Here is a 144,179-nt window from a genome sequence, read left to right as displayed (position 1 = left end):
AGGGGGGCGACGAAGGTGGGAGGAGCCAGGGAGGAAACAGGAGGGATCTGAAGCAGGAGGAACTGACCCAGACCACAGCCATGATGACGGCCCACGGTGGAGCCGACGGAGGGAGGAACCATGGTGGAGGAAGGCGTGCCGACTCCATGGGGCCGACCGACAGAGGCGGAGCAGATGGTGGAGGAGCCCGAGGCGGAGACGGAGAGCCGATGATCCGGGGTGACGCCGAGGATCCGGAGGGCCAAGGTGGAACAGGCTCTGGCGCCCGAGGCGGAGGCGGAGTCCCGGAGATCCGCGGCGGAGCCGGAGCGACAGAGGATGGAGGCTGTGCCCGCAGGAAGGAGGAGTCCCAAGGAGCCGGTGGGACGGCGCGACGAGGCACAGCCGGAGGAGCAGAGTCCTGAGGAGCCGATGGGGTGACGACTGACCAGGGCGGAGCCGGAAAGACGATGGAGCCCGGTGGAGCTGGTGGATCGACGGGCGACGGTGGAGAGGAGGGCGTCGAGAGCCGTGGTGGAACCGCGGGGTCGAAGGGCCGAGGCGGAGTCCAGGACTCGGAGGCTGGAGGCGGAGCTGAGGAATCCTCCAGCCGAGACGCCGATGGAAGCTGGCAGTCCCGCGGCGAGCCCACTGCACAGGTGGATGACTGAGGGTGAGCAGGGGGACTGACAGGTGATAGCGGAGATTCAGGACGGCTGGACGGGACCAGCGGAGATTCAGGATGGCTGGACGGGACCAGCGGAGACTCAGGATGGCTGGACGGGACCAGCGGAGATTCAGGATGGCTGGACGGGACCAGCGGAGACTCAGGATGGCTGGACGGGACCAGCGGAGACTCAGGCATAGGCAGAAGAGGGCGGGTGGGTGGGAAGTTCAGGCAGGCCAGTGGTTCTGTGGAAAAGTCTATTAAGTCCCCAGAGTGTTGCTCATTCTCACCCCCAGTGGTGGTGCAGTGGGCAGGGCTCTCTGTAGCCCTCTCTTGCTCCACGTCACACTCCACCGTCGCGGATGTAGCAGTCGGCTCTCGCACCTGGTCCGATGGGTCCGGCTCTGGCTCTGTCGCTCTCGGCTCGGGCTCTCCATCGTCGGTGGGCTCGGGCTGCAACTCCGCTTGTCGGGGTGATGTTGGGCTGGGTTCTGGGTCTGGAGTGGGGCTGGTGTCATCCTTCGCGGTCAACGAAGCTCTGCTGGACACCAGCACCCACTCGATGTAGTCGGCGAGGCTCTCTCGAGGACCCTCCCCGGACAGCTGCCTCTGGATGTTATCATTAAGTCCCACGCGGTAGAACGTGCATAGGCAACTGTCCGGGTAGTGCGTAAACGGGGCGAGGAATATAAAGTCTCTGGTGTGGTCCTCGAGAGAGCGGTTCCCCTGCTTCAGGAGGAGGATGAGGACGGCGGGATCATTCATGACGGGGGAAAAAAAAATAAACTAAACACTGATACAAAAAAAACGGAAAATAAACGCAGGGGAAGACGCCGTGAATTTTTTTTGGGTCGGTCTTTCTGTCACGCGGGTGTGCAGGACGAGACGAGACGATAGACGAGATTAACAATCAACAGTAAATTTAATAGAATTCTCCAAGATGAACAAGGCAGGAACAGGCAGGAACACAGAGGGCTTTCACACACATCCAGATAACGTTAAAGACCGACAAAAGACTAAACTCAAAGACAGACTTATAAAGGCAAACTAATCAAGCACAGGTGACACAGATGACTAATAATTACAAGGACAGGTGCAACAGATGACGGTGACGAGGGCTAAACCAAATGACAACAGAATGGTAGGGGAAGACAATGGGTGAGACCAATGACAGACAGGGTTGTGACACACCTAATATTGGGTTCAATCTTTTTGTAACCTTGTTTTCTTTCATTTAGGACTGGTTTTGTGTTTCTGTTTGCATCTGATTAATCGTAGGCCTCATTTATCCAAAAGTAGTAGGTACCTCGTTTTTGAGTGAAAAAAATATTTTGTTATAAATTATTTTTCCCAATATTAAACAAAAAATTCAAAACATTTTGCACGGTTTATCACACTCGTGTGCTTTAATGTTTAATCAGGAAGATTGCTTTTAAATGCTTTTATTTTGTACAAAATTGCAAAAAGTCACTCTTGTGGCATTCCCGGGTCAAAAATGACCAGACTCCAAACAATTGCTTATAAATCTCTCATTATGCTATATTATCACCAAATATTGGGTTCAATCTTTTTATTCAACTTGTTTTCTTTCATTTAGGACTGGTTTTGTGTTTCTTTTTGCATCTGATTAATCATAGGCCTCATTTATCCAAAAGTAGGTTCCTCGTTTTTTGAGTGAAAAAAATATTTTGTTATGAATAATTTTTCACAATGTTAAACAATTAAAAAAAAATGTGCACTGTTTATCACACTAGTGTGCTTTAATGTTTAAACAGGAAGTTTGCTTTTAAATGCTTTTATTTAGTACAAAATTGCAAAAAGTCACACTTGTGGTGTTCCTGGGTCAAAAATGACCGGACTTCAAACAATTGCTTATTTTTGAAAAGTGTGACTTTGTGCAATTTTGTAAAAAAATAAAAGCATAAATGAAAGTCCTAAATGAAAGAGAACAAGTTGACAAAAAGAATGAATCCAATACTTTGTGAAGATTTAGCATAGTGAGAGATTTATAAGCAATTGTTTGGAGTCTGGTCATTTTTGACCGGGAACACCACAAGTGTGACTAGGCGAAATAAAACCCACAAAACACAAACAAACAAAGTCAGGAAGTTTGAGTCCAGTGCCACAACATTAACTAGTATTTTCGGGAAAAAAGATAATTACTAGATCGAGTAAACATCAAATTACTAAAATCTATTAGCATCTCATTTAAACTAAAATACACTGGTTTTGACTAAATCACTAATGGAAGTGAGTGTAATGACGAACATTTGGTTTCTTCATTTTAAAAATATACCTCCATCCATCTTCTCACACACATTTTTTTTTTTTTGTCCAGGTCATGAACTCCAGATGCACGTGATGACGGCCCGTTGCAAGGGTTATCAAGTCTCTGCATTAAAACAAAGGAACACTTTCCTTCTGGCCAAAACAATGTCTTCCTGTCAGTCTACATCCCTGTAAACATGCTCATTCACACACGACACTCTCTCTCAAACAATCAAGTGCTTGTCATACACAATTACGATACCTCATGTTTACCGCAAAATCAATTCTTAGGAGAATCTCTCTAACAAAGCTGCCGTTGTGTTGAATTCTTATGGTTCACAGAGTGTGTGTGTGTTTTTGTGTGTGCCACTCCTTTCTTAACTTCTGCCTCTCTCTCTTTACCGGCTGTTATTAACGCTCCTTTGGTTTCCTCAAGTGCTCGGTCACAACCTCTGACCCCTTCATTCAGTCTGGGATACATTTCAGGACTCTGAGTCGGACACCTGTGATCACAGAATATACACTCTATTGTGGTGTAAAGAGTTCCTCTGGATCCTAATTCAATTTTAAATCTGAGTGTTGAAGTGTGTATGCCTGCAAGCCACAGAACAGACTGACACCTCACCAAAAACCTCTGAACAAACATGCAGTCCTACTAATTCAATGTGTGACAGTAATTCAATGTTACAAGACATTGTTAAAGTTACAGCTGCTCGAGCACGGTGAAAATGTAGGACAGTGTACAACTAAGCACAACTTGCTGAGGGTAGAAACTATGGCAATGCAGGACTGACAGTCAGCGACCATGGGCGGGGCCTAAACAATGTGACATCACACTGCTTTGAGAATCAAAACGGCTGGTCTAATGACACTTATTTGTTTTAATGGGGATTAAAACATAAGGAGTGGGTGGATTTTTATCATTGTAGGGTGGTTGTCAAAGCATATCAAAGGAAGATGATAAGATGATTCATTATATTATTGTGGCTAAGGATACATTAGTGTTAGAATGCATTAGTTTCATATTTGGAAATAGCTTTTATTTTTATATTTTAAGTTTTTAATTCTTTAATTTTATTTACGTTTTAAAAATTGTGCTATCTGCTTTAGTCATTTTTATTACGTTTTGGTATTTTTTAAAAATTTTTATATGGCTTTATTTATTTATGTCCAGTTTTCATTTGAGCAATTCTAGTACTTTAAAGTAATTTATTTTAATTACTTAACAAAACAACATCATTATATAATGATATATACAATTATATATTTTTATTTTAGCTTCATTTCAGTTCATGAAATCTGTTTTTAATAACAAAACTTGGATGTACCAATATTAAAATTCTTGAAGAATTATTTTCATGTTATAATATACATTTTTCTTATTTTGCCTAAATATCATATTTTTGTTTCAAATTTACAGAAGATACTTACATGTTTCCCAGAATGACTCTTAATGCATAATTTTTCCTTCTCAAGCATCAGTGAGTGTTTAAATCTTCTGTAATAGTTGCATATGAGTCCCTCAGTTGTCCTCAGTGTGAAAAGATGGATCTCAAAATCATACAGTGATTGTTGGAAAGGGTTTAAATACACAATAAACATCTATTTACCGTAGAAACTGAGACACTTCGGTGGAATTTACCATGGGAATTTCTGCTAATGCTTAAACTAAAATTAGTATGCTAAGGCATTAGTATTAGTAAGGTGTTTCAGTAAGTGTGTTTATTTTCAGTTGTGATCTCGTCGTTGAAATGCATCTGATGGTCTCGTATCAGAAAGGGAACTGCTCCACAGCAGCATCATGCAGAGATCTCACAGAGGAAGTGCACTAGTTCTGCAGTGGACGCAGCAGAGCCGGACTGCAGTGCCCGCGGGAGGAGAGAGAAACCACTCAAGCTGTAAATGAACCTACGACATGCTTGTCACCGATTCACGAGCAGAGCATCTGTAACCTGGGCTGACAGTGTATCTGCGCACATGTGCAGCATTTTACAGCTGCTGAGCTGCAACACAAAGACTAGACATGTTGTCCGTCAAGGTTTATCTGCTCTGCGGTCCGTCCTGTAGAGCTCCAGCTTTTCAGGGCTTTTGTTATTTTCAGATGACATTTACAGTGAAAAGATAACGTGCCTCGTATCTAGTGAGCCCTAGCAATCTCTAAAGTAAGAATCAGTATTGTTTTCAAACTGAATGTATTGAATGTATAAGACACTAAACTGCATGTTAATTGTAATTTAATGAAAATGCAGCTATATGTAATTTCAGAATTACTTCTATTGTCTTTATAATAAAGTGTACTAAGGAATTGTTCGCTAAAATATAGCTGTAAGCAGCAATTAAGCTGTGAAGCACAGCAAAATTAGGAGCTAAGCAACTATTGGAAGCATCAGAACAATTTTAAGTCAGTAATTAAAGATTAGGGATGCACCGAATATTCGGCAACTGAAATTATTTAGCCGAAAATAGCAAGCTCTTTCAGTGTTCGGCCGAATAAATTATACCGCACAATAACATGACGTGATCAAATAGAGGCGTGCACTAATGCAGCAAACATGTGGGCAGTGTAAAAGCATTTAAAACTGTCAGAGAAAGACGCAAAAATCATTATAAGCACAGACAACGCAAGACAGTTTAGTATCACATCGCATGTCTTCCATGAGAAGAGAAAGGACTGGTTGTTGCTGGTTAATGTATGATGACTGAAATAGCGAAATGGCCTTAAACCATTAGTAAATAAACTACAGAACGTTATGTTGTCTAATACACGCACAAATTGTATTTATTCTGACAGCGCTGCGTGAGCTCCTTAGCCAGGGTTTAAAGTCCAAAGCGTGAGGAAAATCTGCGTGATGAGAATCATTCATAAATCTGCTGCTGTCAGCAAAAAGTAGTACTGAGGTCTTCTTGCAGGTTTCCCCCAATATAAAAGTCAACATTCATAAATGTTAGTATTGTAATTTCACTGTTGTTCTGTAAAATAAAATAAAAAGTAAGACAAAAATAATGATAACAATCATTACAATAGCTCTATTAATACATTTAGTATAACATTCTCCTTTGCTCAGCAAGGCTGCATTTATTTGTACATTAAAAACACATGCCTGATTCAAGAAGGTGGGCTTAAAGGTTGTATCAGCGATTTCTAGCCTAAAACATAAAGTGTCAAATTCAGCTGAGATTTCTTCACGATCCGCTCGCTGCCTGCCCCATAAATTGTCTGTGAAAAAACCGCGTCTCTCTGGTCAGCCTAGGGTCCGAGATATGCCAAAAAAACAATCGGCACTACCAACCTTTCCACAGATAAACAAACAGTGTTCCAACCAATCAGCGTCAGGGGTTTGGTGTTGTGGACTTTCACTCCGCCTCCCTCACATCCCTGCACCAGTAGGAAAGTCCACAACACCAAACCCCTGACGCTGATTGGTTGGAACACTGTTTGTTTATCTGTGGAAAGGTTGGTAGTGCCGATTGTTTTTTTGGCATATCTCGGACCCTAGGCTGACCAGAGAGACGCGGTTTTTTCACAGACAATTTATGGGGCAGACAGCGAGCGGATCGTGAAGAAAGCTCAGCTGAATTTGACACTTTATGTTTTAGGCTAGAAATCGCTGATACAACCTTTAAAATGGCCAAAGGATATTATTTTACTAACTTATTAATTTTTATTAAATTGTGCTTTGTTGGTAGGCTATAATGTCTACTATAATGTTAAAAATGTTCAGTGTTGAATAAATATTTTTAAATTGTTTTGTAATTTATTTTTTCTTTGAAAAGCAAGACAAAACTGTAAAAAGCAAATATTGGCTATTTAATTTATGCAATGATGAAAAAAATTGGCAAAATGCATGGGGGAAAAACATGCAAAACCGCGTTTGGTAATTAATTTTGTTTGGCTTCGGACAATAATTTTAATTTCGGTGCATCCCTAGTAAAGATAGTTTTTGATTATTTTAGGCAGAATGGATCAAAACCCAATTGTAATGTGACATAATTGCTTGTCAATTTTGACCAATAGGTGGCGCTGCCACTAAATTGGTCTGATGTGGTCAATGTGGGGTGACAATGACACACATAAAGTTTGGTGTTAATATACCAAACCGTTTCAGAAATACAGCCTCAGATCCAGTTTGGCATCCCTCCATCATCTTTGATGATGAGTTATATGAAAATGGTTTGAGATATCAAAGCTTTTAATAACTTTTTGCCAGCATGGTGTGATGATGATCTGTTTAAAATTTGATGGAGATCAGACAAACAGTCTAAAACGAGTTAGAAAAAGCAGGTTTTTAACCTACATCAAAATGGCTGCGACAAAATGAAAAATCTGGCAAAACATACCATTGTATTGTGTAGGGGAACAGGTGAGATTCACGGCCATCCAGCAAAGTTCGCAAAAGCTGTATTTGTAAATGTAGTTATATCTGATTCACTAGGTGGCGTTGACCCAAAACTTCATAGGTTGCTTCAGGGTATAATGGTACGCCAATGCATTCATCAAATACAGCATTTTACAACAAAATTCAAAATGGCTGAATCATCAATCTTATGCTTTTTAGCCAAACAGTTCTAAGCAAAAATGTAAATTTTTCATATATCTCGACCAGTAGGTGGCGCTGTGCTGAAACTTTGCAGTTGCCATCAGGTTAGGCTTGTTGTGACAGGTAGAGTAAAATGGGGCTAAAGGTTCCCCGGGGTAAAAGGCACCTTTCTCTAAACCACTGGATGGCAGAAAACAATTGACAATAAGTCAATTCTGTGCTTACTTGATCTAATATTTGATGTTTTAAAAATGTTGTAGATTTAAATAGCAAACGAGAATTGCAATTTTTTGGGAATATATCTTGAGACAAAGGTCTTCTAAATGATTTCTGCTTTGCTTAATTAAAGTATTTTTAAATAACGAAAGAATATGTAAAAGTATTGTAATTGGGGTAAAAAGCACCCCTGCTGTTGGGGCTAAAAGGTACAATAATTAACATGAAAATTAATAGTAGGCTGCCTTTTTTTTTTTTTTTTTTTTTGACATTACATTGTTAGATTCAGATGGTGAATATCATATATTATGTTGGGTGTCCATCTTGGAGATAATCACCATGTTTAGAATGAAACCATCATATTTAAAAACATGCTATTAATCATATCATATAATAAAATATCATTTGTTGCTACTACTATAAATCTATATTCAATTACTATAAGATCTCTGACAATGCTTTTAGAATCTCAAAATTTTAAAATGATTTTGTTTCTGTATTTAAAAATATATGTTTTATATTTACATATTTTAATGACTGTATATTTAAAAATATTTAAAAGTATTCTCGTAGCTTTATAACATTACGGTTGAACCACTGATGTCACATGGACTATTTTATCAATGTCCTTACTACCTTTCTGGGTCTTGAACGTGTCAGTTCCGTTGCTGTCTATACAGAGTCAGAAAGCTCTCGAATTTCATCAAAAATATCTTAATTTGTGTTCTGAAGATCAACAAAGGTCTTACAGGTTTGGAACAACATGAGGGTGAGTAATTAATGACAGAATTTTCATTTGTGGGTGAACCATCTCTTTAAATATATATTTTTTAGGATTTAAAGTGCACATTCAGTACAATTAAAAACACTTCTTTTTCACAAGGAAAAAGAAAATGTGTGCATTAGATTATGCCAAACTATCATGAATGATACCTCAGAAATTATGGCTTACTAAAGACAGGACAACAACTTTACTAAGCCACCTGAATTTTTTTTAACCTTGCACATGATACAATGGTTAAAAAAAAGAAAGAAAAAAATCCCATAGACGTTACATTGAGTCATATACAGACCAAAATATCAGAAACTTGGGGGTGCGCCAGTAAGCAAACACCTAGCAACCACCCACAACACCCTAGCAACCACATAACAATGCACTGGCAACCACACAACACTCAAAAATTTGGTACAAAGCAAGCAAAAATCAAAGGTGTGTGAGAAACTCAAATATCAACATAGACATAGACGTCTGTCAGTTAAATCAGTTCATGATATATTGAGAGGGAGCCACTGCTTTCCTTCTGGCACACTGGACACCGCTGGTGTTGTGGTGTGGCTACAGGCGCTGAGTTATAACATCCCCTGAGAGGCTGTTTAGGGGTTAAGTGGCTCAATCAAGGGCCCAACAGATGTACTTTTCAGCAGGACTCTTTGAACTCACATGGTTAATATTTCATTGCTCCAATGGGCCATGGTGCCATTGTTCGGGAATTAAGGCAGCACCGCTGGAAATGTGCCAACAACACTCACTGCACTGCTGCTTCATCTATGAAACCTGTGATTGGTGAATCAACATCATTATATTGTTTGTGTTCCTTATATTTTGATGTTCTAGCCTTCATTAATGCTGGCTTCATTTACAATACAGTAGCTCCGTTCCAAAACCAACAGTTTAATGACGATTTCTAAGTATTTCACAATGAATCAGTTGCAAGTTCATACAAACTAATTTGTGCGCTTTTATGTAATCTGGAGTGTTATGTTTTAGTAGACCTTTCTTGGTTATGTTTTACCTATAAATGTTTTAATTCATACAAAGTCATATTTAGATTTGTATGAAAACAAATACTCGTACAATACTAGTAAACCTAGATAGCCCATTTATCCACAATCTCAGGTAGTATTGCGGTGTTTACAGATTATTACAATGTATATATATATATATATATATATATATATATATATATATATATATATATAAAACATTGACATTCTGCAAAGTATCAAACAAAAAAGATCATTTGTGATTAACATGTTAACTGCAGACTCCTTTGAAAACAATAATCGTTTATTATTTAGTATTTGCGCGATGCGTGTGACTGACTGTTAAACACACCGTTAATGGCTTGATGAACAGTTTTCTTTCCTGTTTTTGCATACAGTATTTCCTTTTGAAACAGGAAGTTTAGACGGGATATTCTGAAGGGACAGTTTTGTTTTGTTTAAATAGCCAATTGCCTTTCATTTACATCACAGGCATTAGCTATGATTTGGTACTGGGTTATTCTCATAAAGCCATAATTAAAATAGCTACTCAAAATAAAAATAAAAAGTTGGTTTATGATTATGATGAATAGAGTTGCTACTTAACATAAAGTCACTTATGAAGTTCAAAAACAATTCTGATGCTATCTTGGAAGCTGCATACACTGTAAAAAATAATTTTTCAAAATTAGAAATAAAACAGTATTGGAATATGCTTTAGGAGGAAATAAAATGTGAAAATTAAGTCTTATTTTTTTGGAAACATTTTACAATAAGGTGTCATTTGTTAACATTAATGTATTAGATAACATGAATGAACACTGAACAATACATTCATTACACAATTTATTAATCTTTGTTAATGTTAGTTAATAAAAATAAAGTCATTCATTGTTTGTTCATGTTAGTTCACAGTGCATTGTTAACAAACAGCTTGTGATTTTAATAATGCATTAGTAAATCCTGAAATTAACATTAACTGAGATTAATAAATGCTGTAGAAGTATTGTTCCTTCTTAGTTCATGTTAACAAATGTTAACTAATTAACCTTATTGTAAAGTGTTACTGTTTTTTTCAGTGATGCAGGCAAGGCAGCAATGCTGCTCACTAGGTTTTGGAGCACAGCTGTTGAGTGTTAGGCTACAGTTTTGTAAAAATGCATACATTTAACATAAAAAGGTATATCTCCATAAAACACTGATATATTTTAATAGGGACATTAAAGGAGAAGTTCACTTCCAGAACAGATAATGTACTCACCGCTTGTCATCCAAGGTGTTCATGTCTTTCTTTCTTCAGTCGTAAAGAAATTATGTTTTTTGAGGAAAACATTTCAGGATTTCTCTCCATATAGTGGACTTCTATGGTGCCCCGTGTTTGAAGCTCCAAAATGCAGTTTAAATGCAGCTTCAAATGGCTCTAAAAACGATCGGTTATAAATTACAATTTATATACTTTTTAACCTCAAATGCTTATCTTTTCTAGCTCTGCATGAACTCTGTTCTTTCCGGTTCAAGACAGTTAGGGTATGTCAAAAAACTCCAATCTAATTTTCTCCCTCAACTTCAAAATCTTTCTACATCTCTGCAGAAGTACTGACCCAGTGTTTACAAAGTGAACATGCAAAGAAGATCAAACGTCCTTTACAACAAAAGGAAAAACAGCGATGTAGTGCGATTTTGAAGTTGGAGGAGAAAATGAGATGGGAGTTTTTTGACATACCCTAACTGTCTTGAACTGGAATACACAGAGTTCACACAGAGCTAGACAAGATGAGCATTTGAGGTTAAAAAGTATATTAATTGTCAGGTTTTTTTTGTTTGTTTTTTTGTTTTTTTTTTAGAAAAATACCTTCTTCCTCGGCTGGGATCGTTTAGAGCCCTTAGAAGCTGCATTTTGGAAGTTCAAACTCAGGGGCACCATAGAAGTCCATTATATGGAGAGAAATCCTGAAATGTTTTCCTCAAAAACATAACTTCTTTATGACTGAAGAAAGAAAGACATGAACATCTTGGATGACAAGGGGGTGAGTACATTATCTGTAAATTTTTGTTCTGGAAGTGAACTCCTCCTCTAAGTCTCAGCAGACACTAGTGGTGAGATCCAGTTCAAGTCTTCAGCTGGACTTGAACTGAAGACTGATGCTCCACTGTACTGCTCCTCATACAGATATGGGAGGCTAGAGCACTAACTCTAGTTGCTCTCAACAATGGAGGTCGATATCACGTCATAGGATCCAGTTCTAGACTGATTACGCACACAGACACACTGTCCCGCCGGCAGCTCATATCCTATGGGTGATTAGAGCTGGTTGTCTGCCAGCTGCTTGGGCAAGAGATTACGAGTGTTTGCAACCCTCAGGGATGTCAGTAAATCCACCTGCAGTTCATAGTCTAAACAGGAGCTGCGAGTTTACACTGTATTCTGAAGGTCAGTGGTACTACAACAATGAATTCAAACCAAAACCTGATCTGTTTATCGGATGTTTCTTCAAAACACCATCCTTTTTCTTCTGAGGTCTCCCACGGGAGTGGGAACCTGGACAGATTATTATCCACATGGGAACTGGGAACAAAATGCTTTTGTTTTGAAGAACTGGGTTTTAGGCTCCGTGAAATACTGATTATGACATGTGGGAATTTTTTTTTAAACAAAAATAAATACACAAATAAAAAATATTTTGAAAAGAAAATTAAGCCTGTTTTATGACTTTTAAAGTTTGTTAAAATTATAATTACCATAATGCAAAAGAATCTCACTGTCATTACAGTAAGAAAGAAATGTTATACTATTATTTTATTCTGACATTTTATTATTTATTAAAATCAACATTCAAAAATATCCTTAATTGTCATGTCAATCAAATAGTGTCACAATGTTGTCATTATTTATTCCTTTTTTGTCTGTTTTACCGTTTTTGTTTTTGTTCTTATTCAACAAAGACGCATTCAATTGATTAAAATATATTTATATGGTTGAAAATATATAACTTTCTATTTCTTAAATATTCATAAAACAGTAAATTAGCACAACTGTTTTCAACACTGATAATCAGAACTGTTTCTTGAGCAGCAAATCTGAATATTAGAATGATTTCTGAAGGATCATGTGACACTGAAGACTGGAGTAATGACACTAAAATTTTCAGCTTTGATCACAGGAATAAATTACGTTTTAAAATATTTTCAAATAGAATATGGTTCTTTTGAGTTGCAATAATATTTCACATTTTATATTAATTAATGTAGACTTGATAAAAGACTTCTTTAAAAAACATTTAAAAACTCTTACTGGTATTTCATGTCATACAAAACTTGAATCAAGCTAATTTGTAAACAATCAACAATTAAATAAAATGTATGAATTGGATCAACAAAATGACTCAAAACATTTGTTCAAAATATGCTGTAAGTCTTAAGTAGCACAGATTTATTAGCAATAGCCAACAATACATTGTATAAGTCAAAATTATCATTTTTTCTTTTATGCCAAAAATCATTAGGATAATAAGTAAAGATTATGTTCCATGAAAATATTTTGTAAATTCCATTCTGTAAATATATCAAAACTTAATTTTTAGTTAGTAATATGCATAGCTAAGAACTTCATTTGGACAACTTTAAAGGCGATTTTAGCAATGTTTTGATTTTTTTTTTTTTTTTTTGCACCCAGAGATTCCAGATTTTCAAATAGTTGTACCTCGGCCAAATATTGTCCTATTCTAACAAATGGTTTTGTGGTCCAGGGTCATATATTTTTTGGTCCCTTCTTTTGATTTTAGAGTGAAATATGACTTGGATATTTCTCAGCAGTCTTGTGAAAATCCTTCCTCCCCCGTGTGTTGAATCTGCCTTTCTCGAGAAATATCAGGAGCCTCTGTCTGTGCAGATACTGTACCTGCAGCTCTCAAACTCAGAGACTTCAAACGACCAGTTGAGTTGAGAGAAGCAGAGCTTTCATATGATGGAAAGGAGAAACGACAACGAACTAAAAATAAGCTCAGACACTAGGTCATCTACTCTTAACTAAATTTGTACTTAAAAGCACCTTGAACGCAAGCTGTGAAAAATGTAAATGCTTCACAGGAAGATGTGCTGCTAGTGAAAAGGATGTGATAATGCACTGTCACGGAAACACACTGTCACTTCCACTGACTGGTGGTTTTCAGAGGGCAACCCTATGCCGAAACAATAAGCGCTATCTTCTTTAATTTAGTGTTTAAAATTAGCTGCTTGCCTGTCTGTTTGTGACAGGGCTTCCTGAACATTAATTCCTGCAGTTGCTTCTCAGAGAAAAAACGCTCGCAGCTCATTTCCACATCCAAAGACTCTTCTTTAACTACCAGTTCCTGTTTACAAGCTTGCTGTACGTCAAAAGTCTTTTCCTGAGGGATATGAGGAAAACAAGAAAGCAATAAAAACAAGTGACGGGGCATACATATTTGATGTACGAATGAGAATTTTTATAAATCCCATTGAATCAGAACTGAACCTTTGTTATGTTCAATTTTGAGGCCATCGAAAGGCTAGTGTACTCCTAAAAGTATTTTTTAAATGCTTTCAATTTAAAGCCACTTTGTTTTGATGAAAACAGATATAAAATATTGGTGGCATCAGGTTGCATTCACAGTTGTATCCAAACCATTGTACTCTTTATATTGGAAACCCAAAAGCAATGCAACACCAAAGTCATGGGTTCGATCCCCAGGAAAAGAACTAATACAAATGTGCACACAATATAAGTTGCTTTGGATACAAGTATCTACCAAATGTGTCAATGTGAATGTAATGTCTTATTAGGTTTGTGCAATGCTATTGGTGCAGCTGCTAATTTTCCAGTAAATGATTTGGTGAATTTGTATCATATTTTAAAAGTCAAAACCGCATAATTTCAAATGCTTTTAGAAAGCATCCCCCCTTTTTGGAGCACCAACAGCATGGCATGCAAATACATCGATGCAAATATTCCTTCAGCCGCATGGCCTTATTTTACTTTCAGGTAAGATTTCGAATATGAATGAGCTAGTGTCCTGCAAATATGAGTGCCCCGTCTGCTCCCCAAATTACCTCTAAATCCTGAAGCTAATAAACTAAAATGGTAGTTAAATAGAGAAAAGTAAAGAATCTATATAGAGTGTACACAGCAACTGTAGACTGATCTTAGAAATAACTAGACTGACAAAGACTCCATCGAAACTCCTGAAATGTGTCTATACAGTTTTTAGCTGAAATGAACACTAGATTCAGTAAAACACCAAGAAGTTTTATTCTTGTTCACACAAATTATTTTTACGGGGCAGATTATCGATTAACAACCCCATATTTTAGGCTGTTCCCTGCATATCATTTTTTATGACCTTAAAACACTTTACACTTTTGTGTGTAATTTGTAATAAATATGTTTTGATGTGTGCATCAGTTCCATATGTATGGCTTTTCAGTAAACTTGCTTGGTAGCGCACCTGGTACACATTGCAATTCAGATGCAAAACACTCGAGTACAAGTCCAGGGAAACATAAGTCGTATCCGATACGTATCTGCTTATAAAAACACTTTAACCTCAAAAACTTTACCATAGTGCATAATTTGTAAATTAATGCTTTTGATGTTTGCATCAGTTCAATCAGCTCCATATGTATGGGTTTTCTGACATAGTAAACTTGCTTGGTAGCGCACCTGGTATGCATTGCAATTCAGATGCGAAACACTTGAGTACAAGTCCAGAGAAACGTAAGGCATAATAAAATAAAATGGTTGCTTCAGCAAATGCTGTTTTACCTCACATTTACTTTTGTTAACATTATCGCTTATGTTTAGAGTAGCATTTAGATATTTGAAATTGCTAAAGAGCTTTGTCAGTTTCACATTCATCTGTTAAACCTCCACCACTTTTAGTGCCACTTACTGGACATTTTACTTTGAAAGTGTCGCGAAATGTGCAAGAGACAACCTAATATAATTTTGCACAAATGTCATCATAGGCATGCATTTCTAATTTGGGCTTTAAAAATAAAAATTCTATCATAAATTATACTGCATCTAGCATTCTTGTGTTCATAAATATAATCATAAACAGGCACATGGACTTGACAATTAATAGTTTAAATACCTGTTTGACTGTAATTTTATATAACAGAACACTGTAGCCTAGCACAAGTCGTATCCGATACGTATCTGCTTATAAAAACACTTTAACCTCAAAACACTTTACCATAGCGCATAATTTGTAAATTAATACGTTTTGATGTTTGCATTAGTTTAATAAGTTCCATATGTATGGGTTTTCTGACATAGTAAACTTGCTTGGTAGCACACCTGGTACAGCACTGCACTTGAGATGCCAAACACAAGTCATAATAAAATAGCATTGTTGATTCAGCAAATGCCGTTTTACCTCACATTTACTTTTGGTAACATTATTGCTAGGCTGGTAGGCTGGTCTTAGCCGGTTTAAACTGGAAGAAGCTGGTTTTAGCTGGTCTCCCAGCCTGTGGTTTTAGCTGGTGGTTTCCCAGCCTGACCAGCTAAGACTAACCTGACCAGCCTGGCCAGACTGGGAAAGTGGCCAAAGCCCCTCTAAAACCAGCCTGCTGACCAGCTATGAGCAGCTAAAGCCAAGCTTGTTGATCAGCTAAAACCAGCCAACCAGCCTAGGCTGTTTTTTTTTACCAGGGCTGACATGCAAAACTCTCAAGTACAAGTCCAGGGAAACACGAGTCATAATAAAATAGCATGGTTGCTTCAGCAAATGCCTTTTTATCTCACGTTTCCTTTTGTTAACATCATTGCTTAGATTTAGAGTAGTGTTAAGTTGTTTTAAATTGCTAAAAATCATTAACTATTTAGCATTAAGCACTACATACAACAACCAACATAATAAAACTCAACGCGCTTTTAGCGCCACTTAGTGGACATTTTACTTTAAAAGTGTCGCGAAACGTGAAAGAAGCAATGTAATATAATTTTGCACAAATGTCATCATAGGCATGAATTTCAAATTTGAGTTACAAAAATTTACATTTTATCATAAATGACTAATCTTGCGTCTAGCATTGTTGTGTTCACAAACAGAATAATAAACAGGCACACAGACTCTACTAGTTTAAATCCCAGTTTGATTGTAATTTTATATAACAGATCACTGAAGCCTAGCACAAGCAGTAACCCATACAAATCTGCTAATAATGAATTAACCTCAAAATATAGTGCATAATTTTTAAATTAAAACGTTTTGATTCAGTTCCACATGGCTTTTCTGACATAGTAAACTTGCTTGGTACAGCATTGCACTTGAGATGTGAAGCATCTGAACAAATATTATCCATAATAAAATAGCATGATTTTAAATTGCTAAAGAGCCTTAATCTTTTAGCATTTTGCAATACATACACAACCAATATAATAAGAAGTTGTCAGAATTATGTTCATCTGTTGAAACTTAACACGGTTTTAGCGCCACTTACTGGACATTTCACTTTTGAAAGTGTCGCGAAACGTGCAAGAAGCAACGTTATATAATTTTACACAAACCATCACAGGTATGCATTTCTATATTGGGTTACAAAATAAAAATTCTGTCATAAATTACTAAACCAGCATCTAGCATTCTTGTGTTCACGAACAGAATCATAAACAGGCACACAGACTTTACTAATCTAAATCCCAATTTGATTGTAATTTTATAAAACACATCACTGTAGCTTAGAACACTTTAACCTCAAAACACTTTCCCATAGTGCATAATTTGTACATTAATACGTTTTGATGTTTGCATCAGTTTAATCAGCTCCATGTTTCTGACATAGTAAACTTGCTTGGTAGCACACCTGGTACAGAATTGCTATTTTGTTAACATCATGGCTTAGGTTTAGAGTAGTGTTTCGTTGTTTTAAATTACTAAAAAGCATTAACCATTTAGCATTCTGCACTACATACAACAACCAACATAATCGAAAGTTGTCAGATTTACAGTCATCTGTTAAAACTCAACACGCTTTTAGCGCCACTTACTGGACATTTTACTTTGAAAGTGTTGCGAAACGTAAAAGAAGCAATGTAATATAATTTTGCACAAATGTCATAATAGGCATGAATTTTAAATTTGGGTTACAAAAATTAAAATTTTATCATAAATGACTAATCTTGAGTCTAGAATTGTTGTTTTCACAAACAGAATCATAAACAGGCACACATACTCTTCTAAATCCCAGTTAAATTGTAATTTTATATAACAGAACAGTGGTAACCAATACAAATCTGTGTATGTAATGTATATTTAGGCTACTTAATGTACTTAACTACACGTGCTAATTCTACATTTAAAAAAATGTCATGACATCATCTCATCTCATGTAATTTCCTGTGTCCTCATCAAAGAGGAAATATTCATTTCACAAACCGCTATGTCTGTGATGTGACACAATAATGTCTATGTTCAGAAACACATAACCAGAAAACTAGCCACAGTGGTGGTAAACCCTAGTGAACTGCCTTGTAATGTATCTTTGGTTCAACAGGACATTGACCATATGAAATTAATAAGCGAATCTTTTCTTATCAATGCTTAGATGAATGGTCAAACACAGATCCCACCTTTCTATTAGCCCTTAAAGTAAAACAAAAAAATCATATAGCCCATTTTTCTAAATAAACGCGAATAACTGCACATTTCGCTTAATCAAACCCCTTCATTTAGAAATAAAAAAACATGAACATCATCCCGTTAATCCATCGCGTTTCACGTGCTCCGGTGCAGCCTGTTGTCAAAGTCGAATAGCAGACGAAAAACGAGAAATAATACAAAAGCGAGTCATTTGATTAATATCTGAGCGAATAAATCTTACCTCTGTCTATAAGGGCGTTTCCGTTCAGTTCACACGCTCGCTGTCGGATGTATCGCCGCACATCTGCCTTATTCCCTCATCAGTTGCTTCTGTGATCAGACACTCACCACGCCTTCCCCTTACCGGCTACAAAGACACAGACCGGGGCCATGCCGTTATCTGCACACACACACACACACACACACACACAGTCGCTCATACTATACCCATAGTATTGTGTGTGTGCGTGTGTGCATCCCCTACACACGCCCTTCGCTCACTGACAATACACACAGACACACATACAGTACAGCTCACTATTACCGATCATCTCATTGATGCTGCCGGGAAACAGAATGGATTTCGAATATGAAATATTTGATTATAATAATATAGAACACTTAGTAACTAATTCAATGAATCGTTTAAATTAAATGACTCGATTCAGTTATTCGTTCGATTAGTTCTTTAAAGGTGCGGTAACAATTATGACTGTTCGGAGAAATTTCGCGGGCAAAATCCAGTCAGATTAGCGTTGTGAGTTTCGCGTTAGGGCGAAATTTTCCTCACAGAAATTTTGCTCATGTTCGAGTTGGTCACACAAATTCACTGTGTTGTTTATTAGAAATATGTTTGGTTTGAACGTGACTTGCACTACGATGGACAATGGACCTTTTTGGCCACAAAATATGGTCGTACCTTATGAAATTCTCAGTATTTTTGGCTAATATTCTGGTTCTCTCAAAGATATAGGACCTGTTTAGCGATGGGAGTCTTTCGGTATGGTGATTCGATTCAAATCGATTCTTGGGGTCAAGGTTCAATAAAAAATCGATTCACGATTTTTCGATTTTGTTCATGATTCACAATTTTTCAAAAGTACCCTGGTGAAAAAACCAGCGAAAACCAGCTGGTCAACCAGCCTGGTTTTAGAGTGGTTTTGGTCACTTTTCCAGCCTGGTCAGGCTGGTCTTAGCTGGTCAAGCTGGGAAACCACCAGCTAAAACCAACCTAACCAGCCTGGCCAGCCTGGGAGACCAGCTTAAACCAGCTACTTCCATCTTAAACCAGCTAAGACCAGCCAACCAGCCTAGGCTGGTATTAGCTGTTTTTTTCAGCAGGGTATTTTAATACAAAAACACACCACTCTATAATAAGGGTAGTCCTGACTCAAAATAAACATTTCCTATTAATTATTAACTTAAATATATTTATCAAAAATATAAAAAATTTATGTATCGACTTTATGGTTCCCATTAGGGTTGTGTCAGAATCTGATCGTACCGTGTTCAGAAAAGACATGACATAGGCTACTACAAAAACCCCTAAACAATAGATGGGAGGGGGGAAAAATATTTAAATGCTTTCTTTAGCAATTTTATCTTGGGTAATTATACTGTATATAAATTGTGGGCATCAGGGAGCTATTAATAGTTGTTAATATGCAGGGCTTTGAAAAAACACTTTTGAATGTGCACTTTACTTTCACTTTAGAGATTGACCTACACTCCTAAAAATAAAGGTTCTTTTTTGGCATCCCTGGTGAAAAAAACAGCACATGCTGGTTAGGTAGTTTTGATGCATCACCTAACCAGAAAACGCAGTTTTTTTCACCAGGGATTGGTGGTTCCATGAGGAACCTTAAACATCCATGGAATCTTTCAAATGCAGAAATGGTTCTTTGAAGAGGAAAAATATTCTTTCGATTTTTAATATGTTCACTTTGTGGAAAAAATGGTTCTTCTGTGGCAGCACTGCAAAAATGCCTCTTTGGAGCCTTTATACATACCACATATTTTACAAAGTTAGATGTTTGTCAGTGGTGCCCAGGATCTGCAAATCATTCGCCATCATCCTATCAGTCATCTTTCTCTAAGCTGTTTATGTGTTAAGTAAAATATATATAACAGTCTAATTTAACAGGCTACCGCAGTCGGTTAACCAATGTCCCTTTAGTGGCTCCGTAGAATTCGTTGTTCGTTTTCCGTGCCTTTCCGAATACAGATTCACTATCTGGGCACATCCCTGCTTCTCATAATAACAAAAGATCAATAATTAATATAACAATTTTCCAAACACCTGGCTGAAAACGTAGCCTTAAAATGATCCTCATGTTTTCACTGCGTTTTAGAAACAAAACTACAGAACCGAAAACGCATGTCACATGACCATTCATAATGAGCATGATGTTTTTATTTACAAGATCATTAAGGATATGCAGAGTGAATGGTCATGTGACATGCATTTTCGGTTATGTAGTGTAGACAGAGATCGTTTCTGAAACGCAGTGAAAACGCCAGTGTAGACGTTTTTATTTTAAAACACCGTTTTTAAAACGAAAATGCACTAGTGTAAACAGGGCCTAAAATGCAACCCCAGAGTTTTCAAAACAGGGTCTGCAACATTTTCGAAAGTCTTAGGGGCTGTTTACATAACGTTTTTTATGCGTTTTGCCTGTTCACACAACAACAGCGTTTAGGAGAATGAAAACGCGAACAAGCATTAACAAATAGACCCTGTTTTAGTAAAAAAAAAAAATCTGAGGTTGCGTTTCAGTGTAAACGGACCAATGCTCATTTGTTGCGTCTCATTTCGGAGGCTCATTTAAGAAACGTAGCCATTAAATTGGAAAGGTAAAAAAAGAAAATGACAGTATTTTTACACCCCAAGGAATAACAGTCAATTTTATTATGGTTACTTCACTTAAAAGGGTCCATTTTTTCACAAGTTGATATGATTCTTTAGGGTCTTAATGAGAAGTTTATAACATACTTTGGTTAAAATTTTTCAACTGTAGTGTAAAAAACACTCTTTTTACCTTGTCAAAATAAACCCTTTTTAGATCGAGCTATTCTGTTGCATGTTCCTTTAAATGCTAATGTGCTCTGCTCGCCCCGCCCCTCTCTCTGCCTTAATGTTTACTTTAGCCGCGTTTAGCTGTGAAACTTGCTAACTAGCACATTATTAAGAAAAGTCATTCGCAAAGATGCATAAAAAAATGTTATACTCACTTCTGCTGTGGGTGAAGCTGCATCAGGAATGATTCACACGAACATAGACGCATATGTAGATCGGGATCGGTGCTTTTTCTTTTCAAAACCGAAAGTAACGTTAATCCTCTGCATCTTCAGCAGCTCAGATGTCGGGAGTAAATGACGACTGCTATGTTCATTATTCCATCCAACAACAGAACACCTCAATCGCTCAGTCAGAGACATTCTTGTCTTCCCCTGCACCTGAGTCACACAATGGTGATCGGAGTCGGACTGTTTCAGCTCGGTGAGGGCGGGTCTAAGGTAAGACGCTCATGTCAATCAACTATTGTGGGAGTGGCCTCTGTCTGTGTGCCGTCACATTGACAAGAAGCTGAGAATGACCTGATTTAAAAAAGGGGATATTTTAAAGATTAAAAAAAAAAATACCACTGGGTGGATTTTTATCATTGTAGGGTGGTTGTGTACACAAACTGCCAACACACATTAATGTTCAAACAACATGTAAAAATTAGTTATGCAGCCTAAATGGCTGTGCATTTTCGGTTGTGTAGTGTAGATGGAGATCGTTTCTGAAACGCAGTGAAAATGCCAATGTAGATGAGGATTGTTGTTAGTTTTTAAACTAAAACGACATCTGCAGCGTTTTCAAAAGTTTTTGAGGGTAAAAAATGCCGAAGTAGTGTAAACAACAGGCGTAACCATTGCTACATATACAGTTACACGCACTGTAAACATAGCCATAAATAGGGATGGGCGATACCACTTATTTTGTTTTCGATACGATACCGATATTTTTAAGGCCAGTATCATCGATATCGATACCAATACGATACTTCTAAACTTAATTTTTAAATTATTACATTTATTAAATTAATAAGAGTAAAATATGTAATTATGCCCTTTTTTATAACCTTTTACACTTTATATTTGAAATGCATTTTAACATTTAATATGCAACTAATTAAATTTTATTTTCTACATGTGGTTAAAATATGTTTACTTTAGTGGTAACTACAAAACCTACAGTTGAAAATACTTGGTTTCATAAGGGGCTGCTAGTGACAGGCTGTTGCACACATAAAATACAACATTTTTATTCTGCCAGTGTATAATTTATATTAACATTACTACAAAACATGATCAATGAACTTTAAGTGTTAATTTAAAGAAATGTAATTGCACTTGTGAAATGCAAATTATGTAAGCTTCAGTTTCAGTTTGTTTATTGAGAAATAGCTCAAACATTTTTTTTTCTTTCCTCTGATAAGCATTGTACAGGGCTGTCGTTCCCAAAAGCTTCAATGATTTCTTATGATACTTTTAGGAAACACAGCCCTGTTTGAATGCACTGTCTAAAGGGAGTGAATGCTCTCTGTGATTGATTGGTTCTGTCTTGCATCATTTGCGTGCGTTCAGATGAGTAGGAAAAGTGTTCTATCGTGAACAGTTATTCTCTAACATAGGTTATGCATCCAATTCAATGCACATTGTACTCCTGGCTTTTTGTTAAATAAACAAAATCACTGGTAAATAAAACACACCTTAGTATCGATATTTTCAATTTGAGTATCGATACTTTCGATACTCGCATCAGTATCGATATATCGATACTTTAGGATCGATATGCACATCCCTAGCCATAAACAAACATTCTTCTACTAACATTAATAAAATGATAATTTAAAGTTATTTAGTCATGAATAATGTTCTCAAAAGATTGAAACAATGTTATTTAAACATTGTTCATGGAACTTACTGATACATTTTAGTTGGTTGTTTGTCTAATTACTACTTGTTTCAAAAGCAACATTACCATAACGTTTGCAAAATTATAAAATGGAATGTTTCATAGCAAAAAAGATTAACGTAACAAAAAGAAATAACGTAACATTGGCAAAACATTTTTAGAACACATTTTTGTTAGCTGGGATGAATGTAAATTAGTAATTTCAATTCAATTAATCATTTAATTAATCATTCTTTCACATAAAATAACTTAGGAAATGTGCTGATTAATTAGCATAATCGTTCAAACACTTTTACGCATGTTAACATTACCTCAGCAAGCCTCCTGAATGATAATACTGAACTAAGCATACTAATTAACCTGGTACTGTGTGTATTTACATATTATTAGGCTAGTAATTAATTATACAGAAAAAGCGTAACAAACACTAATCCACTGTAGCAATTATTAAACGTTTAGATCAAACAAATTAGTAACTTGACAAAAGTTGTGATCGTGAGTGCTAAATTAGAAAATCTTTTTCACGATAATTAAATAAAACTCAGGCTGCACACTCCGTGAAGATACATTAGCATTATTGAACCTGTAGTCAAGGCGCCTCCTCTCCAAATGTGATGTCTCGGCTCTTCTTTGAGCGACTGTAATTCAAAGTCATTACTCTTCATGTATAGATTATGCAGCGTACACAACCGCTGAAAGATTTTAGTCCATGTACAGCCAAACTGGGTCGGACAGAGGGACAATCTTAAACATCTGAACAAAGGGCCTGGTTTATTTGCATCTTCTTAGTGCCCACTGTGTAAATGCCCATGGGATCCCCCTTCCCCATCACCCACAACACACAAACACCATCTGCAATGAGTGAGGAGCTCAATGCTCATTCCAGCCGGAAGCCAAAATTAGACAAGCGTAGTGGGGAATCCCACTCTATAATTGAAATTAACTAACAAATTCTGGTTCGTCTGGCCAGAGAACAACTGGCCTCCCCCAACTGAGCCTGGTTTCTCCCAAGGTTTCTTTCTCCATTTCTGTCACCGATGGAGTTTTGGTTCCTTGCCACTATCGCCTTTGGCTTGCTTAGTTGGGGACACTTCATTTCTGTCAATATTGTCAGCTTGATTGCACAGACACTATTGGAACTGAACTGACATCACAGAATCAACGATAAATGACTTTAACTGAAGAATTGCTGATAATGCACAAATGAGATCATACAAATTAGCAACAAATTTGCCGAAACATAAAATAGTCTGGCCTGCAAAGCTGTTTTAGTGATGATCTTGAAAGGGGTTTTTCACAGTGATGCCATAGAAGAACCATTTTTGGTTCCACAAAGAACCATTCAGTCAAAGGTTCTTTAAAGAACCATCTCTTTCTTATCTTTTTATATTTTGAAGAACCTTCTTTCACCACTAAGAACCTTTTGTGTAACAGAAAGGTTCTTCAGATGTTAAAGGTTCTTTATGGAACCATTTAGACAAAAAAGGTTCTTCTATGGCATCGTGAAGCACCTTTATTTTTTAAGAATGTAGTCAATGCAAGACAGATGTCAAAAGATGTGGAGTAATCATATTTTAAGACACAGTTTACAAATTGACATTTGAAGGATTCATAGTTTTGTTGTTCAGGACACGGATTCTCAATACTGGCTACCAATTGATTACTTATATATATACACTACCGGTCAAAAGTTTGGGGTCAGTAAGAGTTGTAATGTTTTTAAAGAAAGTCTCTTATGCTCATCAGTGCTGCATTTATTTAATCAAAAATATAGAAAAAAACTGTAATATTGCTAAATGTTATTACAATATAAAATAATGGTTTCTATTGTAATGTACTTTAAAATTTAATTTCTTCCTGTGATGCAAAGCTGAATTTTCATCAGCCATTACTTCAGTCTTAAGTGTCACATGATCCTTCAGAAATCATTCTAATATACTGATTTATTATTAGAATGATCTATATTGGATCTATATTGGATTATATATTGCAACAGTTGCCCTGCAAAGTATTTATTTAGAAATGGTGATATTTTTTCAGGATTCTTTGATGAATAAAAAGCTCAAAAGAACAGCATTTATTCAAAATATAAATATTTTCTAACAATGTAAGTATTTGCTATCACGTTTTGTCAATTTAACACACCCTTGGTGAATAAAAGTATTAATTTCTTTCAAAAAAAAAAAAAAGAAGAAGAAGAAGAAAAACGTACTGACCCCAAACTTTTGACCAGTAGTGTATATATATATATATATATATATATTGTATTACATAATAAGATTCCAAAATCTAAGTACTAAAATACACTACAGTCAGGGTTGCCAGGTTTTCACAACAAAACCAACCCAATTGCTACTCAAAACTAGTGTTTTGTATGAGGTTCTCCAGGTCCAGGGGGTAAAATATGCGTTTTTTTGTCAGGGTTCTCCTAGGAAAATTCACATTCCAGCGGCTAAATATCACGTTATTATTGTTGAATCAAGCCAAAGACATGAAAACTGTTGGCAACACTGACTATGTTTTTTTTATTATTATTATTGATTACAAGATTAAATAATATTCATACAATAACAGAAAAGTACTTTTTTGTCAGCTAAACCCTTTTTTGTCAGCTAAACCCAAAATATTTACTTACAGTACCCCTCAGATCTTAAGATTTTAACATTTCAATTATTTAAGGGGAGACACTGCAGGCAAAAACATGCCATTTTTCATGCACCTGTCAAGTTTGAGATTTTGGGCTTTTTGGTTTTTCATAAATTGTTTTTTTCAGACTAGTGGAAAGAAAACATCTAAAAGACACTGTTAAGTGTTTCTTTTATAGCACTATATCACTGTCAGTAGATTTCAGTTACAATACATATTTTAAAGGCCTTTTTCTGAAAATTAGTTTTTTTCTCCTACACTGAGCCATAAATCTCCACTTCAGTAGCACTTACACACACCAGACTTTACATTTTTATTCCCGTCTATATCCCGAAGGTTTTTACAGAGGGATTTGTTCATATATAATTTTCTTGATTATATACATCATTTTATTCCCGAAAATTGTTAAAAATATACTGTTGTCTGTCTGTTCCAAGTATTTTCTGAATTATGGAGTGACAAAAAGATATACTCAAAATTCCCTTCCCAACATTTTTTGAAACTGACTTCATCCAGTAGGTTTTTGTACTAGACATACTTACATATTTAATTAAATAATGCCTCATTTATTTAAACCTAACATTTTAGAAACCGTGTAATACAAAAAATGTTTGCAATTATCAGTTAATTTTTTTACCCTATTCATCTTCAGTGTCTTGCCTTAATAACAAATGCACGTTCACAGTTATCCGTTGTTGGTTAATTGTCAGGACATAAAATATTAAACTAATAAATAAATATTAGTGCTGTCAAACAAATAATCATGATTAATCACATCCAAAATAGAAGTTTTTGTTTACATAATATATGTGTGTGTGTGTGTGTGTGTGTGTGTGTGTGTGTGTGTGTGTGTGTGTGTGTGTGTGTGTGTGTATAAATGCACACACATGCATGTATATATTTAAGAAAAATCTAATGTTGATTTATTACAAATATTTATATATAATATAAAATATGTGAATGTACAGTCAAACCAAAATGTACACCTTCAACATTTCCCACATTATTACAGTTTATTCGCTATAGTTTAGAAAATGGTAATAAAATATGACAAGAACTCAGAGTTAAACTGTGTTAAAAGAAATTTATCTTGATAATCACAAATGAATTACCATCAAACCAACATTTATTCAGACACCTTCAACATTTCTCACATTATCACAGTTTATTCGCTATAGTTTAGAAAATGGTAACAAAATATGACAAGAACTCAAGAGTCAAACTGTGTCAGGATAAATTCATCTTGATAAGGTCAGATAAAGGTATGTAACAAAACATGGTCAGGTTAAAGTGTCAAATCAAATTTTTGGTCACAATTTTTTTTTATTAATTTGACTGGTAGTCCACTGTATGAAGAATTTTGAGGTATAATATGTCACAGTTTACTATTTTGCTATCCTCACTTACATAAATGAACTATAGTGCAATGCACCCACTAGTAAAAAAATATCCAAAATTATATATGGCTTCTGAATAATTTTCAAATATATTTTGATATTTAAATGTAATATTTTCAAAATATATTATGTGTGTGTATTTATATACATAATAAATATACACAGTAGTACACACACATATATTATGTAAACAAAACTTTTATTTTGGATGGGATTAATCGCAATTTGACAGCACTACAAAAAGCAAAATTTAAATATATATTGTCCTGGCATTGCCAGGTATAACATCATGTAGTCAAGCGACCTCCTGTGGTCACGTGAGGTATGTCACTACTGAATCCGTACCTTTACACGATTTGCACCGCGCATGTGCAGAAACGCAGGTTTTGCTTTACAAATTTAATAATAAATGTAATAAAAGCTTTAAAACATGTGTTAATGACTGTGTTATCGATTTTTACATTTACTTTATTATTATTATTTATTTTTATTTTTATTTTTTTTATATATATAAAGTCTGTGGAATCGCCAGGCAAATAATTATTTCAATTATTACAGGTCGGGTAGTGTCAAAAACACATTACATTGTTAGTTTTATAACAACATTATTATATATTATTTTGATATATTATTTCATATTTTATAAACTGCCGTAAATTGTTTAGTCATACTTCAGACAGGAAGTAGAAAATAAATAAATAGAAAAATAAAGTAAATGTAAAAATCGATAACACAGTCATTAACACAAGTTTTAAAGCTTTTATTATATTTATTATTACATTTGTAAAGCAAAACCTGCGTTTCTGCACATGCGCGGTGCAAATCGTGTAAAGGTACGGATCGTGACACGCAAAAGACTATACAATTATTGACGTCATCACAAAGAGACGGAATCAGAAGACAGATCGTTCCTGTTATGGGCATTCACTAATCCAAAGACGTCCTTCGTTCAAAGTTATTAATAAGGCATTCCCTGTCATTATGTTTTGTCATAACTCAGGATTGTGTTTAGTGCATTTTGTTTGGGTAGAGATGCATTTTGATGTTATTTAGAATGGCTTATTTATGTCTGCCATTGCGGTGCATATTTTCCTATCTTTTACATGTGATTATTTTATAAAGTTAATGTCATATTTTTGAAAGTATAGCGAATTTGTGGACTGAGTTGAGTAGTCACTCTGAGAACTAGTAATGCTTACACATAATATAGTAAACTGTTATAGAGTATACAACTTATCGCTGTATGTATTTGTATTTCAGTTTCACACCATTCATGTGATAAAGTTACACTCTCAAAATCACCTCGTGCTTCTGGGAGTTATTGCGTGAAGGTGTTTAACTTGCTGGATAATTGAATGTGGGTTCAACGAGGCCAGTACAGTGAAAAGGGAGCTATCATAAGGAACTAGGATGTCTGTGCTGGAATGTGAGTGATGACGCCCATGCAAGCATGACAGCAACAGTAAGGCACCTTGGTTGAGGTGGATACCTCATGCTCATCACACCTACCAGATACTTTAAAGTCGGTCAACCAACATGGAGCATTCAGACTTAGAAGTGTGGTCTGTTGCCTCCTGTTCAGCTAAGTCTTCTCATTCAACAAGGTCAAACCGTTCCAGTAGGTCCTCTGCATTTTCCCACGCCAGTATGGTGGCAGCTAAGGCACGTGCGGAAGCCGAGGCTGCTTTGGCTCGAGTTTCATTCTCCAATGAAGAAATAGAAATCAGAACTGAGAAAGCCCGCTTAGAAGCCACTTTAAGTGCACTGGAGAGAGAAAGGGAGGCAGAAGCTGCACTAGCCAAAGCAGTTGTAATGGAAGCTGCGGCTGCACACTTAGAGTCTGGAAGTGAATGTAATCCTCAGCTCCTTCCAGAGCAGAGCACACGGCAACGCACATTTGACTATGTGAGTAAACATAGTGCTAGTAGTGGGAGCGTACATTTCCCCAGGGACAGTCATGTGCATAACGTCAGTATGCCACAAGCAGAGTCACCTAACTTACCTGCAAATAAGGAGGAGGAAAACAAGTCGTCGCCAAAGAGTCATCTAAAGCTCACTGTTCCCACAGGTACAATAGATGCCGAACACCCTGATTCCTTCAACCACTCATCACATGACGCTGTGCATAGTTATGCTGGAATACCCTCCCGACCTAGTCATCCAATCCGTTCTGGTGATAACTCTTCAGCAGATTTGGCGAAGTATCTAGCAAGAAGTCAACTGGTGTCATCAGGCCTTACAAGATCTGATGATAGACCAGAAAATTATCTAGCATGGAAATTGTCATTCCTTGGTGCCATTGAATCATTGGATCTTACAGCAGGGGAGGAGATGGATCTCCTAATTAAATGGCTAGGTCCAGATTCAGCACAGCAAGCTCGCCGTATTAAGTCAGTAAACGTGAGGAACCCCGCTTATGGGTTAGATTTGATATGGCAGCAGCTAGAAGACATGTACAGGTCACCAGAAGCCGTAAAGGGAGCTCTCTTTGCAAAATTGGAAAAATTTTCCCTAAATCGCTCCCAAAGAACACCAAAGGCTCATGCAATTAAGTGACTTGCGCTCTGAAATAGAATTTGCAAAGCAAGAAGGATACCTGCCAGGGCTTTCATATCTTGATATGGCTAGAGGAGTGAATCCCATAGTAGAGAAGCTTCCGTACGGACTACAAGAGAAATGGATGATGGAAGGCTATCACTACAAACAAGAACACAGAGTGGCTTTTCCGCCCTTTTCTTACTTTGCTGAGTTTCTGCGCAGACAAGCTAAAGCTCGCAATGACCCCAGTTTTCATATCGCATCATCCTCTTCGCCATTATATAGAAGAAGGGACAAGTTCAATGAAAGTCAAAGCCATGCTCGTAAAGCAATCTCTGTGCAAAAAACAGATGTGGGACTCACTCCTAAGTCTATCCCCATTGCTGAAGATCCAGATAAGCAATGCCCTGTCCACCACAAACCTCACCCTCTACAAAGGTGCAGAGGCTTTAGAGAAATGGCAATTGAGGAGCGTAAAAGAATACTGAGGGCACATAATATCTGTTTTAAGTGCTGTACATCAAACACGCATGTAGCTCGACATTGTAAGGCAATTGTGCAATGTTCCGAGTGCCAAAGCGACACACACCCCTCAGCCCTTCATCCGGGTCAAGCACCATGGCTTTCCAAGCCCTCTCTCTCTCCTGAACAGCACGGCGGGGAAAAGGAAGAGATATCTCACACAGAGGTTTCTCCCAAATGCACAGAGGTTTGTGGTAGGGGCTTAAAAGAGAAATCTTGCTCTAAAATATGTTTAGTTAATGTATACACAGATGGTAATCCCAGCAAATACAGAAGAGTGTACGCCATGCTAGATGACCAAAGTAATAGATCGCTCGTGCGATCAGAGTTCTTTGACATGTTTAACATACAAAGCCCTACAGTTCCCTTTACGCTCAAGACTTGTTCTGGAGTAACTGAAACTGCTGGCAGACGAGCTGTTGGTTACACAATAGAGCCTGTTGATGGCACTTTGAGTCTTTCCTTACCCACACTGCTGGAATGTAATATGATTCCTGACAATAAGGATGAGATCCCTACACCAGAAGTAGCGGCATGTCATCATCACCTTAGGTCCATTGTTCACGAAATACCATCTCTTGATGAAAATGCTGAAATCTTGCTGCTGATTGGAAGAGACTTGTTAAGGGTGCACAAGGTGCGCAGACAGGTCACTGGGCCACATGATGCAGCATTTACACAAAAACTGGACCTGGTCTGGGTGATTATCGGCAACGTTTGTCTAGGGAAAGCTCATCTGCCCTCACTGGTCACTAGTATGAAAACGTACATTCTTGAAAGTGGCAGTAATTTCCCTCCATGTGAAAGCTACGTGTCAGTCAAAGAAAAGTACACGTCTCCTTTGCAACACTTGTCTTTTGGAAGTAGTCAGCATAATCTGAGGGAGGCTAACAAAGAAGACATCAGTGTTTTGTCAGTCTGTGGACGACAATAAACTTGCACCTTCTGTAGAAGATATCAAGTTTCTCAGGACCATGGAGAATGAATTCTTCCAAAATTCTACAAACAGCTGGGTAGCCCCACTGCCTTTTCGAAAGCCACGGCAGTATCTGCCTAACAACAGGTCCTATGCCATGAGTAGATTCAAGTCTCTAAGCCGCACACTTGAGAAACGTCAAGTAATGAAAGCTCACTTCATGGAGTTCATGCAGAAAATATTAGAGAGCCACCACGCAGAGCTTGCTCCTCCAGTGCAAGACGGCAATGAGTACTAGTATCTGCCATTCTTTGGAGTGTACCACCCTCAGAAACGAAATCAGATACGTGTGGTTTTCGACTCCAGTGCCAAATTTAATGGTGTCTCACTTAATGACGTGCTGCTTACTGGGCCGGACATGAACAACAGTCTGCTAAGTGTTCTTTTGAGATTTAGGAAGGAGCCTGTAGCAATTATAGCAGATATCCAGCAGATGTTCCACTGCTTCCTTGTGCGTGAGGACTGTAGGAATATTCTTCGTTTCATCTGGTATAAAGACAGCGATCCAGCTAAGGAGGTTGTCGATTACCGGATGAGGGTTCACGTGTTTGGAAACAGCCCCTCACCTGCAGTGGCCATTTACGGGCTACGTAAAGTGGCACAAGAGGGAAGAGATGAATTCGGCACAGATGTACAGACTTTTACATGGACGATGCCCTGAAGTCATTCCCAACTGTTGAGGAAGCCATTGACATTCTTACAAGAACGCAAAGGATGTTAGCTGCTTCAAACCTTAAACTCCACAAAGTGGCCTCAAATAAAGCTAAGGTGTTGGATGCATTTCCAGTGGAAGATATATACACGAAGAGGGGTGCTGTCCATGGTCAACAGTCTGTTCGATCTGCTGGGTTACCTAGCACCGGTAACTATACAAGGGCGGCTACTGCTTAGAGAGATGATGGTGCAAGGTAGTGATTGGGATTCAAGCCTCCCTGAGAGTTTCAGAGGAAGATGGATGGATTGGCAAAATTCTTTGCATAATCTCACTGACATTCATGTACCCCGCACAAACTCAACGATCTCTCTCTCCGAAGCTCAGAGTGTGGATCTATGTGTCTTTTCAGACGCTTCAGTCAAAGCAATCTCTGCAGTCGCATATCTCCGAGTCGCTTCCAGAGATGGGCTTAGGGAAGTGGGATTTGTGCTAGGGAAATCGAGACTTGCCCCGTGGCCTGATCTTACTATTCCGAGACTAGAGCTGTTTGCAGCGGTAATGGAGAGATTGCAGAAGTCATAAACGAAGAAATAGAAATGAAATTCAATTCAATTAGCTTCTATACTGACAGCAAAGTTGTCTTGGGTTATATTCACAACCAATCTCGACGTTTCTACATCTATGTAAATAACAGAGTGCAAAGAATTAAGCAGTTCACAAAACCCGAGCAGTGGCTTTATGTGCCATCAGATGAAAACCCAGCGGATCATGGTTCACGCTCTGTTCCAGCTTCCAAACTCCTCACTACCACGTAGTTGACAGGACCTCCTTTCCTTCATGGTGAACTGTCTCGAGCTACAGAGGAAGAAACCAGTTTTGAGTTACTTCATCCTGATGATGACAAAGAATTTCGCCATGAGCTGAACACTTTGTCCACAAGTGTCTCTGAAAATAACCTAAGCTCCAACCGATGGGAACGTTTTTCCAGATGGAAGATTGCAGTCAAGGCTGTAGCTCGTCTCAGTCATATTGCTTACTGTTTCGCCCACCCAACAGATGTTGGAGAATGTGCTGGTTGGCACATCTGCAAAAACGGCATTTCTGTGGATTCTCTGGAAAGAGCACAAAGACAAAATTATCATGAATTGTGCAGCAGAAAGTATATTCGAAGGAATTGAAGTGCATCCAAGCAAACTGCAACATTTCCAAACAAAGCTCAATCATTAAGCTGAATCCCATCATTGACAGTGATGGTCTACTCCGAGTTGGTGGACGGATCCACCGGGCAGGGTTTGAAGTGAAAGAGAAATACCCTGTCATCATTCCTGGAAGTGATCATATATCAACTCTTCTTATAAGACATTACCATGAAAAGGTCCGACATCAGGGAAGGCATTTTACAGAGGGAGCAGTAAGAGCTAGTGGCCTATGGAGAGTAGGAGGAAGGAGGCTCATCAGCAAAGTTCTTAATCAGTGTGTGACCTGTAGGAGACTTCGAGGGAAAGTACGGGAGCAGCAGATGAGCGATCTACCAGCAGAACGGCTTCAAGTAGACCCTCCTTTCTCATATGTTGGAATGGATATGTTCGGGCCATGGGAGGTGTCAGCGAGGCGCACAAGAGGAGGTCATGCAAGCAATAAGAGGTGGGCAGTGATGTTAACATGCTTGTGCACAAGGGCAGTGCACATAGAAGTAGTAGAAGAAATGAATTCCTCGAGCTTCATTAATGCTCTGAGATGCTTCTTTTCACTTCGCGGTCCAGCCAGACAACTACGATCGGATTGTGGCACCAATTTTATTGGTGCATGTAACGAAATGGGAATAAGCATTCCTGGGAAAGACTGTGCAGGAGTTCTTACAAGACCAGAAGTGTACTTGGATCTTTAATCCTCCCCACTCCTCACACATGGGTGGAGTGTGGGAGCGCATGATTGGAGTAGCCCGTCGCATATTGGATGGTATGTTGTTGCAAGCCAGTAAAGCACGACTTACTCACGAAGTGTTAACTACACTCTTAGCTGAGGTCACAGCCATAATGAATGCACTTTCTTTGATACCCGTTTCCCCTGACCCTGAGAATCCTTTTCATTCTAACGCCGTCTATGCTGTTAACCCAAAAAACAGGCACACCTTCCTCTCCTCTCAGTGACATCAGCACAGGAGATATGTTAAAATGCAAGTGGAAACGTGTTCAAGCGCTGGCTGATGAGTTCTGGTATAGATGGCGCAGAGAGTATCTCAGTACTCTTCAATGTCGTCAAAAATGGTCACAAAAAGAACTTGACATTAAGGAGGGAGATGTCGTTCTTCTTAAAGAGAACCAAGCCAAGCGAAACGAATGGCCTATGGGCGTCGAAGTAAAAGCTGTTCCCAGCGAAGATGGAATGATAAGGAAAGCTGAAGTGAAAGTTGTTAAACAAGGCATGACAAAGATCTACTACAGGCCTATCTCAGAGCTGGTCTTTCTAATGTCCCCAATCTGAAGGTTCATTATAGAATCTGGTATCTCTAAGATGCCAGGCGGGGAGTGTCCTGGCATTGCCAGGTATAACATCATGTAGTCAAGCGACCTCCTGTGGTCACGTGAGGTATCGCAAGAAAGTAGAATGCAAAAGACTATGCAATTATTGATGTCATCACAAAGAGATGGAATCAGAAGACAGATCATTCCTGTTATGGGCATTCACTAATCCAAAGACGTCCTTCGTTCAAAGTTATTAATAAGGCATTCCCTGTCATTATGTTCTGTCAAAACTCAGGATTGTGTTTAGTGCATTTTGTTTGGGTAGAGATGCATTTTGATGTTATTTAGAATGGCTTATTTATGTCTGCCATTGCGGTGCATATTTTCCCATCTTTTACATGTCATATTTTTGAAAGTATAGCAAATTTGTGGACTGACTTGGGTAGTCACTATGAGCACTGGTTATGCTTATACGTAATATAGTAAACTGTTATAGAGTATACAACTTATCGTTGTATGTATTTCTATTTCAGTTTCACACCATTCATGTGATAAAGTTACACTCTCAAAATCACCTCGTGCTTCCGGGAGTTATTGCGTGAAGGTGTTTAACTTGCTGGATAATTGAATGTGGTTTCAACGAGGCCAGTACATATATAATATAAAATACACAAATTGTTTATTTTAATTGTATGTTGGACATGTGAGTTGATGAAAAGATATCATAAAGATTTCCTGAGCAATAAAGGGTCATAAAGGTCACTGCAAGAGTCAGTTCCTTACAAATATGACTCATTGCAGTTAGTAATAACTATTACCTGTCACATTTCAATGCTGATGTCACACACAGAAGGAGGCAGAGACATGGGTAAGTATGAAACCAGAGTAATATGTTTATTGACAATGATGATATGGCAGATGGCAAATATGTAGCTGTGAAGTAGTCTTATCTGAACAGTCCTTGTGAATATCAGGTGGTGGAATCCAGGAGAGCTGACAGGAGAAACACAGTTCATGGGAACACAAGATGGGTCTGGCAGAAACACAGAGCATGTGCACCGCAGACCAGACAAAGTATTAGTGAACAGTCCGGGTATATATAGGGTGATGGTAATTGGGATCAGGTGAGTAATTAGTAATCAGGTGAGTTGGAACGGATGGGTGGAGTTTGAAGGGGTGACTGAGGTAAATGCCTGACAGCTGAATGCCTAATGTCACAATATAATACTGTGGCTAACTTCTTGATTATTTCATTTCCACCCTCAGCGTCTGACATAGAACTGAAACCAAGTCTTACTGTAATCTGTTTATAAAACAAAATGATATTTTACTAATTGAAGAACACCTTTACTTTTAACTGTGCTACAAATTATGTGTGCATGTTTAATATGCAAAATGAATGAATCAGGTAGAATAATAAGAAATATATAGAAAGCACTTTCTCTTCTGTGGTTTGTCTGAAATTAACTTCTCTACCAAATGAAATAGTGTTTATAACTAAACTACCATGCAGTTTTGAATCTACGTATTTTGACAGAAGAATAACAGAGACCTCTAATATTAGTAATGTTAGAGACTAGTTAAAATAGTTGGTACAAATTAAGGGCACCTGTCAAGTTTGAGATTTTGGGCTTTTTGCTTTTTCATAAAGTGTTTTTTCAAACTAGTGGAAAGAAAACATCCAAAAGACACTGTTAAGTGTTTCTTTTATATCACTTTATCTATTTGTGTCAATAGATTTCAGTTACAATACACATTTTTAAAGGTCGTTTTCTGAAAATGAGTTTTTTTCTCCTACAATGAGCCATAAATCTCCACTTCAGTAGCACTTACACACACCAGACTTTACATTTTTAATCCTGTCTATATCCTGAAGGTTTTAACAGAGGGATTTGTTCATATATAATTTGCTTGGTTTTATAAATTTTATTTCCCAAAAAAACCTGTAAAACATATATAATTTTCTGTCTGTTCTAAGTATTTTCTGAATTGTGGAGTGACAAAATGAGACCCAAAATCCTCTCTGTAAAAGCTTTTGACTTTTAAAAAAAATACAATAAAATAAAAAATAAACAAGAATTTTGAAACTGACCTCATCCAGTGTTTAGATTTTTGCACTAGACATAAATGCAAATTAGCAGATATTTCATTAAATAATGCCTCATTTGCATATTTAAACCTAACATAGAAAACCTGTAATACAAAAAAAATGTTTGCAACTATCAATATAATCAATCAACTGGGTAAGTAAGGCGATAACTATTAGTTATTATTATTATTTTTTTTCCCATTATTCACCTGCAGTCTAAATCTGTTAGTTTTAATTGAAAAAGTAAGACTGGATCACAAAGTTGATGTATGAGAATGTTATTTTTTGTGAATTTTTTATATTATACCGCCATCGCGTGGACATTAATTGTTCTGTTTACAAAATTGCACAGAGAGAAATGAATACGCAAATCCGTTTATTTAAAAACACAAACAACGATTATCCGCGGTGAATAATACAAATTCTAAAAAAAAAAAAAAAAAAAAAAAATCATGTACTGAACAAGTGAAATGCAACTGTTTATAACATGTAGATAAGTCAAAATGTGAAAAACCTTACTGATTTAAGAGTAACGCCCCCTTTTCGGTTCCAGCCAATGAAAAGATGCTGACACAAGGCTCTCGTCATTTCTGGGATTTGTAGTTCCACGCTTCATGCGGCTGCATTCGACAGCCTTCCTAACGGACTACAAAACGAAACTAGCGGAGCGCACAGAGGACTGACAGCTTGACATCACGGTGGCTGGCACTTCGTGCGTCTGAGAGTACGGCTCTGAACTGACGTATTATTTTCCACCTGGGAGCTGACGAAAGTTGACAACTTTGAAAATGCAGTCCGAATCGGGGATCGTGCCCGACTTTGAAGTCGGAGAGGAATTTCACGAGGAGCCTAAAACGTATTACGAGTTAAAGAGCCAGCCGCTGAAAAACAGGTCAGTGAATGGAGCGTTTGACAGCTCTGAAATGCATTTTTTTCCTGTTGCATGTTTTTAAAAAGTGTGATATGTTGTGCAAAGACTTTGTTTTATTGTTTAATTAGTTAGTTGCTAGTTTTGCCTTTTTAATAAGAATCAGCTGCGCTGTCTCCATCCACAAACCGGAGTGTTTAGCGGTGTTGACAGCCGCGCTTATTATAATAGCAGCGTTGAAGTTGCGTTGCGTCCCGTTTCGTGCAGCGCTTATGGGTGTTACAGTAGACAACGCCTTAGGATACAACATCATCATCAAATATTTACTCATGTAGCCTGTGTCTGTATGCAGACCTTAGTTATGAAACTCTTTTAAAAGTGTGTTGAACTTTGGCGACACTTTCTAATGACTTTCATAAACATTATGTAAAGCAGATCTGTCTCCTCAGTTATAAATACAGCAGATCCCAAAGATTAGTCGCACTTTTTATTCCGGTCAATATTTTAGTGTGATTAGCCTATATTGTGTATAAACACAAACTGACTGCTAAACATATTGAACATCTCCACCGATAAAATATACACTCTTTTACATACTTTTGTGACAGTAGCAGTGCATGTTTTGCAGGAAAAGCGGAAATATTTATTTTGAAACACAAAACGATGAGTGAAAACAGCAGATGTGTAAAAGTAAGAAAGACAAACAATTAAATAAATAGGTTAGGCTTACTAATAATGCAATAAATTGTAATGCTTATTGTTATTGTAAATATTAACATTAAATTGATGAAGACAGCTGAATCTTTTGGTTAAATCTACTATATCGTGTATTGTAGTTAACTCTGAATGTGTCAACGTGGTTTTATTTTGTTCACTTGTTACCAACAGCTAAAAAAATAGGATGATACTAGATTTTTGTGTACAATTCAGAAAAAAAAATAGTCTAGAGGGTTTTTAACTGTTTTTGAAATTTATAAAACCACTATTAGAGGAAACAAACACTTGTGCATTCATACTTTTGACACAAAACCTTATAGTTTATCATTTTATTGAAATATTTCAGCTGTGACAACTAGCCCCGGTCTTAACTATATGAAAATATTTTTAAAAGTTTCAAACTAATGATTTTTTTTTTTTTTTTAGATAATAAAGTGCAGCCTGTGTTTTATATTAGGTAGACATTTTGTGTATTTTTATTTATTTATTTTTAATTTTTATTATTTTAAATTTATGAGGTCAGTTTATAAAAAAATAGACTGTTAGTTATTACTGTTATGGGCAGTTTTAGGTGATTTTTGTAACTTAATGTTTCATTATTTAATTTAATTTAATTTTATTATTTATTTATTTATTTATTTTATTTCAAGCAGCACCAGCATGAAGCTGAAATTGTCATACAAATGAATTCACAGTCAAAACTGAGACGAAAAAACGTGAGAGTTTTAACAGACAAAGTGTTTTATTTGAATGCTTTTTATACTGTTCAGGCAAAAGTCTAAACAAAAATAGACTAAATAACTAAATGAGATATATTGGATTTTTAGAAACACTTAATTTTAAAGTGTCCTTGGTACACATGTTACATGTACTTAATATTATAATAACAATTAATTATGCATAAACATGCAAGTAACCCTAAGGCAAACCCTAACTATATAGTACTTGTAGTTAATTAATATTACTTAGGACTTAAATGTATAATAACACTGTAACAAGGACACCTTAAAATGAAGTGTGACTGGATTTGTATATTATTTTATATTGTTGTGCTTTGCTGAAGTTCATAGATGCTTTATGCTCCTCATGTAAAGTCTTTTAGCTTTAAGCTGATGTGATTTGAGATCTTTCTGATATATGTGCATATGCATATGTAGTCACACTTTTGATGTTGATGCACAAGTTCATCTTCTAAAATGTTACATTTATATCAAATGAATGCATAGGTATGCAAATGAAAAGTAATTTTTCTTCCTCATCAGCACTAACTGCGTTTTCCCAGACTGTTTCGCCATGGCAGTCTTCGGTGCAGCTTTATTGGCAGACGGTGAGATCTTAATTTAGATGAGGCAGACGGCTCTGGCCGCCATGAGGTGAAAATTAACATCATAAATATAGAAGCGCAGGCTAATACCTCAGATGCTGCGGGTAATTTTTGGGGGGACTATTTTGGCTTGTTGCTAAAATATTGAGCGCAATAACGAGGGTGTTGGATCACAAACGAATGCAAGATGTGACACTTTTGATTGATTGTATCTGAAGTTTGGATCCATGTTCCCAGTCATGAGAGATTTTTGTTATTTTAAATGAAATGTTACCATTTCTATAATGAATATACATTGTTGTTTGTTTCTAGTGTGGCTTTTAAAAATCCACTGGGAAAGTCATAGAAATTAATTAAACTCATCATTGCCCTTAAAATGTATCAGAGTGGGGTTCGTAATTCAGCTCAAGTATATGTTCATTTTTTTACGATGCTGCAAGGTATTTCTACAGATGTACCCAAACTTTTACTACGAAAGGCCAAACATCTAACTTTATTGAGGGCAGTGGGTTGAAAACAGATGTTATGTTATATCTAGCTATAATATGTTAAAAATGCCCGGTAAACTTCAGTTAAATGTGACCCTGGACCACAAAACCAGTCATAAGGGTCATTTTTTGTGAAAGTTGTATAAATAGTTTTCCATTGATGTGTGGTTTGTTAGTATAGGACAATATTTGGCTGAGATACAACTATTTGAAAATCTAGAGTCAAAGTATTAAAAGTATAAGAGAATCACCTTTAAAGTTGTCCAAATGAAGTTCTTAGCAATGCATATTACTAATCAAAAATTAAGTTTTGATATATTTGCGGTAGGAAATTTACAAAATATCTTCATGGAACGTGATGTTTACTTAATATTCTAATAATTTTTGTCATACAAGAAAAATCAATAATTTTGACCACCCATACGGTGTATTTTTGGCTATTGCTACAAATACACCAGTGCTACTAAAAACTGCTTTTGTGGTCCAGGGTCACATATTGTCTTTCAATGCAAAAAACGAAACAAAATATAGCTGCAAGCAGCACAACAGAGGTAAAGTGTTCTGCTCAGTAATAACTTGGTAAAGATCAAGATTCTCCAACCCTGCTCCTGGAGAACTCCCTTCCTGCAGACTTAATTTTTCAATGCTGCTTCAACACACTTGTCTGTAATTAGCCCTGAACACCTTGATTAGCTGTTTCAGGTGTGTTTGATTAGGGTTGAAGATCCCCGTTTGTAACATTTATAAGGCCAAAATACAACGTGAGGGAACAACCACAAACACCTTCGTAACAACAAACCTAATAAGACACTTCCATCATCAGAACCATCACTCAGCTGAATATACACCGTTTGAAAAGAGGAAAGAAGCTAAAGCTAGCGCTCCGAGTCTAAGCCAAAGCTCGCAAAGTGTCGAAGGTGGTAGATCGCCCTCAAATTCCAGATTTTAAATAGATGTATCTCGGCCAAATATTGTCCTATCCTTACTTATTTGTTGAGCTTTCATATGATGTATACATCTCAGTTTTGTAAAATTTAACCTTATGACTGGTTTTGTGGTCCAGGGTCACATATGTGAATGAATATTCTTGATGAAAAGGCAGAAATGCTTCTCTTTATCAAGAAACATTGGCCATTAATGCTCAAGTAATAGATTTAGTACTAGCATTGCTATTTCTACCTGTTTGAAGACACAGTGCACTTTTTGTTTTCAAAGTTATTGTTGTGAGACGATCCTGTAATTAATTTTTTTTTAAAAATCCATATAAAATCCATTGAAGAAAAGTAGATTTTTGTAAGTAAGCCTGCTTTGTTACTTATATTTTATTTCTAATGTTTTCAAGGCTCAGAGCACTTTATTTTGTTAATTTTTATTATGAGAAGATGCTGTAATGTTTATTCATTTCTTTTATTATAAAATATCAAACAGATTTTTGTAACTAGTATAACTATTACAGGAACTAATTTTTTACCTTTTTCAAAGGCACAAAGCACTTTATTTTGTTGTTAAAGTTATTTTGTTGTAAGAAGATCCTGTAATGTTTATTAATTTATTTTATTATAAAATAGATTTAATTAAAGAAAATATTTCTGTATATGCTTTCATTACAGTAAAAATCGGAATCGGCAGGTCACACTTACTAAAAAATCTGAATCAGAATCAGCCAAGAAAATTGCAATCGGTGCATCGCTAAAAAATCCACCCAGTGGTATTTTTTAATCTTTAAAAGTAATATATATATATATATATATATGTATGTATATATATATATATATTTGCAAATGGCCTTTCTTAATAATGTGCTTGTTGGCAAGTTTCGCCGATAAATGCGGCTAAAGTAAACATAATCCCAGAGAGGGGCGGGCCGAGCAGAGCTCGGTGGCATTTAAAGGGGTCATGTCTTAAAATGAGCTGATATTTTGCAGAGCTGATTCTGACAAGGTAAAATGGTGTTTTTTACACTACTATTGAGAATTTATAACCAAAGTATAGACTTTTCATTAAGACCCTAAAGAATCATATGAACTTGTGGAAAATGGGCATCCAATGACCCCTTTAAGAAAACGGTGTGGTATATCAAAAAGATTTTGATAACTTTTGGCCAGCATTTTCTGAAGACGATCTGAGGTAATTTAGATGAAAATCGCACAAACCACCTAGGATGAGTTCACTTTGGGTGCTTGGCCCCTTCAAATCTTAAAAAAAATGTGACATGGTGGGCTAAATAGAAGGTCTTAAAATGACAACTTAGGCCTGAAAGCTCTATTTTGAACATCTTTGTCCTACTACTACTGTCAACTTTTTTACTTAAAGGTGAAGTAAGCAGCTTCTCTATGATTAGTGCCATTTACAGTTACAAAAATTAAGCATGTTAAACAATCTTTGCAACGGCCCCTTACATGCATCACAGCCTTATGATAATTCTTATCCTTACAAAATTGTACTATCTGGGTCTTGACTATAAATAGCTGACAAAACTTGAACTCTAACTTAACTGTCAAGAAGAAACTCTCGATTAAAATCCAAAGATTCCACTAAGTGTCTCCAACTTTTAAAAATATTGCCAAAGTTTTTCTTTTGTTTTACCCTATTTACCCCACATGTCTATTGGCTTGCACTTATGTAAATGATTTTTTACTCCCATGTAATGCATCATGATCCCATGATCTCACATCGCCTTAATAGGATCAGCTTACTTCAGTAGCCATGCCCCAAACTCTCACTATTGGTTGAGCTGGAATGATTGACGGGTCTGGGCGGGCCACTTGTTTTAATGGTGTTTTAATGTTTTAATGGTGTCTGGAAGGCTCAATGTTTACTCTTTAGGAGGAGACAATCCTATGAATGGCATACCTGTAATAATAAATTATCTATAACCTGGATTAAGAGAATGCGTTTTGAAAAAAAAAAAAAAAAAAAAAACCCTACAAACACATTTCAAATTAAACTGTTTAGTCATCATCACTCAAAACTAGCCCAATCATGTTCCCCAGTAAAAATCGCATTTCAGAGGGCAAAATACATGCTTTTTTCGTCGGGTTTTCCTGAAAAAAATCTGCATTTTAGGGGATAAATCTAATGTTATTGGGGTCGCTTCAACCCACGGACATGAAAAACAACTCGCAGCAACAGTTTAAAAGTAGCCCAATTTAGTGGGAAAATTGTGGACTTGGCAACTCTGGTCATTACGTTTAGTTAGCTGAATGTTAACACAATCCCTGAAATTTTCTTTCAAAATAAGTCATTTGATGGTCTAACATTTGAAAATGAATCAAGTCAGCTGTAAATATTATCATTATTAATTTACAGCTTTAATGTAAAATGTATTATTTTAATATACTTATTATTATTACACTTTAAATGCTTTAATGGTGCCTGGAAGACTCAATGTTTACACTTTAGGAGGAGACAATCCTATGAATGGCATACCTGTAATAATAAATGAACTATAACCTGGATTAAGAATTAAGAATGCATTTTGACATAAAAAACCCCTGCAAACTACACCTTTCAAATTAAACTGTTTAGTCATCATCAGGGTTGCCAGGTTTTCCCAACAAAACCCCAGTATAAAATGCGTTTGGATGGTAAAATACATCTGCATTTCAGCAGATAAATATAACGTTGTTGGGTTACCTAAACCCACGGACATGTAAAACAACTCGCAGCAACAGTTTTGAAGTAGCCCAATTTCACGGTAAAATCATGGACTTGGCAACCCTCGTCATTATGTTTAGTTAGCTGAATACTAACACAATCCCTGCAATTTTCTTTCAAAATAAGGCATTTGATGGTCTAAGTCTAATCAAGTCACCTGTAAATATTAGCATTTTTAATTTACTAATTAATTTAATGTAAAACATGTATTATTTTTTATACTTATTGTTATTACAGTTTAAATGCTGTGACGGTGCCTGGAAGGCTCACTGTTTACACTGGAGACAATCCTATGAATGGCATACCTGTAATAATAATCTATAAGAGAATGCATTTTGACATAAAATTTTTGAAATTACAGGTATGCCCCCCCCCCCAGTAAAACATGCGTTCAGAGGGTAAAATACAGTTGTTTGGTGGGGTTCTCTTGGTAAAATCTGATTTAAAATCTGAAATCCATTTTAGTGGATAAATATAACGTTATTGGGGCCCGATTTTGTGGGAATCCTATACAATCCCTGCAATTTTCTTTCAAAATAAGACATCTGATGGTCTAACATTTAAAAATGAATCAAGTCAGCTGTAAATATTAACATTATTAATTTACAGTTCTAATGTAAAACATGAAATATGTCAATATATTTATTATTATTATATTTTTTCTGAAACATTTGTTTTACAGTGGTAATGTGTGTATTTAGTGTATTTTATTAAAAAATGTAATTTTGTATAAATAATAATAATAAATATTGAGCAATGGAAAGGCACTATATAAATAAAACCTATTTTTTTTATAGCCATAATAATATATAATCACAAAATTTCAAAAGCATTTAAAAATTCAGTCTATCTTAAAATACAGTAATTTTCCCCTTTTTTAACTTTACTGTATTTAGTAGTTGTTCGCTATTTAGTTGTTCTATTAGTTGTAAGCAGAATTTGTAAAACTTGAGCCTCATGCAGCATTATGGAGCATTATCAGTAAAAAAAGGGATTGATTTTGAGGTGATTAATTTAGATACATCAGAAGTTACCAAGTGCTACATGCCCTTGAGCTGTTAGAGGCTGGCATGAACTGCAGCCTGTAGCCGCTGGCAGTTGAGACTGGTGTCAAGATGTCAGAGGTAGTTCTGCGATCCTGATATTGATCTGGCAGCAGAGCCGGAGGCTGAGTGGCAGGAGCAGGTGTTTGCAGTCAAGAATCATGCTGGCCATCAATGAGAACATCCTCACATCCTGGACTCGCTCCAGCACTCCTCACAACCCTCTCTTTTCTTGAAACTCCTATTTTCATTCATGAAACAGTTTTTTGAATACAATAATGCGGTCAGTGCATACTTCTGCTCTTATAAGGACAGTGGCGGAAGATGATTGTTCTCAGCGGTTGATTAGTTGCATAATAACAGATAAGGACATGCAAGCTGGTTTGATTTTTCACAGCTTTGTCGATTACAAGGCCACTGCGGTTGGGAGTTTGACGCAAGACACTGGAGCGGTGGAGTGTATTTTTAGGTGGTCATCAGCGCAACTCCTCCTTAGTCAGATTTCAAGAGTTCCTGTTTTTTTTTTTCTTTGACCCTCCTAAAATTCCCAAAAAAGATTTCAGGCGTCAACCTTCAAATGTGCATTCATATTAACCTCCCTCTAGTGTGAAAATTTTATTTGTGATCCATATTCCCTGGAAAAGAAAGACTTTTACTCAGTAAAGTTGCATTTATTTAATCAAGTAAACTTCTCTTCAGCAGAAAAAAAATCCATATTAATAATAATCATAAATGTTTCTTGAGAAGCAAATCATCATATTAGAGTGATTTCTGAAGGATCATGTGACACTGAAGAAGTTATGATGCTAAAAAAATTCAGCTTTGATCACAGGAATAAATTACATTTTATAATATATTCACATAAAAAACAGCTTTTTTAAATTGTAAAAATATTTCACAATATAACGGTTTTTACTGTATTTCTGATCAAATAAAGGCAGCCTTGGTAAGCAGAAGGGACTTTATTTGTGATCCTGGACTCTTAATTAGCATGGATATATTTGTAACAATAGCCAACAAATATTTTATGCCAAAAATCATTAGGATATTAAGTAAAGATCATGTTCCATGAAGATATTTTGTAAATGTCTTACTGTAAATATATTAAAACTTAATTTTTGATTAGTAATATGCATTGCTAACTTCATTTGGACAACTTTAGAGGCGATTTTCGCAATATTTAGATTTTTTTTTCACCCTCAGATTCCAGATTATCAATTAGTTGTATGTCGGCCAAATATTGCTAAATAAATCTCAATTTAAAAGTGGCCCAGGGTCACATTTATTACTAGATGTATACTGTTTATTGCTATTATTAAAAAAACTTTTGAACAGTAATGTAGCTTTAAAACATTAGTAAGCATAAATTGCCTAAAACTGTCATGACTCTGGACTGTGGGTTCCCTCAGCCACCTGAGGTCGCTGTTCCCCTAGCACTACACTCCCCTGATCGTTCACATCTGTCTTGTCATTAGCACTGATTACACTCACATCTGTTCACAATTATCTGGACTATAAGAACTCTCACTTTTCATCCTGTTTCATGGCTGCATTGTCTTTTGTTCTGTCTGTATGTTTTGTGTTCCTGATATCCTGGCCTTAGACCGTGTTCCCTGTTCTGTTCATTTTGTGTTCTTGTTTCTCACGTTTGTGCCGTGTTGGCCTTTTGTTTGTTTATTTTGTTATTATTTCATTAAACTCCTCACCTGCATTTGGACCCAGACCTCACCCTTATTCGCACGTGACAAAAACAGGATGAGCAGACTGAGTCAGTTTAACATATTCCACAAAATACAGGAAGCAGACTAATAGTTAAAGTCTACAGCATACAATATTTCTAGTAAATACAATGTAGTCATCCTTAAAAAAATCAGATCAGTTTACTTGCAAAAAAGCAAATTGCAGGAGTGCTAAGCTTGTTTGGATTTTTGCAGAAACATATATACAAAAAGAGAAGACAAAACACACTTTATTCGAGATATATTCTGTGTTTCTGAAGTTTTTTAGTTGCGTGAGATGCAACACACACTTGTGAAATCAGTGTTGTGTCATCTGGGTTATGGGACATTGAGATGATCAGAGACCTTTTGGCAGTGTAGGGAAATCTGAACTAGAGCCTCTAGTGAGATGTAAACAACATGTGGACAACATGTAAACAACATTTATGTAGAGTACTATTACTAGAGTATTATTATGGATATGCTGCCTGGTACATGCTGGTCTTTTGGTACACTGCCATTCGAAAGTTTGGGATCAGTAAGATTTTTTATGGTATTTGAAGAAGTCCTTTTTATGCTTATCAAGGCAGTAATACTGTGAAATATTATTTCAATTCCTTATATTATTATTTTTTTTTTCATTTTAATAAACTTTAAAATATAAATTATTTCTTTGATCAAAGCTGAATTTTCAGCATCATTATTCCAGTCTTCAGTGTTACACAATCCTTCAGAAATCATTCTAATATGCTAATTTATTATCAGTGTTAAAACTGTTGTGCTGCTTTTTTTTGGAACCTGTGATGCTTTTTTCTTTGATTCTTTGATGAATAAAAAGTAAGTTTCAAATATATGTATTTTTTTAACAATTAAAGTTTTTACTATCACTTTTTATGCATTTAGCACATCCTTGCTGAATCAAAGTATTAATTTCTTAAAAAAAAAGAAAGAAAATATTTACTGATCCCAAACTTTTAAATAGTATATAGTGTATATTGTAACTTTATTTTTATCAAAGAATCTTGAAAAAAGTATCACAGGTCCTGAAAAATATTAAGCAGCACATTTGTTTCCAACATATAATAAATCAGCATATTAGAATGATTTCCGATAAACACTTATTGTCTACAGTAGCGATCAAAATGAAAGTATCTTATATATTCAAATATGTAAGTCTTAAGCAGTGAACATTTTGTCAGAACCTCTAGTAAATTACATTATTTTGTTTAGATTTCTAATCATTTTTCTTCAGAATCGTGAGAGAATCTCCAATTTATAAAAAAAAGTATTTTTCAGTTTATCCAGAATAATGCAGCTTTAGTTTACATGTTTATTACTGCATACAATTCATTAAAATAGAAGTTTAATTTCATAAAGTACAAGCTGATGTCAAAATACACCTACATTGTTTTGAATTTAGTTCTTAATTTAAATAAAATACTATGTTTCCCTATATATTTCATTATTGTGGATTTTTTTTAAAGTTTAAGAATCTGGTCTCGTCTCATTCTCGTGAACCCAGTCTCGTGTTTCGTCTCATCTCGTTCTTGTGAACCCAGTCTTGTGTCTCGTCTCGTTCTTGTGAACCCAGTCTAGTGTCTCGTCTCATTCTTGTGAACCCAGTCTTGTGTCTCGTCTTGTCTCATTCTCATGAACCCAGTCTCGTGTCTTGTCTTGTCTCATTCTCATGAACCCAGTCTCGTGTCTTGTCTTGTTTTGTTCTTGTGAACCAAGTCTAGTGTCTCATCTCATTCTTGTGAACCCAGTCTAGTGTCTCAACTCGTCTCGTTCTTGTGAACCCAGTCTTGTGTCTCGTCTTGTCTCATTCTCATGAACCCAGTCTTGTGTCTCGTCTTGTCTCATTCTCATGAACCCAGTCTTGTGTCTCGTCTTGTCTCATTCTCATGAACCCAGTCTCGTGTTTCGTCTCATCTCGTTCTTGTGAACCCAGTCTTGTGTCTCGTCTCGTTCTTGTGAACCCAGTCTAGTGTCTCGTCTCATTCTTGTGAACCCAGTCTTGTGTCTCGTCTTGTCTCATTCTCATGAACCCAGTCTCGTGTCTTGTCTTGTCTCATTCTCATGAACCCAGTCTCGTGTCTTGTCTTGTTTTGTTCTTGTGAACCAAGTCTAGTGTCTCATCTCATTCTTGTGAACCCAGTCTAGTGTCTCAACTCGTCTCGTTCTTGTGAACCCAGTCTTGTGTCTCGTCTTGTCTCATTCTCATGAACCCAGTCTTGTGTCTCGTCTTGTCTCATTCTCATGAACCCAGTCTCGTGTCTTGTCTTGTCTCGTTCTTGTGAACCAAGTCTAGTGTCTCAACTCGTCTCGTTCTTGTGAACCCAGTCTTGTGTCTCGTCTTGTCTCATTCTCATGAACCCAGTCTTGTGTCTCGTCTTGTCTCATTCTCATGAACCCAGTCTCGTGTCTTGTCTTGTCTCATTCTTGTGAACCCAGTCTAGTGTCTCAACTCGTCTCATTCTTGTGAACCCAGTCTAGTGTCTCAACTCGTTTTATTCTTGTGAACCCAGTCTTGTGTCTCGTCTCATTCTCATGAACCCAGTCTTGTGTCTCGTCTTGTCTCGTTCTTGTGAACCCAGTCTCGTGTCTTGTCTTGTCTAGTTCTTGTGAACCTAGTCTAGTGTCTCGTCTCCTTCTTGTGAACCCAGTCTAGTGTCTCAACTCGTCGCATTCTGCATTCGCAGTCTTGTGTCTCGTCTTGTCTCATTCTCATGAACCCAGTCTCGTGTCTCGTCTTGTCTCGTTCTTGTGAACCCAGTCTCGTGTCTTGTCTTGTCTCGTTATTGTGAACCTAGTCTAGTGTCTCGTCTCATTCTTGTGAACCCAGTCTAGTGTCTCAACTCGTCGCATTCTTGTGAACCCAGTCTTGTTTCTCGTCTCGTCTCATTCTCATGAACCCAGTCTCGTGTATCGTCTTGTCTCGTTCTTGTGAACCCAGTCTAGTGTCTCAACTCGTCTCATTCTTGTGAACCCAGTCTCGTGTCTCGTCTCGTCTCATTCTCATGAACCCAGTCTCGTGTCTCATCTTGTCTCGTACTTGTGAACCCAGTCTAGTGTCTCATCTCATTCTTTTGAACCCAGTCTCGTGTCTCAACTCGTCTCGTTCTTGTGAACCCAGTCTAGTGTCTCAACTCGTCTCGTTCTTGTGAACCCAGTCTAGTGTCTCAACTCATCTCGTTTTTGTGAACCCAGTCTAGTGTCTCGTCTTGTCTCATTCTTGTGAACCCAGTCTAGTGTCTCAACTCGTCTCGTTCTTGTGAACCCAGTCTCGTGTCTCCTCTCATTCTCATGAACCCAGTGTCGTGTCTAGTCTCGTCTCCTTTTCATGAACCCAGTGTCGTGTCTCGTCTTGTCTTGTTCTCCTGAACCCAGTCTCGTGTCTCGTCTTGTCTCATTCTCATGAACCCAGTCTCGTCTTGTTCTTGTGAACCCAGTCTCGTGTCTCATCTTGTTCTTGTAAACCCAGTCTCGTGTCTCGTCTTGTCTCATTCTCACGAACCCAGTCTCGTCTCGTTTTGATGAACCCAGTGTCGTGTCTCGTCTCATTCTCATGAACCCAGGTTTGTCTTGTTCTTGTGAACCCAGTCTTGTGTCTCATCTTGTTCTTGTGAACCCAGTTTCATGTCTCGTCTCGTCTCATTCTCATGAACCCAGTCTCGTCTCATTCTCATGAACCCAGTCTTGTCTCGTTCTCGTGAACCCAGTCTCATGTCTCATCTTGTTCTTGTGAACTCAGTCTCGTGTCTCGTCTCGTAGTCATGAACCCAGTCTCGTGTCTCGTCTCATTCTTGTGAACCCAGTCTTGTATCTTGTCTCGTCACATGGGATAAGTGTCTCATCACACCCCTATAAACTACATTTTACTGCTGAAACTGCTGGCATTTTGTGTGTTTCAGTTGAAGCCCTCTGAATATTCAGAATTTACAAGTAATTAATTCTACAAAGACATGAATGCAATTTACAAATTGAAATGTGGTAATTATGGTAATTTGACATGATGCAAACGCAAAAATGTAAATTCTGTCATCATTTACTTACCCTCATGTTGTTCCAGAATAGAGTTTATTTCTACTGTTGAACATGAAAGAAGATATGTTCAACAGTGTTAATAACTAAACAGTTGCCAGTAGCCATTGACACAAAAAAAAAATGCTATAGAAGACAATGGCTGGTTACCAAGATTGTTCAAAATATCTTCTTTTATGTTCATCGGAAAAAAGAGAAGGTTTGGAGCGACGTGAGGCCAAGTACATGATGACAGAACATTACAGTTTTATAATCATTTATTTTTTTTAATTTTGTAAAGATTATTTAAATAAACGATTACCAAAAATGATTGATTATCATAATGCTTTAAAACACTCCATTTCAGAAGCTTAAAATAATTGATGACAAATCAGCGAATCATTGCAGAGAAGTGCCGTAAATCAGATAAAATCTCTGGAGAGCTGCGGTTACCCAAAATGTTTCCTCCTCGTCACCTCATTCTGTGAAGTGTGAGTGTGTCAGTGTTTCCAGCAGAGCTGATAAAAGTTGAGTGTTGAGTGAGTGAAGACAAATACAGAGAAGAGTCAATTGAGTCACTTCAGTATCATTAGACACAGAGCATAAATGCAGTGTGAACAGAAGAGCAGTCGCTAACTGGAGTGAAGAAGACCTGTGGTAAATGACACGAGCCCAGAGGTAGGGTTTCAATCTGTTCATTTATAGATTTTAGATCTGAGATTTACAGATTAGTGTAACAAAGAAATGTTTGTATTTGCTTCTGAACAAATATTGTGCCCATTTATATTAGAGATTCTAAAAGCAAAACTATTTGACGTAACCTTTTGGTTTGCTTGGAACGTAAAGTTTGTTCTTACAGTACATTTGAATTTCATGCACTTTAATGCACATGTGTAAATTTCCTAGAGCTTTGTAGTACTTTGCAGTAATTATTCCAGCTTAGTTAGGCATGGACTAGTTAGATCCACTTCCTCCTTATTTAATTTCCAAAATCTATTGATAAACAGATTTCAATTCGTAATTTTATAATCAGTGAAATATTTTAAATATTTCACAAAATCTGTTCATTGAAATAAAGCTGCATAAAATCATATAAAAATATAAATTAAAATATAAAAAAGTAAAAAATATATAAAATAAAATCTTACATATTAAACTTAAAAAGAACTTAGAAATATTGATATATACAAAAATGTTAATAAGTACTAAAATTACTAAAATTAAAACAGAAATAAAAATAAATATATATATTAAAAAAATATAAAAATGACAAAAATATTAATATTAAATAATTTTAGTATAAAATATTAAAATAAAAGCTAATTTAAATTGAACAAAAATTACAGCAGTAAATAAATAATACTAAAATAATACTGTATATTAAATGTGACCCTGGACAACAAAACCAATCATTTTTTTAAATTGAGGTTTATACATCATATGAAATAAATATGCTTTCCACTGATCTATGTAACGGATAGGACAATATTTGGCCGAGATACAACAATCTGAAAATCTAAATATTGAGAAAATCGCATTTAAAGTTGTCCAAATGAAGTTCTTAGCAATGCATATTACTAATCAAAAATTACAGGTATGTTTTGATATATTTACGGCAGGGAATTTACAAAATATGTTCATGGAACATGATTTTTACTTAATATCCTAATGATTTTGGCATAAAAGAATACAATGTATTTGTGGCTATAAATATGCTATAAATGCTATAAATATACCAATGCTACTTAAGACTGGTTTTGTTGTCAAATAGTAGTGACATCAAATGAAATGCTCATGGTTTTATTGTGCACATTATTCCACATTTTGTATAAAACATTTATAGTAATATAAAATCATCTGTCCATACAACTCAAAATAGGTCAATTTAAGACCTTCACATGGCACACTTGCTTTTGAAGCAATTGAAAATGAGTCTGTGAGGATGAAAATGAGATCTAAAGTGTATTTCAGTACTGTCCAGTAGCACAGTTGAGCTATTTGTTGTGTTTTCTTAGCTTGTGTGTTGTCTAGGCCTCAGTAGAGCCTGAGCTGAAAGAGAGAGTTCAAGCCCAGCAAACAAGTGAGGAGAGAATGAATAAAACTTAATTATGGCAATGGGAGGCAACAAATCGAATGAAGTGCTCCCCACCCATCCTGTAAATGTTACAACAAAGAGCCCCACTATATGTCAGCTGTGACGCCGACAACAGACTGTAAACATTACAGAAAAGAGCTTCTTCCTCTTTAACGATTGCTTCACTTAATGTACAGCAAAGCCATTTGACTTTTTCACAGAAAGTGCATTTGTGTGGGATTCAGTAAAATTCAGTTTTAGTCATTTTGTTTCGCAGTACTTCTGAAAGCATGGCTATGTTTGGAATAGCATTACTTATTTTAGTATCACCAATACAGTTGAGGTCAAAAGTTTATAGACGCCTCACAGAATCTGCAAAATGTTAATTGTTTTACCAAAATAAGAGCGATCATACAAAATGCATGATATTTTTTATTTAGTACCGACCTGAATAAGATATTTCTCATGAAAGATTTTTACATATAGTCCACAAGAAAAAATAATAGTTCAATTTATAAAAATGACCCTGTTCAAAAGTTTACATACACTTGATTCTTAATACTGTGTTGTTGCCTGAATGATCCACAGCATTTTTTTTAGTGATTAGTTGAGTCCCTTGTTTGTCCTGAACAGTTAAACTGCCTGCTGTTCTTCAAAAAAATTCTTCAGGTTCCACAAATTCTTTGATTTTTCAGCATTTTTGTGTATTTGAACCCTTTCCAACAATGACTGTATGATTTTAGATTCATATTTCACACTGAGGACAACTGAGGGACTCATATGCAACTATTAAAGAAGGTTCAAACACTCACTGATGCTTCAGAAGAAAAAAAAATGATGCATTGAGGGGGTGAAAACATTTGAATAGAATATAGATGCGTACATTTTTCTTATTTTGCCTAAATATGATATTTTTTACATTTAGTGCTGCTCTTCAGAAGCTACTTTCGGAAGATACTTACATGTTTCCCAGAAGACAAAATAAGTTACATTTACCCTGATCTTCAAATTCAAAAAGTTCTCATCCCCCGGCTCTTAATGCATTGTGTTTCCTTCTGAAGCATCAGTGAGCGTTTGAACCTTCTGTAATAGTTGCATATGAGTCCCTCAGTTGTCCTCAGTGTGACAAGATGGATCTTAAAATTATACAGTCGTTGTCGGAAAGGGTTCAAATACACAAAAATGTTGAAAAAAAAGAATTCGTTGGACCTGAAGGATTTTCTGAAGAACAGCAGGCAGTTTAACTGTTTAGGACAAACAAGGGATTCATAAAAAATAAAAAAATAAAAAATAAAAAAAAAACAGCTGTGGATCATTCAGATAACAACAGAGTTTAAAAAATCAAGTGACTTTTGATCAGGGTCATTATTATAAATTCAACTATTATTTTCTTATTTTCTCTTAACTTGTAAAAAATGTTGCTCTGGGAATATATATTGTATTTCAAGTAATGTTAATTTTATTTCAAATAATGAATTCTTAACCCTTTTAACGTAACATATATGTTTCAACACATTATTTAATTCTACTGCTAAAAATGTATTGTCATTTATTTCACATAATTTAAAGGTCCACTGAAGTGCCTTGAAACATGCAGCGTTATTCTATGTGGTGATGTACTTTTAACTGAAACAAAAACATATCGCCCAGCCCCGCCCACTTCTTTTGAATAGCCAATCTGCTCGGGCCAGAGCCATTGAGCTCGGTAAAGCCGCATTTGTAAGCTTATGACAGCCACAGACTAATAAATTACCCCATAGATTCAATATGAAACTCTTGCTAAAACAAAATAGTGATCATAATCATGCTGAGGCTGTGTAGTTTAATACATGCCGATCGCACATATGAGCGCATATGATCTGCTCCGTGTATTGCGTCTCTGTGTAGGGGGCGGGACGCTACGGACTCTAGAGAGCATTTGATTGGACAGAACGTTTGATGAGTAGCTGAAGTGCACGGTGATGTCATCAAAATCGTTGATTCATATTGGCGGAAGTGACGAGACTGTAAGTTTTGAATGCTCATATCTTGTAAATGCGAATTTTGTTGTTGTTTTGATTTTGAACCACACTAGCTTATAGATAATCTTAAGGCTAATATATTCATACAAAAAGCCAAAAAAAATTTAATTTTGATTTCAGGGGGACTTTAACAGCCTGATGTAAATTATGTATTTATTATTGAAAAACAAACAAACAAACAAACAAAAAAACATTTCCATTAGTATTATCACTCAAAAATGTCCCCACATGGCATTGTTTAGTAGTTCACAAGGATTGGCAAAACAGAAAAGGGCAGGAAAAAAATGCATGAATAAATATATAAATAAATTAATAAAGACATAAAGATATTGACCATAATGATATGACAATACAGTAATGTAGTGCAAATATAGAGTGTAGAGTGTAGCAAACATGCAAAAAATGTCAAAATCCCTTTACAAAACAATTAAAAATAGCTAAAACAACGATGCAAATAATTTTGAAGTTGAAGGAGAAAATTAGATTTTTTGAACTGGAGTAAACAGATGAAAAACTAACCATGCATTCATCACATAGCCAGTGCAAGACAAGCATTTGTGGTTAAAAAGTATATAAATTTTATTTTTTTTTATTTGGACCTTTAACCCATTGATCCCCATCGAAGTCCACTATATGGAGAAAAATCCTGGAACGTTTTCCTCAAAAAACGTAATTTCTTTTCGACTGAAGAAAGAAAGACATTAACATCTTAGATGACAAGGGGGTGAGTAAAATATCAAAACATTTCTAGATTCTAATGAACTAATCCTTTAATCTGCCTTTCAGAAAACATATATTGTTAGAATCTATATTCAACAAAGATGCTTTATTAGAATTATGTTGTTTACCCCTTTAAGCCATTTTAGAGGAAAACCATAAGTATGCAGTGTGCGGGCATTCATACTGAACAGAGCCAAAATCGTGTATGCGTCTTTACACTTGTGTGTGTGTGTGTGTGGAGGCCTGTCGAGCTGTGAAAGGAAAGTGTGCTCTCTAACATGCTTTGTTATAATTAACACAACACTGTTTGCCAGGAGAGAGAGAGAGCGTGAGTGTGTGCGAGTTGCAGAGAGTTGGCAGCTGCACCTGTCCCGCTCCTCCTCCTCCTCTTGCCCGCTCCACCTGTAATGACCCCCGTCTCTCACAGAAGGTGACTGTGAAGGTGAAACGTGACAGAGAAAGCGCCCTCTAGTGTACGTGACCTCGAAGAAAACCTCAGAAACATGACTGCATAAGTACTACACTGTCATGTGTGTAAACATGACCCACATCTGACCCACATTCGGCAATGTCATAATGTTATTAGTCATTAAAATCATGTTAACATGTCATGTTTAGTAATGAATCTCATGAAAACATGCCCGTATTTGGCCATACTTGACTTCAAACCAAAATACACCCACATATATTGAGTTAATGTATACTCTGTATGAAGTAAATAGAAGTTTATAAAGTCTGTTTCTTTAATATTTTTACAAGTTAATATATTTTTAATACATTAACTTGTAATATTTTAACATTTTTAAACAAATCAAAACATTTAATACGCTCATGTAATACAGTAAAACATTTACAATAAAAGTTATTGCCATTTAATACAATATAAATATCAATGAAAAAAGAAAATCAAATTAAGTTAAAGTGTTTTATTCAAGAATTGCAGTAAAAAAAAATTTATAAATATAATTCTAATTTATTATAATTATTTACTATAAATTATTGAAATTGTATTAAAAGACAAATAAAAAATTACAAAAGTGAATATGCAAATATGCAAAGTAAAATATAATTATTTTAATGATTATTTTCATTTTATTTACTTTTTATATTTCCTATTATTTAAAAAATATATTGTCATATTACAATTATATAATGTAATACTTGCAATATAAATTAATGGCATGTACTACAGTCAAAATATTAAATAATACATAAAATAGAGTAAACATGATTGCGTTATAGAAATATAGAATTATAAAATGCATTACAGTAATAATTATTTATTTTACATGTACTACTTATAATTATGTACTATAAATTGATTACAATTTGCATTTTATAAATTATACATACAGTAAAATAATGGCATGTAATACAGAAAAAATATTAAATAATACATAAAATAGGATAAAAATTACTGTATTATATAATTATCAGTATTATAGAATGCATTACAGTAGTAATTATTTATTACACATGTAATACTTAATTATTTACTATAAATTGCTGATTATAAATTGCATTCAATTATATTATACTTACAATAAAATTAATGGCATGTAATACAGTAAAAATATTAAATAATACATAAAATAGGGTAATCATTACTGTATTATAGATATATCATAGTATTATAAAATGTATTACAGTAGTAATTATTTATTATACATTTGATACTTATAATTATTTATTAAAATTTATTGATTATAATTTACATTTTATTATACTTACATTAAAATCAATGGCATGTAATACAGTAAAAATATGAAATAATACATAAAATAGGATAAAAATGACTGTATTATGGAAAATAGTATTACAGAATGCATTACAGTAGTAATGATTTATTATACATGTAATACTTATAATTATTTACTAAGAATTATTGATTATAATTTACATATAATTTAAAATTAATGGCATGTAATACAGTAAAAATATTAAATAATACATAAAATAGGCTAAAAATTACATCTAGAAATTTTATAGTATTATAAAATGCATTACAGTAATAATTATTCATTATGCATGTAATACTTATAATGTTTTACTAAAAATTATTTATAAAAATTTACTTACAGGAAAATTAAAGGCATGTTATACAGTAAAAATATTAAGTTAATATTAAATAATACATAAAATAGGGTAAAAATGACTGTATTATAGAATTATCAGTCTTATAGAATGCATTACAGTAGTAAATATTTAATATACATGTAATACTTGTAGTTATTTACCAAAAATTATTGATTATAATTTACATTTTATAAATTACAGTAAAATTAATGGCATGTAATACAGTAAAAATATTCAATAATACATAAAATAAGGTAAAAATTACTATTATAGAAATATAGTATTACAGAATGCAATAAAGTAGTAATTATTTATTATACATGTAATACTGATAATTATATACTATAAATTATGGATTCTAATTTGCATATTACAAATTATATTATACTTACAATAAAAAAGTTTTACTGTAGTACAGCATTATTAAGTAAAACATAAAACAGGGTTAAAATGACTGTATTATAGAAATTTGATAGTATTATACAATTTTTATTATACATGTGATACTGATCATTTTCTATGAATTATTGATTATAATTTACTTTTTATTAAAACACTAATAAAAAATTACAAAAGCAATATTAAAGAAGTATAGTAGTAATAATTTGAAAAAAAATGTAATAAAATATTTACCATTTAAAAAAATATAACTGCAAAAGTAAATAAAAAAAATCCCTATTTTATCATTTAAATGATACTCATTTAATAAACTATAATAAATCTAAAATAAAAGTTATTTTTTCATTATGCTAATGACAATTCGGAGGAAAAATGTACTCAAAAATGCAATGTCAGTGCAAAAAAATCCAACTTGTCTGGACAGTTTTCCAGAGATCTGCTCTCGAGTGCGTCATTCCTCACATGTGCAGCGGTGCGGTGTGTTGAGCGCTGTGGGCTCGTGTGTGACGGGCGCTGCGTTTCCACTGTGTACGGATTGGCTGTCGGTGCCTCCCCTTTTGACACGCTCCTATACAGCACAGCCGGAGCAGCGTGACTCTCAGAGCTGTCCAAGGGCGCACAGTGCACCTTCAGCACACCAAATAAAGATGGAGGCTCTGGGTGTCCAAGTGCAAAGACCCTGCGCTTTTCACTGCAGCCGCTTGTGAGTACCTGTGGAGGAGCGCCACTGGCGTGTGTGTGTTGAGTTTGAGTGTGTTCGGGAGGCATGGCGTGTTTGTTTGGGTGCGTTATAGATAGAAAAGCCCTTCCGTGACTATAAATACCCTGTAACTTAAGGACAGAATCAGTGTGAGGTTCCCTTGATGGTGGTTTGATATATGTCAGCATTAGTTTTGATTTTGTCATTGAGTCAATTTCTTAAGGGTTTTTGCCCGAATGCACAAATCTCATTTTTGACTTGAATTGTTTTATATGCTATCTGGTCTTAAATGAGCAGTTTGTAGTGCTCTAACAGTACATGGCAGTGCTCTGAGGTGAGTGGAAGAGGTCAGTCTCCTTTTGACGCTGCTCTCTGATTGGCTGCTGCGGCGTCCGGGTCTGGGGGTGTGGCCACAAAGGACTGTATACTCATTGTTTTTCCTGACACACACATACACACATCTACTCATGCCACACACACACCAAAATGGAAAATTACCCCGAGCATTGCAAACACACACACACACACACACATTGTTTTGTATATTGACAGCAGAAAATGTGCTTGGAGTTGCCAGTTGAGTAGCAGAGATTTGCCAGTCATGATAAGAAGTGTTGTGTAGACGTAGTGCTGGTGTTTAGTTTATACGTTTTTAAAGGGACAGTTCACCCAAAAATTACAATTCAGTTATTAATTACTCACCCTCGTCATTCCAAACCTGGAAGACCTTTGTTCATCTTCAGAACACAAATTAAGATATTTTTGATGAAATTCGAGAGCTTTCTGACCCTGCATAGACAGCAACGCAACTGACACGTTGAAGACCCAGAAAGGTAGCAAGAACATCAATAACATCAGTGGTTCAACCATTATGTTAAGCTTAGTGTTGGGCGATACGCTCAATTTTCATATCGTCCTATCGTCAGCCTCTGAGATTGACGATACACGATACTATCGTGCTAATTTATTTAACTCTTATGCGGTCTTCGTTTTGGAATCACACTCATGGTCTTTGGGGTCACTAGACAAAACTTAAATTTTGTAACAAAATAATAGTTAAAAAAATATGTAATAATTTTTTTCCTGTTTATTAATGTTTTTGCTCCACATTTGTGCAGTTTTCGTAGGATTTATGCTATTTTTAAAATATATATAAATTATTAAATAAATATTTATTTTTAATAGTTTTATATGCAAAAACAGCTTTTTATGTAAAATTCACTTTACAGAATACCCACATTTTAAACTTTCATTCATGGGAATAACATGGATAATTTGATATGGTTTAGTGTAAGATTTTTGCCCATTTTTTGGAAAATGCAGTTTTAAAAGTAAAAAAATATAACTTTTACCACTAGATGGCTGCAGAGCACTACTATTAACTAATTGCTATTTGACCAACAATAAGATATTTTTTCACAAATTTTTTGAGTTGAGTTCATATCTACATATTATGAAATCACAATTATTACAATAAAAAATACTTTTTGACAAAGTTAAGCATTTTTTCTACTGAAACAAAACCAGTTCTATTACATATTGAGTAGCAGTACACAACATGAACATAAGAATGCAACAACAACATCTTTTTTTCTTTTTTTTTTTGACAAATTATAAGAGAGCAGTTTTTATGGTCTCCAAATGTAGTCCTGTGTGTTTCATGATATGTAGATATGAACTCAACTGAAAAAAACTTGTGAAAAGATATCTTTCAGGTGGTCAAATAGCAAAAAGCATATAGTGGAGCTCTGCAGCCACCTACTGGTAAAAGTATTTTTTTTACGTTTTAAAACTGGATTTTCCAAAAGATGGGCAAAAATCTTACACTAAACCATGCGGAATTATCCATTTTATCCCCATGAATGAAATTTAGACATGTGGTTTTTTTTATGAAAGCGAATTTTACAAAAAAAGCAGTTTTTGTATAAAAACCTATAAAAAATATTAATTTATATATATTAAAAAAATATCCTAAATCCTCCAAAAACTGCACATTTGAGGGGTAAAAACATTAATAAACAGGAAAATAACATTTTTTTTTTTTTTTAACTATTATTTTATAACAAAAATTGCATTTTGTTGCCTGGGGTCTCCAGAGACCCCAAAGACCACGAACGTGAGTATTTTTTTCACACTAACATAAAATCAAGCTATCATTCCAATTTAATTTTTTATTTGTAGATCAAGATAGTGTTGACTGATTTACAAAGTCTCATACCATTTGGACAAAGGGAACATTTTTTTAAATTTTAGCAAACGCCATTCGGGGTCCAGAAATCCCCCGAAGACCGCATAAGGGTTAATAACATGTAAATATGTCAATATGAAATAAATTCCTTATTCGTATTTTAATGGTAGTGCATGTGACTTGTGAAACAGTTGTGCGTGTACAGAGCGCTGACGGTAGTTCTGTTCAAGTTTACTTTCGGTTTCATTCTCTGCTGTCTTCACAGAGCGGTAAATGTGCGTGCCTGAATGTAAATGAATGTATCTTTCTGTACTCGTCATATTGCGATAACGCTACCACTATATGTCTGATCTTTGTCATCAGTTCATGCTGTAGTTGAGTTCATATAGAGTGTGGAGAAGCGATGTGCGTGATATTCACGTGCATATGTTTAGAGCCATTTTATCGCATCGTAATTCTAATGAACGCATACAGATGTTACTGAGGTGAATGTTTATGTTTACTATATACAGACAGATTCTGATATATCGTATTTATTTCAGCCTAAACCACATTTTACTACCTCTGTTATCCTAATGACTGTCTACACTTAAGTCTACACTTAATCTATGTACATTGTATGATGAATAAATCTCTTACCCATTTTCACTGTCTGCAGCGCTATCTACTCTATGCGTGTGTTTATACCGCGGCAAGTTTCTGAGGCATCCTAGAACCGACTCTCCGCGCTGCATCGCTAAAGTTAGGTGCCTTTTTGACGGATAATTATAATAATCGTCTTACTATCGTAAAAGGCATCAGCAACAGGCGATATCTCTGACTATCGTCGATACACGATACTATCGTCTATCGGCACAACCCTAGTTAAGCTACGAGAAAACTTTTGTGCACAATGAAAACAAAATAACAACTTCATTCAACAATTTCTTCTCATAATGAGTCTCATAATGAATAATGTCGTTATTTTTGTTTTCTTTGAGCACAAAAAGTATTCTCGTAGCTTCAAAAAATTACGGTTGAACCATTGATGTCACATGGACTTTTTTATTGATGTCCTTACCAGAGGTTGCATTAAAGGAGTCAAAACTAACTTTTACATGTTTTTTAAACATTAATGTGTGTTGGTAGTTTGTGTACACAACCAGCCAACAATGATAAAAATCCACCCATCTTCAAAAGTAATATCCCCTTTTTAAAATCAGGTCATTTTTCAGCTTATTGTCGGTGTGACGGCACATAAACAGAGGCCGCTCCCACGATAGTTGATTGACATGAGCACCTTACCTTAGACCCGCCCTCACCGAGCTGAAAGAGTCCGACTCCAATCGCCATTGTGTCGACTCAGGTGCAGAGGAAGACAAGAATTTGAGCAGTGTAGAGTAGGGTAGAGCGGGGCACAAACTAACGCGGGGTTAATTGTAACACACGTGGTTTAAATATTTCCACACATGCTAGCGTAACCAAATTTATGGTATTTACTAGTTGCCATAGCAACACTATGCAGAGAGAAAAGAGCGCTAAAATTCAAAAGCCTTTTGAAGATATTGCTGAATATTTATTTTACCATAGTAAAAGTACATTTCTGGCTGAAAAAAAAATCATTTCAGTTTTTAGTATTCATTTAAAATTAGACAAATCTGCTGTTATTTTAATCTCCAATTTGTTATTTATGAGTTTAGATTGTTTATTAATGCTTCGCAAACCAGCAGAAGACACTAACTTGCTTTAAACTCCAGTGGCGCAGATGGGGAACGTTGTAACACTGTGTTACAATATGCCCCGCTGTTATTAAACTATGCTATTCTATGACATTAGCGATGCAATTTACACTATTGACTTGTAAGGATTTTGATTAGAAACCACAAGAAACAGGTGAATAAAGGCTGACAATCAATGTTTAATGTTCAGAAGTTATTATTTCAAGTAATGTAAAGCATTTTGGCTGGTTTATGTGTGTTGTGTTCTATGAGAGCTGTGTGTGGAGGGAGGAGTGTTTTTCTGAATGTCTAAATGATTTTCATCTGTTTGTCCACATTGTTTTGAACTACTGTACAGCTGTGTGTTGCGATCAGGACCGTTTAAAGCATTGTTGCGATGTGTTCATTGTATTTTTTTAAAAAAAACGTCATTACTTTATTTGAAAAAGTTAACACATGTATTTTATTGACAAAATATTTTAGTTTGTTGTGTATATATATTTTTTAATTCGATCAGATAACATTTTAAGCTGTCATATCGTCGTGTTACAACGTGCCCCTCAGATGTTACAATGTACACCACCTACGGGGCATGTTGTCACGTTTCACTTCCTTTCTTTTGAGGTAAATAACGAAAAACGTATACACTGTAAATATGAAACAAAGTGATATATTTGTACTAGATAAGTGTGAAAATAACGGGAGCGGGAGCCCCGCGCTCCCCTAGTACTTGTTGTTTCTCATTTTACAATCACAAATGCAGACATGGTGTTATGTTTATGCAGCGCAACGCATAAAAAGACATTATGAGTCATTATAATCAGTAGTTATGTCCCCACTGGATGCAACAAATGCCTTGTTTATAATGGGTTTTATTGTTTCTGTCTCGTCATGCTGAGAAACGGCGTGATAAGGGACGTGACATTTCTGTCACATGCTTGAGGTTTTTGGCCAATCACAATGCACTGGATAGCTGGCCAATCAGAGAACACCTCGGTTTCCATTAAAGATTTTGTACAAAATCAAGGTGGGAAAAATCAAGGTTTCAGAAAGGTGGGGCAAAAAGAGGAACAGTAATAATGTACAGTACGTGGAAAATACCTCAAACTGCATAAACACATTGCATTACACCAACAACACAAAATAATGCTCTTCTTTCAGCAAACTCAGTGATCCTCTGAGAAATCTAATTCTGTCCGAATGCGAATGTCTGATATTGTATTATCCCAACGCCTCTCCATACATGTGCTACCGTTTGCACACCAACCATATGCATGCTGCACCTTGCACTATGTATCGAATGAAAAATTAAATGATAGAATTAATAAGGAGAGACAAATCATGAAAAAACTGCTAAGACTGGCCATTTTAACACCAGCGTCAGGTAAGATACTTGTCTTACGTGGGTTTATTATAAGCAGCCACTTCTATAAACACATGTGAAGTTTATTTAAATATTGTTTTAGAATAAATTTAAATTATATCAATAGATATTTCATTAGACATATGCGCCATATTTGATGCAAGCAACCACATCACATCTAGAAAACACACCCACCTCTACATTTACATTTATTCATTTAGCAGACACTTTTATCTAAAGCGACTTACATTTGGGGAATACAACAAGCGATTCATCCTAAGAAGGCAAATCGACATAGGAAGTGCTCAACAATACCATATATCAGGCTTTGTTAGATGAGTACAGGCTAGAAAGGGAAGATCAAGAAAGAAAGAGAACAAAGTTTTTTTTTTTTTATTGAGTCAGAGATGGGTTTTCAGCAGTCGCTTGAAGCTGTCAAGGAGTCTGCATTCCGGAGAGGGGTGGGAAGATCATTCCACCAGGCAGGAACGTTGAACGAGAATGTTCTGGACAGTCATTTAATACCTCTCTGTAGTGGTACAATGAGGCGTCTTTCACTAGAGGATCTCAGACTTCTGAAGGGAGTGTAGATGTGTAGTAGTGAATGGAGGTAGGCAGGTGATGAGCCGGTGACTGTCCTATATGCCAGCATCAGTGTCTTGAATTTGATGCGAGCCGTAACCGGTAGCCAGTGCAGTGATATGAAGAGAGGTGTGACATGGGCCTTTTTGGGCTCATCGAAGACCAGACGTGCTGCTGCATTCTGAATCATTTGTAGAGGTCTGATTGTACATGTTGGAAGACCGGCTAAAAGAGCATTGCAGTAGTCCAGCCTGGAGATGACCAGGGCCTGGACGAGGAGTTGTGCAGCATGCTTGGTTAGGAAGGACCGGATCTTTCTGATGTTGTGCAATGCAAACCTGAAAGATCGAGCAGTTTTAGCTGTGAGGTCTTTAAAAGTCAATTGGTCATCAAAGATTACACCCAGATTTCTGGCTGAAGTCGATGGGGTACAGTAATTGTTGATGAACCTAACTGGATGGAGAAGTCATGTTGTAGAGTTGGAGTGGCAGGAAAAACAAGGAGCTCAGTCTTTGCTAGATTGAGCTGTAGGTGATGTTCCTTCATCCATGCAGAGTTATCCGCCAGGCAGCCTGAGATCCGTGCAGCCACTGATGGATCATCTGGTTTGAATGAAAGATGTGTGTCACCTCTGAAATAAACATGGAGATGTTAGTCCCATCTGGTACATGAAAATAGCAGATGTTGGGTGATAAGAATTGAAACTCCAATGTAGTTTAGAAAACTAGTCCCGTCTAAATAGGGTTCTAGAGGGAATTTGCTGTTGCTTGTAAAATTTTGTTCTCTCACATTCACCACAAAATCAGTGAGAGACTATTAGTTGGACTATTAATCTGTTACAATGACCATTTATGTGTACAAAAAGTTAAAAGGAGGTAGAAATAGCTGATTAAAGGGTGAGCAAATCACAGACAATTCATGTCCATGTTATTTGTCACACTTACTATAAGAGGTAGGCCATAGCTTAAAGGATCTGACACCATTTTAAACTTTGATTGGTTAATGTACTGTTAATGTTTCAAGAATTTGGCTTTAGCAAAGCAAACAGGCACCTTTTTAATAATCAAAGAAACATATACAGTTACTAAATATTAAAACCCATCAGTGTTAAAAGTCCTGTGAAGTGGTTTTAGTCCTGTGTGAGTCACTCATTGACTTCTTTGATTCAGTAGTCGTGATTCAGTTGTGCCAGACGAGCCACGATCAGTTTTTAAACTGAGGAACTATGATGCATCAAAAACATGCGTGTTACACACCGCTGACCCAGAATCAGTCTTCCTGGATTTCTTCTTTGTCTCCTTTCTTCTTATTTGTCTTCCCCAACTTCTGTAAATGTTTCGTAGGTTTGACTGTGTAAAGAATTTATGGCTGCACGCTATATGTAATTTGACTTAATTGAAATCAAAGCTGTGAGGGCAAACGGTCAAGCTTTTATTTGCTTGGTTAGTGTGATTGTGGGTTTTGGATCTTTTGCTGTGAAATAACTAAAATCATTTGGTGAAGTGATACAGACATCACTTATGATAAAGAAGTTTATTTAAGTGTGCTATTAGTATACTTCTTTTAAACTATAATATAGGAAAATATGATTTTAGTATACTTTTATGTACTTCTCAGAAATGTGCTTTATATACTTCTCAGAAATATACTTAAAATTACATTTAAGTATACTTGAGCTATACTTGTGCTCTGAGAATCCATGTTTTCATTGTTAAACACTAGGGGCTCTGTACAGAATTTCCAAAACACAAGTGAAGAAGAAACCGAAACAACAGATGCTTCCCCATGTAATCTATCACAATCGTCAGACATAAAACAGCATCAAAACCATAGATATGGAAAACTGTAACATTATGGAATAAAATATGCACCCATGAAGAGGTAATTATAACTGTCAAGCTTTAGGGTGTTGATCAACTCCATCTACGTTTTAATTTTCATGAATAGTCTTTTTGTTCAAAATGTTGTTTATTTATTTATTTTTTATTCATGAAACTTAACCACATTCAATTGTTTATAAAAAAAGAACCCTGTTCTTTTGATGTTTTGTACGTTCAGATATCCATATAACAAAATATATAGAAATTAATACCTAAATAAGGACGTAGTAGTATACTTAAAGTATGATGTAAAGTTCACTTAAAGAAAACCTACGAGTATACTTGCAGTTTAAAACTACTAAACTAGTAGTTTACTGAGACTATACTTCAAAGTGTACTAAAATTGCATAAAAAGTATTTAATTAGTAAACTATCAGTATACCTATAAGTTCACTTTTAGTATACTTGTAGTACAAACTGAAAACATAGATGTAAACTTGTTGTGTACTCAAAGTTAACTACTGTTACACTTAAAGTATACTTAAATGTACAATTTTATATACTAGAAATTGGGCCAATTTAGTCCCAATGAGTATTGAAATAATACACTTAAAAGACTACTAATACGCTGATACTTTTATACTTACTACATAAAGTATACTTAAAGGGATAGTTCACCCAAAAATGAAAATTTGATGTTTATCTGCTTACCCCCAGGGCATCCAAGATGTAGGTGACTTTGTTTCTTCAGTAGAACACAAACAAAGATTTTTAACTCCAACCGTTGCAGTCTGTCAGTCATATAATGGCAGTGGATGGGCTCCAAACCTTAAAAAGTAAAAAAAAAAAAAAACATGCACAGACAAATCCAAATGACACCCTACGGCTCGTGACGATACATTGATGTCCTAAGACACGAAACGATCGTTTTTTTTTTGCGAGAAAATGAACAGTATTTATATCATTTTTTACTTTTAATACACAGCCACGTCCAACTGTCCAGAGCACAAGCTCATCATCCGGCTCGTTACCTGTGTACGCGCTCTGGTGTAGTATATGCAAACACCGGAAGGGGAAATCGGTGAAAAGTCAACAGTCCTGGAAGAGTTTGTGCAAGCAAACTAAATCTTTTAGCTTTAAATCGGTTTGAACAATCAGGATAAGAACAAGTAATTATCATTTTGAGTAGCCGCTATACCCACAATCTCTGTGCTCTGTGTAAACAATGAGTGTCGTATACATGCGACAGATCGCTTCCGGTGTTTGCGTATTCTACGCCAGAGCACGTACACGTGTCACGAGCCGGATGATGAGCTCATGCTCTGGACAGTTGGACGTGGCTGTGTATCAAAGGTAAAAAATTATATAAATACTGTTCAGTTTCTCGCAGAAAATGATTGTTTCGTGTCTTAGGACATCAATGTGTCGTCACGAGCGACACGCAGGGTGTCATTTGGATTTGTCTGTGCATCTTTTTTTTTTACTTTTAAAGGTTTGGTGCCCATTCACTGCCATTATATGGCTGACAGACTGCAACGGTTTGAGTTAAAAATCTTCGTTTGTGTTCTACTGAAAAATAAAGTCACCTACATCTTATGCCCTGGGCGTAAGCAGATAAACATAAAATTTTCATTTTTGGGTAAACTATAGCTTTAAAAATATTCTTGAAGTATACTTAATAAAATGAACTTGAAGTATACTTCTTTTTGGTAAGGGATATAATGCGCTCAAGGCCTACCTGGAAATAATCGCACACCTTACAATGTTCATCAGCCAATCAGATTCAACACACAATGGCCTCTTAATATGTCTGTCAGAAACAGAAATGTAAAGTTGTAGACAATGAGATTACGCGTGTTTAAACCACAGTGCTAAGCAAGTGCTTCAGACTGGCGTTTGACAAGGCCAGACAGGCTAATTAGAGCGATTACTGCACAGCTGGATTGGCTGGCTGCTCGGCGGAGAGCGCATCAAAAGGATCAGCGGCTAGAGAAGGCCTCATCTCGACAGCTTCTGCACCGACACAACGTCTGGGTTTTCTGGTCGGAAAAATGCACGGCGTTCGGAGCGAGCAGTTCCTCTATTGTGTGATGAAGAGAACTGAAAGTGCATGAGGGAGCGTTGTGTAAGTTCCTCTGCATTTGTCAGCTGGAACAGGGATCTTTGCTGTGCTGTCGAACAAACGGATGGCGAAATAGTGGGAAGAAAACTGTAGGAGAAAGAAAACATAAACAGCCGCAGAACTCAAAACATCAGCTGATGTAGAGGAAGCACAGTTTTGTTTGGATTATTTGGGGTTTTCACCTTTAGATATAGTTTTTCTAGATAAAGAGAGTTGAGACCGAAAGTTGAGATTTACTTGAATCGTTGTTATGATTTTGTCACATTGAATCAGCTTCAGGAAGGTTTAATGCAGTTTTGTGAGTACAAACATCAGCTACACACCAGAGAGTAACAAGGACAGGCAAAAAGCTTTCTTAGAGCGGTTAGCATGCTTGCTCCAGCATGTTGACCTGTGGTACAAATCTAAGGCTACTTTGCGTCATTTCCCAATTCCATTTCCTCCTCTTTTCTCCACCAATTTCTGTACTCTCTACCATGAATAAAAAGCAAACTAAAATGTTTATTCATTTTCTGAAGAAACTTGTTTACCCATACAAATCTAGAAAAACAATCTGTTGACATAAAGCTAGAGGATGCCATGGGTGATGGCTGACCTTGCTAAAAATAAGTGTGCTTAATTTTATTGAATGTGTTTATATATTAATATGCGGGTTAATATATTAAAATACGCAATTATACACAAATTTTTTTAAAATACATGACATACAAGTTCCAATAGAAATTACATTAAAAAAGAAGTTTACTTCCAGAAGAAAGATTCACAGGTAATATACTCACCCCCTTGTCATCCAAGATGTTCATGTCTTTCTTTCTTCAGTCATAAAGAAATTATGTTTTTTGAGGAAAACATTTCAGGACTTCTCTCCATATAGTGGACTTCTATGGTGCCCCGAGTTTGAACTTCCAAAATGCAGTTTAAATGCAGCTTTAAACGATCCCAAATGCAGTTGTAAATGATCACAGTTGAGGAAGAAGGGTGTAGCAAAATGATCGGTTATTTATTATTTTTTAAAATTGACAATTTATATACCCTTTAACCGCAAATGCTCATATTGTCTTGCTCTACCTGAACTCTGTTTTTTCCGGTTCAAGACAGTTAGGGTATGTCAAAAAACTCCCATCTTATTTTCTCCCTCAACTTTAAAATCGTCCTACATTGCTGTTTTACCTTTTTTGTAAAGGGTGTTTGATCTTCTTTGCATGTTAACTTTGCAAACACTGGGTTGGTACTTCTGCAGCGATGTAGACAATTTTGAAATGATTTTTGAAGTTAAGGGAGAAAATAAGATGGGAGTTTCTTTGACATACCCTAACTGTCTTGAACTAGAAAAACAGAGTTCAGGCAGAGGTAGACAAGATGAGTGTTTGAGGTTAAAGGAACACTCCACTTTTTTTGGAAATAGGCTCATTCTCCAACTCCCCCCGAGTTAATAAGTTGATTTTTACCATTTTGAAATCTATTCAGCCGTTCTCCTGTTCTGGCGATATCACTTTTAGCATAGCTTAGCATAGATCATTGAATCCTATTAGACCAGTAGCATCACGTTCAAAAATGACCAACGAGTTTCCATACTAGTCCTATTTAAAACTTGACTCTTCTGTAGTTATATCGTGTACTTAGACCGGTGGAAATGCAAAGCTTCAATTTTCTAGGCTGATAAGATTAGGAACTACACTCCCATTCCGGCGTAATAGTCAAGGAAGTTTGCTGCTGTAATAAGGCCGAAGCAGGAGCAGTAATACCACGCAGCACATGTGCAAATGCTAAACTAGCTGGGAACTCATTTCTGATAATACTCCGCCTGCTTCGGCCATATTACGGCAGCAAACTTCCTCGACTATTACGCCGGAATGGAAGTGTAGTTCCTAATCTTATCAGCCTAGAAACTCGCAGCTTTGCATTTCCACCAGTCTTAGTACACGATATAACTACAGAAGAGTCAAGAATTAAATAGGACAAATATCGAAACTCGTTGGTCATTTTTGAACGCGATGCTATTGGTCTAATAGGATTCAATGATCTATGCTAAGCTATGCTAAAAGTGATATTGCCAGAACAGGAGAACGGCTGAATGGATTTCAAAACAGTAAAAATCAATTTATTAACTCGGGGGGAGTTGGAGAATGAGCCTATTTCCAAAAAAAGTGGAGTGTTCCTTTAAAAACTATATCAATTGTAATTAAAATAATGATAATAACTGATCATTTTGCTAGGTAGGACCCTTCTTCCTTGGCTGGGATCATTTACAACCGCATTTGGGATCCTTTGAAGCTGCATTTAAAATGCATTTTGGAAGTTCAAACTCGGGGCACCATAGAAATCCACTATATGGAGAAAAATCCTGAAACATAATTTCTTTACGACTAAAGAAAGAAATACATGAACATCTTAGATGACAAGGGGGTGAATAAATGATCTGCACATTTTTGTTCTGAAAGTAAACTTCTCCTTTAAAGTGAATTACCATGAATGCTTGTCAGTGCACTTAGTAGTATGTTAAAAATACAATAAAAGTAATTATGAAATTTTCAAGTATGTACTTAAATTCAACTAATTGCATAATGTAATTGCAATTAACATTACATAAGTGTCTGAAACATTACACATGATTACATATGTCAAATGTCAATCTGAAATCTGAATAAATAAGCTTTCCACTGACGTATGGTTTGTTAGGAAAGGACAATATTTGGCTGAGATACAAATATTTGAAAACCTGGAATCTGAGGGTGCAAAAAAATCTAAATATTGAGAAAATCACCTTTATAGTTGTCCAAATGAAGTTCTTAGCAATGCATATTACTAATAAAAAAATAGTTTCTGATATACTTAGGGTAGAAAATTTACAAAATATCTTCATGGAACATGATTTTTACTTAATATCCCAATTATTTTTGGCATAAAAGAAAAATTGATTATTTTTACCCATGCAATGTATTTTTGGCTATTGCTACAAATATACCCATGCTACTTAAGACTGGTTTTGTGGTCCAGGGTCACATATTAAGTACAAAATTAGTGCGTGAAAATAGGGGGTACCTGGGTACTTAGTTACTACTACTTAGGGGTTTGTTACCTAATGGTGTAGTAGTAATGCTTGTCTTACCTTGGGATTGCTGTCAGTTTGTCCCAACAGCTTCCACGTTTTCAATCCAGCTGTATCCCTGTGGTCAAACTCATTATGCTTTCTAATAAGCCATTACCGGGATCTCAGAATAATTCAATTATCTGGCACCTAGTGTACCAAACACTGTCCCTCTTCAGAGCCCCACTTTCTTTCCCTGAGTTAACAAACTCTCTCTCTCTGTCTGTCTGTCTGTGTGTCTGTCTGACTGCAGTAATCCATCTGAGCAGCAGCATGGCTCCTCTAAGCCCCCGCTGGGCTCGTCGGCCGTGACCTCTCGTATCCTGCTCCGCCAGCAGCTGATGCGCGAGCAGCTCCAAGAGCAGGAGCGGCGAGAGCAGCAGAGACGGCAGAGCTCAGCGTACGCACAGTCCTCCGTAACCCAGAGCCCCGCCATCAACGTCAGTGCACCCGCCGGCCTGCCCAGTGCCACCCAGGTGCCCATGGAAGTGCTGAAGGTAACACAGGCCAAAAACTTCTTCGTAGGGTTTAATGCTTTTCTGATTCAAAGCATGTTGCCTTTATATTATAGGTGTCTCACTTTCTAAGGATATCAGCATGAATGTCTCAAATTGCAACTGAGATTATGAAGTTTTAAAGTGAAAGTCTGCATTGAGTGTGATGCAACGAAAAGACAGTGTACAGCGAAATAATAAAAAAAGCAGAATACTTTACAGATTTACAGAAGGGATTAGTTACAATTTCCTGGTAATTTACTCACCCCCATGTCATTCAAGATGTTCATTTCTTTCTTTCTTCAGTTAAAAAGAAATTAAGGTTTTTGAGGAAAACATTCCAGGATTTTTCTACAAATAGCGGACTTCAATGGGAATCAACGGGTTGATGTCCAAATTTCAGTTTCTGAGTAGCTTTAAAGGGCTCTACGCGATCCCAGCCGAGGAAAAAGGGTCTTATCTAGCAAAACAATCAGTCATTTTCTAAAATAAATACAAATTTATACACTTTTTAAGCACAAATGCTCACCGTTTAGCTCTTCGATCACTTTGGAAAAGTCATGCATGGTTAGTTCTTGTACTTTGGTTTCTCCTCCAACTTCAATATCATCCGATGTCAGTACTTCCACCAAAGTAACGTTCTAGTTTAGTTCAAGATGAGCATTTGTGGTTAAAAAGTATATGAATTGACATTTTTTTTTTAGAAAATGGCTAATCATTTGACTAGATAAGATCCTTATTTTGGCTGGGATCGTGTTGAAGCTGCATTAAAACTGTACCCTGCTGAAAAAAACAGCATATGCTGGTTAGGTATGTTTTGGTGCTGGAATTAGGGCTGTCGCGGTTAAGGAATTTCCCTTGCGGTAATTTTGAGTGGCTCAGTAGCGCAGTATGCGGTATTACCGCCATATATATATAATTGTGTGTAGGCTGTTACAATGTAAGGTCATATTCAGAAATCAATAAACCGAAACCAAATCGCGTTGATATATGAAGTGAAGTAAACAGTAGTTACATAGAAACCTAGCCAGAAAGAAATGCAAATTTTGAAGAAAAATGTCAGACATACTTTGAGGCTTTGCATCTGAAATCTTCGTTAATATAAAAGTTAGCGCGCACCCTCCAGTCTGACTGGACAAGAGACTTTCTGTCAGTATTTCACCTGCGTGTTTTAGGCGAGCTGTCAGTCGGCGCAGTTTCATTGTTACGCCACAAGATGGAGGCAAGAGACTATCTTTGAGTAAGTCTTTAAACCGTTCATTCAACTACACGTTCAAAAACGCTTATTTATTCAAAGAGAGACGTAATGAAACACGATGTTGAAATCATTTTAACTTTAATCGCCACTTTTAAAGGCTCAGCTGACCAGCAGAGCGTCAATGCTAAGACAGATTTCACTTTCCTTGGACATGACAAGCTAGTTTCACATATATACCTGACTCGATCTGAAAGACAGACGCAGGTAATCGTACAAGCTCAGTCGATCTCTCTCTCTCATTCGCTGTCTGTTTAGGCATGTTAAGTGCATATCTACTGAGCCTCATAATAAACACATTATGTTATCATTACTAACTTATTACTAATTTAATATTCAGCACACAGGCATTAAGTGAGAAGGGCAAATCCTTAGGAAAAATGAAAACAGGCAAATATCGCGGTTGCTGCGGTTGTTGCATTCCTCAGCGGTTATGCACGTCAATAGCTGTCGCGATATTGCGGTTATGGCGACAGCCCTAGCTGGAATGCGGTTTTAGCTGGTTTATGTTGGTCCTTTGCTGGTTTATGCTGGTCATGTTGCCATGTAAACCAGCAAAGGACCAGCTAAAACCAGCATCCCAGCACCAAAACATACCTAACCAGCATATGCTGTTTTTTTTTCAGCAGGGCAGTTTGGACCTTCAACTCGTTGATCCCCATTGAAGTCCACCATATGGAGAAAACCCTGGAATGTTTTCTCCAAAAACCTTAATTTCTTTTCGACTGACGAAAGAAAAACATAAACATCTTGGATGGCATAAGAATGAGTAAATTATCAGGAAATGTTAATTCTGTAGTAAAATTGCCAAATTACTGAACAGCCACTTCAAAAACGTATGCATGTATATTTTTCCACAAGCTAAGGTAAACAATAATCTATAGGTTTTTCACCAGAGTATTTTTACAGTCTTTTACTATTGAAATTTTAATTGTTTTATACAGTGATGTCTTTCTATTGAGTTGTCCTGAACAAACTGATTCATGAACAAATTACTAATTTGAGCCAGTTCTTTGAAAAACATCAAACCAAAAAACATACAGCGTGACCAGTGCAGCCTAATTTCCTAAATAAATTACTCTAATGAGACCTTTTTTTAAAATAAAAAGCTCAAAAAGATCTCATTGAGTCTATAACACTGCCCTTTATTATTCACCATTAGCAGAAAAACTATTTCTTTCTTATATTTAAACAAAATTGGCCAACATTATAACTGAAATATGTTACATTTTTTAAATCAGAAACATACAGAAATACTGTCTGTATATATGTGACTCTGGACCACAACACCAGTCTTAAGTAGCATGACTATATTTGTAGCATGGGTCAAAATGATAGATTTTTGTTTTATGCCAAAAATCATTAAGATATTAGGTAAAGATCATGTTCCATGAAGATATTTTGTAAATTTCCTACCGTAAATATATCAAAACGTAATTTTTGATTATTACTATGCATTGCTAAGGACTTCATTTGGACAACTTTATAGGTGATTTTCTCAATATTTAGATTTTTTTCTTCCAGATTTTCAAATATCTCGGCCAAATATTATCCTATCCTGTCAAACCATACATCAATGGAAAGCTTTCAGATGATGTATAAATCCTAATTTCAAAAAATTGACCGTACTGGTTTTGTGGTCCAGGGTCACATATAGTACAAAAAATACTGTTCTTAAATATTCCTAGATGTTTCAGAATCTAATTAAATGTGAATCGAGATCTTGTAAATTGAACTGAATATTATCCAGCATCACAAAACACAGTAAAATTGCCCATCATTATAACCAAGTATGTGAAATAAAAAACGTACAGCATGACCAGTGTAGGTCAATTATAACTAAAATACTAAAACTACTGTTTCACTTTAATATATGCACAAATGTAACAAAATGGGAATAAAAAGTGTGAAATTGTGGCAAATTTGCAGTAGAAATATGTGAATAGTTGAATAGTGAATAGTTGTCCTATTTAAAGGGCCAGTTTGAGTACACTTTTTAGTTCCAATGACTTCCATTTGCAGTCAAACAATTACATACAGCACCTATCAAGTTTAGATGAGCTTCACAATCTAAATTTGCATAATGAAGACATGTGACCAATAGACAACTAATAGAAATGGCATTTTAGCTGAAAAGTAAAGCAGTAAAGTGAAGTAGATTGCATATTTATTGGTATACAGTATCTCACAAAAGTGAGTACACCCCTCACATTTTAACAACCATTTTAGTATACCTTCTCAAGGGACAATACTATAGAAATGAAACTTGGATATATTTTAGAGTAGTCAATGTGCAGCTTGTATACCAGTATAGATTTACTGTCCTCTGAAAATAACTCAATATACAAACTGTTGTCAAAACAGATGGCAACAAATGTGAGTACACCCTAAGTGAACTTGTCCAAAGTGTCAATAAATTGTGTTAGCACCATTGTTATCTGGCACTGCCTTAATCATCCTGGGCATGTAATTGACCAGAGCTGTACAGGTTGTTGCTGGGATCCTCTTACACTCCTCACAGAGCTGCTGGACGTTAGACACATGGTGCTTCTCCACCGTACACTTGAGGATGCCTCACAGGTGCTTAATAGGGTTCAGGTCTGGAGACATACTTGGCCCCCATCACCTTCACCTTCAGCTTCCTCAGCAAGGCAGTTGTCATCTTGGTGTTGTGTTTGGGGTCGTTATCATGTTGGAAAACTGCCGTTCAGCCTAGTTTTTGGAGGGAAGGCATCATGTTCTGCTTCAGAATGTACAGTACATAATGAAATCCATGTTTCCCTCAATGAACTGCAGCTCCCCAGTACCAGCAGCACTCATGCAGCCCCAGACCATGATGCTACCACCACCATGCTTGACTGTAGGCAAGACACAATTTTCTTGGTACTCCTCACCAGGGCATCGCCATACATGCTAGACACCATCTGAGCCAAACAAGTTTATCTTATAGTCTCATCAGACCAGAGGACATGGTTCCAGTAATTCATGCTCTTGGACAGGTTGTCTTCAGCAAACTGTTTGCAGGTTTTCTTGTGAGCCAGCTTCAGATGAGGCTTCCTTCTGGGATGACGCCTGTGCAAACCGACTTGTTGCAGTGTGCGGCGTATGGTCTGAGCACTGACAAGCTGACCTTCTACTTCTGCAATGTTTAAAGCAATGCTGGCAGCACTGACGCATCTGTTTTTTGTCGATCGACCCTTGCGAGGCCTGTTCCGAATGGAGCCCATCTTGGAAAACCTCTGTATGACCCTGACCACTGTAGTGTAACTCGGTTTCAGGGTGTTACTGAACCTCTAATAGCCTTGGCCATCTTTGTGGAGAGCAACAATTCTAATTCTCAAATCCTCAGAGAGTTCTTTGCCATGAGATGCCATGTTGAACATCCAGTGGTCAGTATGAGAGAATTGTATTCAAAATACCTAATTTTAACTGCTCTAATACAACTTTGTATGGTCCTGTCAAGCAGACAAAAACATAAACATGATGAATAGGACATGTGGCTTTGCATGGTTAAACAACATCCTGCTGTTATCACTTAGAATGTACTCACTTTTGTTGGCAGCTATTTTGACAATAATGGCTGTATGTTGAGTTATTTTCAGAGGACAGTAAATCTATACTGCTATACAAGCTGCACATTGACTACTCTAAAATATATCCAAGTTTCATTTCTATAGTATTGACCCTTGAGAAGATATACTAAAATGGTTGCTGAAATGTGAGGGGTGTACTCACTTTTGTGAGATAGTGTAAGTAGGTATATGTGAATGTTGAATTATGTTTTTTGTTATATAGTTGCTGCACCTAATGCTTGCTATAGTGCCCCTTGTGGCGACATTGAGAATGCAACACATACTTGCATTGCATTATGAATTCTGACACACATTATTTTGTAACAGCTTGTGGAATCAAAGACCAGAGCAGGATTTCACAGCCAAGCCTCAGTTGACTATGTTTTCTATGCTGACATTCTCCACAACTTTGTGCTTTGGCTGTGCCGGCATTAGCATATAATGCATTTGTTCTTCGGCGCTGACCGCTCAATTCAACTTGAACTTGAGTGTTTATCCGCTCAAGCGTGTCTGATTATGATACTGTCCGTAAGGGCGGGAAGGAGGGAGCGGGGTGGGCAGGGGACAGTGAAGTGTGTTAAAACGCATATGGGGATTATCTTTCCCCAGAGAATTCCTCTTTAATGCATGCTGTGCTCCAGCCTCTTGGAATTAGCCATCTTTAATCCTATTTGCTCAGCTACATTCAAAATCTTTTCATAGCTTTGATTCCTTGTTAGTCTGCGGAACTATAGACTGTTACTGATTTCTGTGCTATTGTGCGCAGACTGTGATAATTACAACTAAATCTGCTGCATCCCAAAGGACTCGGGCTGCTAATGTCACTCGGTAAGAGCCGTTGTGTTACATTTGGTCATTTTTTTCGGGGAAAAGTAATTGCCTTGCTGTTAACGGTATCTGATAGGCATGGGAAAAAGTCATGTGTGTTGATTGTTGTTTTATTCTGGTGCTAGAATATTCAGCTGTATGTGTATGATTGTTCGAATATGCATCGATAATAGTTATACTGAATGACTATACACTCTTAAAAATAAAGGTGCTTCTTTCGCCAGAAACAGAAACCATTAAAACCAGAAAGGTTCTTTTATGGCATCTTAAAGCTCCTTTATTTTTAAGAGTTAAGACTCATATTTTTAGTATTTGTCTGTATGTTTAGGTCTCAGCAAGCTAACATGCTCTGGAAAATTTTTAAGTTCAAACACCAGGTTCATAGACAATATTATTCTTTCTCACAGCCTTATTCAGGTAATCCTTTATGATTTTTCATGAATTGTTTGCTTTAATATTTTCTGTTTAATTATTGTATATTTTTTCCACTTTTTCCTTAAGTGTATTTTATAAATGGAACCTAATGATACATTAACTTCAGTTTAATTCTTATATAGATTGCCACTTCAGACCTTTTTTTATATTAGCATTTTAATTTTTTTTGTATTTTTCAAACTCTTCAGTGTGTTTTGTAAGTAAAACTGGCTGAATTTTATAAACTCGTTTAAAAATTAGACAGTTTTTTACAAGTATAAATAAAAAGTCATTTTCTTAAAGTGAATAATGGCTCTATACTCAGGAGAGATGTTAATTCACTTTTTCTCTGCAATGTTTCTATTTGGTTCATACTGTGTTGAAACACCTTAGGGATATTTATGAAGCAATTAATTCTTCTATATTTCACACAACAGTTTTTGTTTAGCGTGTGAAATGTACTATATTTATGCGTGACACTCCCCTGTCAATAGGAGCTGATCACACAAATTAGACCACCCAGTATGTTACTGTACAACTACTAATCCGAATACTATATCGTGATTGAAAATGGAAGAAAAGTGCATGGTGCTTTTGATGTTTTATGCTGTAGTTCTAGCATAATTCATGTGACTTTTTTTTGTAAACACTAATTTCTACAATTCAGCGTACATTAACTGAACAATTATATAGCAATGTTTAATAAAAGGAGACATGTTTTAAATTTATGGCACACAGAGAGTTGATGAATGAAAGATTGAAACTTGTGAAATCACCTTAGTCGTGTTTGAAAACAACTTTGGCGTCTGATTTTGTGTGGCTCATATCAAAGGATAAAAAGGGCATGGCATGTACTCCATAACCTTAACATAGTATTTATGTTCAGTCAGTCGTTACTTATGCTAAGCTGATGATGTGCCGGTCATTCAACCCATCGAACGGCTGTCAACAATTAAAACACACTGCCTTCAATCCAAACACATGCTCAGATTTCGTCTTACCGCAAACAAACACAGCGGTTTGATTTTAGTAAGAATATATACAAAACATACCAGAAATAAATAGAGTGTAATGCGTATTTAAGTTAATCACACTTCCTATAAAAGTATGTAAATGCATAATATTATAGATGGTAACTTTGTAGCTGAAAGTCTCTAAAAATGGATCCCTTTTGATTTCTGTTCATTCATAAATGAATAGAGGAGACAGTTGAAGAGATTAAAGGGATTGAATTCCTTTGCCAGTTTAGTTTGGATTTTTGGCCCTAAGCTTATATTTTATCCACATTACATTTTATTTTAGTTCAACAACAGAAATATATATTGTAATTAGTTCATGGTACATTTAGGCCAGGTAAGATTTCTCTTTCAATAAAAGATGGACTTCAAATACTTAACCTTCTGATATAATAGATATAAATAAATAGAAAGGATCAAATAGTGAGAACAATAAATAGTAAGAAGAACTTTTAGAAATATTGTAAAAGTATTTAGAAAAGTGTAGAAAATGAGTAGAAACTTAGAAATATTGTAAAAGTATTTAGAAAAGGGTAGGGAAAATGAGTAGAAACTTAGAAATATTGTAAATGTATTTAGAAAGTGTAGAAAAAATAAGTAGAAACTTAGAAATGTGTAAAAGTATTTAGAAAAGTGTAGAAAATGAATAGAAACTTAGAAATATTGTAAAAGAATTTAGAAAAGTGCAGAAAATGAATAGAAACTTAGAAATATTGTAAAAGAATTTAGAAAAGTGCAGAAAATGAGTAGAAACTTAGAAATGTTGTAAAAGTATTAAGTAAAGTGTAGGAAAAACTGAGTAGAAACTTAGAAATATTGTAAAAGTATTTGGAAAAGTTTAGAAAAAATGAACAGAAACTTAGAGATATTATAAAAGTATTTAGAAAAGTAGAAAAATTAATAGAAACTTAGAAATATTGTAAAAGTATTTGGAAAAGTTTAGAAAAAATGAGTAGAAACTTAGAAATATTGTAAAAGTATTTAGAAAAGTGTAAGAAAAAAGTAGAAATTTAGAAATATTGTAAAAGTATTTAGAAAAGAAGGAAAAAGGAGTAGAAACTTAGAAATATTGTAAAAGTATTTAGAAAAGTGTAGGAAAAATTAGTAGAAACTTAGAAAAATTGTAAAAGTGTTTAGAAAAGTGTAGGAAAAATTAGTAGAAACTTAGAAATATTGCAAAAGTATTTAGAAAAGTGCAGGAAAAAATGAGTAGAAGCTTAGAAATATTATAAAAGTATTTAGAAAAGTGTAGAAAAATTAATAGAAACTTAGAAATGTTATAAAAGTATTTAGAAAAGTGTAGAAAATGAATAGAAACTTAGAATTATTATAAAAGTATTTAAAAAAGTGTAGAACATGAATAGAAACTTAGAAATATTATAAAAGTATTTAGAAAAGTGTAGTAAAAATAAGTAGAAACTTAGAATAAATGTAAAAGTATTTAGAAAAGCATAGAAAAAATGTAAAAGTACTTAGAAAAGTGTAGAAAAAATGAGTTGAAATGTAAAAATATAATAAAAGTATTTAGAAATGTAAGAAAAGAGAAAGTGCAAATGATTGTGAATAAAATAGTTGAAACCACTTGAAACTAAGAAAATACTTTTGCTTTGGTTTTGTCTTTGTTAAATTATTTCCCACTGAAATCTATAAATGACAGATTTGAAGTTTTACGAGTTCCAGTTATACAAGAGGAGATGAAAGCTTTTCCTCTCTTTTTTTATGAGAATAAAACTGAGCAAACGATCAAAAGAAAGCAGAAAAAAGAAAGCTTTGAGACCGGCTGTCTCTGCCTAGCTTAGTCGCCCCCTTCCCAAAGCGATGCAAAATTAGCTTAGGTGTACCAGGCAGAGCCGCTGGACTTGAAAAGTGAAAACATTAAGCTCAGATGAGTTTGTCTAAAGACTGATTGGCCCCTAATTAGCCAAGTGACCTTTGATCTTTTCAGAAATAAGTACAGGATCAGGTTTGGGAGCGAGACAAAGGCAAGAACAGTCTTAGCACACACCGAACGCTAATTCAGCAAAGAATGCCTGTAATTAGGAGCGCTCGTCTCATTCCAGTGCATATTTAACGCTGCGAAGAGGGAAAATAAGCTGGAAAAGTGGGATGTAGGATCATAGCCGAGGGATCAATTTCGCCATTGGCTATTCACAATATTTTAAAGAAAAAAAAAAGCAAAACACAAGAAAAATGTTTAGCGACAGCTTATGGATTTGACTTTTGCTATCGCCTAATACTGTTTCAGTGAAAAGGAGGTTTTAAATGTATAGTTTGTACTAGTCTGTGAAATCGTTGCCATTGTATCGTAATCCAAATCTGCTTCTCATAATATCATCACCATCCGTAGTGTTTTGTAATTACTCTTGAGGAAAAATGTAGCTGTGGCAGAGAGTAAGATTTTCAGTAAATAGTGTTTTTATTTTTAATGACTTCACACAATACTTTTGTATGTTTTCAAAGAACTATTTTAAGAACTAATTATAAAATATTATAGCACACAAGTCAGTGTGGATACTTTTATGATACTTTTGTGGTCATTTTTGCCATTTTTGTAGTTGAAAGCTTCATCTTTCTTTTACTTGCAGTGTAGGGACAAGATCAGCCTGGACATTCTGCTAAATATTTTTCTATGTGTTTTATGTTTTAAAAAGTATTTTGGTTTTTGAATTACATGACAGTAAATAATGACAGAATCTTAATTTTTAACCTTAACCACCTAAATAAGACTTCAGAAATCATTATAATATGCTAATTTGGTGCTTAATTATGATTTTTATTTACGTTTTATTATATTTTTACACAATTTATTATTGTTTATTATTAGTTTGGATTTTTGGCCCTAATCTTGAATACTATAGTTTATATTTTATCCACATTATATTTTATTTTAGGTTAACAACAGAAATATATTTTGGAATCAATTCATGATATGTTTAGGACAGGTAAGATTGCTCTTTTAAGAAATTTCACAGACATTCAATAAAAAATGGACATCAAATACCTAATAATGAGCACAAAAAAATACTAAGTAGAAAAATTTAAATAAAAGTATTTAGAAAAGTGTAGAAAAATCTGTAGAAACTTAAAAATATAGTAAAAGGTTTTAGAAAAATGTAGAAAAAAATCAGTAGAAACTAGAAACTTAGAAATATTGAAAAAGTATTTAAAAAAATGTAGAAAAAAATCATTAGAAACTTAGAAATATTGTAAAAGTATTTAGAAAAGTTTATAAAAAATGAGTAAAAACTTAGAAATGTAGTGGAAGTATTTAGAAAAGTGTAGAAAAATTAGTAGAAACTTAGAAATATTGTAAAAGTATTTAGAAAAGTGTAGAAAAATTAGTAGAAACTTAGAAATATTGTAAAAGTATTTAGAAAAGTTTTGAAAAAAGAGTAAAACTTAGAAATGTAGTGAAAGTATTTAGAAAAGTGTAGAAAAAATAATAAAAACTTAGAAATATTGTAAACGTATTTAGAAAAGTGTAGAGAAATGAATAGAAACTTAGAAATATTGTAAAAGTATTTAGAAAAGTATAGAAAAATGAGTAAAAACTTAAAAATATTGTGAAAGTATTTAGAAAAGTCGGAAAAATTATGAGAAACTTAGAAATATTGTAAAAGTATTTAGAAAAGTAGGAAAAATTAGTAGAAACTTAGAAATATTGTAAAAGTATTTAGAAAAGTTTAGAAAAATTTGTAGAAACTTAGAAATATTGTAAAAGCATTTACTAATAGTTAGGGAAAAATGAGTAGAATCTTAGAAATATTGTAACAGTATTCAGAAAAGTATAGAAAAATGATTAGAAGCTTAAAATATTGTAAAAGTATTTAGGAAAGTATAGAAAAATTTGTAGAAACTTAAAAAATATTGTAAAAGTATTTAGAAAAGTAGGAAAAATGAGTAGAAACTTAAAAATATTATAAAAGTATTTTGAAAAGTATAGAAAAATGAGTAGAAATCTAAAAATATTGTAAAAGTATTTAGAAACGTATAGAAAAAAATAAGTAGAAACTTAGAAATATTGTAAAAATATTTAGAAACGTATAGAAAAAATAAGTAGAAACTTAGAAATATTCTAAAAGTATTTAGAAAACTGTAGAAAAAATAAGTAGAAACTTAGAAATATTCTAAAAGCATTTACAAATAGTAGGGATGGTTCGATACGTGTATCGGTACCGTTCGGTTCTCGGACAAATTCCAAATGGAAGTGATCATCCCTATCACCTTTGTGGGAGGACTTAGGGCACGTGCAGGTCATAATGTAGTCGTTTGCAACGCACTTGGCGAAGGGAGCGATGTTATTTCCTCATTATCTTCAGCTGGGATGTTTACGTGACAACACAGCATGGTCTCTGTCAGCAGATGTCGCTGTCTTTTTATTGTTAGCATAACTAAGCGAATCTGCTTAGTGCTGACAGACGCGGGTGTGTTCGACTTGAAGCGGGGCAGCGCCACTTCAAGTTGAACACACCCGCGTCTGTCAGCACTAAGCAGATTCGCTTAGTCCCCCTACAAAGGTGATAGGGATGATCACTTCCATTTGGAATTCGTCCGAGAATCGAACGGTACCGATACACGTATCGAACCATCCCTAACAAATAGTTAGGGAAAAAATGAGTAGGAATTTAGAAATATTGTAAAAGTATTTTGAAAAGTATAGGTGTTACGACCTTTGATGGAAATTTTGTCTAGGAATTTAAAAGGAGTAACATTGAGATGACCAAAAAAAGAAGAAGCTTATAGTAAAAGTGGCAATAGAAACTCAGGACATCAAATTAGCACCGCAAAAGATTTATTGCTCCCAAAACCATGAATATTTACAAACATTAAGGAAAACAATATTAAACAATAATAATTTATATAACCAAGACAAACGGGAGAGGAACTGAAAGTAGCGCTAGAAATCAAAGAAATAAATATAACAAAAAGACCCCTGTCACAAGGAGGGTCAGAGACGTGCAGATCCATTCGCAGCATTTTATTCAAACAAACAAACACAAAGGGGCAGGCAGAAATCGTCGTCAAAAAACAGGCAGAAAGGTCGGGGCTGGCAGCAAGAATCAAACACGGGAGGGAGTCCAGGAATCAAACACACGGGAAAACAAACACGGAAAGAAACGCTCGGAAATACAGACCATACGGAACAATAAGACTTCGCCGGGTGGCTGTGTGTGTGAGAAGCTTAAATGCTGTCCGTGTGATGAGCTGCAGCTGTGTGTGTGTGTGTGTGTGTGTGTGTGTGTGTGTGTGTGTGAGAATGAGCTGCAGGTGAATGCAGTGATTGGTGCAGTGGCTTGTGGGGGCTGAAGTCCATGAAGTGTAGTGCAAGAGTTAGTGATGACAGGACGACTCAAATCGTGACAGAGCCCCTCCCCAAGGAGCGGCTTCCAGACGCTCTAACCACCTAATGAAACCGGAGGGTGGTGGAGCGGAGGCGGAACAGGGGGAGGGATGGAGGGCCAGGTCCATGTGGGGGTAATGGAGCTATGGACTGAGGCGGAGCCGACGGAGGGAGAAGCCAAGGTGGAGGAAGGGTTGGCTCCTGCCTGGGACCGACCGACGGAGGTGGAGCCCGAGGCGAAACTGGAGAGTCGATGGTCCTGGGCGACACAGAGGATCCGGAGGACCAAGGCGGAACCCAAGGCTCTGGCGACCCCGGCGGAGATGGAGGTCCGGAGGTACACAGCGGAGCCGGAGTGACAGAGGATCGAGGCTGTGCCCATGGGAGGGAGGAGGTCCACAGAGCCGGCAGGACGGAGTGACGAGGCGCAGCCGGAGGAGTAGAGTCCAGAGGCGAAGGTGGGGCGACGACTGACCGGGGCGGAGCCGGAGAGACGATGGAGCCCGGAGGAGCTGGTGGGCGACGGCCGACAACGGAGACGAGGGAGCACAGAGCCGGGGTGGAGCCGCAGGGTCGGAGGGCCGAGGTGGAGTCCAGGACTCTGAGACTGGAGGTGATGGTGAGGGATCCTTCAGTCTGGACATCGATTGAAACTGGCAGTCCCACGGCAAGTCCTCTGCACCGAAGGTGGGATGTGGGAGAGCAGAGGGACTGTCAGGAGACAGAGGTGGTGGGACTGGAGCAGCAGGGAGGGTGGGTGGGAACAGTCCATGCATGAGCTCCGTGACCAGAACCGGGCAAACAGGAATCTCAGGACGACTGGATGGAACCAGCGGAGGTTCTGGAAGGCCGGGCGGAACCAGCGGAGGCTCTGGAAGGCCGGGCGGGACCAGCGAAGACTCTGGAAGGCCGGGCGGGACCAGCGGAGACTCTGGAAGGCCGGGCGGGACCAGCGGAGACTCTGGAAGGCCGGGCGGGACCAGCGGAGACTCTGGAAGGCCGGGCGGGACCAGCGGAGACTCTGGAGGGCCGGGCGAAACCAGCGGAGGCTCTGGAAGGCCGGGCTGAACCAGCGGAGGCTTTGGAAGGCCGGGCGGAACCAGCGGAGACTCTGGAAGGCCTGGCAGAACCAGCGGAGACTCTGGGAAGGCGGCCATCTTACAAACAGGCTCTGGAAGGGCGGCCATCTTGCGAACAGACTCTAGAAGGGAGGTCATCTTGTGAAAAGACTCTAGAAGGGAGGCCATCTTGCTTACAGACTCATGCGAGGCAGCCATCTTGGCCGGGAACTCAGGAACAGAAGCCATCCTGGCAACAGGCTCAGGAAGGGCGGCCATCTTGTGAACAGGCTCTGGGTTGGCAGACATCTTATGCTGTGGCTCTGAGCTGGAACTTACTGTGGGAAGATGGTCCTCCTCCACAATTCCCACAGTAAAAGGAGAGCCACACAACAAAAGAGCAAGATCCATATAATATTGCAAGGTCCAGTTAGGTTCAATCATGGGCATGAGTGAAGCCCATGGCTCTAAGAGTCCTCCACGGAAAAAAATCATTAGGCATCCATCATCCATAGTAGACTGATTAGCCAATTCGATGAAGTCCATCGCATACTCCTCAATAGTCCACTCACCCTGCTTGAGACGCATGATCTGTACAGTGGTGTTCGTGCTGGAACCGGATGACACCATACTCGCTGCTGGATCCTTGTAGCGGCGAAGTCTTCTGTCACAAGGAGGGTCAGAGACGTGCAGATCCATTCACAGCATTTTATTCAAACAAACAAACACAAAGGGGCAGGCAGAAATCGTCATCAAAAAACAGGCAGAAAGGTCGGGGCTGGCAGCAAGAATCAAACACGGGAGGGAGTCCAGGAATCAAACACACGGGAAAACAAACACGGAAAGAAACGCTCGGAAATACAGACCATACGGAACAATAAGACTTCGCCGGGTGGCTGTGTGTGTGTGAGAAGCTTAAATGCTGTCCGTGTGATGAGCTGCAGCTGTGTGTGTGTGTGTGTGTGTGTGTGTGTGTGTGTGTGAGAATGAGCTGCAGGTGAATGCAGTGATTGGTGCAGTGGCTTATGGGGGCTGAAGTCCATGAAGTGTAGTGCAAGAGTTAGTGATGACAGGACGACTCAAATCGTGACAACCCCACTGTCTCCACCCGGTCCTCTAAATAAGAAAACAAAAATATGAAAAAGAAATCTTCAGCGCAAATGCGCCCTAAACTTACACTAACTAAAAAACACAAAAATACACATTTAGCGAACTTCACTAAACTGGTGTGTCTAATACAGAGAAAATCCTGCGTGCAAGGTGTGTATGTCACGTGACTTACTAGGCTGTTCCATGTCTCCCTTGTCTGTATTTAGATGTATTTAGTCAGCAATTAGATCACAAGTTTCAGTGGAGCATAAGCGGGCTAAAGGTATCAAAGACGCATGACGTTCATCATGAACGCAGATGTCACAAGTGACATACCTTTTACACAGGTCATTCCAACAAATCTCACGCTAGTCTCGTAAGCATTAACATCGTAGCAGATAAACGAACACCACCAAACAGCCAGTGACACGACAAGTCAAAACACACACTATCCATCTTCCGGTTGCCGCTTCCAATTTAAAGGTCTCTAGGCAGAACGCGATTGGCAGAGATCACACACCGTCACAGGTGACCAACGATGATTGACAGCCACACCAGCCAATAGAGTTCCGAAGGTAGGCAGTACCTAGAAAACGCTAAAAAAGTGACAGAACAGGAAAAAAAACATACACAAGAAAAAAAAAACAGTGTACGGTTCGTAACACTCCCCCACTTAAGAATAAACTCTTTTGGAGAAACACAAAAAATTTAAACTCTTGAAAGAGCATCCGCTAAGACATTGTCAACGCCCCTCTTGTGTCTTATATTCAAATTGTAACTCTGCAGAAAGAGTGACCACCGAGTCAACCTCTGATTATGGTTGTACATCTTTGAAAGAAATGTCAAAGGACTGTGATCCGTAAAAACTACCAAAGGTTGCACACTAGATCCAAGATAAACCTTGAAATGTTGTAATGCAAAAATTAGAGCAAGCGTCTCCTTTTCAATGACTGAATAGTTTAACTGATTCTTGTTAAACTTCCTAGAGAAATAACTTACTGGATGACCTATACCCTGCTCATCATCCTGTAATAAGACAGCACCAGCCCCGACATTACTTGCATCCACCTCAAGTTTAAATGGACGTTCTAAATCAGGAGCTGCAAGAACAGGTGAACTACTTAATAGTGTTTTCACACTCTCAAATGCATATTGGCATTCTGCATTCCACACAAAACCAGTAGAAGGACTTAAAAGTGAAGTTAAAGGACTAACCACAGACGAGAAGTTTCTGCAGAAGCTGCAATAGTATCCAGCCATTCCGAGAAATCTTCGGAGTTCACGTCGCGTCGTGGGGACCGGAAACTTCGATATAGCCTCAACTTTTGCTTAAACTGGTCGAACCTGACCATGCCCCATCTCCTTTCCCAAATACATCACCTTAGCCTGACCAAACTCACACTTGGCCAAGTTAAGGGTCAAAGAAGCACTTGCAAAACGCTCAAATACAGTATGTAATGACTTCATGTGTTCATCCCAATCTCTGGAAAAAACAACAACATCATCCAAATAAGCACTACAATTAGGAATGCCGGCTAAAACTGTATTTACTAATCTCTGAAAAGTCGCTGGCGCGTTTCTGAGTCCGAACGCCATGGCCGTATATTGTGCAAACGAATCAGGAGTGATAAAAGCAGCAATTTCAGAAGCTCTGTGCGTGAGTGGTACTTGCCAGTAGCCTTTAAGCATATCTAATTTACTCACAAATTTTGCATATCCCACGTTATCTATGCAATCCTCCATCCTAGGAAGTGGGTAGTTATCAGGAACCGTAAGTGAATTTACTTTCCTAAAATCTGTGCAAAACGTAAAAGAACCATCTGGTTTTGGTATCAGAATACATGGAGAACTCCATGAACTAGAGCTAGGCTGAGCAAGACCGTTGTTCAGCAAGTAATCAACTTCTTGTCGCATAACTGAACGCTTGACCGAATTCACTCTATATGCGTGCTGTCGGATTGGACTAGCATCTTTAACATCGATATCATGCTGAATGACATTAGTTAGCGCAGGTACGTCTTTGAACAGACACTCAAATTAAGAAATGAGTCTCACTAAATCACACTTCTGATCAATTGACAAATTCGTTAAATGCGACCCAAGATCTTTCAATATTTCAGAATTACACAACCTCACAGTCGACTGGGAAATATTCTGAAACAATACTCCGTCTTCTTCAGCATCAGTAACGGGCTTTTCTGTCACAACCACAACAGAAATAACAGCAGTGTCTGAAGCTCTGTCATTCGCATCAGCTTGTGATCTCGAATGATAAAGTTTCAGCATGTTTACATGACAAGCGCGAGTGTTTTGTTTTCGGTCAGGAGTACAGATGACATAATTCTTTTCACTCAATTTCTCTTTCACTATATAAGGACCGAAAAATCGAGCCGACAGTGAAGAACCAGGAATTGGCAAGAAAACCAAAACTGAGTCACCAGGCTTGAAAGATCGCTTAACAGCCTTTTTGTCAAATGTTCGTTTCATACCTTTTTGCGTGTTGGCAAGAGACTCTCTTGCGACTGAGCAAGCTGTATGCAAACGCTTCTGAAATTTCGTTACGTACTCCAGTACATTCGTTTTCAAACTGTCTTTTTCCAGAATTTGGTCTTTTAAAACCTTCAATGGACCACGTACTTGGTGCCCGGAAACTAGTTCAGCTGGACTAAAACCCAGCGACTCTTGAACGCTTTCTCTGATAGCGAACATCAGCATAGGTATGCCGTCATCCCACTCATTACCAGTCTGCATGCAATATTTTCGCAACATCGACTTCAACGTTTGGTGAAAACGCTCCAAGGCGCCTTGGCTTTCTGGATGGAACGCAGTGGAAGTACGATGTGTAATTCCTAATGTCTGCATAACTTGATTAAAAAGCTTAGACATAAAATGTATGCCTTGGTCGCTTTGCACCACTTTAGGCAAACCAAACGTCGAGAAAAACTTAACTAGTGCCTTGACAATGACAGGTGCAGGGCTCCGCCGAGTTTGGGGCTTGTAGCCTTAAAGCCCTAGTAAGTTTAAATAGCATAACAGTATGTTGGCTCTCCAAGCCAACATAATTACATTTTGAAGCTATATTCAAATAGAAAATAGTAGCGTAAGAGACTTCTTTCAAAAACATTTTAAAAAAATCCTAATTATTCCAAACTTTTGATCGATAGTATATAAAGTGTAAGTTTGTTTTTCAGCATCTATCAGCCAATAAAAAAAAAAACATATCCGTTGAGCCCTACCCTTAGAGCACACAAGGGAATCAATGAGAGTCTTGTCCATGTAAAGCAAAAACATTTTTATACGCATGCAGCTGTTTGATGTGACATGATAGATCAGTACTGCACTAGTGCATCTTCTGAAACCCCAGACAATGTGTCTCATTCTTGCAGTTTCAGCATTGAGAAGGATGTTCTTGTGACAGTATCCAGCCGGCGGCGAAGATCAGCACACAAGTCAAGCAAAGATTAGGCAAAGAAGACCAATCTTTGTTAGTTCCCTTTTGCCCTCTCAATTGCTTTAGCTTGCCCTTTAACACAACATGTTTGAGAAAATGTCAGCCGCAGGAAACGGTTTGTTATTGAACTTTAGATTTGGGACTTAATATCCAATGCGATTGACTTCAATAATTTTGCACAAACAGGAAATGCAGCATTTATTAGTCATACATAACTTAACCTAACACTAGTTTAGCAGAAGTTTGGTGGCCAATGGGCTGAAGATCCAAATTGCTGTTTTAGTGCAGCTTCAAATATAGGTTTCATTTTTACAATCAACTTCAAAAAAATGTCCAACATCATTGTTTGAGACACCTCTCAATGAGTAATTGCAAAATTGAATATGTGCTTGTCTGGTGCTTTTATAATTTATTGTAAGTAAATGTTAACAGACTTTTCTTTGTTAAAGGACTGTTTTTATGTTCTTAACAACTTACAAAACAGGGTAACACTTTATAATAACTACACACTATGAGTCATTAGTTTAGCATTGCTAAATAGATAATTAATCATTTACAAAGCATTATTCCTATCTTAATAGACATTTGTAAGCAGTTTATAAATACAGCTATAAATGCTTTATTCTTGTTTTATAAGCATCTGTATAATGTGCTTAATCATTGTATTTTCATACTTTATTAAGGATCAGTTAATCATTTCTAAATTAAGAATTACATTATTTACCGGTTAGTTAGTAGTTGGAAGTGGTTCATGAGATAATTTAGAAAATGTTAGTAAATGATTCATAAACCATTTGAATGCCCATTTATACATCTTATTATTCAGACATATATTAAAGGAACTGTATGTAAGAAATTTATTTCAGTTAATCATAAAATGGCCCTGACATGTCACTAGACATTAAGAAATCATGTTCATTTCAAATACTTATATCACTGACAACAGTGGTCCGGCCAGGATATTGTCATTTAAAAGTGAAAGTTGCAGCCCTCAACTGATGTTGATGTTGTCATGTTGTGTTTTGGCCTGAGGCGCCACCCTCCAGCTATCTACTAATAAGTTTTGTCATCCGGGTTGCCAGCTCTGCTCTAGTTACAGCTGCAGCTACGAATGTGTCGGATAAAACATGTATAAAGTTACCAAAACTAAAAGACCTCGTTATGAATCCAAAATACGTCGTGACAAACAATAAAACAAGGATTTGTATAGGAGATGCCTTTGAAAGATGGAGACGGCTGAAAACGGTGAAGAATTTGAAGACAGTCGCCAACGTTGCTAATTTTCTCCTGGACAGGTAAGATTCATCTATATTTGGCTAACTTTGCTTCCGTAAACAGTGGATTTTTCATGGTCGCCCGTGCTAAATGCGTTCATAAAAAGCTTTATATCGCACCACTAGCAGGGTATGAAAACAATCTATGTTCCGACTTAAATGTGGGATTACAGTACATCTTTACGAAATATTTGGCTAATCGCCATTAGTAAATTTTAGCGATAAATAATTACTTCGCAAAACTTCTCTTGTGAAGCATAAACATAATTAACAGAAGAAAAAAAAATTACTGTGTAGGACTCTTCACTTGCCATTAGAAGCTCCTTGTAGCAGCCTACGTTCCTGCTGGATCCTGCAGTTTAGCTGGCAACCTCAAGTCATGGGGGATGGGGAGGGGGTACACCGCTCTACAGTATTTTGCAAGTGATTGCAGTACCAGTTTTGGCCACAATCTTACATACGGTTCCTTTAACATTTAGTCAGTGTGTTAATAAATGCTTTAATAACACATTTTCCTACTGTAACTCATAATTAATTCAGTTATAAAAACATTTACTTGCTGTCAGTTAACTGTTTTTGTGAGCTAAAGTGAGGACTATTTGTGCCTTGTAAAGCGTTTACAAAAGTCATTCTCCTGTTCTGGCGATATCACTTTTAGCATAGCTTAGCATAGATCATTGAATCCTATGAGACCGATATAGCATAGGAGAACGGCTGAATGGATTTCAGAACGGTAAAACTCAACTTATTAACACTTTACAAGGCATAAATAGTCCTCACTTTAGATGAGCTCCCAAAAACCATTAACTGACAGCTAGTAAATGTTTTATAACTGCCTGAATTAATTATGAGGTACAGTAGGAATATGTGTTATTAAAGCATTTATTAACACACTGACTAACTGTTAATATATGTCTGAATAATAAGATGCATAAATGTGCATTCAAATGGTTTATGAATCATTTACTAACACTTTCTAAATCTCATGAACCACTTACAACTACTAACTAACCGGTTTGTAAATAATGTAATGCTTAATTTAGAAATGATTAACTGATCCTTAAAAAAGTATGAAAATACAATTATTAAGCATATTATAAAGATGCTTATAAAACAAGAATAAAACATTTATAGCTGTATTTATAAACTGCTTACAAATGTCTATTAAGATAAAAATAATGCTTTATAAATGACTAATTAACTATTTAGCAATGCTTAACTAATGACTCATAGTGTGTAGTTATTATAAAGTGTTACCCAAAACGGTTTACTCAAGTTTTATTATCACTACACAGAACATTATGGCTGTGGTTAATGAAAAGGATGTTGAGGTGTTGAGCTGCATTGGCTCAGCCAAAGCTGTAAATGGCCATCTGAACAAGTCTTTCATAAAGATTGTTCATGGATGATGTTCATGCATGCATATAAAGCATAGCACATCGATTTAAATGTGCTTTGAATGTGATCTACTTAATTCTTGCCTTAGGATAGAAGTTTTATAGCTTTATGGTTGAAACGTTGACTTCCTCAACCTTTAACTTCAGTCTATCCCTTCAGGCCATACTGAGAATAGATCCCTTTTATATTTGATATTTTAAGTCTGGCCTAAGAAGTCTCCTGTGCTCACCAATGCTACATTTATTTGGGGAAAAAAGTAATATTGTGATATGTTATTACAATTTCAGCATCATTACTCCAGTCTTCAGTGTCACATGATCTTTCAGAAATCATTCTAATATGTTGATTTGCTCCTCAATAAACATTTGTTTTTATTATCACTGTTGAAAACAGTTGTGCTAATTTATATTTTTATAAACACATTTTTTTCAGGATTCCTTAATGAATAGAAAGTTAAAAAGGACAGCATTTATTTAAAAAATATTGTGTAACATTATAGTCTTTAGTGTCTTTGGTCAATTTAATGCATTGTAAGAGTAGCAATTTCTTGCTTTCAGTGTCAGTAAAATGATGATTGATAAATTACTATAGTATCAATTACTTTATTTGAAATGTGGTATCATAATTTTAGGGACTTGTTACCACTAGTTGCTTATTAGCATGCATATTACTAGCATATTGACTGTTCATTGGTACTTTTAAAACACATATTAATACCTTATTTTGTATGACCATATTTTAGATCCCTCAATTCACCCCATACTTCAACTTAACAACTACTATATCTTACTAAGTATTAATAAGCAGCAAATTAGGAGTTTAATGAGGCAAAAGTCATTGTTAACAGTTAGTTTGTGTGACTATATCCAATTTTTTAGATGACTGTACTGCAAAATGTTTAAAAAAAACTAACTTTTCAGTGATGTAGGAGTCGCATTTACAGGGGAATATCCGATCTGTCCGCTTACACCGCAGGCATAAATGCACGTATCTGATTTATTTCCACATATGAATGAGGCCTGAAACCAATCGGAGAATATTGAAATCCATGTGGTTTGTTCCTGCTTACACGGTCGTGGGCCATATCTGATCTGTGCCACATGGGAGTAAAAAATCAGAATTGGGTCACTTGAACCATGCAGTGTAGGTGCATGCAATGTAGGTGCATTTTGATATGAACTTGTACTTTATGAAATTAAACTTTTAATGAATTATATGCAGTAATAAAATGTAAACTAATGCTGCATGATTCTGGGTAAACTGAAAAACTATTTTCTTTTATAAACTGGAGATCACAATTCTGAAGAAAAAAAGGATTAGAAATCTAAACAAAATTATGTAATTTACTAGTGGTTCTGAAATAATGTTCATTGCTTAAGTCTGAATAAAAAAAAAGAAAAATAAAAAAAAAGAAGGAGCCCGTGTCTCAATTAATAAAGAATTGTTTCACTATTGGAATCTCTTGAATATATAATTCAATGACAAATACTTTTTTTAAAAGTGTAGTTGTCGCCATCTCCTGGCGAAGAGAATAAACGTTGCTCTACATACTTCACGAGTTCCCTCTTACTGATAATAAACTGAGCGAAAGGTTGTGCGTGTTTGGCGTGCTGTCCGGGAGAGGGCCTCGAGCTCGGTGGTAATTCCCGAGCCCGGGGCTCTCCCCCGCCCAGGGGGAGGGGTCCGAGCTCAGCACTGGCCCGAACCCTATAAGCGCTCCCCCTATGGGCTGAAGGTGAGGAGACGGGGTGGAGGATGGGTTTGACGAGACAAGAGATGATGAAGGTAGGATTGTTGTGTTATTTATAGGGATTTTCCCTGTGTTGATTAGATAGGGAGACTGATTACTAATGATGTATTGGCCGTGTTAATTATCTGCGCGAGCTCCTCCCGAAACTTGTTAATAAAAGATCACGTGTTAGAAGATACTTTCGTTTTGATCGCTACTGTAGACAGTAAGTGTTTATATCCAAACTATAAGCTTTTATACCAGTACTTATGTTATATAAATGTCTGTAACAAAGAAATAATGATGATTATGTGGTTAAAAAGACTGTTGCTTTCTGAAACCACAGCAGTAAGAATGCAGATTTGAATGTCTTCAATAACTTTCACATCGTAAGCGTCAGTGGAGCGCGTGAAACGGTTGTAATAGACATCGCTGAATCGTTGTCATTCACGAATAAGATCGTGTGTGTGTTTGAATAGAGATCGTGGTATTTTAACTATTAGTCATACAGCTGTAATGTAAACATTGCAAAAAGTTTTGCCATGATATCGTCACGTTCTCACGAGACCAGTCAGATCTCACGGGACACATCGGGATATGGCGAGATCTCGTGCCACGATCTCGTCACACCCCTAGCGTTGACTTTCTTTGCACGCTCGCTTTGTAAACACTGGGTCGGTACTTCCGCCTATGTCACGCTTGACCTTTCCAATGTGATTACTTAATGTGTGTCCAGCTAGTGCAAGATGAGCATTTGTGGATAAAAAGTATATAAAGTTGTATTTTTCTTAGAAAGTGACCAATCGTTTGGCTAGTTAAGAGACTTATTCCTCGGCTGGGATTGTGTAGAGCCATTTGAAGCTGCATTAAAACTGCAATTTGGACCTTCAACCCATTGATCCCCACTGAAGTCCACTATATGGAGAAAAATCCTGGAATGTTTTCCAGAAAAAAAAAAAACTTATTTTCTTTGTGACTGAAGAAAGAAAGACATAACATTCACAAAAAAATGGCTAATTCTGTCATAATTTACTCACCCTCATGTCATTCCAAAAACTTTATTTCTCTTGTGAGACATGTAAGAAAATATTTTGAAAAGTGTCTTGAATTTTTTTTTTTTTTTTTTTTTTGGTGCAGTGAAAGTCAGTGATAGTATAGATAAAATCTGTGGAAACATAGAAAAGATACTAATATTCTACCAGGACATTTTTTGTTAAAGGCGACATGGTATCCAAAATTAATTTTTAAAGGTGTTTGCATATAAATGTGTCTTAGCAGTGTGTGGACAAAACCACCCTACAATGATAAAAATCCATCTGCTTCTTTTTTTAAACCCTTAAATGCATGACTGTTTCGCCAATCACTATTACATATTCAGGTCTTTATCGACCCGGACATATATATCCAGCACAGATGGATCTCTAACTTCTGCAATAGAAAAAAAACTCTCTTAATATTTTAAGAACATTACAGTAGAATAAAATAAAACATATTTCATTACCTTTTGAAACTTGGAAGGGTTCAATTTGAGCAGATGATTTTACCATCGCTGTCATCCTCAGAGCGCACCTCCACAGTACATTCAGCATCTGGCTCATATTCGCAAATTCACAAATATCGTTTTCAATGACTTTAAAATCATTATTTTGATCACTGGCAGCTTATTCACCACATCCACCATCAAATAACAGTGACATTTATATTTTATTGCATACAGTAATTGCTCTGCAGTAAAGCCGTTCAAACCAGTTCAATTTTTGCTGATGATATTCTTTTGTTTTATGCCTGCGATAATTTTGAGTGAAACATCACATCATTATTGTCTATCAAACAGTGCCACCTCGAGGACTTAAGGTGAATTGCTTGTATTTAGTCATCAGATATTTACATTTTTTTGTGCACGGAAAATATACTTAGACTATTACACACCTCGGGTCTCTAGCGACCCTACACACTTTTTACAAAAAAATGAATCAGAAAACAGACATTCTTTTATATTTTATTATTTTTTTCCTGTTTTATTGTTCATAATGAACAGAAAGAAAGCTGATGCCAAACTTAAAAAAAAAAAAAAAAATGAAGGAGGGAGAGGATAGTAAATGATGTCCTGGGTCGCTAAAGACCCGAGGTATGCATTTAAGGGTTAATCCCCAAAAAACCTTAACAGTCTCAGTAATCAAGCCATTTTGATTTTCTGAGCAATATGAAGTCATACTGCTCAGGCCCTGCCCATGACCACTGATGGACTTTCCTGTATTAGCATATTTCCATCTTCAGCCTGTTGTACACTGTCCGCAATTTTCTCCACGCTCGAGCAGCTGTAGCGACAACAAAGTCTCGTAAGCAATGCAGGTGTTTTTTTATTCAGATGTAAAAGTGAACATAAGAGTCTTCATTTTCTCCAGACATCAGAGCCACTAATCACACAGAGGATTAGTTTTGTTTTTGACGGTAATGCACCACTAAATACACACACACACACACACACACACACACACAAAAAACACAGAGGAGAGAGGGGTGGAGTGAGCAGTCGCTCATTATCATTTAAAGAGACATGCACCAAAACGTTAAACAGAGCTGTTTTTGACAAGGTAAAAAGAGAACCATTGAGAAATTTTACCCAAAGGTATTTCATGAAGACCCTAAACTAGGGCTGTGCAATTGATTTCGGCTTCAAACAATTATGAAAATACAATAATCGAGATAAAACGATTATTGTTCCCGATTCTGCTCCCTTTGTGCGCTTTCGCTCCTCTATAAAAGCCCAATTTCACATGCAAATCAGTAAAATCATGTAACATGACTTGCGTAAAATGGGACGTGCTTGATTTATTAATGTTTATTTTTATGTCATGTTTTTAAAAGAACGAAAGAGAATATGCGCTGTTCTGTGTATGCGTTCAGAGACAGAGCAGAACAAAAGTAAAAATGAAAATCTTAAGATGCGTACCCAAATGGTCAAATACATGCAAATAAATTTCAAAATGTGGCGTTTGGTGATTATTCATGTAAAACTTCGTCAGTTATGTTTCAAATTAACGTAAACAGTTGAGAATGAAAATACGCGTGTTACAGTATATTGGATCCATGCAGCTCTTAAAGCGGCCACAAGTAAGATTTCTTTTGCCGTCTCTGTGCTTAACGTTAATCAAACAACAAAAGACAAAGACAAAACCACTCACTGCTCTTGACGGAGAGACTTTTGTAGTTTTTATACGTTTTTTGTAGTTTTTATAAGAAACGAAGCACTTTATAAGAAACAAAATCTTTACTGAATTCTTACAGTAAAGACTATGTTGTTTTATTTTACATTAAATTAATGACATTAAATCCCAAAGTGACCAAAATAATCTTGATTATTATTTTTGCCATAATTAAGCAGGCCTGCTCCAAACAATCATACAAACTTTTGAAAATGTCCCATTAAGTTTACAGACATTTCCTTTTACCTAAAAAACACAAAACAATACAATGTGCAACTCAAAATGCAGGTAAAACACCTGTGAAAAAGTCAGTACAGAAAATTCCTTCATATAGTATGAGCACAGTACACTGGAGGCTATTTTCAGAGAGCGGAGTTGTTATGATCTTCACATTGGGTTTAGTCATGCATAGTTTATCGTTCCTCGGAGAACAGCTGGAAATGTAAGTGACGGTTCAGCTGTTAAAGATCACGCATGTGTTTCGTCAGCCATTCTCACGTTTACAGTGCTGAGATCTGAATGAGGAAGCAGCCTCTCTTCTGTGGATAGGATGGAGGTGGGAGACGCTGCTGGAGTCACTCTGGAGCTGCAGAAAGACTTCATTGTCTCAACCTGACATTGACGTCAAAGTTGCTCCATAAAGGCACAAAAAGTTCAGTAGCGTTTGTTGTGTCTTGTGTTAATTGTTCAACAGGCAAAACTAATCAGTTATTCACCACTATTTAGACACAATCAACTATATTATGTATTGGTCAAGTCCATTTAATATAGTAGCTTAGTTTACAGTCGAGAATTCATTCACAAAAGTAAAGTGCTCAAACATAATTGTAATCATTTATAATAATATAAATTGTATAATACCTATATTAGAACTACTGCTAGCGCCACCACTACTACTACTAATAATAATAATAAGTGAATATAATCTGTACTCTAGGGCTTGTCCTGTTTGTCCTGCGCACTTGTTAAGTGTGTCAAGTGTGATTTGAGGCATGACCTGCGAGTGTAAAGGTCATTTGTTTGCATGGCTCATGTGGAGGAGGAACTTAAGGACTCTTAAGAGATGAATAACTGAGCTATGAATAGAATGGGAGTCTGTTTTTGGAAAATTACGGTAATTATTACTGATTTGATGAAGGAACAGTCATTACAGAATTCTCGGAAGATACATGTGGGATAATGATTCAGGTTATTGTGTTTAGTTTTTTAATCATGACTAATAAAACTAATAATTATTATTATTATTATTTTTATTATTAATGTCATTGTTTGTTAAGTAAAAGCATAAAATACAGTTTTAAAAATAAACAATTTATTACAAATAGTGCATTATTATGTTTAAATGGTTTTAAGACCATTTGGTATGGCTGTTTGTCTGTACATTTTATGTGTAGTCTAGTCTAGTCTACTCTAGTCTAGTCTAAAATAAAATAAAATAAAATTTGTGTAGTTCAGTGTGTCTATTTTATATTTCACAAGGGTAAAAACAACAATTTACATAACAGCACCAACAGAGAAAAAAATTAATTAAATAAATAAATAAATACATACATAAATATATACTACTATATACACTTTTTTTTTTAAAGAAATGATCTACTTTTATTAACCAAGGGTGTGTTAAATTGATAAAAAGTGATAGCAAATACTTACATTGTTAGAAAATATTTATATTTTGAATAAATGCTGTTCTTTTGAGCTTTTTATTCATCAAATAATCCTTAAAAAATATCACAATTTCTAAATAAATACTTTGCAGGGCAACTGTTGCAATATAATCCAATATAAATCCAATATAGATCATGCTAATAATAAATCAGTATATTAGAATGATTTCTGAAGGATCGTGTGACACTTAAGACTGAAGTAATGGCTGAGGAAAATTCAGCTTTGCATCACAGGAAGAAATTAAATTTTAAAGTATATTACAATAGAAATCAGTATTTTATATTGTAATAACATTTCACGATATTACAGTTTTTTTCTATATTTTTGATTAAATAAATGCAGCACTGATGAGCATAAGAGACTTTCTTTAAAAACATTACAACTCTTACTGACCCCAAACTTTTGACCAGTAGTGTGTATATATATATATATATATACCGCAGCACGTTAACGCCGATAACGGCCCACCACTAATATTTTTTACAAATGTTTTATAATTTTAGGTTACATGTGGGATAATGATTTGGGTTATTGTCTTTATTTTTTTAATCATGACTAATAATAATAATAATTATTATTATTATTATTATTATTAATATTGTTGTTGCAAAGTAATATTATAAAATACAGCATTAAAATAAAAATTTTATTACAAATAGTGCGTTACTATATTTAAATGGTTTTAAGACAATATATTTTACCCTTTGCTGGCTGTTTGTCTGTAAATTTTAGGTCTAGTCTGGTCTAGTCTAGTCTAGTTTAAATTAAAATAAAATAAAATAAATTAAAATTTGTGTAGTTCAGTGTGTCTGTTTTATTTCACAAAGGTAAAAACAACAACAATTTACATAACAGCATATATATATATATATATATATATATATATATATATATATATATATATATAAAATAAAAGTTTTTGTTTACATAGAATATGTTTGTGTACTGTCTAATATTTTACTTGAATATGTACATGCATATATGTGTATTTATATATGCATAATAAATATATACAGTACACACACATATATAATATAAACCAAAACTTTTATTTTGGATGTGATTAATTGTGATTAATCGTTTGACAGCACTAATATATATACATATATATTAGTGGTGGGCCGTTATTGGCGTTAACGTGAGACTCTTATCTGGCGATAAAAAAAATATCGCTGTTAATCTATTCTCAACGTTGGGTTGGGAGCTGGGTCTAAACTACGTGAGCTATGATGACTTTCACCTTGATATTTTAGCGCGGATGACGTATACCTAGTCAAATTGCACTGTAGGAGGCGAGAACGAGTCTTCAACTTCTGTGAAATTACTACATCAAATGAGACGTGCAAACATGGATGCAGTTATGAAGCCGCTTCAGGGCAGGTGCGTGCGATGCTAGACCCTTTTTACTGGGGCATGTGCCCCAATGAAAATCTGCTGTGCCCCAGTGAAATGTCAAGTTTGAGTTATAATTTACTTTGATAATCCTGAAATAAAGACATTAAACTATATGCAACAACGGAATTGACGCTTCTAAAAGCAACGCAGTTTAATCGAAGACTATGCACGCAGATATCCATGCCCGTGCGCGTCTGTGTATTTAACGGCAACGCGCACGTCGTGCAGCCTTTTGCGCAGAAGTACTTGGTTACACAAGTTTGTATAGGTACTTATGTTGTAAATGCAATTGTCAAGCAGTTTGTGATGCATTTTGGAAACAGGAGATGAGCGCTTGATCTAATGCACCACCTGACTTGAGAAACCCATTCTCAAAGACTTACTTTTAGTCATTATTTAAGTAGCACACATATTTTGAAAATGCCTTCAGCAGAATTCAAATTAGCCATTTTAATCTAGATTAATCTTGATTAATTCCAAGATTTAATCTAGATTAATCTAGATTAAAAAAATAATCTATGCCCACCCCTAATATATATATATCTCTTTCTCTGTTGGTGCTGTGTGTGTGTGTGTGTGTGTGTGTGTGTGTGTGTGTGTGTTTGTGTGTGTGTGTGTGTGTGTGTGTGTGTGTGTGTGTGTGTGTATTGTGACCCTGGACCACAAAACCAGTCTTAAGTCGCTGGGGTATATTTGTAGCAATAGCCAAAAATACATTGCATGGGTCAAAATTTTTGATTTTTCTTTTATGCCAAAAATCATTAAGAAATTAAGTAAAATTCATGTTCCATGAAGGTTTTTTGTAAAATTCCTACTGTAAACATCAAAATGTAATTTTTGATTTGTAATATGCATTGTTAAGAACCTAATTTGGACAACTTTAAAGGTGATTTTCTCAGTCTTTTTGATTTTTTTGCATCCTCAGATTTCTGATTTCAAATAGATGTATCTCAGCCAAATATTGTCCTATCCTAACAAACCATACATCATTAGAAAGCGTATTTATTGAGCTTTCATATGATGTATAAATCTCAGTTTTGTCAAATTTAACCTTATGACTGGTTTTGTGGTCCAGGGTCATATATATATTGTGTATTTCATATAATATTTTACTTCAAGACAATAAATTTTAAGTGCAAAAATTGTACTGACATTAATACGTGCATCTTAGATAAATAAATAAATAAATAAAAATGTGGTTCGGTGTTTATTTTTTCACAAGGGAAAAAACCCAGCAAGAGTCTATATACCAGCACCAACAGAGAAAATAACCATATTTTGTAAAGATTTTACCTAAAGAAAATAAAGTCTATTTTTACAAAACTTTAATAAAATTGTGTGTACTGGGTCACAAAAGTGTATTGACATCAATAAGTAGATCTTAGGTAAAAAATGTGTGGTTTGGTGTGCCTGTTTTATTTCACAAATGTGACCCTGGACAACAAAACCAGTCTTAAGTACCACAGATATATTTGTAGCAGTAGCCAAAAATACATTCTATGGGTCAAAATGATCGATTTTTCTTTTATGCCAAAAATCATTAGGATATTAAGTATAGCTCATGTTCCATGAAGATATTTTATTAATTTCCTACTGTAAATATATAAAAACTTAATTTTTAATTAGTAATATGCACCCTCAGTTTAAAAAAATGTATCCTTATGACTGGTTTTGTGGTCCAGGGTCACAAATAGAATGTAACAAGCATCCGTTTACATAACCGCACAGCAAAATAAAGAACAATGTCATTTTTGTAGTTTTAAATCAGTTAATTAAAGATTAATTAAATATTTCCTAAACTCTTAAATGTGTTACACGATACTTCCTCATCATGTGTAATGCGTGATTATTTCCTGTCTGTGATTCTCTTTCTCTCTCTGTCTGTCTGAAGGTTCAAACGCATCTTGAAAACCCCACGAAGTATCACATCCAGCAGGCTCAGAGGCAGCAAGTGAAGGCATATCTGTCCACCACACTGGGAGGAAAGCTCGGCTCGCAGGCCGTGAGCTTGCCGTGCCCCAACCAGGCCCCTGACCACGGGGGAATGCCTCCGGGGCCGGGCAACAGCGCCCCCAACAGTCCCATGGCCTTACTGACCCTCAACTCCAACTGCGAGAAAGAGGTAACAACATGCTTACAAAGTACTCTGATATTTCACTTCAACTGTTTCTAAAAATAATGGCTACATTAGTGTTTTTTATTTATATTAATTCATGATTTTTCACATATAGAGGGTTACACTTTATTTTGTGTCTTCGTTACGGTGTAATTACACGTAATTACTATAGGGTTATTGTTAGGGTTTGGGGTAACACCTTATTTTAAGGTGCCATTGTTACACGTTACATGTATTTACTATTATAATAACAATAAATTATTTATAATTACATGCAAGTAACCCTAAACCAAACCCTAATCCTTACCCTAAGCATGTAAGTACATGTAGTTGATTAATATTACGCAGTACTTAAATGTATAATAACACGGTAACATGGACACCTTAAAATAAAGTGTAACTGGGTTTGGTTTAGGGTTAGTTGTTTGTAATTACCCAGTCACTGAGTCCTTCTATATTTTTTACATTTCACATCAGGAAAAAGTGTAAAAACAAATTGGTTTCTCAATAAAACAGCTGTGGGTTTCAGTTTACATATTTTGTCAGAACATAGTTGACTGATTCAATATTTTAATTTCAATGGCAGGTCTTTTCTGGGCAACCGAATGTTATTTCCTTGATCAGGTTAACCTGAAATTTTAATGTTTATTAAATTTTGCAATCTATAACAATGTACCCAACTAACTGATTGTCAATCGATGTATTCCTTGACAACAGGTCATTGGGGATCAAATACAGAAAAAAATTTAGGACACTCTTCCAATTTATCCATTTATCCACAATCTGTCGTTTAAAAAAAATAAATAAATACAGAGATAAAACGTTAAAGTTATTAAATATAGATGATTTCACAATATTCATTATGTGCAATTTTTTTGAGTAAATTATGGATAATTAATACTTTTTTCTCAACTTGCAGTTGTGAGAAAAAAACTCAGAATTGTCAGATGTAAACTTGTAATTCTGAGGGTAAAAAAAAACTTTATTCTTGCAATTACCAGTGTACATCTCACAATTTTGACTTTTTTTTCTCGGAATTACAAATTTTCATCTGAGATAACTTACAATTCAGACTTTTTTTTGTTGCAACTGCGTGTTTACATCTCACAGTTTTGACTTTTTTTCCTCAGAATTGTATAAACTTGCAGTTGTGAGAAAAAAACTCAGAATTCCAAGATGTAAGGAAAGAAAATCTTTCTTTTTTTCTTAGAATTACGAGTTCTATCTGAGATAGAAACTCAAAATTGTGACTTTTTTCTCACAATCGCGAGATTATATCTAAAAATTGTGGCTTTTTTGTCAGAGTTGTAAGTTTATATATCGCAATTCTGATACAAATACAATTTAAGTCAGAATTGTAAGATATAAACTCACAATTCTGAGAACATATTAGTCTTTTTTCGTCTCAGAATTGGATTTAATAACTCGCAATTGCAAAATTCTAAAATTCTAAAAAATTCTAAAAACAAAGTCAGAATTGCAAGATACAACTTGCATTTGTAAGAAAAAATGTCAGAATTGTGAGATAAAAATTCACGATAACCTTTTTTAAAAGTTTTTATTCAGTGGTGGAAACGGGCTTACATACACAAAGCCTGTCAAGAAACCAAAAAAGAAAATAAACAAAATATATTTAGCTAAATATTTGACATAAATACTAAAGCCCATTTTTACAAAATTATGTTGTTTTTGCTGCAAAAAATTACAGAAATTTCTAAAAGGACAATAGATAAAAAAAGTAATGAATCCTTGAATTGTCATGAAAAGAAAGTAATATTGCAAAGATGATACTTGACACAAGGATAAAATATGTGACCCTGGACCACAAAACCAGTCATAAGGGTCAATTTGAGATTTATACATCATCTAAATAAGCTTTCCATTGATGTATGGTTTGTTAGGATAGGACACTATTTGAAAATCTGAAATCTGAGGGTGCAAAAAAAATTGAGAAAATTGCCTTTAAAGTTGTGCAAATAAAGTTCTTAGCAATGCACATTACAAAAAATACGCTTTGATGTATTTACGGTATGACATGACACTTTACTTAATATCCTAAGGATTTTTGGCATAAAAGAAAAAAACGATAATTTTGACCCATACAATGTATTGTTGACTATTGCTACAAATATACCCATGCTACTTTTGGCTGGTTTTGTGTTCCAGGGTCACATATTTTCTTTATTAAAAAAATGTTAACCCAAGTGCAGAAAGAGCCATTATTTTGTGATATTTATTGAAAGCAAAAATACATACAGTAAATATACCACATAATTGGGCATTAATATGTAGAATCACAGCTAAATCAAAAGGCCCTGTGGTAGGGTTTAGACCAGTTAGACTAGCAAGCCTGACCAAGAGGATTGAGGAGACACAATCTGTGACACAAACTAACCAGGCCTGGACAAAACACACAAGGAAAATATAAAGTGGAGGAAATGAGAAGGCTAAAACGAGCCAAGACGTAATACTGAGCACATGGCAAATGAACAAAACAGAAAGCATGTGCTCAACACAAAGACAAGAACAAAACATGGATGAAATAAACAAGACCAGACAGAGGCGACAGGACCCTGACAGATTCAGCCAAGAGAGCAACAAACACATTTCCCACAAATCCAGCAACTTCAGTAAATGATATATAAATAGGTGGAGACATTATGAAGATGTCATTTTAGACCTCATTACCTGCTAATCAGTAAAACCGACTCCAGCCTCACGGTTTTCTTCCACGTGAAGCTGCTGGCGTGGATTGCGTCACTGTTCACGCTGTGAAAGAGAAAGAGAGAGAGAGAGATGTGCTAAAACAAGTGTTAATAGATTAGACAGTCTGACATTGGCACGTTGAGAGGAAATACACAGCTCTTTGGGATGTACGTCAGATTAACCAGTGATTTTCAGCATAGCAAATGGATTGGTTTGAACTCTTTGACTTCACAGTGATATTCTGTAGCTGAGCGGATGAGCTCTGACAGCTGATGACATCTATTGCTTTTGATCTTTCTCAGATGGACGATGTCATCGATGACATCATTAGTTTGGAATCCAGTTACAATGATGACATCATGGGACTCTCGTTGGACCCCGGACTTCACATGGCCAACACGGTAAATACTCTTTTATACTTTCTTCTGGTACTTCGCTTATTAATTTAATTCCACGCAAGTAACCCTAACCATATAGTAAGTACTTGTAGTTAATTAATATTACTCAGTACTTAAATATATAATTACATTGTAATAAGGACACCTTAAAATAAAGTGTAACTTCAGGTTAGAGTCTTTATATATATATATTTTTTTTCACATCAGGAAAAGGTGTATTTTTCTCAGTAAAACAACTGTGGGTTTCAGTTTATATATTTTATCAGAACATAGTTGACAGTTGACAATGTTTAAACTTTTTTTATTCATTATTTTGAACTCAAGACTCAATTTCAGCAATTTCGAGCTTTGGATAAAAAATAATATTTCTGAAGTAAATTGTTAGTAAAAATGTACCTTACATTATGATACAACCAGGGCTTAGTGGCCACATACGTGGACAGCACATTTTAGCTCTTATGTCCACAATTGTATTCACTGCTGAATTGGTGGTGTTATGGACATGTATGGGGGTACTTACACTGCCAGCTGGTGGTGTCAGAAGAGAAAAAAACTTTACATAGAAATTTCAAGATGGCAGCAAAAACATCTGAAAAGTCAGGCAGCCACACCAGACCAAAACGTCCACATAGCAAAAAATCTAATAAAACTTAATTGTTGATTCTTGTTAAGTTACACATAATAGTGTTGTATGATTAATATGGCATGCTAATTTGACAATTTTTTGTAACAGTAAAGATTTACTATGCCGCTAAACTTGATGTACAGTCGTGGCCAAAAGTTTTGAGAATGACACAAAAATTAGTTTTCACAAAGTTTGCTGCTAAACTGCTTTTAGATCTTTGTTTCAGTTGTTTCTGTGATGTACTGAAATATAATTACAAGCACTTCATACGTTTCAAATGCTTTTTATCGACAATTACATGACATTTATGCAAAGAGTCAGTATTTGCAGTGTTGGCCCTTCTTTTTCAGGACCTCTGCAATTCGACTGGGCATGCTCTCAATCAACTCCTGGGCCAAATCCTGACTGATAGCAACCCATTCTTTCATAATCACTTCTTGGAGTTTGTCAGAATTAGTGGGTTTTTGTTTGTCCACCCGCCTCTTGAGGATTGACCACGAGTTCTCAATGGGATTAAGATCTGGGGAGTTTCCAGGCCATGGACCCAAAATTTTTAACATTTTGGTCCCCGAGCCACTTAGTTATCACTTTTGCCTTATGGCACGGTGCTCTATCGTGCTGGAAAATGCATTGTTCTTCACCAAACTGTTGTTGGATTGTTGGAAGAAGTTGCGGTTGGAGGGTGTTTTGGTACCATTCTTTATTCATGGCTGTGTTTTTGGCCAAAATTGTGAGTGAGCCCACTCCCTTGGATGAGAAGCAACCCCACACATGAATGGTCTCAGGATGCTTTACTGTTGGCATGACACAGGACTGATGGTGGCATGACACAGGACTGATGGTAGCGCTCACCTTTTCTTCTCTGGACAAGCCTTTTTCCAGATGCCCCAAACAATCAGAAAGAGGCTTCATTGGAGAATATGACTTTGCCCCAGTCCTCAGCAGTCCATTCGCCATAATTTTTGCAGAAGATCAATCTGTCCCTGATGTTTTTTTTTGGAGAAAAGTGGCTTCTTTGCTGCCCTTCTTGACACCAGGCCATCTTCCAAAAGTCTTGGCCTCACTGTGCGTGCAGATGCGCTCACACCTGCCTGCTGCCATTCCTGAGCAAGCTCTGCACTGGTGGCACTCCGATCCCGCAGCTGAATCCTCTTTAGGAGACGATCCTGGCTCTTGCTGGACTTTCTTGGACTCCCTGAAGCCTTCTTAACAAGAATTGAACCTCTTTCCTTGAAGTTCTTGATGATCCTATTAATTGTTGATTTAGGTGCAATCTTATTAGCCACAATATCCTTGCCTGTGAAGCCATTTTTATGCAACGCAATGATGGCTGCACGCGTTTCTTTGCAGGTCACCATGGTTAACAATGGAAGAACAATGATTTCAAGCATCACCCTCCTTTTAACATGTCAAGTCTGCCATTCTAACCCAATCAGCCTGACATAATGATCTCCAGCCTTGTGCTCGTCAACATTCTCACCTGAGTTAACAAGACGATTACTGAAATGATCTCAGCAGGTCCTGACAGCAATGTGGTGGAAAGTTTTTTTCGGGATTAAGTTAATTTTCATGGCAAAGAAGGACTATGCAATTCATCTGATCACTCTTCATAACATTCTGGAGTATATGTAAATTGCTATTATAAAAACTTAAGCAGCAACTTTTCCAATTTCCAATATTTATGTAATTCTCAAAACCTTTGGCGACAACTGTACACATATGTGGACAATGGGACTAAACTTTGTTGAAAATGTAAAAATGTTAACAAAAAAATATAACTGAAAAGAATTTTTTAGAAAACATCAATTTACAGTAGTTTACAACAGTGTAAATTGACACTGCATGTGTGATAAATAACTTAACGTTGATTTTTATTTGTTGAAAATGTAAAAAATGTTTGCAAAAAATGTAGTTTGGGAAGAATTTGTTAGAAAACATCAATGTACAATAGTTTTTAACAGTATAAATTGACATTGCATGTGTGATAAATTACTTTACAACAATTTGTATTACTTTAAAATGTAAAACAGTTAACAAAAAATGTAGTTTGGGAAGAATTTGTTAAAAAACATGAATTTTCTTTTGTTTACAACAGTGTAAATTGATATTGCATGAGTGAAAAATAACTTTGCATTGATTTTAATTTGTTGAAAATGTAAAAATGTTAGTAACATACGTAGTTTGGGAAGAATTTAATAGAAAACATCAATTTACTATAGGTTACAACAGTATAATCTCTCTTTGCATGCATGATAAATAACTTTACATTGATTTTTGTTTGATAAAATGTAACAAAAAAAGTAACTGTAAAAGCCTATTTTGGGAAGAATTTGTTAGAAAACATCAATTTACAGTAGTTTACAACATTATAAATTGACATTGCATGTGTGCTAAATAAATTTACACTGATTTTTATTTGTTGAAAATGTAAAAATGTTAGCAAAAAAAAATTAACAGTGAAAATGTAGTTTGGGAAGAATTTGAAGAAGTTGAGTTTTATATGCAACAGTTATATATGCAACAGTAACTATAAAAATATTCAGGCACATTTCTCAGAATGGTGTCTGGACTTTTTTCTGTGGATACAGGTCGAGTGTCCACATATGTGGACATCATTTTTTTCAAAAAGAGCATCATGTTCAAAGATAATATCTGGTTATTATCTTAATTGGTTCCTCCTAACCCAAAATAGCTAGAAGAAATCTAAAATGCAAGCCAAAACAAAGCTCGGGCCTTAGGAGGTTAAGTACATTTAATGTGTTACCCATTACAGTAATAATAGTGAGTGAATCACACAAAAGTACATTTCCACCACTGAATAAAACAGATTTAAAGGTGCAGTGTGTAGATTTTTGCGGCATCTAGTGGTGAGTCTATTGAATTGCAACTAACGGTTTATTCCACCGCTCACCCCTCCCTTTGCAGAAGCTACGGTAGCCCTGCAGGATTAAGATGTCGTCGTTTTAGACAGCAAAAAATAATGAGGTTTCTTTTAAAACATAATTTATGGAATTCTATTTACTTAATCATTCAATAAAAATATGTTATTGTGAATATTATTGTTACTTGTTCATCATTGTGTCAGTGTTTTTCAAAAAGAACAACAGTGATGAAACGCGATCTGAAGAGCAGTTTGTCTGTTCAGGGCCACTGTAGAAACATAACGGCGACTTCCATGTGAGGGGACCCGCGGTGTATGTAGATCTAAACTGATAATTCTAAGCTAATAAAAACATAATGGTTAATTAAGTAAAGTATTTATACACCCCTGAAAACATAGTTATGTATATTATATTTCATTTCTGTCTAGAGATCATCTTAAATATTACACACTGCACCTTTAAAGAAAAAAAAGGTAATAGAATTGTTATCTCAGAATTCTGACTTTTTTCTCGCAATTGCGAATTTACATCTCACAATTTCTACTTTGTTTTTAGCTACTTTTTTAGCGATGCAACTTCCCCCAACACTGACTACAAGTTTTCAAAGGGCTTCAGTGACTCAAGTGTATTTTTATATTAGCAGTGAACGTGGTGAGACTTTGTCTCTTGTTGTCATCTCACACAATCAGAGCTGTGGCTGGTGTCAGTATAGCAAAAAGCAGTGTGATCCAGCTGTCAGCACCTGATCTAATGTCTGTCTGACTGCTGTCTGCAGAGGGATATTGCATAGGCTTCATTTACTCACTTTCATGTCATAGGCAGATAGTACAGGCTGCTCTTTTCCATCATGACAGTGATAGGAACTATATAATGATAAAATGGGGTAATAATGTATATGTTCTTGTGTTTCTAGATCCCTGTGTCAGCGAACCTCTTGGATATGTATAGTAACCCAGGTATGCCACCTCCGGGAATCTCTATTAGTAACTCGTGCCCTGCTAACCTGCCCAACATTAAAAGGGAATTCTCTGGTAAGTGTTACATGAGTTGGTCAGAGGTGGGTAGAGTACCCAAAATCTGTACTCAAGTAAAAGTACAAGTACTTATGGAAATATTTACTCAAGTAAGAGTAAAAGTAACAATCTTAATAGTTACACCTAAAAAAGAATAAAATAAGAATAAAAAAGTATCCGATGGAAAAAGTACTCAAATAGATAATTACTAGTTCCCCCTCAGTCGAGTCACTCCGACGTTACATGGGAACTGCCCGAGAGTCCAATCACCTCTGAGCCTTATACAACAGGCCAATGAAAATTGGCGAGTGGAATTTGCATGCCAAGCCACTCCCCCGTACATACAGGTATATAAGATGGCGGCTGCAACACACTCATCAGATTCATGCTTTCAGAGCCTCTCACACGAGCCGCTGTTGTTCTTCAAGAAGAAGAAAAAACTTCGTTGAGTTCTTCAAGAGATCTCTCTCTCTCTGCTGGTGCGCTGCCAAATCACTAAAAGAGCTATAAGAGACTGTTTGGCAGCCACCAGCGATCCTCCCGCGGGCTGCCGTTCTAACGGCATCAAGCCGCCTGCATTCCAGCGAGCAAGCCCCGTAGAGTGCACAGCCGCCCTGCGGCTTCTCCCTGGGCAGACCGGGAGCTAAAAGAGTCAATTTCTCACGGCCGATTCAGACGTTCTTTTCAGAATGCCTTTTCGGCCGTGCGCTTCAGGATGTGGTAGTTTCCTCTCCTCTGCGGACGGACATGATCTCTGCCTCACATGTTTAGGTTTTGAGCATGCTGAGGCGGCGATCATGGATGGTTCATGCCCGCACTGCGAGTGCATGACCATGGCCACGCTGAGGTCCCGCCGCTCATTCGCGAGCCGGCTCCCCCCGCCTTCCTCCCGCGGTAAGTCGTTAAGCCGTCAATGCTTTTCGGCCACCGCGGCGAGATGCGGGGGGACCTAAGAGTCACTGTGCGGAATGCACCGCCGGCTGAGAAAGCCCTGCGGTCTTCTGCACCACAGCGTGACCCCGTCGAGTTCCCGCAGCTGTACGCTTCCCCGCCTAGTGGGCTGAGCGTCTCCTTCGGTGCTCCTGCAGACGATGAGATGTCTACCGCAGCATCAGAGGGAGAGTCGGTGGGCGAGGCGGACGCCTCGGCAGCGCGACCCCCTCTCGAGGTGGTCGCTCCGTCTGACGTGGACGTCGAGCTCTCGGCTATGCTCCTCCGGGCCGCCAGGGGGATCGGTCTTGAGGTGCCTCCAGCGCCTCCGGCCGATCCCTCTAGGCTGGATGATTGGTTTTTAGGGAGGGCTCCCGCGGTCCCCCCCAGTCCCATTTTTCCCGGAGGTGCACGAGGAGCTGACTAAGACCTGGCGGGCCCCCTTTTCATCTCGGGCCCGCCCCAGCTCCTCTCCCCTCGCCACCCTCGATGGCGGGGCGGCCAGGGGGTACGTGGCCATCCCCCAGGTTGAGCGCACTGTGGCGGTGCATCTCTGCCCACGCGGCGCTGCCACCTGGCGGGATCGCCCGCATCTCCCGTCCAGGGCGTGTGAACGCTCGTCCGCGCTTGCGGGCCGTGTTTATCACGCTGCTGGGCAGGCCGCTACCGCCTTGCACGCCATGGCCACTCTCCAGGTCTACCAAGCTCAGGCGCTAAAACAACTGCACGAGGGTGGTCCTGACCAGGGGGTTTTGGAAGAACTCCGCGCCGCCACCGACTTCGCCCTCCGGGCCACGAAGGTCACGGCGCGTTCCCTTGGTCAGGTGATGTCCACGGCTGTGGTCCAGGAGCGACACCTGTGGCTCACTCTGGCCCAGATGGCAGACGTCGACAAGGCTCGCTTTCTTGACGCTCCCATCTCCCAGAGTGGCCTCTTCGGCGACACTGTCGAGGACTTTGCCCAGCAGTTCTCGGCAGTCCAGAAGCAGACGGAGGCGATCAAGCACATCCTGCCCCGCCGCGAACCTTCCATCCCGCCGCCGGTGGCCCAACCTCTGCCTGCTCGTCGCCGAGGGCGCCCCCCCGCGGCCTCCAAAGAAAAACCCAAACCTGCTCCGTCCCCCGCTGAGCTTCACGAAGCCAGGCTGGCTCGAGCTTATGCGAGCAGAGGGACCTGGTGCTTCGGCACCTCAGCCGTCTGGGCCTTCAGGTCAACCGAGAGAAGAGCAAACTCTCCCCAGTGCAGAGGATCTCTTTTCTCGGTGTGGAGCTGGATTCGGTCGCTATGACAGCCCGCCTCACCAACGAGCGTGCGCAGTCGGTGCTGAAATGTCTGAAGTTGTTCAGACACAAGACAGCGGTTCCTCTCAAAACTTTTCAGAGGCTCCTGGGGCATATGGCAGCTGCAGCCGCGGTGACGCCGCTCGGCTTGCTTCATATGAGACCGCTTCAGCACTGGTTACACGACCGAATCCCCAGACGGGCATGGCACCGTGGCACACTCCGGATTGGCGTTTCCCCGCAGTGTCGCCGCCTATTCAGCCCCTGGTCAGACCCTGCCTTCCTTCGGGCCGGAGTACCCCTGGGACAGGTGTCCAGGCACATTGTGGTTTACACAGATGCCTCCACCATGGGTTGGGGTGCTGTTTGCAACGGGCAGGCAGCTTCGGGCTCCTGGACAGGACCTCGACTGCAGTGGCACATCAATTGCCTCGAGTTGTTGGCAGTGCTTCTGGCCCTTCGTCGCTTCCGACCAACGGTGCGTCAGAAGCACGTGCTTGTTCGCACCGACAGCACTGCGACTGTGGCCTACATCAATCGCCAGGGCGGTCTCCGTTCTCCTCGCATGTCACAACTCGCCCGCCGTCTGCTCCTCTGGAGTCAAACGTGGCTGAAATCGCTACGTGCCATTTACATTCCCGGGGACCTCAACCGTGCAGCCGATCAGCTCTCACGGCAATCCACCCTCCCTGGAGAATGGCGACTCCACCCTCCCTGGAGAATGGCGACTCCACCCCAAGACAGTCCAGCTGATTTGGAGCCATTTCGGGGAGGCCCAGATAGATCTGTTTGCCTCCCCCGAATCCTCCCACTGCCAGCAGCATTTTTCCCTCAGCAGGGATGCGCTGGCTCACAGCTGGCCTCCGGGGCTCAAGTACGCTTTTCCCCCGGTGAGCCTCCTTGCACAGACCCTGTGCAAGATCCGGGAGGACGAGGAGCAGGTTATTCTGGTTGCGCCTTATTGGCCCACCCGGACCTGGTTCCCAGAACTCATTTCCCTCGCGGCAGCCCCTCCCTGGAAAATCCCCTTGAGGAAAGACCTTCTTTCTCAGGGGATGGGCACAATTTGGCACCCACGTCCCGACCTCTGGAACCTGCATGTCTGGCTCCTGGACGGGACGCCTCAGACCTCGCCGGCCTTCCCCAGGCCGTGATAGACACAATCACTCAGTCCCGAGCCCCCTCTACCAGGCAGGCTTACGCACTGAGGTGGGGTCTGTTCGTCGACTGGTGCTCCTCTCGAGGAGAGGACCCTCAGAAATGCTCGATTGCAGCCGTGCTTTCCTTCCTGCAAGAGAAGTTGGAGCGCAGGCTGTCCCCTTCAACGCTCAAAGTCTATGCTGCCGCTATTGCCGCACATCATGACGCAGTGGATGGGTTATCCCTAGGTAAGCACCCGCTGGTCATTAGGTTCCTTAGAGGCGCTAGGAGACTTAATCCTCCCAGACCGCGCCTCATACCCTCTTGGGATCTCTCCGTCGCCCTCCAGGGCCTGCGGGGAGCCCCCTTTGAGCCCCTCGCGTCAGTTGAGCTTAAGTTCCTGTCTCTCAAGACAGCGCTCCTGACGGCTCTGGCTTCCATTAAGAGGGTAGGGGACCTTCAAGCCTTTTCTGTCGACGATTCGTGCCTAGAGTTCGGGCCCGGCGATTCTCACGTGATCCTGAGACCCCGGCCCGGTTATGTGCCCAAGGTTCCCACCACGCCTTTCCGCGATCAGGTGGTGAACCTGCAAGCTCTGCCCGTGGAGGAGGCAGACCCAGCTTCTGCGCTGCTGTGTCCAGTCCGGGCCTTGCGTATCTACGTAGACCGCACTCGGCACTTCAGGCGCACCGAGCAACTCTTTGTCTGCTTCGGAGGTCAGCAGAAAGGGAATGCTGTCTCCAAACAGAGGTTGGCTCATTGGGTGGTAGATGCCATCTCCCTGTCTTACTTGTACCAGGGACAGCCGTGCCCCTTGGGTGTGCATGCCCACTCCACCCGGAGTGTTCCATCCTCCTATGCTTTGGCGCACGGCGCCTCACTAGCAGACATCTGTAGAGCTGCCGGCTGGGCGACACCTAATACCTTCGCAAGGTTTTACAACCTCCGCGTAGAGGCCGTCTCCTCCCGTGTCTTAACATAGACATCAGGTGAGCGGGAGGACGGCTGGTGTCGGCTTGTTGCGCCATTCCCATATGGATCCGTGCGCTATTTCCAGTAGGTTCCCCCCGGTGAACCCTGGGTCCTCCATGCCCCGCAGTCAGGGCTAGATGTGGAGTAGTTCTCACTGTGTTCCTGCCTGGGTCTCCTTCGCCCCGCAGGTAGTGGCTTATTTATTTATTTTTCCAGCGGAGAAGACCGCTGTTTCCCTCGTATATCCCTAGCCTTATGGATATATTGAATTTTCTTTATTTTCCACATGCGTAAGAATTGTTCATGTGCTCCGCCCCCCCAACCCATGCTTCAGTCTTCTGGCATCCCTGTGGGGCCCCTTATTGGCCCCCAGGGCGTTGGGAAGGTTACGTTACATATCTGCCTGCTGGCACGTCCGCCTGCCGGCACGTGGGTCTGTGCGTAACGCTGCATCTGGGCCGTGGCCTGTTCCAGAGGGTCTGTTCCCATGTAACGTCGGAGTGACTCGACTGAGGGGGAACGTCTAGGTTACGTAGGTAACCCTCGTTCCCTGAAGGAGGGAACGGAGACGTTACATCCCCTGCCATGGCCCCGACGTCGTGCTGACGCCGGCTCGTTCCGGCTCTTCAGCAAGAACCTGATGAGTGTGTTGCAGCCGCCATCTTATATACCCGTATGTACGGGGGAGTGGCTTGGCATGCAAATTCCACTCGCCAATTTTCATTGGCCTGTTGTATAAGGCTCAGAGGTGATTGGACTCTCAGGCAGTTCCCATGTAACGTCTCCGTTCCCTCCTTCATGGAACGAGGGTTACCTACGTAACCTAGACGTTACTTCTGATCTTATTGATATGAAGTGAAAACCCTGAATTTCAAACTATTTGCTTCCACACACCTCTAAGTAAGGTGTTTATATATATATATATATATATATATATATATATATATATATATATATACAGGGCTCGCAAAATTTCAGAATTTCTGGTAGCCCTTCAGGCAGGTACTCTTCAGATTTTGGTAGCCCAAAAATTAATTTAACTAGCCCAAATAAAAAAAAAAAAATACCTTTTTTTTAATACAGAAAATCAGATAGGAGTCTAATCAAAAATGTTTTTAATACACAAATATAAACAAATATAAAGGAAGTAATTTTATTTCATTATATTTATTTCATTTAGTGTATCTGCAGAATTTTTAAATATTAATTTAAAGCAATTCATAATCCTTTTTAAGATCTGCAAAAGTAAAATAAACAGTAATGGGATTGGACAATGTAATGTAGAATATTAAGCCATAAAATGGCATGATTTAAAATTCAGATACAGTTTCACACAAAAACAATATGTTACACTATGGCATTTCATCCTTTATAACATTAAAAGGGATAAATTGAGTTTATAATTTATTATATTTATTTAAAACATAAATATTACTGTACTTGTTTAGATTTTTATAAGGCACCTTAACTTTTTTACATTTACAACTCTGTGTTTGCTGCATAAAAACATGGGTCGATAATTGCAATCATTTGACCATAAACAGCTGAAAAAATGTTTTGGAATGAAAAATGTATTCTCTGTCACGAGGGGGCGCTTTAGGAGCGCTGAAATATTACGGATTCCATAGCAACAGCTGTACACAAACCAGCATTAACGCAGTTTTATCAGACATGAAATGAAAATACCAGCGACACGTTTCTGAGGACAGTAACGGAGGAACGCAATCAAATGTAGCGAAGTAAAAGTAAAGTTTTTTCACTATAAATGTACTTGAGTAAGAGTAAAAGTACCTATCTTTAAATATACTCTAAAAGTACTAGTTACCCCAAAAATTTACTCAAGTAAATGTAACGAAGTAAATGTAATTCGTTACTTCCCACCTCTGGAGTTGGTAAATGCCGTTCTGTACCGTCTAAGACCCCCCAGGCCATTTGACGATGTACTGAATTGTATTTCACCTTTTAAAGTCCATACAAATTTTGTGTATATGATGATATGAGTGAGAGATTAAAAACATGTTTATATGCTACATAGTTACAGCATCTCCAGCCATGATGCACATGATGGACAAGCCCAGTTCCTGTAGCAAGTTTGAGAGCTATCAAAGGCCTGAAGGGTTTCCTGTGGGTACGTGCAAAGATTTCTCTCCCTTCTTTATGTCTGTTAACAAAACGGAAACATAATAATAATTGTATGGATTAAAAGTGCTTTTGTGGATTAGATTTTACGTGATTCTTCAGAAATACTCAATATGCTGATTTGCTGCTCATGAAAAATTTCTGATTGTTATCAATGTTTCTGATTATTGTCAATGTGGATTTTTCTTCAGCTGACAATTCACAAGCCTTTATTAAATATATATTAAAACTCAAAATTGCAACTTTGTATTCTGCAATTCCGATTTTATTACTCGAAATAGCAACTTTGTATCACACAATTCCGACTTTATAACTCAAAATTTCGACCTTGTATTACAAAATTCTGACTTTATAACTCACAAAATTCCAACTTTCTAATTCGCAATTGCGACTTTGTATCATGAAATTCTGACTTTGTTACTCAAAATTGCAACTTTGTATTCACACTATTGCAACTATATAACTTGCAATTTTGACTTTTTATCATGCAATTCCGACTTTATAACTCAATTTCTACCTTGTATTACAAAATTCTGACTTTATAACTCAAAAAATTCTGACTTTCTAATTCGCAATTGCGACTTTGTATCATGAAATTCTGACTTTGTTACTCAAAATTGCAACTTTGTATTCACACTATTGCAACTATATAACTTGCAATTTTGACTTTTTATCATGCAATTCCGACTTTATAACTCAAAATTTCTACTTTGTATTACAAAATTCCGACTTTATAACTCACAAAATTCTGACTTTATAACTCGCAATTGCGACTTTGTATCATGAAATTCTGACTTTGTTACTCGAAATTGCAACTTTGTATTCACACTATTGTGACTTCATAACTCACAATTTTGACTTTGTATCATGCAATTCCGACTTTATTGCTCGAAATAGTGACTTTGTATCACACAATCCCGACTTTATAACTCACAAAATTCCGACTTTATAACTCGCAATTGCAAATTTGTATCACGAAATTCCAACTTTGTTACTCAAAATTGCAACTTTGTATTCACACTACTGCGATTTTATAACTCGCAATTTTGACTTTGTATCATGCAATTCTGACTTTATTACTCGAAATAGCCACTATGTATCACAAAATTCCAACTTTATAACTCGCAATTGTGACGATGTATCACGAAATTTTGACTTTCTTACCCAAAATTGCAACTTTGTATTCACACAATTGCAACTATATAACTTGCAATTTTGACTTTTTATCATGCAATTCCGACTTTATTACTCGAAATAGCCACTTTGTATCACAAAATTCCAACTTTATAACTCAAAATTTCTACCTTGTATTACAAAATTCCGACTTTATAACTCGCAATTGCGACTTTGTATCATGAAATTCCGACTTTGTTACTCAAAATTGCAACTTTGTATTCACGCTATTGCAACACTATAACTTGCAATTTTGACTTTTTATCATGCAATTCCGACTTTATTACTCGAAATAGCCACTTTGTATCACAAAATTCCGACTTTATAACTCAAACTTTCTACCTTGTATTACAAAATCCCGACTTTATAACTCACAAAATTCCAACTTTATAACTCGCAGTTTTGACTTTTAATCATGCAGTTATGACTTTATTACTCAAAATAGCGACTTTATAACTCGCAATTGTGACTTTTTATCACGAAATTCTGACTTCGTTACTCGAAATTGCAACTTTGTATTCACGCTATTGCAACACTATAACTTGCAATTTTGACTTTTTATTCATGCAACTTTATTACTCGAAATAGCCACTTTGTATCACAAAATTCCAACTTTATAACTCGCAAATGTGACTATGTATCACGAAATTTTGACTTTGTTACTCGAAATTGCAACTTTGTATTCACACTATTGCAACTATATAACATGCAATTTTGACTTTTTATCATGCAATTCCGACTTTATTACTTGAAATAGTGACTTTGTATCACACAATTCCGACTTCATAACTCAAACTTTCTACCTTGTATTACAAAATCCCGACTTTATAAATCACAAAATTCCAACTTTATAACTCACAATTGCGAATTTATTTCACGAAATTCCAACTTTGTTACTCAAAATTGCAACTTTGTATTCACACTATTGCAACTTTATAACTCGCAGTTTTGACTTTTAATCATGCAGTTCCGACTTTATTACTCGAAATAGCGACTTTATAACTCGCAATTGTGACTTTGTATCACGAAATTCTGACTTTGTTACTCGAAATTGCAACTTTGTATTCACACTATTGCAACTATATAACTTGCAATTTTGACTTTTTATCATGCAATTCCGACTTTATTACTCGAAATAGCGACTTTGTATCACACAATTCCGACTTTATAACTCAAAATTTCTACCTTTTATAACTCACAAAATTCCGACTTTATAACTCACAAAATTGACTTTGTTACTCGAAATTGCAAATTGTATTCACACTATTGCAACTTTATAACTCACAATTGTGACTTTGTATCACACAATTCCGACTTTATAACTCACAATTGCAACTTTGTATCACGAAATTCTGACTTTGTTACTCGAAATTGCAACTTTGTATTCACACTATTGCGACTTTATAACTCGCAATTTTGACTTTGTATCATGCAATTCCGACTTTATTGCTTGAAATAGCGACTTTGTATCGCACAACTACGACTTTATAACTCACAATTGCAACTTTGTATCACAAAATTCCGACTTTGTTACTTGAAATTGCAACTTTGTATTCACACTATTGCAACTATATAACTTGCAGTTTTGACTTTTAATCAAGCAATTCCGACTTTATCACTCGAAATTTCTACCTTTTATAACTCACAAAATTCCGACTTTATAACTCACAAAATTCTGACTTTATAATTCGCAATTGTGACTTTGTATCACAAAATTCCAACTTTGTTACTCGAAATTGCAACTTTGTATTCACACTATTGCAACTATATAACTTGCAGTTTTGACTTTTAATCATGCAATTCCAACTTTATTACTCGAAATTTCTACCTTTTATAACTCACAAAATTCCGACTTTATAACTCGCAATTTTGACTTTGTATCATGCAATTCCGTCTTTTTTACTCAAAATAGCGACTTTGTACCACACAATTCCGACTTTATAACTCGAAATTCCAACCTTACAAATTCACTTTATAACTTGCAATTGCAACTTTGTAGCACGCAATTCTGACTTTTTTACTCGAAATTGCAACTTTGTATTCACACTATTGTGACTTTATAACTCGCAATTTTGACTTGTATTATGCAATTTCAACTTTATTACTTAAAATTGTGATTTTGTATCACGCAATTCCAACTTTATAACTTGCAGTTGTGACTATGTAATATGAAATTCTGACTTTTTTTAACTCTCAAATTGCAACTCTGTGTCACACAATTCCGACTTAACTTCCAAATGCGACTTTGCATCACGCAATTCCGACTTTATAAGTCAAAAAATTTCGACTTAGTATCATGAAATTAAAACTATATAACTTGCAATTGCAACATTTTATCACACAATTTTAACGTATAACTCACAATGGCGACTTTGTATCATGAAATTCCAACTTTATTACTCAAAATTGCGACTTTGTATTAAGAAGTTCTGACCCTTATAACTCACAATTTTGACTTTGTATCATGCAATTTTGACTTATAACTTACAATGGCAACTTTGGATCACACAATTCCAATTCCTGACTATTTCTCATGATTGCGAGTTTATATCATGCTGATATACTTCAGAGAATAATAGTCAAAATTTCGATTACCTTTTTTATTTTTTATAGAAGCAAGCTTTCATTCTTGTTAAATGATATTTAGCTTTTTTGTTTGTTTGTTTGTTTGTTTTATATAAAAATGGGCAAAAAAAAGGGGCTGGTCTAGTACATTGCAGTAAAAGTAAGAGCAACATGCAGTCATGAAGATAATCTATAGTCTAATCTATAAACTATACAGGAAATTATGTAGATTTTGTGGAAAAGGCAGTGACATTTCAGGGTTGCCAAAACATCTGGCAGATATTTCAGTTTCTCGTCTCACCCTTCTTTGTCTATTTCAGAGGCAGAAGTCCGTGCACTTGCAAAAGAAAGGCAAAAAAAGGACAACCATAATTTAAGTGAGTTTGTTTTTTATGTTTTAAAATACTGTTCCAGGATTAAAACAGGAAATCATTTTCATTCATTCCTCAGTTTGTAAAATTGACATAATTAAGTTACTGTCTTTGTCCCATAGACTTTGATTGTAAGTGGATTACTGTAAATGTGATTTTGTTTAATTTTATAAATATAAGTGTGTCGTATAACCTCTATTTTTCATCTGTTTCAGTTGAGAGGCGACGGAGATTTAACATTAATGATCGAATCAAAGAACTGGGGACTCTGATTCCAAAATCAAATGACCCGTAAGACAAAACTGTTCAGTAGATACACACTTACACATGAAGTAGATGAATACATTCTATTATTACAGCAAAGGCTAATGCTGTTGATAGAGAGTCTATCAGATGCGCTGGTGTCAGCTGCTTGTATGTGTTGCTCAGGGACATGCGCTGGAACAAGGGCACTATTCTGAAGGCCTCTGTGGATTACATCAGGAAACTTCAGAGAGAGCAGCAGCGCGCCAAAGAGCTGGAGAACCGTCAGAAGAAGCTGGAACACGCCAACCGCCACCTGATGCTCAGGATACAGGTCAGTTCAGACGCATCCCAGATCCCAACCCAGCACTTTTATTATGTAACTATAAAATACAACTATAACATACAGTGGAAAGGCATACAGAAATAGTACGCTGACCAAATTAACAAATGACCAAATTACCAAATTACGTGAAATTTAGCGACTTTATAACTTGCATTTCTGACTATATAACTCTCAATTACCACTTTGTATTATGCATTTCCATGCATTTGCGACTTTGTATGACGTAACTCTAACTTTATAACTATTGTGACTATATCACACATTTCTGACTTTATAACTCGCAACTGCAACTTTGTATTACGTAATTCTGACTTTATAACATACAGTTGCAACTTTGTATCATGCTATTCTGACTTTATAATTCCAAATTGTGACTTTTATCACATAATTCTGACTTTATAATGCACATTTGCAATTTTCTATCACGCAATTCCAACTTTATAACACACAGTTGTGACTTTGTATCACGCAATTCCGACTTTATAACTCTGAATTGTGACTTTATATCATGCAATTCCGACTTTATATCGTGCAATTCCGACTTTATATCACGCAATTCCGACTTTATAACTCGCAATTTCGACTTTATAACACGCTTTTGTGACTTTGTATCATGCAATTCCGACTTTATAACATGCTTTTGTGACTTTGTATCATGCAATTCCGACTTCATAACTTGCAATTCCGACTTTATATCATGCAATTCGGACTTTATATCGCGCAATTCCGATTTTATAACTCGCAATTTCAACTATATAACACGCTTTTGAGACTTTGTATCACGCAATTTCGACTTTATAACATGCTCTTGTGACTTTGTATCATGCAATTCCGACTTTATAACTTGCAATTCTGACTTTATATCATGCAATTCGGACTTTATATCGCGCAATTCCGACTTTATAACACGCTTTTGTGACTTTGTATCATGCAATTCCGACTTTATAACATGCTTTTGAGACTTTGTATCACGCAATTTCGACTTTATAACATGCTTTTGTGACTTTGTATCATGCAATTCTGACTTTATAACTTGCAATTCCGACTTTATATCATGCAATTCGGACTTTATATCGCGCAATTCCGACTTTATAACTTGCAATTTCAACTTTATAACACGCTTTTGAGACTTTGTATCACGCAATTTCGACTTTATAACATGCTTTTGTGACTTTGTATCACGCAATTCCGACTTTATAACTCTGAATTGTGACTTTATATCATGCAATTTCGACTTTATAACATGCTCTTGTGACTTTGTATCATGCAATTCCGACTTTATAACTCTGAATTGTGACTTTATATCATGCAATTTCGACTTTATAACATGCTCTTGTGACTTTGTATCACGCAATTTCGACTTTATAACATGCTCTTGTGACTTTGTATCATGCAATTCCGACTTTATAACTTGCAATTCTGACTTTATATCATGCAATTCGGACTTTATATCGCGCAATTCCGACTTTATAACACGCTTTTGTGACTTTGTATCATGCAATTCCGACTTTATAACATGCTTTTGAGACTTTGTATCACGCAATTTCGACTTTATAACATGCTTTTGTGACTTTGTATCATGCAATTCTGACTTTATAACTTGCAATTCCGACTTTATATCATGCAATTCGGACTTTATATCGCGCAATTCCGACTTTATAACTTGCAATTTCAACTTTATAACACGCTTTTGAGACTTTGAATCACGCAATTTCGACTTTATAACATGCTTTTGTGACTTTGTATCACGCAATTCCGACTTTATAACTCTGAATTGTGACTTTATATCATGCAATTCCGACTTTATAACTCGCAATTTCAACTTTATAACACGCTTTTGTGACTTTGTATCAAGCAATTTCGACTTTATAACATGCTTTTGTGACTTTGTATCACGCAATTCCGACTTTATAACTCTGAATTGTGACTTTATATCAGGCAATTCCGACTTTATACAGTAACATGCTTTTGTGACTTTGTATCATCCAATTCCGACTTTATATCGTGCAATTCCGACTTTATATCGCGCAATTCCGACTTTATAACTCGCAATTTCGACTTTATAACACGCTTTTGTGACTTTGTATCATGCAATTCCGACTTTATAACATGCTTTTGTGACTTTGTATCATGCAATTCCGACTTTATAACTTGCAATTCCGACTTTATATCATGCAATTCGGACTTTATAACTCGCAATTTCAACTTTATAACACACTTTTGAGACTTTGTATCACGCAATTTCAACTTTATAACATGCTTTTGTGACTTTGTATCATGCAATTCCGACTTTATAACTTGCAATTCCGACTTTAACACGCTTTTGTGACTTTGTATTACGCAATTCCGACTTTATAACTCTGAATTGTGACTTTATATCATGCAATTCGGACTTTATATCTTGCAATTCCGACTTTATAACTCTGAATTGTGACTTTATAACTCGCAATTTCGACTTTATAACACGCTTTTGTGACTTTATATCACGCAATTCCGACTTTATAACATGCTTTTGTGACTTTGTATCTCGCAATTCTGACTTTATAACTCGCAATTCTGACTTTATAACATGCTTTTGTGACTTTGTATCTCGCAAATTCTGACTTTATAACTCGCAATTCCGACTTTATAACATGCTTTTGTGACATTGTATCATGCAATTCCGATTTTATAACATGCTTTTGTGACTTTGTATCATGCAATTCAGACTTTATAACATGCTTTTGTAACTTTATAACTCGCAATTCCTACTTTATAACACGCTTTTGTGACTTTGCATCATGCAATCCAGACTTTTCGACTCATAATTGTGACTTTGTAATATGCAATTTTGACTTTACAACTAGCAATTGTGGCTTAGTGTCATGTAATTCTGACCTTAACTCGCAATAACTTGCAATTGCAACTTTGTATTATGCAATTCCCATTTTGTATCACACAATTCCGACTTTATAACTCAGAGTTGCAAGTTGCAACTTTGTATCATGTAATTATGACAGATTAAAAGAATATACTTAAAGGGACAGTTCACACACAAAAACTAAATTCTGTCATTATTTACTCACCCTTAAGTTGTTCACCCTTAAATTTTAATGACTAGAACTAAATGTTGTAGAAAAGACAACTTTTTTCTAAGAATTATTTTTTAGAATGTTAAAACACCTAAAGTCACTTTAAATTAAAATTCTTATTTTATTATGGAATGTTGCTATGTTTATTATAAATGATTTATCCTTTCACTTCATTTGACTTGTGGGTTCAATAAGTTAAAGTTTATGTTTCAGTTAATGCATTGTCTATCTATTGCTCAATGCTAATCCAGGAGCTGGAAATCCAGGCTCGTGCTCACGGACTGGCCGTTGCCTCGTCTACACTTTGTTCATCAGAGCTAGCAGCCCGTAGCATCAAACAGGAGCCGCTCCTGGGCGACTGCACGCAGGATATGTACCCTCACGCGCACCCATCTTGCCCCAACATGGGCCGCTCCAGCACCCTAGACCTTACCGACGGCACAATCACCTTTAACGACTCTAGCACTTCCTCCGATGCCTATGGTCTTGTCCAAAAGGCACATGGAGCTAAACTCGACGACATCCTGATGGACGACACATTGTCGTCTGTAGCAACAAGTGACCCGCTCCTCACTTCCGTCTCGTCCGGAGCCTCAAATGACAGCAGCTGTAAGGACAGCGTGAACATGGAGGAAAGTGAGCATGTTTGTTAGTGCAACAAATGCTTCTGCCGCTGATCTGTGTTGCCTTTTCCGGAAGCACAGCCTGTTTTGTCAAGTGCAAAATAATATTATTTTTATGTTTACACTCCTTTTATGTTATTGCATTTTAACCTTATTCCAGTTTTGTCTACCCAGATTTTATTGTGTTATAATAATATCAAAATAATCAAGGTCAGTATGATAAAAAAAATATTGATTTGTGTAACTTCACATAGGTGTATTAGAATATAATTTAATCAACTTTTTGGGATAATATAAAAGTGCACTTGAAAGGTGATTTCTTCGGTTGTACAGTAGCGTGTTTGCGCATAGTTTAGAAGAATATTTCTCTTTTTTTAAATATCCTTGTAAAGGAATGATTCAAGCATAGTGCTTCCCTTTTAACGTGTAGATATTAAGCGACAGACAGTTGATATTTAAAGGAATAGTTCACCCAAAAAATGAAAATGAAAGTCGAAAAAGCACACACAGACAACACTAAATCAGTACCACTGACTTGTGATGATATATTGAGATCTTATGAAGCAAAACGATCAGTCTGTGCAAGAAACTGAACATTATTTATAGCATTATTACCTGTAATCCAAAGCCTCAGGCAAATGGCCCAGAGGGATGTCCAGTTCACAAACAAATCATTCTTTTGAACCGGTTCATTTAAATCATTCTTTTGAATCAGACTGAACCGTCTGAAACATTTCACGACTTGAGCAGCAGAGATCTACAAGTTACTCAGTCAAAATTCATTTTCAGGCACCTGACAGTCACTCAGACTCGAAATAAGTCCGAAAAAGGGTTTATGTGATCCTATGATGAATGAACTGATTCAGCACTCCAGTTCCTGAGGAAACAGTTCTGATTTGGACAGAAGACCGATTAGCCGCTGATTTGCGCATATGTGAACTGAAAATGTGAATGACGTGAAATAAGTGTTTTAAACGGGTCCTATTATGCCCTTTTACACAGTCTTTATTTTGTTTTGGGGGTGCACTAGAACATGCTCTCATGCTTGGTGGTTCGAAAAATGCATTATTTTTTTACATAATTTACATTATTACAATAGCCTTCTCCTCAGGCTGGCACAAATGGCTCGATTAGTTCCAAGTTTGATGAAGGTCCGCCTTCCGAAAAGCAAAATGTATTGTGATTGGTTAGCAGTCCCACTGCGTTGCGATTGGCGAACAGCTTAGACAGAATTTCAGTCCAGCCATGCCCCTTCCCAAAGCAGCAAGTTCTGTGTACAACTGTTAGCGCAAACTTAAAGTGATTCTTACATTTTAAATATGGATATTTTTCTTATAAAAACACATCGGTTCACTACAGGAGGCTTTTATTGACCCCCTCGGAGCCATGTGAGGCACTTTTTATTATGGATCGATGCACTGGACTGATATTGGACTGATGGAGAGAAACACCAGTCTATGCAGTTCTAAAGCTTGGGAGTGTCAGGATTATTTTTAATATAACACCAATTGCATTCATCTGAAAGAAGTCATATACACCTAGGATGCATGGAGGGTGAGTAAATAATACACTACGGTAGAGTTGGTCCTATCGTTAGCTTGCGAAATCACCGATCCATGATATTATCATTATTGTGCTCATTTATTTAATTACAGTTGCAATCAAAATTATTCAACCATCCAGAGACTACAGTAGTTTACAAATACAAGCTTTTCTGAAGATCCAGGACTTAAAAGAAATTGCATCTATAACCAATTACTGGCATATTAAAACTGATAATGTCAACATATAATATAATATTTTTGAGTTCTAGGATTTTTTAATAACACAGCTATGTCATAATTATTCAACCCCTGTTTTACATTGCTGTTTTTTTAGTCACTTATTTGTATGGTGGGGAACAAAATTGTCCTAAAACATAATTAAGCCTTTAGAAACTATTAGAAAACAGAATTAGCTTGTGCTGTTACACATACATACAGTTAGCCCATGCATATGCTAAGGTTTTAGTGGCTAATATGACAAAGTCAAAAGAGCTCTCACAAAAGCTATAGAGACTCTACAGAGAATAAATAATTTTATTACTTTAGAAAATAAGGCTATATGAAGATTTCCAAGGCATTAAAGGTTTGTAGAGACACAGCTGGCAGCCTTATTCGTTAGTTTAAAATGTGTTGTACCAGAAAACCTTTGAAGGTGTTGAACAAAAAAGCACAATATCATAAAATGTTTGATCAGAACAACTGAGGAAAAACCTGCAATGTACAACCAAAGACTTGTAAGATGACCCAACGAAAGGAGGAAAAACATTTCAATGCAGTGTATAAGAAGAACACTAGACAGTTATGGCCTTCGTGTTGAGACATCTTGCCTCCACTCTTGACCAAGAAGAACAAAAAGGCTGACGTGAACATGTTAAAATTAATTTAGATAGACATGTGGAGTTCTGCAAGAATGTTTTATAGGGTGATCTGACCAAACTGGAACTTTTTGGACCTATGGATTAGTGGTATGTCTGGTGCAAAAAAGGCAGAGGTTATGAGCAGAAGAACACCATCTTCATCGTCAAACTTTGAGGTGGACCAGTCCTGTTTGAGGGGTGTTTTATTGTCTCAGTAAGTGGAAATCATGACCGTATGAAGGACATCATGGATTCTTTGAAGTATCAGGCCATTTTGGCAAGAATTGTGATGCCTTTAGTGCAAAGACTGAAGCTGATGATCAACGGACTTTTCTGCAGGAAAGTCATCCCAAAGTATACATCCAAAATTTACTTAAGCTTGGTCCAGGGATCAGTTATGGAATGTTCTTGAGTGGCCTGTTCAGTCTCCAGGTTTAATTTTCATTGAAAACATTTGGTTGAATTTGAAGAAAGCAGTGGCAAAGTGAAAACCAAAGATTATCAGTGATCTCAAAACTTTTTCAGGCAAGGAATGGGCCAAGATTGCAGTAGAGAGGTGACAGAAGCTTCAAAGCACTTACAGGCAGCGTTTATTGGCGGTTTTAAAGAATAAAAGATTCTGCACCAAATTTGACTTTTAGGGGTTGAATAATTTTGAACATGAACATTTAGAGCCAATTAGATTTTTTTTTATTATTATTCATCAGCTTCCGTTTTCAGAATGACTCAAATGTGTATACATTTCTCTAATAGTGTACTGATGCCTTTGTTGAGTTGCTTTTACAAAATTGTGTTCTCTGCAGCAAAATGCCTTGCAGGTCAAGGGGGTTGAATAATTTCGATTGCAACTGTATATTATTTATATTAACACTCCAATGTGGCAACCAATGATCATCACTCTATTCAAAGCTTGTGTTTACAGCGTGTGTTTCGACCATAGACTCTAAAAAATTCTGAAAAGCATTTTTGAAGCTCATAGTTGGCGGGAGTCATCCGTCGCCATCTTGGAATCGCGTCATCACGTGTCACTCCTGGATAATTCAAAATGGCCAATAAGGCGGGACGTGGGTGGAACCCACCTAGTGTGACAGTGGTGACAGCAGCTGCAATCCACCTGTCACTCAAGTGGCCATGCCCCTAATTATGCAGAACATTAAGACTTAATATAACTTAAACGGATGAGTTATAAAAAAAATTCACCCCCTCACAGTTGACATGAAGGGCAAAATTAGCTATAGACCAAAACCACTTTTTGTACCAGGCTGTAAACACGTTTTTTTCTGCTGTAAAGTTGGACATTTTACCATGGGGAGTCTATGGGATTGACTTTCTTTTGGAGCCACTCTTTATCGGACATAATAGGACCCCTTTAATAGTTTCTCATTGTTTATGTAAAAAGGTGAAGGGAAGTAAGTTTAAGATTTTTCATTTTTGGGTGACATATTCCTTTAACTTATCTACATTAATCATAACTAATGTCGTAAAAATTGCTGTTGAATGTCGTTCTAACAACTGAATGTTGAAGGAAACTTCAACAAAAATCGCATCTTCCAGATGAAAACGCACACAAACTATAGACGGACAAAGTATGTTTGTTATGAGGCTAATTTGAAACAGCTGACCCTAAATGATTTCATTCAATTATTAATTAATGGCAATATTCTCTCAGTATTAGTGTTCCTGGTCCAGGAGAATTTCATGTAGCTTAATGGATTTGTGGAATAATCTTTAGACCCAGAGGTTGAAGAAATGCACATGTGGAAAGACAGCATTTGAAATATCCAATGGATTTTCAGATGTCCTGTGGAAAGTGCCAAGCAATAAGCAATATTCAGCTTGAAACACTCTTCTAGCAGTTTTAAGCAGTGCCTATATAATTATGCAAATGCATTCACCTCACAGTAGCTTGAAATAATCCATAAGAATGTGAAATCATTTCATAACGCATATTTGATGACTAAACAGTCAAACTTCAAATTCCAATTTATTAACCTTTATTTTTTAAATGTAACATTTTAGTTTTAATATGCCATAAGTTTCAATTGCAAAGTCCCAGGTTTTCAGTTTTTTTATGTTTATAAAATAGAGAAAGATCTGGGATTTTTATGTTTTATATTGGTGGTTTAAACACTGGAAGAATGATCGTATGTTGAAGATTTAAAAAAAACGAAAATGAAAAAAAAAATTATATTTTATTCTAACACTTGTTTGGGTTTTTAAAATTCTTACATGGTGTAAAATGACTGACTGTGTTTGTAATAATAAGCTGTACTGTTACTGTATATTTCTACCGTTTAAAAAGTGCTCAACTCAGATGTACTGATGTTTGCCTTCGAGTAGCATCCAACTTATTGCCACTATTGTGATCATGTAGATGCAACTATTACGTGTTGTTTCATAGAACTATGCAAAGAGAACTTTCAGTTGAGAAATCAACCTGTGTGTAATGGAAAGATGTTGTGAGAGTTTAGCGTAGGTAACATAGTCGGACCACTGGAAAGTGCCTTACATTACAAACCTCACTTAAAGCAATAGTTCACCCAAAACGTTCTGTCATCAGTTACTCGTCCTTGTGTTGTTCCAAACTTGAGTGACTTTTTCTACCGTAGAACACAAAAAGAGATATTTAGCAGAGAGTTCATGCTGCTGTTTTCCATACAATTGAAGTGAATAGGGACTGGGACCTATGGAAGCCGTTTCCAAAACAGAATAACAAATAAAAAAGGTGTTTGCCATTTTTTTTATCTCACAATTCTGACCTTCAATTCTATTTTGGTTTATTAATTCATAGAAAAAAAAATGAATTTTTAGATACAAACATAACTGTGAGATATAAACTTGCAATTTTAGGGAAAAAAAATTGAACTGTGAGATATAAACATGAAATTCTAGTCATTTTGTTCCTACTTTTTTCCACATATTTTTTTCTCAGGTTACATCTCACAATTCTTTCTTTTTTTGTTGTTTGTTTGTGCAACAGAAAAAAAAAAAGAAAAAATGGGTCATTATGTACTTTTTTATGATTTGCAATTCTGTTTTTTGTTTCCATTACAGAATAAAAATATAAATATAAAATTGCTACTTTATCTCACAATTTGGCAATTGTGTCTTTTTATCTCATACATTTTTTTATCTTACAATTTGGTAATTGCATCTTTTTGTCTTACAATTCAGACTTCTCAGAATGTCTTCCAATTTTGTTTTTTGTTTCGGTCATAGAATAAAAATATAAATAGAAAATAGAAAATTGCAACTTTTTATCTCATAATTCTGTAATTGAGACTTTTTATCTTACAATTCAATAATTACATCTTTTTGTCTTGCAATTCGGACTTTCCTTCATAGAATTGTGAGTTTATTTCTTGCAATTATGTTTTTTGTTTCTTCTGTCACAGAATAAAATATAAATAAAAAATGTAAACTTTTTATCTCATAATTTAGTAACTGGGACTTTCTATCTCATAATTAGGTAATTGCATTTTTTTTTTTTTTTTAATTCATATTTTCCTTCTCAGAATTGCGGGTTTATGTCTTCCAGTTCTGTTTTTTGATTCTGTCACAGAATAAAAATATAAACAGAAAACACAAAATTGCAACTTTTTATCTCATAATTCTGTAAATGCGACTTTTTATCTCATAATTCTGTAATTTTTGTCTTACAAGACTTTTTGTCTTACAATACAGACTTTCTTCAGACTTTCTTTTTTGTTTCTGTCAAAAAATAAAAAATACAAATAAAAAATAGCTACTTTTTTATCTCATAATTTGGTAATTGCGACTTTTCGTCTTCCAAATTCAGTTTTTTTGAATCTGTCACAGAATAAAAATATAAATGGAAAACATAAAATTGCTTTTATCTCAAAATTCCGTAATTCCGAATTTTTGTCTCGTAATTCAGTAATTGCAACGTTTTATCTTACAATTCGGTAAATGCAACTGTCTTACAAGTCAGACTTTCCTTCTCAGAATTGTGAGTTTATGTCTTTCAATTCAGTTTTTGGTTTCGTCACAGAATAAAAAATATAAATATAAAATTTCAACTTTTTATCTCATTATTCGGTAACTGCGACTTTTTATCTTATAATTTGGTAATTGCAACTTTTTGTCGTACAATTTGTTTTTGTTTTTTTTTCAGAATTGCGAGTTTATGTCTTGCAAAAAAAGTTTTTTGTTTCAGTCACAGAATAGAAATATAAAAGTGCAAGTTTTTATCTCAAAATTCAGCAACTACGACTTTTTATCTCATAATTCGGTAATTGCATCTTTTTGTTTTACAGTTTGGACTTTCCTTCTCAGAATTGCAATTTTATGTCTTGAAATTCTTTTTTTTTTTTTTTTTTCATCACAGAATAAAAAAAATCTAAATATAAAATTCTAACTTTTGATCTCACAGTTCAGTAATTGCATCTTTTTGTCTTACAATTCAGACTTTTCTGGGGGTTTTTACCGTTTAAATAAGCAATTTAGGTTTTTTTTCCCCACCACAAAATTAAAAAAGTTATTGCGACTTTCAAACTCACAAAAGGAAAGGGTAAAAATTGTGAGATAAACACTGCAGGAAATTCACAATTACCTTATTTTTATTCCATGCTGGAAACAGGCTTCCATAGGCACTGTCACGTTCCAAAAAGGACAAAAACTAAACCCTAAATGTGTAAAAAGTGTATGGTTTATGGGTTTGGAGCAACATGAGAGTAAGGAGACGATGTTCCTAATTTTCATGTTTGTGTGAACTATCCCTTTAAATGAAATGTTCTCTTATATACATGTGATTTTAGACTAGTTTTAGACTGTGGAACCCAATGGGATCGGTCCTTGAGTGAAGTAGAGGGAACAATGTCACAGTAGAACCACAAAATCCTAGATAATACTGATCAAGATTGTATTGTATTCTGGCTTAAAGCTGAAGTGTCTTGAAGCACTACAAACCTTTCATAAACTCCTTCACCTATTAGACAGAAACTACTGAAAGTTGTTCTCTGAATGTAATGTTACACAGTGTTGACTACTGAAATGTTGCCAAATTCCAAGTGGAGTCTAAATATGCAGTGAAACTGTTCCGTATCTCGTTGTGGATTTATAGCTGTGGATTTGTTGCATTTTTTTCTGAGCAATAATTCAGACAATCAGGTAACAGGTAAAGCACAAGGCTCCTGTATGAATGCATATGTATCAGTGACGTCAATGAAGGTGCCTTCAAAACAGGCTTCCGTGGAACTTCAACCAAACGTCTTTTAATAGCAAATACAGATTGGTCTGTCTTTTATAAAAGTGTCTTGGCCACAAGATGGTTTTTCTTTTGTTAATATACTTTTGTATTATATTTTTGAAGCTTAACCAAACATTATTTAAGAAGGAACTTAGAATAGCTTGATTTTTGGTTGAATTTCTGTATAAAGCATTAATTTCCTATGCATTCGATAATGGAAGCCAGCCCACTTCAAACCTATTGGGAAAGTCACCTTTCACTCAAACCGTGAAACTTCCGCTGGGAAGCCTTACGAGGAAAGTAGCATTTCATTGTTGGGTTTTAAAGTGTATTGGGAATGAAAATGTTACAGACATTGAAATAAAACTGAGTGGTTTTCACAATCCCTGGAGTTTTTCATTCATTATTTGGTGCGTTTCATTTTGCAGCACAGATGTTTTCTTGGCTTAGGAATATAATCAGGATCAACATTTCCTTTAGTGTGTTATTCTGGTTTCATGGTGGTTTCACACTGTTCATCACACCATTTCTTGAATGCTTGACACACAATCCTCTCTTCTGTGTCATTGAAGATTCCTGCAGGGTATAACAAAGACAGACTAAAGGAAATGAAACAAACTACAGTATGTCACAGTCTTATGGTGTTTGGTAAAATGTGCCCTGAACACTTAAGGTTGGACTATACTTTAAAAAATAAAGGGATTTATTGGCATTGATGGTTATATGAAGAGCCTTTAACATCTCTCCATTCCACAAAAGTTTCTTTATACTGTTACAACGTTTGTTCTTTTAAGAACTGTTAACTGAAATGTTCTTTTGGGAACCAAAAATGGTTCTTTAATGGCAACTCTGTGAAACCCCCTCATGAAGGCTTTATTTTTTAAGAGTGTAGCCAGGTTTTTGTTTAGCTCTTAAGGTCAATAATACCTGAAATAATCTGTCGCCATTCCTGATAATCTCAATGCCAGTTGCATTTAAATTATCATAAAATAATCTGATAATTCTTAAAAAATAAAAAATTATGTTTTTAAAACACCGCTTCGTAAAGTTTCAAAACATTTACAAATCTGTAGTTAAGACACTAAGTTATGTGATTTCAGCAAATGAGGGATCATTATGTCGTACTTCTTCAAACATTTGCCAAATTTTTGATTAATAAAGCAAAAGACTAGTGTCTGTACTAGTGTCTAGTACTAGTGACTAGTGTCTGTAAAAGAAAATGTATAGATGTATGGCAAGCCATTTAACATTTAATCTATAAACCAGTACTAGTATTATAATGAATAAGTACTAGTATTTTATAAATACTTAATGAATAAGTACAAATATTCAACAAATATGTTCTAGTATCTAACAATAATTACAGTATCTAATGATTAAGTACTGGTATCTAATAATATGTATGATTATCTAATGATAAGTACTAGTATTTTATAAATACTTAATGAATAAGTACTAATATTCAACAAATATGTTCTAGTATCTAACAATAATTACAGTATTTAATGATAAGTACTAGTATCTAATGAATAAGTACAAATATTCAACAAATATGTTCTAGTATCTAATGAATAAGTACAAATATTCAACAAATATGTTCTAGTATCTAACAATAAGTACAGTATCTAATGAATAAGTACTAGTATCTAATAATAAGTACTAGTATTTAATGATAAGTACTAGTATTTAATAAGTACTATATTAAAAGTATATAAAGTATATAATAATAAATACATATCTAATAAGTACTAGTATCTAATAATATGTATGAGTATCTAATGATAAATACTAGTATTTAATAAGTATGAGCATCTAATGATAAATACTAGTATCTAATAATAAGTATAAGTATCTAATGATAAATACTAGTATCTAATGATAAGTACTAGTATCTAATGATAATACTAGTATTTAATAAGTATGAGCATCTAATGATAAATACTAGTATCTAATAATAAGTATAAGTATCTAATGATAAATACTAGTATCTAATGATAAGTACTAGTATTCAACAAATATGTTCTAGTATCTAACAATAAGTACAGTATCTAATGATAAGTACTAGTATTTAATAATATGTATGAGTATATAATAATATGTATGAGTATCCAATGATATTTACTGGTATTTAATAAGTATGAGCATCTAATGATAAATACTAGTATCTAATAATAAGTATGAGTATCTAATGATAAATACTAGTATCTAATGATAAGTACTAGTATTTAATAAGTACTAGTATCTAATGGATAAGTACTAGTATCTAATAATATGTATGAGTATCCAATGATATTTACTGGTATTTAATAAGTACTAGTATATAATAATAATAAGTACATTATCTAATAAGTACTAGTATCTAATAATAAGTATGAGTATCTAATTAATAAATACTAGTATCTAATAATATGTGTGAGTATCTAATGATATGTACTGGTGTTTAATAAGTACTAGTATATAATAATAAGTACATTATCTAATAAGTACTAGTATCTAATAGTATCTAAGGTAAAGTACTAGTATTTAATGAATAAGTACTAGTATCAAAGGTAAAGTACTAGTATTTAATGAATAAGTACTAGTATATATTTAATAGGAATTAGTATCTGACAGAAGTACTAGTATTTAATAAGTACAGTAATATATAAGTACTAGTATCTAATAATAAATGCTAGTATCTAATGAATAAGTACTAGTATTCAACTAATATGTTCTAGTATCTATTTAATAGGAACTAATATCTAACAAAGAAGTACTAGTATTGAATAATAGGTACTAGTATCCAAGATTAAGTGATAGTATCTAATAATAATAATAATATAAAAATAAGTACTAGTACCTAATGAATAACTACTAGTACATAAAAATGATGTACTATACAACTGGAATACATACTAGTCAAAACTGAATAGTTGATATCTCAATGACAGATTCCCATAGAAGCCAATGACAAAAAAATACTACTGTTACTAGTCAATATTGAAATAAATACTAGTATCTATTTAATAGGTAATAGTATCCAACAATAAGTACAGTATGTAATGAATAAGTACTAGTATGTAATAAGTATGAGTATCTAATGATAAGTACTAGTATCTAATAATATGTATGAGTATCTAATGATAAGTACTTGTATCTAATAAGTACTAGTATCTAATGATAAGTATGACTAAAGATAAGTACTAGTATCAAATGAATAAGTACTAGTACCTATTTATTAGGAACTAGTATCCAATGAATATGCACTAGTATCTAATAATAAGTACAGTAATGAATAAATACTAGTATCTAATAAGTACTAGTATCTAATTTTAATGAATAATTACTAGTATCTATTTAATAGGTATTAGTATGACAAAGAAGTACTAGTATTAAATAAGTACAGTAATTAATTAGTACTAGTATCTAATGATAAGTACTAGTATATAACAAATAAGTACTAGTATGTAATGAATAAGTAGTATCTATTTAATAGGTACTAGTATCTAGCGAAGAAGTACTAGTATCTAATAATAAGTACATTATCTAATAAGTACTAGTATCAAATAATAAGTATGAGTATCTAATGGTAAGTATTAGTATCTAATAATAAGTACAGTATCTAATGAATAAGTACATCCACCCGCAGAACGTTTTGCATTGAGTTAGGTTTGACAGGAATGCTAAGGGGTTAATGGAAAATATACTAGTATTTAAAAAAAATAAGTACTAGTAGCATGTAAATAGATATGAGTATGGTTTATAGATTAAATGTTAAAATGGCTTGCTATAGTAAAGGAGGGCAAAAGTATAGCTTTTCGTTTTATATTTCACATACTTGCTTTTCCCAGTGCTGTGGGTAGAGGCATTCTCAGACATCCTCCAGAGTGCTTGAGACGTTCAGCAAGGGACTTCAGTACTAGATCCAGAGTACAGTCTGAATGCCACACAGGAAGATCTAGACTCTGCATACACACAATGATACGTCTTTTCTCCTCTTCCGTCAGAAAGCCCCTTTCATGAGCCAAATAGACCATGAAAGCCATGTCAATGTTCACCGCCTCTCCATGCAGAAGCGCAGGAAGTATTTTCTGTATCAAAGAAAAGAACGACTGCAGTTAGAGTAATTCAAGACTGTGACACACAATATGCAACTTTAGTTTGAGTCCTAATATGCAGAACCATTTCAAGCTCTGGACTGATGATATGACCAAAGTCCACCAGTCGGTCCAGATCGTCTTCCCACAGGTTTGGGGCAAGTTCCTCCAGCATGGTTTCAATGGCCAGTCTCGTGGACAAACTCGCTGCGTCCGTATGCACTTTTTCTGGGATTTTACTCAACGGTTGGAAACTAGAGTCCAACAAATGTCTGCCCTCCTTCTCCAAAAGTTCAAAGAGTCCTCTGTGTTTCATCAGCGCCATCTGTAGGGGATCACTAGTATTGGTGAAACAAGACCTCAATTAGACTCACTATAATGTCAGAATACATTACAGTTCAGAAGTCTGGGTTTTAATGTTTTTGAAATAATTCTCTTCTCCTGACCGAAGCATTTATTTACAGTTTTTCTCAATTGCTTAAACACATTTCTTGAAATTATGCCTCTTATTTGCGAAACTCTAAACACAAATCCACAACTCCTAACTCAATTCCCCAAACTTCCTATATTGAGGTCAAAATGAAGCTCTCCACTCAAAACAACACAATCTTGCTGAAAAACCAAACTTTGCTCTCAGACATGACACACAAATCCTCAAAAACACACACACTACAACACAGTTTTACACACTGATGAGATAAATTCAAAACAATACAACCAAAACAATCCAAATAAAAAACTTTTCACATGATGAAAACAACAAATATATGCCTTTGCAAGTGTTTTATTCCTTAATTTAATGTACTGTAGAGTACAGTACAAAACAGCAAACAACAACAAAATATAATTTTTCTGCCCAGAATCCTGTCTTTGGTCTGGGACAGGCCAAAGAACCTCTTCAGCATCACAGGCTAAATTAGCCCTGGCCAGGCAGCAGGGGTCAAATCCTCTTGCATGCCTGATCCAACCCTGGCACTCATCAACTAAAATATAGGAGACTGCTTGTCTTCTTGTCCTTGCTCTTCCTCTGTCTCTTCCACGTTGTCGTCATCGTCCTCCTTCTTCTCCTCCTCTTCCTCTTTCACCTCCTACTCTTCCTCTTCAAAATTACACATTACTGTATGTGGGATACTGATTGAAAAAGACTGGATAGGATTCACAGTTACACTTGTACTGTACTAGTGGTATGAGAAAAAAAATAAAAATGCATTACAGTGTCATTGTGAAACAGCAAAGAAAAATAAATATGGGCACAAAGGTAAAAATAAAAATTAGAAAGTCTACTGTCAGATTTTGTAACTCCTGCGTTGTCCTCTGTCTATATACAGTATGCTTTCCAATTGAAGGTTCAAGAGATGTACCTTTGAGCTATTTCAGAGAACTGCTTTATCATTGGTTGATATACATTATCTTCATTAGTGAAAGTCAAGATTCACTTGAATAAATTCATGGCAAATTTATCTAATCAGTTGTATGAATGTACCAAAGCAATCACAACTTGATCAGAAAAATGAGAAGCTTTTTATGATGTGCACAAGAGACTAGATGATGTGGATGTTGAACAAGTAGTTTTGACAATTTCATTTCTGATCTGAGAAATGCACCAAAGTGACTGAGAAAAACTGTAAGCTGACTTTGGCTTCTTTTAGGTTCTGATTTGGGTGTGCTAAATTTTGACTCCTAGTGTTTCCACTTGGATAATTGTGTGCTAATTGAGCTCAAACTTCACAGATTGAGTGAACAATGTTGAATGCTTGTGCTTTCTAAATGACCTCATGGTGTAAGCACTGAGAAATGTAGGGATTTGTGTGTAGAGTTTTGCAGTAACAGTTCACCAAATATAACTCATGTGTCAAAGCAGGGAATAGTGTTTATTGTTTAGGGAAATGGGTGTGCTTTTTCAAAAATGGCGTTATAGTTTTGAAATTTTAGTTCAAAAGACTGGTTATAGTGTTTTAGCAATTGAGAAAAACTGTAAACAACAGTAGTAAAAGAGTAATAATATAATGTATGTATATACAGTATCTCACAAAAGTGAGTACACCCCTCACATTTCAGCAACCATTTTAGTATATCTTCTCAAGATACAATACTATAGAAATTAAACTTGGATATATTTTAGATAGTGTAGATTTAGTATAGATTTACTGTCTGAAAATAACTCAACATTCAGCCATTATTGTCAAAGTAGCTGGCAACAAAAGTAAGTACACTCTAAGTGAAAACAGCAGTATGTTGTTTAACCATGCCACTTGCCCTATTCATCCTGTTTATGTTTTTGTCTGCTTGACAGGACCATACAAACTTGTGTATCTCGTATCAGAGTCATTACAATTAGGTGCTTTAAGTACAATTCTCTCATACTGACCACTGGATGTTCAACATGGCATCTCATGGCAAAGAACTCTCTGAGGATTTGAGAATTGTTGCTCTTCACAAAGATGGCCAAGATTATTAGAGGTTCAGTAACACACTGAAACCAAGTTACACTACAGTGGTCAGGGTCATACAGAGGTTTTCCAAGATGGGTTCCATTCAGTACAGGCCTTGCAAGAGTCGATCAACGAAGTTAAGCACTCGTTCTGTGCGTCAGGTGCAGAACCTGGCTTCAAAAAACAGATGCGTGAGTGCTGCCAGCATTGCTTTAAAGGTTGCAGAAGTAGAAGGTCAGCTTGTCAGTGCTCAGACCGTACGCCGCACACTGAAACAAGTCAGTTTGCATAGGCGTCATCCCAGAAGGAAGCCTCATCTGAAGCTGGCTCACAAGAAAGCCTAAAAACAGTTTGTTGAAGACAACCTGCCCAAGAGCATGAATTACTGGAACCATGTCCTGTGGTCTGAAGAGACTATAAGATAAACTTGTTTGGCTCAGATGGTGTCCAGCATGTTTGGCAATGCCCTGGTGAGGAGTACCAAGAAAATTGCATCTTGCCTACAGTCAAGCATGGAGGTGATAGCATTATGGTCTGGGGCTGCATTAGTGCTGCTGATACTGGGGAGCTGCAGTTTATTGAGGGTAACATGGATTTCATTATGTACTGTACATTCTGAAGCAGATTATGATGCCTTCTCTGCAGAAACCAGGCCGAACGGCAGTTTTTCAACATGATAACCATTCCAAACACACCACCAAGATGACAACTGCCTTGCTGAGGAAGCTGAAGGTGTAGGTGATGGGGTGACCAAGTATGTCTCCCGACCTGAACCCTATTAAGCACCTGTGGGGAATCCTCAAGCGTAAGGTGGAGAAGCACCATTTGTCTAACGTCCAGCAGCTCTGTGAGGAGTGGACGAAGACCCCAGCAACAACCTGTACAGCTCTGGTCAATTCCATGCCCAGGATCATTAAGGCAGTGCCAGATAACAATGGTGCTAACACAATAAATTGACACTTTGGACAAGATCACTTAGGGTGTACTCACTTTTGTTGCCAGCTATTCTGACAATAATGGCTGTATGTTGATATACACTGTTATACAAGCTGCACATTGACTACTCTACAATATATCCAAGTTTAATTTCTATAATATAGTCCTTTGAGTAGATATACTAAAATGGTTGCTGAAATGTGAGGGGTGTACTCACTTTTGTGAGATACTGTATCATTTGTACCTTCAGCATCTCGGCCATTCCATTAGAAATATGGCGGCGTGGTACAGTGCAGAGGAAACTCCTGTCTAGGAACGCTGCCACGGGTGGGATGTATGACCCTAGCTTATTTTTACAGTTGGCAAAATTGACCCCAGTCTTCGCCCCTACACTGGCGTCGATGTAAGCCAACAGAGTCGTAGGGACACGGATATACGGAGTACGTCTGCGATACAGTGATGCAGCAAGACCTGTGATATCCAGACACACCCCGCCACCAATAGCAATAATGGGCTCCGTACGGCGGTCAATCCCAAACTTATGGACCTCCTCCAAGATTCTGGTCACCAGCGTCATCGACTTGTTCTCCTCAGTTGTAGGTAAGGGAAGGATCTTGTATATCACCCCCCTAGCTTCGAAATACGCTGACACCTGTGAGCCATAAAGATTGTTAACAGTCTCATCAATCACAATGAATCGCTTCATTACTTTACTGTTGTTCTTAAGGGCTTGGAGCTCCATAGAGTTGGAGATATGGCCGAAAAGTAGGGTGTCATTGCTTGCATCCAGAAGCCTTTGACACTGAATGACTCGATAGTTGAAGACGATAGGACTGATCACCGTCCATGTGACGCCATCTTCTGATGAAGACTCATAACTGTAAGAACAAATGATCCTTTAATGTAAGATGGATATCTCTAACAAAAAGTACCATGGTAATATCATCAACTGTGAAAAAGAATTGCATTTCATTGAATAATTACTTCTATTGTCTATTGTCTGTTGAAAAAAAAAACAGCATATGCTGGTTAGGTATGTTTAGGTGCTGGGATGCTGGTCCTTAGCTGGTCATGTTGCTGGTCAAGGACCAGCATAAACCATTATTGAAACATAAGTAGTGCTTTATTTTACATCACATGTTTCAAATGTAGATAGTTTGTACTTATTATACATATATTATACAATAACTGGATAATAACTAGGTACTAACCCTAAACCTAACCTTATCCTGTGTAGTTACCTTTCAGGACATTTCAGTTGCACTTTATTTTGCAGTATATATTATGCATTTAAATACACTTGTAATTACACATTTGTAATGATAAAGTTGCAAAATATAGTAACTTTGACATCATGATTTACAAAAGAAAATTTTACATTTGCTGCTGTTTTTTTTATTTTATTTTTTTACATATACCATTTCTAACATCCATTTCTGATGTCTAAAAAGACAATGGCACATGTACCATAGTAAAACCATGTTCTATATGAAATAGTACCATAGTGGTGCCATGTCATTCTTTGGAATACTTTGAAATATCATGCAAATATGGTATGTTAATATGAGAGGTGTAAAGAGTACCTGAAAACCATACTTGAGTATGAGTATGAGTACAGATACCGCGCAGTTAAATTACTCCACTACACATTACATGTCACCAATTCCAAAACCACTTGTGTAAAAGTCTTAGAGTCTGATTTTAACAGTACTTGAGTATTTTACTTATAATAAATACAGGCTCAAAGATGCACTAGTCAAAGAGACATGCCAGTGAAAAACCATACCTTTGCGAAGAAGCTAGGCAAAAAAGTAGAGGCAAGGATCTAAAACACTAGGTGCCATGTAAAATGTAGTGGTAACTGCAACGCTCATTTCAAATGTAGTGGAGTAAAGAGTAAAGTTACTCATACAGTACATAAATAGTCAAGTAGAGAGTAAAAGTTGCTAATGTTTTTGATACTCAGTAATACTACAAAGTATCCATGAAGATACTCAAATACAGCAATTAGTTATATTTACTCAAATAATTGACACCGTTGTGGTATATAGCCAACATTAATGTACCATGCCAGTACCATTTTTGTAAGATCAGAAAATAGTGTCTATTGAAGTCTACAAACACTTTTCCCCACTTACCCAAAATACACACACTGTAAACTTGACCTCATGCTTTCCAACTGTAAGGTTAGTTCTTAAAATAGAAAAGCATTTCAACATGGAGTAAACAACTCAATAAAGACTTAATCTTGACTGATTAAAGAAATTCTATTCTATTTACCATATTTTGTAATGCAGAAATTGAAATGTTTCAATCACCCCAGTATAGCAGTATATCCAGCCTGAAACAGTAAAAAAGCACCACCTACAGTGCCAGACTAATGTCAGAGTGACATTAGAGTGGTATTTTATGGTTTTATACTCACATCTTGGCATCTGACAGCCGTCCCTCGACATGCCCACAGTCAGCAGTCTGTCTGCTCCATGTACAGTCTGCATGGACCAGTCTGAATTCAGTCACATGATCAGTTTCAGCACTGATTTTTGAAGCGTGAGACATATTGAAGTTGAAATGCAAAAATTGGCCACTTGCCGACTCATGCCAAGTGTATAACAGTAACTAAAGCCACTGCTGAGGTGACAGTGAAGGGTGGTACTGTAGAGAAACTATAAATAGATTTACATTACAGGATCTGTATGGAGGGTGCATGGTGACTACTCAGTGGATAGCACTGGTTGAGTCCCTGGTTTGAGTCCTGGCTGAGCCAGGAAGCCTTTCTGTCTGAAGTTTGGCCTTTTCTCCAGGTGGTGGTTTTGTGCCTGGTTGAATAGATATGCTAGCCAGACTAGCCAAAGTGTTTCTGGGATAGGCGACCCTACATCCTCATGAGCCAACATAGTTAAAGCAGTTTGGAAAATAGATTGTGTTTTATATATATATATATATATATATATATATATATATATATATATACTTAAAGTTACTTTTATTTAACCAGCAAGTTTTTTTTTTTTTTTTTTTTAGATTCAGCATTCCTCAAAATGAATAAAAACAGTGAAATGCAAACTCAGAATATGACGCACAACGGCAATAATTAAATTTGTTAAATAACACAAACATACTTCATGCACTTAATCCCATTTTATTAACCAACGTCTTTGGTGCTGACCTTTAATGATCCAATTGAACCACACTAATAAACACAACATTTGTGTTTCAAGTGTTAAACTTTCTTTACGTAATCCAGCTGAAAGCTTTGTTTGAGCTGTGCCCTTTATTGCACAGACGTGAATTTACATTTCCTTCAGGCTGAGGCTCATTCAGTTCACTTTTGGTGTGAAGGGGCTTTTAAATGAGCCAAAAATAGATAGCAAAAATAAAAGCAAGCTCAATGCCAGATGAGAAAAAGTAATATAATACATTACTTTCCATAACAATTGACTAAGCAACGCAATGAGTTACTTTTTTAGGAAATAACACAATACTGTAATGCATTACTTTAAAAAGTAACTTTCCCCAACACTGATGCTAACAAATAGATTTATTCCAGTATTATTAATATGATTGACGCACACTAAGGGCAAAAATATGTGTTATCTGAAACTTTTTTTTTTTTTTTACAGAATCAATAGATCTGTTTGACTGGCATCCATAGTGTCCAGTTCATTGACTACACCATCTAAGATTACTGGATCAGAAACATTTGAAGTTTATGAAGTGCTACCCATATTGCCCTCCAGAGGGCATTAAAAAACTTTAGCTTACTTTCCACCAATGCTTTTAGAAGAGTGCTGCAGGGATGACTTATTTTTGTGTAACAGTCCAGAAGCCCTGGTCCCCTCAACAAAAGCCAAAGCCAATAGGATTTTCAGGATTTAAAAAAAAAAAAAAAAAAAAAAAAAATCGATATCAGATAACTGTTAAAAACCCTTCAACACCAAAAGTGAAATGAATAAGCCTCTGGCTAAAGGAAAAGTAAAATTACATTTGTATTGTACACTCTTAAAAATAAAGGTTCTTTAAAAGGTTCTTCACAGTGATGCCACAGAAGAACCATTTTTGGTTCCACAAAGAACCATTCAATCAAAGGTTCTTTAAAGAAACATCTCTTTCTTACCTTTATATAATCTGAAGAACCTTCTTTTGCCACAAAGAACCTTTTGTGAAACAGAAAGGTTCTTCAGATGTTAAAGGTTCTTTATGGAACCATTTAGACAAAAAGGTTCTTCTATCTATGGCATCCTGAAACACCTTTATTTTTAAGAGAGTACTAACAAACTCATTAATGAACTGCAAATTAGGAGTTTATTGAGGCAAAAGTCATAGTTAATAGTTAGCTCATAGTAAGAGTTGGTCCTTGAACTAAAAT

The 144,179-nt window shown here is 36.4% G+C and overlaps 2 protein-coding genes across 5 annotated transcripts; one reads left to right on the top strand and one right to left on the bottom strand.

Moving 5' to 3' along the window:
- Positions 1-37,074: 37,074 nt before the first annotated feature.
- mitfb (melanocyte inducing transcription factor b) lies at positions 37,075-124,786 on the top strand. 4 transcript variants are annotated; one of them, XM_073822850.1, is made up of 11 exons: positions 37,075-37,178; positions 53,302-53,308; positions 71,241-71,471; positions 102,054-102,284; positions 105,287-105,385; positions 109,803-109,920; positions 116,261-116,353; positions 120,423-120,479; positions 120,689-120,764; positions 120,903-121,050; positions 124,385-124,786. In XM_073822850.1, exons 1-11 carry the CDS (start codon positions 37,075-37,077, stop codon positions 124,784-124,786), a joined length of 1,566 nt encoding a protein of 521 aa, XP_073678951.1. The 4 variants fall into 4 exon arrangements, with proteins under 4 accessions (XP_073678951.1, XP_073678950.1, XP_073678952.1 ...); XM_073822849.1 differs by lacking the exon at positions 53,302-53,308 and having other exon boundaries at positions 71,228-71,471; XM_073822851.1 differs by lacking the exon at positions 53,302-53,308 and having other exon boundaries at positions 37,075-37,182.
- A 2,038-nt stretch (positions 124,787-126,824) lies between these two features.
- LOC141291636 (2-epi-5-epi-valiolone synthase) lies at positions 126,825-142,398 on the bottom strand. Its single transcript, XM_073823791.1, has 5 exons — positions 142,236-142,398; positions 140,055-140,688; positions 136,528-136,767; positions 136,184-136,436; positions 126,825-132,942 (listed from the first exon to the last, which is right to left on the bottom strand). Exons 1-5 carry the CDS (start codon positions 142,367-142,369, stop codon positions 132,851-132,853), a joined length of 1,353 nt encoding a protein of 450 aa, XP_073679892.1. The 5' UTR covers positions 142,370-142,398; the 3' UTR covers positions 126,825-132,850.
- Positions 142,399-144,179: the final 1,781 nt, after the last annotated feature.

Source organism: Garra rufa, chromosome 18, assembly GCF_049309525.1.
Source record: "Garra rufa chromosome 18, GarRuf1.0, whole genome shotgun sequence".
Taxonomy (NCBI): Eukaryota; Metazoa; Chordata; class Actinopteri; order Cypriniformes; family Cyprinidae; genus Garra; species Garra rufa.
Note: the sequence above shows the minus strand (reverse complement) of the source record. Positions and strands in the feature narration are given on the sequence as shown.

What these genes read in the sequence shown, in the direction of transcription:
- mitfb (XM_073822849.1), top strand. Translation starts at nt 37,075, where the DNA reads ATGCAGTCCGAATCGGGGATCGTGCCCGACTTTGAAGTCGGAGAGGAA. An exon ending in AAAGGACAACCATAATTTAA is followed by an intron (nt 120,480 to 120,688) that starts GTGAGTTTGTTT and finishes CATCTGTTTCAG; the next exon opens with TTGAGAGGCGACGGAGATTT. An exon ending in ACCTGATGCTCAGGATACAG is followed by an intron (nt 121,051 to 124,384) that starts GTCAGTTCAGAC and finishes ATGCTAATCCAG; the next exon opens with GAGCTGGAAATCCAGGCTCG.
- LOC141291636 (XM_073823791.1), bottom strand. Translation starts at nt 142,369, where the DNA reads ATGTCTCACGCTTCAAAAATCAGTGCTGAAACTGATCATGTGACTGAA. An exon ending in CGGCTGTCAGATGCCAAGAT is followed by an intron (nt 140,689 to 142,235) that starts GTGAGTATAAAA and finishes TTGTTCTTACAG; the next exon opens with TTATGAGTCTTCATCAGAAG. An exon ending in TCAGTCCAGAGCTTGAAATG is followed by an intron (nt 136,437 to 136,527) that starts GTTCTGCATATT and finishes TCTTTGATACAG; the next exon opens with AAAATACTTCCTGCGCTTCT.